Here is a 121896-nt window from a genome sequence, read left to right on the forward strand (position 1 = left end):
TAAAATCTGTCCCAATTAATATTTTTATATTTTTCCATTCAGAGTTCTAAGCATCAACCAAAATTAATTCTCTATAGTAAGACTTTTTGTACAATATACCATACAGTTTCACATCTAGTTATATTGTATTTAATTTACATTATAATGATAACATTCCAGACTAACAAACAATGAGGATGTGAATAATTATTCTTAGGCAAACTCCTACTACTATGGTCAACGTTGCAAAGAGTACACTTTGTCAGTGAAACAAGGCAAGACTGAAGAATGTCATACAAAATTTTGCTGTTCCACCCACACTCAGTTCCCATACACTTTCATTATGAGAAAGGGCATCCAGTCAAGGTAGTTAGTAGGACAGAAACACAGACTCTGCAGTATGGGTAAGCCCCAAAGAAATAGGCTACAAAGATTGATTTCATTATGCCTTGCTTATTTTAGAGAAGATAATGATTACTGACAAGCAAGTTGATGGGGAAGGAATGCTATGCTGATTATACGTTGCTGAAAATATGGTTTTAGTGACTCTTTGGATGACTGCATGACTTTAGAGTCTATATGACTTTCAAATGTTCAGAAAAATTCAGACCTGACCATTCATACAATTTCAAAACCATCTGAAAGCCTGATGAAATTACTTCAGAACTAACTCAAATTTATGTACACTGAGTAGGTAGAATATAAACCACATTTCTCCCTAATAATTCCTAAACTTAGTCCTATAATAGCTGTTTTTTCATTGTCATTAACATCAGGAACAAGATTTATCTAACCAAAGAAAGCAGTATTTAAAGTTTATAATATACATAATCATTTTTATTTACTTTAGTCAGGGTTTGGCTTCTAAATTTTATATTGTGTGATTTTATAACATTAGAAAAATACAAATATTCAGATTTAGGAGACCATGTGTGCTGGTGCTTAATGAGCATGCAGTGAGTCAAAATTCAAACTGATAGATGCCCACAGTTCAAGCTGAGGACAAAATAGATCTTTTATATCATCATTGTTCTTTCAATTATGGATGTATCAGGTTATATGGACAATCTTTTATTTTTAAACTCACACTCACTAAGCTGATAGTCACTCTAAATGAGTCTCACTGTCTATGCAAGTAGCTGTTTCTCAGAAAAGGTTAGCTGCAAACCTTCAAATCTAACATCTAAAATAATAACAGAAGTTTCCGTCCAAGGGCAAAACCCAAAAAAGTCCTTATCACCTTCTTCCTGACAAAAAAAAGGAGGACATATAATCACATTCCTAAGATAATACTTCTTGACCAATACATTAGCAGCAACTCAGATTTCTGACAGTTTAAGTTCTCTGCATAGGCAGCAACTCAAGATCAAAACAGAAAACACAAAACGCCCTAAGACAGCATGCTATAATAATCAGGTAGCTGTTTTCACTATTCCAAGAGATGGCATGGAGAGAAACTGATGAGCAAACACACAATTCAAACTCTGGAAAAGTGAGAATAAAAACATGAACAAATCAGGAAGAAATTTCAATGGCACTTTTAGCTGTATGCTGCCAGAAAGGAGATACTTCCTAAATTAGTATATATTGGGATGAACAATATGAAGAAGAGGATGTTGTGCCAGTGCAAGGAAAAGGAGACATAAATCACCCATCCAGTGAAAAGCCTAAGATCTTGTTTTCAAAAATACAGTCCTCCATGCAAATATTTGGCAGAAAAAACTTAATTATAGGAGAAAAAAAAAAACCCAAACAAAAAACCCAATAGCTACCATCCACTGGTACAGTAATACAGAAACCAAGATCACTTGTTACCCATTGCAGGGTCTTTCATGTCAAAATGGTAATAAAAACATACAGCCTGTCAATCAGATTATTTTCAAGCTCCTGTAGATCACAGGTCATGCTTGAATCAGAAATTCTGTTTTACTTAGCAGTTGCTTCATAAAACAGCACCGACTTATCATCCTCTTCCTATCTAAAACTTGTTTTATCAAGCTTACATGGTCTACTCTCCCCTAATGTCTAAATACAAAGCTAAATGTACCAGAACGTCTGTGTCATATGTACCCAGAAATACTATCCTAGTCATCATAGTGTTTAGACAGAAGACAATTTAATTGATTAGTGGGGAGGAAAGGAGACAGAAGGACAGAAAAACCTTCCTTAAAATTAAATGGTATTCTTAACAGGCTTAACCTTGGAGACTGCCTCCCAGAACTGCTCAGATATCCCACATGCCAGCTTCTTCTTGGGAAATGAACCACACAGAGAGATAAACTTGTGTTATACCTGCAAAACAGCTAGACTTGTAGTTGTTTTGGTCTCTACAATAAGGAATTATGCAACCCATTATCTTCTACACTGCACATCCTAAATTACCCTTAAGATTTTTACACCACTGGAACTGACAGCCCTAAGTATTTCGAATTTTCTTGACTAATGCTGGGTGACCAGCACACAATCACATTAAACCACTGTAATAAAAAATTCACCAAAAGGAAATAATACCAACATACACCATCAGCCTCATAGTAAAGGCCAAAAAATCAGAAAGTATGTGTGGAACTAGAATAAGATATCAGGACTTCTGCCATGCTGTCCTGTGTAGACTACTCTCTCAATAGGAAAATGTGAGCATATTTTTATCAGTGAACTCTTAGTAAAGAAAATATTCAAGTGGGTTATTATTATTGTCCTCACCAAAAATATGAAGACTCCTAAGATGAAAGTCAGAAGGGACACGGTCAAACTGAAACAAAATGTTGCTCATTCATCCTGATAAAAATCAGATGTCCATAAAATGTCATTTTCCCATAGCATGACAACATGGAATTACACTACCAACTGGACAAATTAATTAGTATATCTAGTGCTCCTGAGGACTTCCTTCAAACCCAAGAAACAATGGTCAAGTCCACATACTGTTCCACCTCCCTTTAGTGATTTTTGTATCACTTTCCCCTGGGAGGAAGAAGTCAAGCACCTCTGCTGTCATTATTAAAGAGCTTGTTCAGAGTTCAGCTGTATTTTTAACTGTTGAGATCTGCCTACAGCACAGGCTGAGGAAAAAAGACTGCCCACTCACCCCCTCCTCCAAACAAAACAAAACACATATTTGCTTTAAAACAAGGTAATTACTCTCAATAAAACCCCAACCAACAAAATGCTAAAAATACTCTATGGTCTACTGCATAAGATATATATCCAGGTATAGAGGTATATAAATATTTATATATCCATAAGCATACAAAACCACACATGCATTTCAAGTATATACCCCTGAATCATTATATTCTAAAGCAGAACTTGCCTCTTACCTTTTTCTCTTATACACATGTTAAGAAACGAATGACCCTGTGCCTACTCATGATGACTGCAGCACAACCAGCCAGTTCTGCTGAATCAGTGTGTTCTACTTGATCCTAGAAAGAAAATATAAACATGTATTTTATGATTGGTAATTCTGGCACAAACCATGGTTTTTCAATGCACAACTGCAGCTACGACAGGCACGTCTGACAAATGCTGGAAGCCTTCAAATGATTTGGATTACACCTGCAGCTTTAAATTCAGGGATTTATGCACTATGCCACTATTGCACTCCAGTATTATGGTGAAAAAAAGCTGCTAATAAAAAACACGCTGCTACCTACCTACTATTGTTCTTCACTTAACTGTGAACCCACAGAGTGAGGCAGCACTTCCAAGAGTCCTTGTATTCCTGATGACCTTGACTGTAACGCTTAGTTTACAAAACTAGCCTCAGAACTTAATTATATTGCTCTACAATAGGCATTCCCAAAATAATAGCTAGTAGCTTTGATACTCAACAAAAATTCATGACCCTATGAATTTTGTAAACTGTATTCATCAGCTTCCCACTGATTTTGTTACAGCTACTGAACTGTTTTTGTCTTTAAATTACTCCCCCTACAATCAGGCTCCCTTCATTTCCTAAAAGCAGCTTCTCTCAAAAACCACAACAGCATCAACCTTCAATAGCAGGGGGACCCAAGGAGAAAAAAAAAAAAGTCTTCAGAAGATATTGTCTTGTTCTCCTAACTACAACAATTCCATAGGTCACATGCTTATTTTCACAGGCTGCATCCTAACAGTCAACGTAGCTCAAAAATACTACACGGTCTGAGCAAAGAAAAGGGACTAGTCTATGACAGTGCAACAAGAACAATGAAATAAGTTGAAGTCAAGCTTTAAGGTTTGCTGGTACTTGTATTTGACCTGGTAGGTGGATGAAATATTTATTGGTGCACTGATGAAACAGCAGCATACATTACAAAAACATTGAAGCTCCAGCAAAATAAACTGAGCTTAAAAAAACCCTACATAAATAAATCCATTCTCCACGTATGAAACATGATACTCTCTGTTACACTACAATTTTCCCAGGATTGTTTATTATTCTTTTTAGAAATAAGCTATGGTAATAATTCCAGGAAACTAATGAACTGAACAGTAGCACCCTTAGTAGTACCGTTTCCAAACTCAGAGTAAATCCCACAGCTTTGTATGCCAACAGAACTGCTCCTGTACAGAAGTAAGATTTCTAATGCCATGTGTTTTTCTACCTCTGTAAGCCAAGATGAATTTTGGATACTTGGAAAATGATAGAAATTATTATATTACAAAGATCTTCAGATATGCATAAAAAAAAAAAATGGAGGTTGGGGAAGTTTAATTCTACTGAAAGGCTTCCTGATGATAAGCTTTTTCAAAGGGATGTTAAGCACACGTGGCAGTGGGGCAAGGTTATCTGTACCACTACCATGTCCCATCCTGGCCTGTAGGTAGAGGAAAACCAGTTTAGTTTTCATGACCTCTTTGAAAAGATGGATCAATTAATGACAATTCTGTTTGTGATTTATAACAAGGTTTGTCAACTGCATCGTGGACATCAAACACATTTCACGTGAGCCAGTCAGTCATACATTAACCACAAAGTTCAATCTTTACTGATCAGAAAGGGATCAGACCTAGCAACCTACAGCTGAAACGTGCTGTGCTGTTACCAGTGCTCTAAGCCAACAAGCCTTGTAGGCAAGCTATATTCAGGGCAACAGGACAGCTTTATTATTCATTGTTTTGATTCTGATCTGCTTTCCTTGTTCCATTCTTCCCAGGTAATAACTTTTTTTGTCTGTAACCATTCAACACAGAAGAACACAGATCCAATTAATTGCTACCAGGCTCCAAAGAAAGCCTTAAAGGCCTATTACCTGGAGGTCCCACAGCTTTTTGTTTACAATTAAACATTCACTGTCGGCAGCCATTTTCCCTTATAAAGGCCAATAGAAAAATCAAAGCATGCTTACAGATGTGAAAGTAATACATTTAAACAAAAAGCAAACTTAAAAAAGAAGTAAATTATAAGGTTTAGATTTCCTGAAGAAATTAGGAAGTTAACAACAGACCCAAATTCTTATTCCAATAGGAAGTTAATGTAAGAGAACTATATTAAATAAAAATCAGGGACAAAAAGAATAACTACAAAGGAGAGTCGAGAATATTCACAATAATGTATAACCCAGTGACTATGAGATTTCTCACAGATCATACACACTGCTAAAAAAGGGTTCCACCACACTTTAAAATAATACATTTCCACTTAAAAAAATTATGTGCCTACTGAGACCTAAGATCATCACAAACACAGGAGGCCCAGTGTCTCTGCTGTTCTGGTTTGCTTACTTTGTGCATTTCACAGTTTCTTATCTCTGCTGCTGATGGTTGGCTGAACTCTTCTGTCTCCTGCCCTACAGTGGTATCACTCAGGTGCTGCTTTGGTTATACCCTACATGTATGATTTCCCTCAGGAGCTCCAAGAGGGCGATTGCCAATTACTGCAAAAGCAAAACAGAAATTGAAGAGAAATTTGACAAGCAGAGACGTGCCCAGAATAAAGAGAGGATGAAGAATGTAAGAGCTTTAAAAATGTAAAATTAGAAATAACTTCCACAAAAAAAAAATGTAAAAAATGTTTACAAAAATCAACTGGAAGTAACCTGAACTAGCACAAATTGGAATAGCTTGCAATAAATGGAAAGAGACTGAAAATCAAGCCATTTTGACACTATGTTAAAAAAAAAAGAGAGGAAAATGCTTAAAGCATTAAGAGATGCTAAAAAATGCTTCCACCTACTGGCAAGGATCCAACTCTTAACTACACTACAGATCATCTATAATGTGCTACCAGTTAGAAGATATCTTTGAGTAGGCAGGAATACACATGCAGCCATTTTAAGGCACTTTATTATTGCTAGATTAGTTTAACTAGGCATTATCTTAAATGCAAACCCAGCTTTCAATGCTGGTATCCTCACTTCCTAGCTTGTCTACACTCTGGAACACTCAGATAGCAGATTCAGTGAGACTACAGACATGGGATGTATTCAGGCCCCACCCAACTTTACAAGAATAAAAACTACACAGAAGAAATACTACAGCAGGGGGGTTATGTTAATAGCTAACTGCATACTTAAAACAGGAGGGGAACTGGGTGGCAAGTTTCAGGACACATGAGTTACACAGTAGGAATTATTTTATCTGATCAGTTAATTTGGAAGCTAAATTTTCACAAGTGGAAAAGGTGGGATTTCTTTACTCAAGTGATTAAATGCCTGAATAATTCTCATTTATCACGTGCCCAACGATTTTTCACTTCACAGTGTTTCCGTCTTGGCCTCTCTCAAATGAAGCAGCAACTTTTGGTCAAGTTTCACATGAAAATGTGTTTGCATTATTTTTTTTTAGGAATTTCTGTGAGTAGAAAGGCTAGATACTCTGCAGGAACACTCTTCCTGCAAAGGCAGTCCTCCAGGCCTGCCTCAGGACACTCTGTCACAGCAGCACCTGGAGTCTCTATGTCCACACTAACCAAAAGAACACAAGCTTCCTTCTCCATTGCTGTCACCTCTCCAGAACACTGCAGTGACTCTCAGCCATGCAATACAACCAGGAAAAAAAATTGTTCTTAAGATTCTAATTTATTAAAGGAGACTCAGAAAATAACAACAGATTATTTTTAAAGTACTTTATCTAAGAAACAATTTGGGATTAGAAAATCCCATTAAAACCCGCCATAAATCCATTTAATCAGAAATACTAAAAACAGCAGCAAGAGGTGAAATGTAACAAATGTAAACAGGATACAGCCACTGCTAATCCTTTCCTGCACCAAAAGCTCAAGACGACCAAGTATCCTTCGGTTATATTCCTCATAATTCACAATTCATTTACTCAATGTAAATTAATGAAAGAGTACACTGAGGCATGGCAGGCTATTTCTGTGTAATACACCACTTTGTACCAGCTCACTACCCATGAATGCTGACAGAAGATATATTTCAATGTTGCACTGGTCTGTCTTTTTTTCCAATCAACTGCACAAAGAAAGATGGACAATGCCTAAAGCAGAATGGGGTCTCTCTAATTATTCTACTAATATTTGCATCTTTTCCCTTGAATTTCCTCCTGCCATTTTAAAGCTATTATTTCCACTTTTGTCTCCAGCCAAGTTTCCATAAGGAGACATTCACACATGCCAGAGCAGTAGTAAGGCAGTCAAAAGAGCAGCGACTTCAAAGCATTATAGAAAGTATCAGCCAAAAGCAACAGGGAGACAAGAGAAATTATTGCAGTGTTATCAACCTTTGTCCTCCAGTAAATAAGAGAAAGCAGCTCAACCTAAAAGGACACCTGTTTTATAACAGCTGATAGTAGAAAATAAATTCCATTTCCTACCTTTTTGCTATTTCAAGGAGAAATTAAAAGCCAGCCTTGCCAAAAAGCCCAAAGGCTGCAGAGGCAGGGCCGCTGGCACCTGGAGACAGGAACCACACGTCCTTCTTATAGAACTACTTTTGACTGCCTTGAAAAGTATCCAACCCCAGCTCTTTGGAAGAGCAAACAGATAGGTTTACACTGCAGTGCTGCCTTCAATGCAAGTGTTTCCAGAGGAATACAGTTAAAAAAAAAAAAAAGAGAGAGAGAAAATCCTTTGCTGAACTGACATGCTCACACAGCTCATTTCAAAATGCGGTGGTTTATGTATCTGATGTTTTGTAACACTTTGTTTTAGACAACTCCCAAGTTTAAAACACTACAAACCACAAAACAAAATGCACAGCGCAGTAAACAAATTTAATCGTGTTTCTTAATTTCTGCATGGGTTACAGGTAATGTCATCAATGTAACAATCTGCTTTAAAAAAAAATCAATACAATTACCATACTGAACTGAAGGTGTTATTAACTTCACTCACATACAAAGTAAAATGTATACAATAAATAGCTTATGAGATGACTTGTTATGTTCCTGTATTTGAGAAACAAGGGTTTGACTATTAGAAGTTAATGTTTAACAGCTTTGAAGAATAAAATGATTTAAAGTCACATACTATTTATCTCAGAGTGGATTAATCCCACATTCTAATGTTTCATGAGTTTTTCTTCTTTCTAATATAGGGTAGAAACAAGAATGAATCCCAAATATACTGACCACTGTTTCAGATGTTTCTTAGATCTGGACAATCGGTGAAAATCTGACCAAGGTCCCCTAGAATCTGTAATTAAGTGCCTACAACTGGCAAGGAACTGTCTTTTTATAAAACCCAGGAGGGGCTGATACTTGTAGATACCATAAGCAAATTCCGTATGTGATAATAAAAACCAGAATTGCCACGCAACCAGAACAGGGCAGATGGAAAGGACAATGGGCAAAGAGGGAAACCATTTTGCTACCATTTACTAGCCCATCAATGCAGAGTTGTACCCACTTGGGGAGAGAAGCTGCTAGAAGCGACACAATTTATGGTCTCAGCTGCTCTTTAAAGGAAGGACAATCTCTACAGAGAAGTCTGAAAGTCCACAGGCACTATCTACTGAAAAGCAGTCAGTACTAAAGCTACCTTTATCTTTCCAATGCTGCTCTGATAATTTTTACTCATTTAATAGATATGTAACATAGCAATGCTCTAAAATCACTTGCACACGCCCTTTTAGTAGGAAATATCATAATGATAGACTGCAGTTACTATTTCTCAAACCCTGTGTTAAGCAGGGTTGGATTACTGCGCATCCCTAAAAAATAAATTGACGCCTATGAATTTTTTCTCTCATGCTTCCCTCAACCTGAAATTATCTCAAAGGAAGTACCTTCTAATTCCTGTTAGCAACTTTATTTCTCCCATCCTGTTGACCTTTCTATTCATATCACACCTGGATTAAACACGTAAACACACAGATGATACTAACACACAAAATACTGTGGTCCTGTCACATTTGTGATCATGATCTAATAACACTGTTGATGCTCACAGTGCATCATGTCTCAAAAGTCATCTGTAACTAATAGCCCACTCAATACAACTCAGTACATACAACAACTCAATACCACAACAGCATGTCCTGAAACTGATTTCTGAGTATGATTCTCATTTATGCCGAGGTCCATTAGCATGCTTTTAACAGTGCTGAAAGGACTAAGCACTAACCAACAGAAACAGTGAGTAGCTTGCAATCAGATTCACTGTAAAGGTTTTTTTCATTGCTCCAGTTGCATAATAAATCAACTGGGACATTTATTTAAAATTTATGTAAGACACAGGAAAGTTGTAGTTACAAAACTAAGGGCCCATAATTCTGTATCATTGTTGGCAGGCACAGAAAACAAAGGTGTAACAAATAACCCCCCCAAAAAATGTAAGTATTGATTATTAATGAGTAAAAATACAGTTTTCAGAAATCTTATGCAGCTCTATGAACATTAAATGCTCCTAAATGCAGCATTTCTCAGTCAAAAACTGAGAAACCTCAGCTACTTCTTTTGTCCACTGATAGTGTGATTGATTCTGCTCACCCATTAATCCTGACCTCTTTTCTTTATCCCTCCTTCATAATGTAGTATACTCTTCTTGTTTTCATTTTCCTTATCTGTTAATCTTTTTTTCCTCTCTCAAACACATTCCTTCATTCACTTCTTCCTGTGTTCATTTTCTTTCTCCCTACCCATTCTTCCTTCCTTCTCTGACAAAGGAAAAAAAAAAAAAAAAGAGAAATCCTTTATGTTTCAACATAACTGTTCAAAGCCACCTGTATAAAGCAGCTGTAAACAACCTTATTAGACACATATTATTTCTCACTTCTAGGAGTGGTGGGAACAAAGCCAATAGCAACAGCAATGCATCCACTCTGCAAACATAAATGGAAGTCTTGAGCCAAAACAACTATTAAAAAAAAAAAAAAACACAAAAAAAATCCACATGGCCAAAATAACAGTCAAAACATAAGATATCATTGTAACTGTCAACTTGTCTTCTACCTACCCTCATCATTATTTATTGTCATCATGGCTCTTTCATGGATTTTTAGACCCTTAGTCTTTTAGACTGTAAAATACAATTTCAAGGATCTATGTATTTGAAACCTCTAGTTAAGGCAAGTTTTATTAACTACATAGGAACCACTATTTATACATATCCTAAAAGTAGAAGGTTCAACTACGTCTACAAGCCATCTGTACAGAAAGGAAGCTTAATGGGAAAAAAAAAAAAAAGAGAGAGAGAGAGAAAATATAACCACAAAGGGCATTATAGGAAAAGAATGAGGGAATAAAATCACTACATATACTCGGTATCTATTGCCCATGAGTCTCAAGAAACAGTTTCAATTCTCATCATCATAAACCACACGTTCATTCTACAGGAGTATATATTAAAAAAAAATTCTAAAATCTATGTGCAAGTTCCAGCAATAGGTTAAAATACATTATACAGGTGACTTGTTAACTAAAACTGAAGTAAATACACAGTAGAGAGGCTATTATGCAAGTAGACTCATATAATTACTTGAAAGCACAAAAATATGCAGGTAGATGCTTAAAGTTAAGTAATGACCTTTTAAAGTTACATTTATAAAGAATCAAGAATGTACTGTAAAATACATGAAGTATAGCTGGGTTTTATTCAGCCTTCATCATTTATACAAGAACACAGTTTGAAATCCCTACAATCACTGCAATTTGATGTTTCAGTTAAGAGACTGTTTCAATATACATACCATTTAAAGCAATCTGTTAATAATATAACTTAAGAAGTGGGCTTTGCACATACTTTCAAGTTCATCAAATACCAGATCACTAAAATACTAATTTTTAGTTAACCACCACAGCATTCACATTGTAACTTTGTAACACAACGACAACCAACATGCTCTGCTAAACTAACAGGCCAAACAGAAAACAGTGGCTATGTACTGAAGTATAAACCCCAAAAAGTGTAGATCAGATACTAGTCTCAGGAGCAAGCTATATCTCATGTATTTCTACAGCAGTGCAGAAGAGCATGCAATTTTAAATAGACTGCTAGATAAATGAAAAATAAATATATAGTCAAAGAGAACTTTTATATGACCTCAATTCATACTAAATGTTCATATTTGCATTACAGTGCACATAGGGAATAAAACATTACATTGACATGACTGGTTTGCTGGGTATCTTTGAACCACGTAACTTCTGTGTCTCCTCCACCCTACAACAAATATTCACAGTCCCAGCAAGACAATTAAGAGGATGATATGCATACTGGTAAGTGTTCAACTAACATTTTTCAATTGTTCTATCTTTAATCTCCTACAAAATTAAGATTATGGGATCATATTGTTTGCTTACTATTTTTTATGTTCATATTTAAAAAAAGTTCATGAAAATTAATATCTGCACAGTAATAACTAATCCAAATGACTGTCCTCCAAAGGAAAAGCAAGATGCTATATGTATTTTTGGCAGCAACCTGCTGGGCAATCAATACCCACACAGCTCTGAAAAAAACACAGAATTATGGTGTAATGTGAGAAAGCTAGGCTTATTGCAGAGGGGGGAAGAAGGGAAAAGATACTAAGGAGAAAAAGGATTTAAATGTACAAAACCCCAATTTACACTATAAAACTCATTCAACATATCTCTTAATTCAAAACAAAATACAGTTCTATCTCCAGATCTCTTAGGAATTTCCCTGCTACTTACAAAATCCTTCACAAATTCTACAGAATTATGGGTGGAAGATAAGTTCTAGGCATCAGAAACTAACCTGGATTTAGATTCCCACTGTCTCAGCTAGAGTGATGGGAGCTGCTTTATCACTGGACCAGCACACTGCACCTACTCAACCCAAAAAGACTAAGCTCTTGTAAGCATCAGCATAATCAAACCCAGTTCTCTGTCCTCTGCCTCGCATGATGTCAGCCAACATACTTCCTGGATCAGTTATGTCCTAAAAAGACAGGTAAGCATTATCCCTATTCAACTGTTAGTGGAAATGACACACATAAAGACCCAAAATATATGGTTCTCATACGGTTCTCTTTCATATCATGTTTAAGAGAGTACCAGATATCCACCCTTCCTCTTATTACTGAGGCCCACTTGCCTTTCCTTCTCTACAATACAAGCAGAAAAAGTAAATGTGCTACCTCTTCAGTCACAGCACTTCCCAAGCTGGTGTAGAAACAAAATTAATTTGATTTTGTTTAAATTGATATGCAAAGCTCAGAGCTGCAGAACTTGAAAAGGGAATACAAATTTAATTCTGCCAGCAGATGACTCGGGCAGGGATTACCTAAGTCACCCACACACGGCTCATCAAAGTCTACCTCAGAGATACTGGATATGCAGCATGCCCAAGATCAGAATGAGGTCTGAGCATAATACAGACCAGAGGAATCTAGAGCACCGGGAACCGGGCACCACATTTAACTGCTAATGATACCATTCCTAAACCTTATTCTTAAAATCCAACAATTCAAACAAATGAGTGGGGGAAAAGAAAAAAATCAAAGCTGTTGAAGAAGGAAACAGATGAGAGAACTGTTTTGCTGTCTGGGTTAAAAGTACAGTAAAAAGAAACAAAAAAACCTCACAGATCTGAAAACACCTACTTTTTTTTTCACATAGTATCTTCCATACTTCCAATAGTATGACTGGTCAACCAACCAAACAATAAATATTACATATATTCACATGATTTAACAATTCCTCTTGAATTTGTAACAAATACAGACACTAGACATTCATAGTTTCAAACAGCTCTATCTTTATTTTAGTAATCCTAAATCACTCATCCAGATCACGCTTGGAGTGCAAACAGGTAAGTCAACATGTATGCTGAGTTCAAAGCAAAGTTTTGACACTACAAAACTGCATCTGGAAACAGAAAAGCTCCTCTAATAGTCACTGTCATTCACAGATAAAGAAGCTATTACGTGATTTAGAAAGCTCTTTGATCTGCTTCTTACACTGAACATTACAAACTCCTTTTAAGTTTATCATACTACTTTTGAGAAAAATGTACCACTGTATGTTCCTCCATTGATAATCTTCTATGAATTTTCTGATGTATTTCAGCCATATTACCTCTCAAAATAAAATTGTAAACTTAAATATATATGTTCTTAGAGCACATGCATAAAGATCAAGTTCTATTATTCTATTAGAGACTAGGAAGAGGGAAGAAACATTCCTCCCAGCTACCACTTCACTAGCAAAAAAAACAGGCACCGCACTTAAGACATGTACACCATACATCTTGCCTTTTTAATGCAGGCCCACAACTGCTCTTTGGCAAAACTGAAGCACAAGAACTAACATCCACACTGAAATGTTACCAGTAACTGTAGTCATAATCTGGTAGACAGCATGTCTTTTCTAACTCTTAACTGGACAAGGGATTTTTCCAAAGCAAGCAAAGGCTCAAAACATTTCCAGTAACTGTGACCATGCCCAATTCCTCTGTCACTAATAAGGAATAGCTGGGGAACAACCTAAAATAGTTACCAAACTGAAATCTACAACATGTAAGGACTTTCATACATAGATAATAGCAGAAAATAACACTTCCAGCCTTGTCTACATTAGGCTTTAGTGCTGCTTTCTAACTGTGGCAAACATCAGTTCAGCTTGAGCCAGGCCAAAAAACCCAGGAAGACACTGGCAAAGACACCTTACAACATTATTTTATATACAAAGCCATATGCAGCATCACTACCTAAAGTATCAGGTGATGTCTCAAGTTTCTACTAGAAAGCTTATTACTTCTGTTAATATGTTGGAATCAAATCAATAAGAGAAACCCGACAAAACAATTTTAAGAAAAATTACTAACTGGCAAAACAATTTCCAATTGTAAACTCCCACTCAACTTCATTATGCAATCAATCTCTTAAAAAAAATTCCTCAAGGTTCCTGTTGAAATTAAAAGGAGGCGGGTGAAGTACAGAAAACAGAAACAAAAGATAGGCTAGTACAATTCTTGATAGAAAAACCTAGATGAACCTAACAGAGCATACCAAACTCTTCTGGCCCTTCAGCATATTCCCTTCAACAACTGATACCGTGGTGACCCTGCTGACTCATATGGCAGATCTGTAGTTTCAGCGGCCATCAGAGATAAAAGAAATGCTAGCATATAGCAAACAAGACAGAGATATTTATATATTCTATATACAGGATAGAGACAGAATATATAGGGTACAGCCATTAGCATTATCTGCAAATGACTCAATGTGAAGGTTAGTAATTGCTACTCAGGATCATAGAGACAAGTGAAAAAACAATGCAAGTGGAAACACAGCACTCAAGTCCTTGTTTCCATCTGCCCAACATACATGCACACTGGGGATACAGTATGTAAAAAGATTAGTAAACTGGCACCAAAACTTAAAAACATAATATATGATCAGACTGCCACATACTGACATTTTCAAATTATCCAATTTTACATGAAGGCAAAACAACATTAAAGTTTCTTTAAGCTCCCTCCTCACTAGCCTTCATAACTAAAAAAACTACTGCCTTAGTTTATACTTAGACTGAAAACATCACAGAAGCTATTCAGAGAACACTCCAGCTCCACACTTCCTGCAACTTAGCAAATCTACAGATTGTGACTCTACACCTGTTTTTCACATGGTTTATAATTTTCTTTTCTTTTTTTTTGCCATTTTTTTTAGTCTAACAGAACTATGCCTGTGTAAAATTCAACTGACCAGACTTGCTTATTTAAGTCAACTCCCACTTGAACAGATCTAGATGGAATAACGTGGAAAGAACAATCTGCCCAGTGTGGTCACCCATAAGTTCCTCTCCACACACATAGGTCTTTAACCTATGCTTTTAAATTACAGATTTCTCTAGTAACGACCTTTAGAATAGTTTAAGTGACCCTTTATGGATTTCCTCTGCCATTCACCTGCAGCCTAACTGATGCTGATGTACAAGTTGGAGGGCTGTTGTTTCTGAAAAAATAAGCATCCACTCTAGTATTCCAGTAATAAACAATACTGGAAAGATTCAGTGGAAGAATACATATAAACTCATCTCAGAAGTATTTTTGCCTATTCCACCTGTCTTTCATGGCAGTTTGAATAGCAGCATTCCTAAACATCCCAAACTCCACATGTATGATGCAAAAGGGAGGAAACATCTTAAAGCACATTCAGGAGACAAATATATGTCAGAGACAAAAGCACTGAGTGCAGCATTCTATTAATCCCAATGAAAAGGTCCTAGGATCTGCAGTGTCATGTAATTTTCTCTAGAAAATAACATTTAAAGGAATGATGTAGTTTAATACCCTAGGTATGACACTCACACTCATTCCTTCCCATAAACACTAGCAGAGAACTACACTGATTAAGATTTAACAGGACACCTTAAAATCTACAAGCGTTCAGTGTCTAAAAAGAATCTTAACAGCTAAAAAAACCCTAACCATATTACACTTTAGTTTCAATTAAGTGAAACCCAACCAATCGAAAAGTAGGAAAGTGTTTTTCTGTAAAAATAGACCTATATATGTATATCAAATAAATAATTATTATTTTTATAAAAAATACATCTTTATGTATTATGATTGGTCATTTACTTGTATCACACTTTTTTTACAGTGTGCTATTCTTTCAATAATTATACAGCATGTTTTGTTCTAGTCACTACTCAAAGCTGTATGAATGTGTATCCTGAATTTTAAGTAGGAACTACTATGTCATTGAAGGATCCTTGATATATCTTTTAAAACCTCCCATTTACATCAGCTGATGTAACTTTCCCAGTGTTGTAAGATGCAGCCAACGCTTAAAGCCAACACAGAAGTAAAAGCTGTTTTTATCACCTAAAACTCAATGCTTTAACTTACTTTCAGCCATTTATTCTTGATGTATGCATTTCCTATCAATACAAAAAGCTTTGTAAACTTTTGGTATCACTGTATAGTCACATTTCTCAATGCTTCACAACAGGAAAACAACAGGAGGGAAAACAGCATTTTAGTTCACATTTCATTTCAAAGTTCAAGTCTCATAAAGAATCACAAATAGAGCTCTATAACAGGCTACCATTCAATTTCTTCAGAGATTTTCATCTCAATCACATTAAAAAAAAATAAACTGTAGCTTTTATATAAAACTTTCGTAGTAGTCTATGAACATACTAGTGTCTTCCAACAATGTTCTGGAAAAGATCACCAATACATCAGCACGCAGACTAACTGTATACTGAAACTATTACCCCTCATCAGATTTGCTGTCTTTATTTGGAAGATTCTCAGCTTAGCGATCTTTCTGATCACCAAAACGCAAATACACAACTTCTTCCCAAAATCTACTTCTATTGGCCAACTTTTATTCAAAAGCAAAACTCCACTCTAATATTTGTGAAAATCACTTCCAGGTAAACCTTTATAGACAGCCAATAAGCCTGAAAACTAGGAAGCTCTTTTCTGCTGAAGTTCGCACAGCTAGTGGACAGGCAACAACAGACATTAAAAGCTTATCATTCTTTGGCCACAAGTTTTGGTACTGCATCTTTGCTCAGTCTCTACCTTTGTTCCCTGAGACAATCACAGATGCTAAACTGCAAAAAAAAACCCACCCAACTGTATTTCATCTCAGTCTTAGCCCCAGGCCTCAGATCCTGAAATGTGCATTTGAAAGTATTTAATCCTCAGCCTAATAACTAACTCAAAGCTAACATACAAAAATAACACCCAATATCAAGACTCAGCAGTGCAGTTTCAGGGTGCTTTTCTTCCTTTTTCACACACTAAATAAGGCACCATAAAGCAATAATCATCAATCACACTGTGTCAGAACATGGTAACTTGTTAGGTGCAGATCAGGGTTTGAATTAGAGGGAAGCTCGTTTGAGATTTTAGGCCTTATTCAGCTTCCATTTCAGGCTCCCCAAACCTCTCATGAGATTTTTAATTTTGTCTCTCGTGGGTCAAGGAGACTGTTGTTCTCATTTTGTATCACATGCCATAACTTTATAAAAAGAAGCGCACTACTGGGTTCAGGCAGTAACAAAGGATTTTGATGTTTCAACCACTGAAGGTATATCGAAAATCTGGATTCATTCTACGCAATCAAAAGTGATTTGCTAATAAAAGTTAATTACAGTGTTTTAAAAGACTGCCTAGTCAGTAAAATGCTGCCTAAAGAAAATAGGCAGTTTTGGATTCCACCTGGACTGAAACATCCAGGGTAGTGTTATTCTGAAATTCTAATCTAATCTAATTTAATAAAAAGGTAGCCAGAATTTGAGAGACCATATTCAGTCAACTTACAATATTTTAACTGAATGAAAATATGTGTAAAAATTAAGCCTTCGAAAAACCTCTGTCACAAAATAGTCTATAAATAAACAAGATAGTTAACACAAAAGCATAAAGTCTATCAATTCCCATCTGCTACTTGCTTCTCAGTCTGGTTAACAAAATAAAAAACCAGTCCTTAGCCACCCTCAATCATATGCACCTTTTTAACCGTAACATTTATGAGCCAGTAACTAACCCACCTCTGCAAAAAGTCTGACATGCCAAGAGTGCCAGTTATTCTTAGAGTGAGACATGACCACAGTTTCACGTAATTAGAGATGTTATAAAACGCATCCCGCCCGCCCCATCCCCCTCCACCACTACCACCATTGCAGGAGTGACTTGTTACACATTGCGATGAGCAAGTAACATTCCCTGCCCGGGGAGAGAACGGAGATCAGGCCATAAAAAGGGCACGAGATGCAAACAGGGATCCTCCCCTCTCCGGGCCGGGAGCCCAGGCTGCCCGCTGGCTCCCAAGCGTACGGCGCGGCCCGGGGGCGCCGGCTAACAGCCTCGCCTTGCCCCACGCCGGCACCGGCGGCACACGGGGGTGAAGGGGGCCGAGGGGGGAAGGGAAGCCCGATGGAGGAAGGCAAAAGCCTTCTGCAGAATTGCCGGCGCAGGGAGAAAAGTGCCCCAGCCGCGGGGATCACCCAATCCAGGCACCCAGGGACGGAGGGCAATGGCGGGGCGGGGGGCTCGGAAAACCAGCGTCGCCGCCAGTAACGGCTGAGGGGCGATCACTGCTTTTCCCCCGGGCAGCGGGGCGCCTCTCCCCTTGGCGGCGTGCGGGCGACAAGGGCGGCGGGGAGATGGGGCACCCGGAGACCCCAGGCCCTGGGCCGGGGCGGTGTCGGCGATACGGCGGCTCCGCTGAGGCGTCGAAGCCCTCCCCGCCCGCCCGCGGGGCCTCGCTCCGGGCGTCAGGGGCCTGGGGAGCGGGATACCCCGGCCTCCCGGGCCTGGGGGCGGAGGGCTGGGCGCCGCTCACTCACCTCGGGAGGCAGCAGGCACCGCCGGGTCTGCATGGCGAGGGGGATCCCCCGGGGCCGCGCTCCGCCGCCGCTCGCTCCCGGGCGGGCCCCGCGGACCCCGCGAGCGCTGGAGAGGCCGGCGGCCGCCCTCACCGCCTGCCAGCCGGGCTCGCTCGCTGGCTCCGCGGCCAAGGCCGCCGCAGCTACCGGCAGCCAGCGCCCCCTGGCCGGCCCCAGAGGCAGCGCACGGCAATGCGGCACCGCCGGGGAGGCAGTGCGGAGCCTGCCGCACCTCCGCCCCGCGGCGCGGGGGGCCGGACAGGCCGCGCCGACACCTCCGGCCGGGCCGCCTACCGCCGGGCGTCACAGGCGAAGAGCGGGAGGAGTCACCCGGCGCTGGGGGACGCACCGCCGCGCCAGGGAGGGAGCCCGCCTTCTCGCTCACGCCTGATGAGCTCCCGCCAAGCCTGCGGGCCACAACCGGTCCCGCGCGGCCCCGCAACCAGGGCCTCCCGCCCACACACACTCGCACACAGGCGGAGGGCGGCACCGGGGCTCAGCCGGAGACCAACGGCAGGCAGCCCGCAGAGGGGCTGCGTGAGGCGCGCAGCCGCGCCGCTGCCCACGCCGCGGGGAGGCACCCGCCGCTACCCGGACACTGCGCGGCACGCTGGTCTGCCCCCGGCCGAGAGACGTATCCCGCAGCCGGCTGCAACTGCGCCTACACACCGTAGGCAGCAGGATGCGCGGCTGGGAGCCATTCGTGTTTTATTTCGCCATTTCGTGTTGAATACCTTCCCAGTCAGAGAGGGACACCCCATCCTGTGGGACACCCGCAGCCGCCCGGGCACGCCCCCGCCGCCACCCTGAGGGGTGCGCAGGCACGGCGCCATCCGCTCGGAGACGCAAAGCAGGAATCCGGGAAAAAAGGAGAAAACCCCACGCTCGTTCCTGACAGAACCAGCCTCGGAAGCGCGATGGCAAACTGACAGGTTATGAGAAACCATTTCGGTGCGCCTGGAGCCTCACCTATTCTCTAAGAGGAGGCGGCCGCGGCGGCGCCCATGCCGGCAGCGGGACACCGTTCCCCGCGTGGCTTCGGGAACCCGAGGAAACGTCCCGTTCCCGCGTGTGACTCGGCGGTGGCACTGCGGGCCCGGCGGCGGGAGGGGCGGCCGACCCCGGGGCCGCAGCTGCCGGCAACAGCGCGCACAGCCGCCCCCTTCTGGGCGGAGGGCAGCGCCCCTCGCCGTCGCCTCGCGCCCCTCTAACGCCTGTGGCCTCCGCCTTCCCGCGCAAACGCCCGCCGGGTCGGGAGTCCCTGGCCTCGGCTCCCACTCAGGAACGGGGAAGGGGAAAGAGCTGCCGTCCCCTCACCTTCGGGCGGCCCTCTGACCTCCTCCCGGCTGTAGCGGAGCGCCATGTCACCCCTAGAAGGGAGAGACTGGTGAAGGTGGTGGCTGCTGATGTGGTTGCACCGCCATTGCTGCTTCCCAGGTCTTCACTTTCTAGCAGGTTGGGTTCCTCCACTCACTGCCTACATGTGGAAGCGAATACAGTGTGATGAGCCCTGGTGATAAAATCTGGGCCTTCTTGCTCCAAGAGCATTAGCCCATCCCACTTGGAATGAAAAGGAAGCACTTAATGTTTATTCATTGATTCTGGTAGAACTATGTGCTTTTCAAGCAGAAAATACAAGATACTCCCAATCAACTGAATCATCAATCCATGGGCAAAGAGCTGAGGAGACAAAAAATGCTAATCAGTCACAGTTGGTGGTAGCATGTTAATGGAGATGGAATTTATTTTCTCCCATAAAGTATTCCTGGTTAACCCCAACTTGCTATCTCTAGCAATTAGTGGTGTCATGCTTGTAAAGCACAGATGAGGAGTTCAGATCAGTCCCATACACAATTACTATCCTCAAAACAATTCTCATGAAACACCTCAGACTGCTAAACACACAATATGCCTGACAAACAGAAAGGAAATAAATTAAAGAGTGAGCAATGTAACACCTTATACCCTCTGGCTAAATGCAAATGCATGGGTTTGCCATCTAAGTGGCTCACAGAGGCCTATCACTACCATAATTTTCTTCTACTTTAATCCCTCTGCATACAGCCATTCATTGGAATGTTTTCTCACCAAACACTGAGAGCTTTTACCCGAAGGGTGTCATAATTGGCTGTTTTGCAAGAAGGTCATCTCATGAAAGCATGCAAAAAAAAAAAAAATTAAAAAAAGGACCAATGGGAAATACCTCTGTGAGTTGAGATGATGGGACACAGTCTGGTGCTCAGTATCTGTATGTATCACTTGTTCCCAGCAAAGACATTCCTAGAGGAGCGGGAACTCAGCAAAACTTGGGTTGCTCCTCCAGGCAGTTGTGGTGCTGTACATCTGAGTTTAAAGCAGGGAGATTGCCTGTGTTCTGTGTTCTCAGTCTGCTAGTGTCCAAACAAGAAACAATTGGATATGGATGGTGAGAAACACTATATCCAAGTCAAATCAATAATTTTGATCACAAGTCCCAACAAGGCAATGAGACCTGGACCATGACCTTCTACTTCACATATTCAGTTCAAGCATCGGCAACTGTCAGAGTTACAAATTCTCCAAGAGGCTCTTTCATGTATATCAGCCTCACACCAGTGAGCCTCCATTGCATCATGATGAGGAATCACTCCTAAGAGTGCACCTCATGGACATTTAGTCCAAGTTTTTTACCATCTTTGCCCAGTCCTTTATGAGAAGGTACCGAGGAAGAGACATATGGAAGACAAAACTCCAATTTGCAAAAGGCAGGGAACTGGAAAATGGATGAGAAGGCCACAGATAGAAAGGTGAGGGGAAGCTATGAGATACCCTAGATGAAGTGGGCAGTGGAGAGTTACAGGGTCAATAAAAAATATGTGTAGCTGTATATGTATCCCAGGAGCTAGGAGTTATGGGTGATTGATAAAGGATTCAAATGATGCAAGAGTAATATATAAGCAAAAGACTTAAGGACAAATGGGAAGATGTTTTAACTGCTTAGTGAAACTTTCAGAAACTTGGGGGGAAAGGATGCTTAGTAAAGACTTTGGTCTGTTACTAGATGGGAATAATAGAATGGTTGTGTGAATGTAGGAAGGGCAGTAGAGCTCAATAACTATTTCTGGTCTGTATTTGGGGAAGGGCCAGATGATATACAAATATCATGTGGTGATGATGATGAAATACATTCCATTACAATAGGCACTGAGGAGGATGTTAAACAGAAGCTAATAAGATTGGGCATCAGCAGGTCTAGATAACTTGCATCCAAAAGTTTTAAAAGGACTGGCACAGAGTATCCTTAGACCATTAATGCTGATTTTCAATAAATCTTGGAACACTGCTAAAGTTCCATGGGACTGGATGAAATATTGTACCAATATTTTATAAGGGTAAACAAGGTGACTGGGGTAATTATGACCTGCCAGTCTGACAAGAATTCTGGGTAATATGATGGGACATTATCTACATTACTTGATTAAAAAATAATTAAAGGATAGAAACAAAATAAATGCAAATTAATGTGAAATTAAATCTTGCCAAAATAATTTGATTTTTTAATGGCATTACAATTTTGGTTGATCACGGTAAGTAGGTCTGCAAAGCATTTGTTTTGGTAACTTGCAGCATTTTAATTAAGAAGCTAGAATGATACGGACTCATCACAGCACACATTAAATTGTTCAAACTGGCTAACTGACAGTTACAAATTGGGGAAATAAGAAAAGACCATCAAAGAATGTGTTTCTGGGTCCTATAGCAATTAGTTCTATGCTATATTGTATATTAATAGCCCTAACAAAAGCATAAAATCATCATGGTTTGCAAGTGCTGTAAGCAACAGGGAGTGATGAAGAACAAGTCATGACATAAAGTATCTTGAGAGAGCTTGATATCAAGTAATACACATTCCTGTACAGCCCAATGTAAAAACATGCACCAAAGAAATAGAGACCATGATTATAGGATGAAAGAATTTGTGCTCTAACAAGTTAGTGCTTCAAAATTTCCAGAGTCATCACATAGCAGAAGAAAATGAGCAGGTACAGCAGAGTTGTGGCCGACAGGATATTGCAATCCACACTTTTATAAACAGGAGAATATAGAAAAATGTCTTTATTTTTATCTGATATTAGTCCAACAGCTCCTGAAGTCTGATATCCCAATTCCTTAACAGAGCTGAAAAAAGAGGTGGCTCAGGGAAGACCAATAAGAATGATTTTGACCAAAAGTGAAAATGTTCAATCTGTTTCAGTGTCACTAAGGGGTGAAGGGGTGACTCAATCACAGGTTTTAAGTACTTCCAAAGTGCAGTGACTGTATGCTAAAGACAGATGTATTCAGCTTCCCAGTGAGGTCTTATATCAGTGAAGGTGATTAATCCCTGAGATGCTTTAGGGAGAAACAAGTTAGATTTCCCAGTACTAGAATGCCAAAATCAAAATCAGGTGCTTTAAAAACCTATATTTTAACACATGCAGGAGTTCAGTCCTGTAAGTGTTACCCATGAGATACAGCCATGTGATCACAGCTGTGGATTCTGGTTACTAGTTTATGCAGAAGTCAATTTCCTTGGGCACTATGAAGTAACAACCTGTCATCCCTTTCAACATCATCTGACACAGATCATGTGTTCATAAGCACATGATGGGAGCAGCCGTGTGGATGGTAATGTTTACAGGGGCTGAAGGGATGGGTGGACTTGTTCACAGAAGGCAAATCCTTTGAAGCATATTGCATACAAAGATAACATTTCACACTCAAGAAGTCTGAGCCATACGTTGCTGGAAGCTGGGACTTTACTCCTGACAAGTGTGACTATATGATTATCCTGCTACTAAATTCTTCTTCTGGCATCTGCTTCTAGCCACTGACACAGGCAGGATGCTGATCTTTCTCATGCCAAGCAATCTTTCAGGTCCACAGCAAAGCTGACCCACGCCTGATACAGTGGAGTGGGAGCTTTAGTGGGAGCAGAGGATAGATGCTTGATAATAAATAGGCATAGGTGCAAGTGAGGACAAGAACCAGGGGAGAGAAGAACAGGAAGAGGTAATATTAGAAGGTCAAAGACAATCTTGGGTGAGGGATGGCACATGAAGCTCTGGACCTCTGCAGAATCTGGCAGTGATTGAAAAATTCAGGAGTTTCCTGGTCTGACCTGATATCATGGAGCAATCAGGAAATTTCACAGCAGAATATTCATTACTTTCCCAGCATAGTTCCTGATACAAATATTCAGTCTTCTACTGATATGCAAGGTCTCTAGTAGGAAAGGCTTGTGCTGTGAACCTGAGTGTGATTTATTCACAGTTCCATGTAATGAAATGCTTTTTTCCATACAGTAGCTAGTAACTACTTGCATACCACACTCTGACAGAAACCATACTCTAAATATACTTTATTACCACCACTACTAATAGAGTGCCTGGTGATCCTTTAACCGGCTGTAAAAAACAAACTGATTACACCCTTCCAGAGACACCTGAAGACTTGTTATGCAGATTACAATGTCATGGGTTTGCCCTCTAGTGGCTACGTGACTATTCCAGCTCCTGCAGCGTCTCTCTTAATACACCTCTATTACCTCATCAGCCTCAAATCTTTGATTTTTGTAAATTTTTTGCAGGCTTTATCCATTATACTCAAGTACTACCTGCACCAGAACAATCTGCATCAATAAAAATGCTTGGCTAAACATCCTCAGAATCCTCCATTAAGGTTAACTCAGTCTTTAGTGAGTCATACAATAAAACCACTCATATGTGAGCACTTAATTAACATATGATGCATTTTCTACCAGATATGACTTAATCTCTAGAAGAAAAAAAGACCTGCTACATCACCATGTCGTAGCATGGGTCAATTTAGAGTCATTCCATGATGAATACTTATTTTGTCCAGTTTAAATTTTAAACATGCCATGTATTTTTAGGAGTAAAAAGAACCAAAAAGGCATTTTAATCCTTTCCAGTGGTAAACTCACATAGGTTATGCATTTAAAAGGGGCGTAACTTCTGTACTGGCTTTGCTGGATACATCTTCAAACAGCCATCACTTTTCTCTCTCTATTCCAGACGCTGGCCTAAGGGGCTCTAAAAGATCTGTGTCTGTATCTGTGCTAACCTTCTGTGTGAGCTTGAGCAGGGGCTTTCAGCTTTAATTACATCTTGATTTTCAATTTTTATCTCCCTCTGGCACCCATTTTAGCTTATTTGCCCAAGCTTCATAAGGAAACAACACCTATTCAATTAAATTGTCTTTCTATCCCCCTCCCTCCTTCCCATATCTTTAGGATCTCTTGGCCAATTCTTGCCACAGCTGAAAAAGTGGGGAGTCTCAAAGGAAATTAGGTTCTTACAAGTTTAGTGGCAATCCATGGCCAGACACAGAGGGGACAACTCAAGGCAAGTCAAACTCAGTTGATACGTACTCAGTGTGGCAGCAGCACACACAGCACATGCTGGTTTGGCCTAGGATTATTACAGGGAATGTGGAGGAAGGTGATGCCATTGTGTTAGGAGGATCATCATGGACATGGCAGGGCTAGGGTTATTGCAAGGACAAGATCAGAGGGTGAATACACAAATCCATGTGCAAACAAAGGCTATTTTTTCAATACACACAGGACAACATTTCAAGGGTTGTTATCTGGACTCTGTATTTGAGACTTAGATACGATACTTAAGTAATTTGAAAGTCTGTCCTAACCAAGAAGCCAAATTACAGGATTTACTAGTCCCTGTTAACAATAAACATCTGGATCATTTCATTCTTATTGTTTATTTTGCTATTCATCTGTACTTGGAAGCCCTGGAACTGCTTAAGTACCTTTTTGATTACATTCCTGGTCTGGCCAGAAGCTGGAAATGCCTTTAATAAATACCCATAGGGTGCGAGTATTTGGGAGGGCGTTCCAGATGAACATGTCTGTGCTCAGTAATAAAAAACCTGCAAGGATTTGAAATCAAGAGAAACAGGTTCTTGTTGAACTCTGCTGAGCGACGTTTACCGTGTCTGATCCTCTCTCCTTGTGTGTGCAGTACAAGTAGTTATATTCACAGCATGAGTAAGTATTGCATGAGACCGTATGGAGTTCTGTGAAACCACTTTGAGAGTCTCCTATGAAAGGTGTTGTTATGAGGATTACATGAAAAACTATCGTTTGGAAGTTTTGAAATCATCACCTAAATATGTGCTTTCTGGTTCACTGAAACAAAAGACCTTTGAGATTCAAAAATGAATAGGAGTTTGAAAGATTAGCTCCATCTAGAGAACTTCATCTTCCTAAAATACTGAGAATATACATTTTCCATTCAAAGATCTGAGACCCCTTTACAAATACTTGAAACCCAGTGGTCCCCTTGTGAGGATTAAGCTCCATGATGCTCAAAAAATGCATTGAAGAGTTTGGATTAGAATTGTAGAACTGATTTTACATCCTATCACGTGTATATTAGGATATCACTTGGTTGTGATATTAATTTCCTCAATCTTCTTCAAACCTTCCATCTTTCAAAGACGCTGATACCCCAGGAATAATGTTGGAGCTGTGCCAGAGGATGGTGGAAGGTAGAACAACTGAGATTCTCACTGTTTAGATAAATGTTGTAATTCATGCCAGTTTGGTTTAAAAAATCTGCCTTAGCAATGATATATTGATGAGGAAGGAGGGACCAGCATATCTCAGGGTTTCTAGAAAAAGGCATCTGAGCTGTTGATAGTGAAAAGCCACAGACACCTTTCCATACATGCCATAAACATATGTACACTTTGTTGCCAACAGGAAGCACAATGGTAAAGAACAGATGATTTTTAAACAGAGATTCTCCAAAACTAGACCAGATATGGACCTACAAGAGGCCTTTCAAGCTCGTAAAGTAGGTGAATAAGAGTCTCAGGCATTTTTGTGGGCTTCAGTGAACGTGCTCCGTGCTTGATGAATTCACTCATAGAGGCAAGACTTATTCAATATGCTGCCTGAAAGCAAACCTCATCAGACACTTCAGAAAGGAATTTCACCAGCACACAGTGCCAGAGAGGATGTTTTGGGGGGGATTTTTGCATTACTGTTTTTGTGAACAGAAACCCACTCCCTCAAATGTCAAGGCTTCAGATGCAAGGAAAATTCTAAGAGAAAACAATTTTACAGAAATCAAAGCACTACAATTCAAACATCTCAATTTTCATTATATATAATACAAAATAAAACTATTTGAAACTGAAAACCATTTCAGTAAAGGTATTATTAAATAACCCATTATTAAGAATGTTGAAGTGATATGTACTGATGTGAGAGTTTTTTGTTTTTTCCAACATAACTATATTCTATGACCAAAAAAGCTGTCAGAATTTTTTACAGATTTGGTATACTTATCTAATAAATATATCTATATTCGGTACTTATCTAATAAAAATGGGGCATTCATTTTATTTAAAAAATATTCTAATCCTATTAAATTTCTGTTCTAATCTGTGATATCTTGTAACAGTGAGCTCAACACCTTAATTGTGGTACTTCAGAAGTATTTTCTTTCATTGACTGTAAATGCTCTACTGCACAATTTAATATCCTTTTTATCTCATGTAGGAACAATCAATTTTATTTTCTCTAGGTAATTCTCTATTCTGTTTATTTTTGATATTTTCCTTCTGGTTCATCTTTGTTCTGCAAAAAATACAGCATTTTAAATTTCTCTTTAAATGACAAATCTCTCTCCATTTTTATTTGGTGTCATTTTCAGCTTTTAGATCCTTTGTTATCTCCTTATTGACAGGCGGAGAGCTATGGCCAGAACAGAGAAGACTGTTAGAGAAGCACAGTCATAGCCTTGGTGTTTCTGCTCTCTTTTTGGGGGGGAATAAGTCATACAACAACAAACAGAGCTGTCCACACGTATACTAGACCAGCAGAAAATTCAGTGTTTCTTCTTGGATGGTCAAACCTAAAAGTTAACACATCCTTCTGGAATAGCTGCAGACAGCTGCTGTCAAAAATATTTATCATTCTGGAAATTCACCTTAAACATAAGAAAAAAAAATCTCTACTCTGAGAGTGGCCAAGCGCTGTGACATGGTCCTGGGCAGCCTGTTCCAGCTGACCCTGCTTGAGCAGAGGCTTAGAAACCTCAAGAGATCCCTTCCCACCTCAACCATTCTGTCATTATGTGAAAGGGACCTTAATATAAATCAGAAAGATTTGTAAATATATTTATATATATACAGGCAGACTTTACATTTTTAAATATATATATTTATATATATAAAAAGACCAAGGTGGGAGCACAGGCAAGAAACACAGATTAAGGTCAGAAACTACTTCTGACTTCTTGTATAGCACATAATGCAAGAGCAGCACCAAATGGTGATTAGTGTGGAGCACTGGGGACCTGACAAGTAGTGCTACAATACAATTTTTTTTTCATCCCAAAACCTTCCTTCATCACCAGTTCCCTAGATCTGCAGCTCTGCGAACCTGAGGAAGGAGAGAGAAAGCTGCCAGGGCTGGGATGGAAGGAGGCCAGTGAGTGCTGTGGAACAGGGAGGCAGAGGATGAGGAACAGTGGGAGCAGTGAAGGCACACATCTTGCACGGAGCTCATACATTCTCCTTGAGGTAGGAAATACATTTCAGAAAAAGTCTTCGGTCCAAGTGTAGAGTTCTCAAAATGCCTCTGAACATGTAGTTACATATTTCAGTATGGGTGATTTTGTTATTTGAGGACGGTTTTTTATTGTTTGTTTTCAAGGATGTAAAAAACCCCTAAGTATAAACCTTAATCTAGACTATCTAGTTTTCTTTTAATGCTTATGTGAAGGGCTTGATCTGACATGTATATGTGAATTTATCCCTTGGGCCTTTACAGATTCAAAGGAAGAGCTGCATTTTCTTTAGAAAGGAAGTGGTGGATGTAGATAGCTCATTTTCTTAAGCACTTCCCTTCTTTGTTGTCCTGGAGATGAATGAATAGTTGCTGTGCACGGACACATGACTCTCAAGCTCTGGTTCAGGATTGTTTTTTTTGTCATTAAGTCATTTAATGTGTGATAGAGTCAAATTCCAACAAAAGGGATTTTGTTCTGGAAAGAATGCAACAGGTACAACTTTTGCAACACTGACTTGGGTTATATGCTGTTGGCATGCTGATCTTTTACACCCTATTTCTCCTTAATGACAGTGGCTGTGGTGAGCATCAAAAATCACCAGCTTCTGTGTGGACTATTTTTTAAGCTTAGTCTTTTAAAGAGGAAAGATTCACACACCTGTGCTGTAGGTACAGATACATCTTCCTTTCCACTTAAACAATTCAGGAATATGTTACTCAAGTTCAGTCACCCTTCCAAGAGGCAACTGGTGACTGCTTTAGGACAAAGTCACAAATGAATGCCACTTCTGAGGACACAGCAGAGGGCAAGGCAGTCACTGTAATAACTTTTAGCAGCAGGTGACTTGTCAGTCAGCCACACATAGGTCTAAAATCCTTTGTATAGTATTTCTGCCATATCAGAACTGCCACAGGGAATTGGTGCCCAGACCTCAGGAGAAAGGTGTGAAGGAGGGCAGGTAGAGGAGGTGGTTAAAAAACAGGATGTCCTCCTGCTTTCCTTAGTTCTTTGAGCAGGGAAAATGTTCACACACACAAAGATTGTTTAAGTACATCCTAAAGTATTAAAGGCATTAATGAAAATCCCAAGCATCTTGTTCATTTCAATTGCTTCTCCACCCACATTCTTCATTGAATTAAAGGATATCCTACATGTGCCTTTGTTTCACTTATTCCCCAAAGACCGTTTCAATCACACCAAGCAAGGATCTTCAGCATATTCATAGTAACATCTCAGTAATGGCACTCAGCATTATGATGATCCTGGCACAAGGGATGTTATTAAAGGATTGAAGAGATGAATAGATGGCAGATTTCCCCAGGGCAGCACATCAGAAACTGGACATCAAAAGAACCTGGCTCAAAATGCAGTAGGTATTACTAGCTTCTGGCAAATCCCACTCACTTCTGAATAGTAACACTGTCAGGCTATGTTAGGGACATGTCCATCCTGGAATACCACTGTAAACCTTTATTTGTTTATCCAGTCAAAGCACTCCCATTTCAACACCCACCCCTCCAGCTGAAGACAGCATAATCCTCATTAATCAAAAATATTTTGGGCCAAATCCAAATAGAGTCTTACTCAAATTATTAGCAATATCCCAGAACAAACATACCACAGGCTCTGTAGCCACCAAAATTATCTTTGTTTTCCCCACTCATTTTTCACAAACTCAACTGAATTGCCCTAGAAACCCCACAGACCTTGGCACACACGTATGTCTCTTACAGGAGGTGTAGGTTGCCGCATGTTACACATCATCTTCACAGACCCCCATCAGAACGACAAGCCACAGTCAGTGGCAGGAAATAGTTTAAATTTCTATTTCCTCTTTCACCAAGAACTGGCTGGAATGTTTTCTTAAAGCTATCTTTAACCACAGGTAACAATTCTTTAGCAGGCATTGAGGAAGCACATACACCAACATGATGTCACCACTTGCATTATTATGCGGGGGTATAAAAATACTTTGAAAAGCAGCATGGCCAAAATTATCCTATCATTTAATTACAACCTACTTTCATGACAGGCTATCAGTTAATTAAGAGTGTCAAAATGCTGAATTGCCTCCAGCTTCTACATGCTTTGCAAATGACATCGAAGTCATCTTTTTAAATAGCAACAGCTTAACTGAAAATATAAAACCCATAGTGAAATGCTTGGAAAAATGAGGCAGTCAGCTGAACTGACATGAAATTCCCTTCACCATCAATTCACTAGGGAAGACAGTTATAGCCCATTTAATTTGCTCTCTGAAGATCATATTCACATGACAATAATTTTTTTGGCTGTGCATAACTATTTTTCTGAAATTGATACAATTTTGAGAGTCATATAAAAAAAAAAAAGGAACCTTAAGTGACTGCAGTCTGTGCAGCCACATGGCCTGGCTCTGGCACTGGCACCTTCCCTCCAGGCTGCTACAATACAGGCAAATGAAAAGCAGGAAAAGCCTTAGAGAGCTGCTTATTTTTCCTTCAGAAACAAGTCACCTTCACTGATCTTCAAGTAATATATGACACTAGAAAAAACTCTACAGAGGGAACAGTATTTCAGCAAACTTGAAAAATTTCGCAGTACATCCTTATTCACTTTGCAGGACAGTCTTTTAAAATATATTTTTGGTATTATGGGAGGTAATGTTTTAATATAAATTATAGCAAAGCAAAAGAATACAGTGGAAAACAGGATAGAAAACTCATGCCTGAACCAACCTTCAGTGCCCAAACAGAATTAAGTCAAGCATCTTGAAACCAAAATGAAAGCAGGGCAGTGCCTCCTCCTTATTCCTTGGTAAGGAAGTGGTCCTTTTGCTGGACAGCCAGAAAGAAAGTTTGTTGTTTTGGGGTTGGTTTTTTTCCCCTGAGGAAAATTAGTACTTAACACTGAAGGAGAGAAAATAAAACATTTTTAAAATGAGCAAAGAACTCCCCCTGTAGTTTGCAACAAGTTGAGCACCTTAATAATGAAAATCCTGTCTCTTGACTGAATAAGGGAACCAAAACTTTTTGTGGTATGGCAACAGGGAAACAGATACCACAGGGAGAGTACTTGAATCATAATAATTAAAAAAAAAAAAGGGGGGGGAGGGGGATAAGGCAACATAAAAAGCAACATAAGAATTCAACAGAATTGTGCGAGGCTCACAGGTTCATGACTGCAGCAGTGTCCAGGTGATGAACAAATTAGGGGCTGGCAAAGAAGGTAAGAGACTTGAGTTTCAAGACAGTTTAGGTGTGGAACTAAGGGCAGTTTGTAGACCTGTAACTTATGCAATAGGCAAAGGACTTCAAATCCTAAAACAGATGAGCTTTTTAAGCCGAGTCCAAAGTGCTCTTTATTACTAAAGATTTTGATCAAGAAAATATTTTATCTTAGTAAAAATGCTGTTTATTATAAAAGGCTGTGAAAAATGAAAGCTGACTGGTAAACAAGAATGGTTCTTTGCCAGGGTGAGAAATATCTCAAAGCAATTTTCACAAAGTAGCAATTGTTCAAAAATTTTATGTCTGTTTCAAAGGGAGCATGTGCTGGATGGATCCTGTTAGCAGAAGTGCACTAGCATGAGAGGATAGTGCTGTTTCTGTCAGGAAGAAGCCCTGAACCTTGTAAATGGACTTTACTGCCGTTGACAGTTACTGAAAAACACTTGCCATTAATTTGACTGTATCTTAAAATGATAAGCTGCAGAGAGAAAGGAGCCACTTTTATACTCTGTTTTTAGAGAAAACAGTATAGGAAAAGGAGTTAGTATCAAGCAAGGGTCATTGCACAAGAATATGATGCAACATTAATTGCACACTGTGTTCTCTTCTCCCGAGCGCTACCTTCAGCATTCAACAGACAATCCTTGAGGCCCAAGCAGCAGGCTACACCCATTTCCAATGATGATGGGAAACATCCCATCAGTGACAGCTGCACCAGCCCAGGAAATGCTTCAGGTATCAGCCTGTCCTAGTCTCCTTATTCATGAAAACATACGTACAATTCCCATTTGCTCAGCGTGGTGTTGAACATGGACTGGATGAGTTTGGAATCCCACAGGCATTGACAGACACTAGATCACAGAAAAAAAAAAATGAGTAAAAGAAGCAATAATGCCATTGGTGTTATGTAAAAAAATCTCCTTGCTGAATACAGATCATTATTTCAAGCAGGTTGTACCCTCTTTCCCATTAGTTCGTTTCTTTTTCTCTAGTACATATGAGGGGGAAAAGGCAAAGAGAAAAGGGCCAGACACTGATCTTGATCATGTAATTTATTAAATCATCAGTGATTGCAAACAGGGAATCAATAGTCTTACCGTCACAGACACACCCCACCACTATCCCAGGAAGTCTACTTGTGCAGAGAGGAGGGTCACGAGTACACATTCCGCTCGTCCCACGAACTCCATGGCTCTGCTTGAACACTCCTGCTCTCCTAGCAATGTTTTGACTTCACAGTAGCGGGGCAACTCCCTGCTCAAGCAAAAGGACATTGCTTCACTGCATGTAATTAAGTCTATATAAAAAAAATTAAAACAACAAACCACAAAGCAAAAAGGCTTATTAATGCCTTGCTAAATCACATGATTGAGATTTTGCGGAGCGCTGTGAGTCAGAGCACTTGGAGAGCCCTGACCAGCTATTTCCTCAACAACTCAGGGAGATTTCTGCAAGTTGTTCAGGTTTATCACTCAGAAGTGAGTCAGCTGAATGTTTTGAGTGTGCTAAAAAAGGTTGGTACTCCATTTCAAACTGCCAGAACCCTTGCAAAACAACTTGGACTAGGATACAGGATTAAGCACATATTAGCCAACAGGCCACAGTAAATAATAGTACATGCAGTAGGGAACTGCTTTCTTGAGGTGGAGAGAAAGAAATTGGTAGGCATCTTAGACATCTGTCCTTTATCTTGCTTTTAACAAATCTTCAAAATACAAAACCTGAACAAAATTTTTGCTTTAAAAGGATTACTTAACTATGGTACTAATAATTGATACCGCTTGGTTTTATTCTGTAAGTAGGCAACGCATGTAAGACCTCCCACAGCAATTTTATTATGGCACTGCTTACAAGGGTAAGACTAATTAAGAACAAGTATGTAATCACCTCTCTCATCTTGGCTTATCTAAGAATTAACATAGAAGGGCAAAAATTGAACTGAAGAACATCTCATACAAATTTTGACACATTAACATCTCAGCAGAGAAACGTAACAATAATTTGTTGTCATATTTATTCAATGAAGTGAAGTCTTGTTCACTTGCAGACTTTAGTAACGTAGCTACAAGTTCATTAGTTCCTTCCTGACAAATTCTGGCTGTCCCAAACCAACTTGGGCCTTTGGCCCAAGATGTTTAGATGTATTAGTATACTGTGATGTTAGGCAGCCCAAATTCAAAAGCTCTCTTTCTTACAACAGCTATAGAGAAAGGAAGATGGCAAAGCCAGCCATCACAAAGGAAGATGCACTTGGTATACATTCCTCATGATGGGACTGTGAGCCATTGAGGAAGTGTGGGTAATAAAGACATCTAAATCTATCGCCGCTGACTGCAAACTCATGGAGTGCTTGTGCAGATTTAAATCCTCATAGAAGAGTTTCTGTCAGTTAAGATGCTAGTGAAGTATCTCTGCTTGGTCCCAAAGAACAAGGGATCCCGTTCAAAGTCATCAAGTTCTTGGTGACCCAGACTGCACTACAAAAATCCTCTAACGCTTAGGATAGAACACACATACCACTAGAAAAAATAGCTAGATTAGCCCTTCCAATTTGACTGTAAGCCTTTAAGAGAAAACGAGTGGATGGAATATTTCTACAGAAAACCCATTTCAAGGTTCTTCGGAAAACTGAGGTGGAAAATCACCACGTAATGGGATAAACTATTACGATTTCTGGGCTGGAAGTGGCCAACGTGATTTCTTCGTGCACACCACAAATGAAACCAACTCTGCAACTCAAAGGGCAGGAGAAAAGATATAGATAACATCCCTGGTGTTCAAAAGTTAATAATTTACATTAAGTGAGAAATCAGGTGGCTGAGAAAAGTAATAAAGACTAGAAAACGTAACACATTCCCTCATTTTCAGAAAAATCACATCACTTTCATGTCAAAACAGAAGTCTCAGCAAAATACTCAAATATCCAGTAGCAGGTTATGAGAAAACCTGATGTCTTTCAGTCAAGCTGAGGAAGCAGGCTGTGGAAAGCTTAGAACAGGGGAAGAAATCCTTGTTTTCAGTAAAAATTATTTGAGGCCTTATTTGCTTTTTTCCAGAAACATGCAAAAATTCAAGCCATCGCTAATTACAACTGCCAGTCAAACAGAGAAGATCAAAGTCTTCAGCAATAGAGCAAATGTTTCAAAACGAACAGAAAAGAAACTCTGGTTGCATCATTACTCCCTGGAGACTGTAAAAATGCTGTAAGCAAGCTACAGCTATTTTCAGTTAAACACTGTGTGTCAGAAACCAGCTGAAACAAGGACTTGTCACAGAAAAGTCCTTGTTCAAGTTTACTTTCTAAGTTACTTACTGAGATTTTCAGCGAGCAAGAAACCAGCGTGAATTAAAAATTCAGGAGCTTGGTAAAAAAAAATCAATAAAAAAACCCCACTGTTCATCTGAAGAGATACGCAAAAGGGGCTTTCAGGGGGAGGCTGTTTGGGGGCCATGCAGCTGCAGAGCAGTGGGATGGCTGGCTCAGACAGTGGCTGTGGGAACCACACACCAGTGTGCTTGCCAGCCCACAGTGCAGGCAATGCCTGTGCCTCACAAGGCACAGTGAACTGTACTGAACCCCTAATTCACAATTAAGAAGTTTTAACCCAAGCTACAAGTCACAGTATCTGACCAATCAGTTGCCCAAGGGATCAATATGCCAACCCCTTCCCTTCTTCCCAAACTCAGTATGACCCTGACAGCAGCAGCACAAGATCCCCCACACTGTCATGCCAACCAAGCCCCAGCAGCAGAGCAAGCAGAAGCAGCGCAAGCAGCAGCAGCATTACAAGGCCTGTTCAGTCTGCAAGGCAGGTTTACAAGATGATCGTGTCTATCAGGCCTGCCCAAAAAAGGCTACAGCTTCCTCTGCAAAACAAACTGTGGGACCTGCGGGCTCACACGCTGCCAGCACAGCTCAGGATGCAGTTTCACAAGCTGGCTAAGCCAGCTGAAGCAAGCTGTAGGAGGGGATGCAGTCACGCTTTCTGCATGCACCAGCACTAGTACATACAACTGCATGGTCAGCCTGAGCAAGGAACCCATCCAAAAACTAGCTCTACAAAAAGTCATTTACAGCCAGAGGAGCAAACTGCTCCAGGTTACCTTATACAGCAGCTACTGGAGGTGCCTGGGAACACTAAGGGAAGGCTCTCCCTTGGTGGCAGGGAAGCCTGAGACTAGTGAGGGTCTTCCAAGGAGGACACATATACTTGGTGTGCAAAGGTCTGGTATCCCGCTGACAACCTGTTGAGTTTTTAAGTCTTCACTTACCTATGTCTGGCAATAATTTGCATCGCTTGGAAATTTCCAGCTTCACACATGGCCTGAAAATGACATCTGATATTCTCAAAATACAGTTTGTGCCATATTTCCCAATGTCTGTTGAAAACTGGTCACACAGCACTGGCTCTTCTTGTCAGCTAAGTTGCATTAGACAGAAACTAAAAATACTTCCTAGTATTACTTTTTGACATAAGCAGTTACTATAGCTGCTGCAAAGATGTTGCAAGAAAAGGGCAAGAGGTCAATAGCTCCTTTTATTCAGCAGGGATAGGTGCATTGAAAGGTCAGACAGCCTCAGAATATAATTTTTTTTGTTTCAATATTTACTACCTTCCCATAGATACTTTATTCAAAAACAATTTCAAGAACTCAAAAGGAGCAGATAATCTATTCTTCAGGAGACAACTAATTTACCAGTTATGAAATCCATCTGCAAGGCAAAGTTCAAGCAAATGCTGCCTAATATTTGAGACTCTGACAGATAGCAGGTTGCCAAGAAAAATGGCATCTGATCAAGCTGTGGGTCTGTTGTTTAGTGAGGGGGTGTTTAACAGTACTGACAGCCCACCAAACTGTACATGTTCCTCATGTGCAAGTTAACTAGCTTTTTATACTGTTTGCAAGACGTAGGTGTTTTCTCTCAAGAAGTATCCAGGCTTTGTGTTCATTAATTTACATGCCACATCCTTAAAGGAGGTAGAGCACTACTCCTGAAGTAAAGGCTAACCAAGGCACTGGAAGGTGCACGAGTTTGTGTTTTCTTGCCAGTTACACAGTGCCAGAGTCTGAATTAAAAGCTAAGTTCCTAATAATCCTGCTGTAGGCATAAACCCAGGCTTGTAACCAAACATACCAGCAAGACCCATTTCAGAATTGAGATTCTTCACTTGATCTGCTTGGCTACCCAAATCCTTGACTGGCACTGTAGCCTCCACATTTCTGAATAAATCCGTTCAGTTCTTCAGTGTCTGCAAACTGGTCTTTAAAAGGGGGTGGAAATAAAAAAACATTACTTGACAGAAAAGCAAAGAGTTAAATGTGACTAACCATTCCCTGTACTTCTGTGGTCATTTCCATGAACTTGCTCTAACTAGTGTGTTGGTGTTCTGTCCTGCATGACTTCATTTGCCCAGGTGCAGAAGATGGATCATTTGATTAGTGTAATCTGATCTCCAGAACAATCCATCTGTTCACTTTGTTGAACAAGCCAGAATCATCTTCAGATAGTACAAGGAAACTAACTTGGAGGGTTGGAGGAAGAAATCCTTCACCTACAAGTCAGTTTGCTCAGCCTCTACACATCCCTACTGACTTGAGCAGTGCGGTCCGATTCTAGGGAAGCTTTGGAGAATCCTCCCTGGGACATTCCTCTGTAGAGGCAAGAGCTCATCTCTTACACACAGCACAGACTTACTTACTGCTCAGTCTTAACTTCTCCAGTTCCTTCCAGTAAATGGCAATACACTGGTGAATCAATAAACTGCTCAGTAACTGGATCATCTGTAAGACCTGCAGCGCTCCATTTTGTACACACCAAATCTGAAGTCCTGTTTTTCAAGATCCTGGCAGAAGACAGTTCACAGCAACTCTTAGTTCCCATGGAAGGTGGACAAATACTAATGAATTATCAACATATTTCAGCAGAACTTCAGTAGCAGTTATAAATCCATCCTTATCACTCTTGTGAACTATTTAAGTATTCCTAAATAAAAAGAAAAATCTTACCCAAACCTTTCCCCCCCCGCTAAGGTCTGTATTGTATATTAAATATTATTTTTACATCAACTCCTTCCACCCTACCAACACTCAGCTGCAAATCCTTAAGAAATCCCTTTGCTGCACTCAATACCAAGTCTCCAGCATCCCTGACTGCATTGTAATCACTGCCATCCACAAGACACAAGACAGGGTTCTTTTGTCTTCCAGAGCAAATACACCAGGACCACAGGTTTATTAGACTTGCTCTCCTGCCAGCCAGTCCCAGGCTTCTCACCTGCAGACTAGGTAACTACACAGATCTACTAGCAGTCAGACCAGGAAGCCTAGTGTTCAATGTCTTACACATCTGCCAAGTTCTCAATTCTTTGTTTTCACAGATTCAGTTTTGATTCTCTCACATAGAATCCAAGAGATATTTCAACATACGTTCTGTTCCACCTATTTTTTTCAAATCACTGCCAAGATCTTTAATACATCAATACCATTACTAGCATCTTGAGTATGCCAACAGCATTAAAGCAGTGAGCAAGTAAACTCAAATGCTTCACAAGTACAGTGGTTATCATGCTTCAAGACAATCAAAGAACATTTTAACGTTCACCTTCCATGTGGTGAGTGCTTATCACACCAACACTCCCCATAACTGCTTAGTAACTTAGCATTTCCATAAGCATGTACATTATTCATGGTGTAACTCAAGTAAGAAGAAAAATAGTTTTTCCCACAACAGCCTTGATGGGTTACTTTTAATTAAAATCAGTTTAATGATTGATAAGCTCTAGTATTTCCAGCAGCAAATCATAAGTGGTTGACTGTTTTCAGATACAGTGAAAAAACTGAAGATAATATAACTACATAAGCTAGCATATTTAGTTAGTTTACGGGTTGTCAAACAGAGGAAAATGTGAGGGTTTAACATCTGAATTGTCATGACCAAGAGCAAAGATGAGTAACTTGTAGGAATCAAAAGTTCAACTATATAAACTTGCAGTATCATTTCTGATGCTCTTAATCTCTCACAAAATTACTTTTGACATGCTTCCTTCATCAGCAACCAATGAGCACGAACTTCCAGTATCTGATTAGTATTCTGGGGAGGGGGTGTTCCATACATAAACTCAGTACAGTTGCTCCTTTGAAGCGCTCTTCACTCATGCCCCTTCAGCAAATGGAAGAACACTGCAAATACCTGTTTCCTAGTACCCTTCATTTGCTGTCTGGGGCTTGCAGAACAGCAATTCAGTGTGCCTGTGCACACTGTTAATGAAGATGCAACAAACGCAACCGCAGCTGACTCAAGATTAACCACACAACAATCCCAAATTTCATTCAACACCACAGGGAAAATAGGAGTGTACACGAGGGTGAAATCCTAAAGCTCTAACAGAATCCTCCCTAGTCCTGCATCTTCCTCAGTCACTGTCAGCAAGGATGTAGCGCTGCCCGAGACAGCTCCTGCATCCACCTGTTCTTCCTCAGCCAGCACTGGTGGGAGGAGGAGACAACACACCAGAGGGAGCATTTCCTCTTTTGTACTGTTATTTTATTTTGTTGTAAGTTCCATGTAGTATATAAAATATAACAGGAAAAACTGAACAAAGCCTATAAAATAAACTGAAGAGTTCAGATGACGAACCACTACAGCTCTGCTTTCGTGGCTCTATGATGATGTCACCAGAACTCAGGTACTGCTTACCTTGTACTCTTACAGTTCTCTAGCGTATGAACCTATGTGAAAAGCTGATATGTTCCACTCAAGCCATAGTTAAGTGACAGATGGAGAAGGAAAACAAAAGCGGCTTTCTTAAGCCGCAGCTGCCCTTGACGCAGGTTACAATGATGTCTAACTATACCATAATGCACATCACATCAAGAACCTTGAAAGAGCCTCTGAGAAAATGAGTTCACATTAAGCATTTCAAAGAAAGGTCATAAATACTGCACTGTACCAACAGTACCTCCCAATGTCCTCCTTATGCCTGAGGAGCATTTGTTTTCATGTTTTTAAAGAAGCTACTACATAGATGACACCAAACCTAGAGGTAGGTTATAGGCAAAGGTAAGTTACAGGCAAAAAAATAAAGTAAAATAACCCCATTAGAGACAGTCATTGCACAAACTGCCCAGCAGGAAGCGAGGCAAAATGTCAACAACTCTTTCCTCCCACCTTAGACGCTGCTCACACGGTGTGTTTCATTTCTAGTGCCATAAGAATGACAGTGGATCACCAGCTGCTAGTAAATGCAGTCATGCCAAGAGAACAGCTTGAAGTTTTTCAAGCAAAACTCTGTTACTGTGCAAAATTGGTGCACTGGACTGTTACCAACTAGATGTCCTAATTTAGGAAGTGACCTGATGGTAGAGAACCAAGGTGTTTGTGTTCTTTTTGACATGGGAAATATTCTACGTAATCAACAGGAGAACACACTGCTAAACCTACACGGAAGGAGTCAAACATCAGCTGGTCTCAAAAAAGTTAGAGACACAAAAATTTCAGAAAGGTTTAAAAAAAAAAATAATCAAGCACACTTTTCTAAGACCAAGTTTTCTTTTTAGAAAGGTTATGGTACCAAACAAACTGGTAAAACAGCTTGCCTTCAGCATCATCTGGGATCAGCATAAGATTGATGAAAATAATCATGTGTATGTTTCAATGGGGATGCGAAACACATCTGCGAGTACAATAGTTAACAGCACATTAAACCCAAGTTTTTAATGGTGTAATGCCTGCAGGTCACAAATGTGGACAAAATTTCAATCTTAACTACCTTCTGTGCACTATTTGGTGATAATCAAAAAGTAACAATGATGAAGATTCATTTTATTTCTACTTCCAAAGGAAAAGGGGAAAAGGTTAAATAAGTGTTCTCCAATTTGTTCTCCACTATATGTACACCCACACACATACACACACGCACATGCACACACCCCTCAAACTGCACTGACGTTTCTTTTTGACCAAAAGAGTAGATCCTGGGAGTAAGTGCAAAATGCAAAATCAACTGACAGAAAATGCTGAACAAACAGCATCATAAAAATACAAAATATTTATATTACTGAACTAGTAACAGATGATGTTCTCTGTTTCTTTAAAACTTTGGAACCACATAGCTGATTTCTTAAATCTAGTCCATGCCAGCTTCCAGAACTATTAATGATTTAGTTAGCTTCATTCTTTGATGCTTCATCAAAGTTTTCTACGAGATCTGAAAGAGATGAAGATATTTAGTACAGTCATGGCAAGTACCATTATCTTCATAAGTTTAATGCAAATGCATGTATTACAGGAAAGGTTAAGTAGTTCTTAACTAGACTCATGTATACCATTTATTATGGGCAGATTTCAAAGGGCTTTAGAAAATAAGCATTTGTTTGAACATACATGAAGAACTAGAACTGCAGGAACACTAAGATGACTGAAAGTTTAAACATGAAGTGACTAAGAGCTGATTTTCAGAGGTACTCTACTAGCTGCAGTGGAGCTATGAGCCATCAGTGTTCTTGAAAGAATGCCTGAAGTTAGGCACCCTTTAACCCTTGTACACCAGGAAACTCTTCTGCTACAGAAATAAAAATCCCAACCCTAGACTCTTAATTTAAAGGCAACCTGATGACTGTATCAATCATGTCATTTTGCAGCCCTAAAACCCTATGTGGACATTTATATCACCTGTTCAACTTTTAAAAACAGTATTTAAATCTGTTTTCACTTCAGAATTAATCAATTTGCCCAAGGGAAACTTTTTTCCCTAAAAGCCAGAATCCAAAGTCATCCATGTTTTAATGCTGCCCAGTGTCTGAAGCCTCCCTTAACAAATGGGAAGAACAGCCACATGAAGTGTTAGATGTTCAAATGCATGAACTGAAATACTTATATATGTATGGGTGTATGTGCCTACCTGGGACATCGTCATCTTCTTCATCAATATCTTCAGATTTTGGCGCTTTGCTATCCAACACTGTAAAAAGAAATTGGTGCTGAGTTCTCATTATACGGAATCAGGGCAGCCACACAACAAAATAAGCCCTGTAACATACAGGTGAAAAAAGGAAGCATTTTCCCCAACCCAAGTAATGACCAGCACACAAATGACTGGGTATCAAGAGCAACCAGCATGACCAAAAGGTCTACTTGCAAACATTGTTATATCAAAGTATTAGCACAGCCATTTTCAAATACCATGGGGTTGTAAGGCAGAGCTAGCAAAAGACCAAGTAATAGCAGCACAGCCTCACAAAACTGCAACATATAGAAATAACCCAAAGTCCTGTAACTGCAGGCACACGTTTCAATGCAACCATAACATAGTATGAATCAGGGACCAACATATAATTCAATTACCAAGAGGCCACAAGTGTAGGAAAATAATTCCTTAACAAGGGTCCTGCATCAGACCTGGGATTCTGCAAGCCATGAAGTTGGCACATACTACAGGTGATCTAGAGAAATGCAAGAACTTAAGAAAAAAAGAAAGTACTTCCTCTCATTGGTCTTCCTGTGCTATCTAAATAAAGCACAGTTAGTACTGAAATTGTATCAAATAAATACGCTTATGATGATCCATTTCCTGCATTTTAAGATCTACTTTACATATAAGTATTAGTAAAGGAGGAAAAAAAATCCTTTCCTCACAATTAAACTCTGACCAGGAAACAGCAGAAATTAAAATCGAATAATTATTTCTTGAAAATACTACAACAGGTCTGTATTTGGAGATGAAAAATATATTACAACTGCAACATGTCCAATTACAGCTTTTTTTATGGCTGTAAGAGTACAAACAGTATACAAATGAAAAATTCTCTCACCTATAACTTCACCTGGGCTTGATATTAAGAATTAGTTTTTGGCAATATCCAACAAGATATATCCAATATCCAACTTGTAAAAAGTTTACTACTTCTGCAGTCTAAGAAAGCTTTTACAAACTCCTATGAGGCTGATTACTTGCATGGTTTAAAGTAGTCTTATGTTCTAGTTTTATGACAAACTATCATAAGAATAAATTTCCATCTACTCTTAAATTACGAACTTGCTTAGGGATAAGAGTTGAGACCTCTACAAAACATGCTACAGTGCTGCCCTTCAGAGGGTATCCTAAAAGAGATTCTCTCCAGATTCCATTTCTTAACCATAGAATTACAGTAATAGTTATACCACATATAGACACGTAACATGCTCCCATGGTTTTAAAATAATAAAATTAAAACCTTTTTCAATTATTCAGATCTTTTAATTCATTTTTAAAAGCCTTAGTTCCAAAAGGAATTACAGAGTAAAAGATATCCACAGCAGAATTATGTTTAGTATGAACAGAACCGATTCTCATACTCAAGAGGTTCTTTTTGGTTTTCCCTAATAGAAACTTCTTTTCTTCAGTATTTTGTCATACACAGTTGTACACATGGAATCACATCATGTTTGACTTACCAGATTTGTTTTTAAACAAAGGCCTGTCTATATAGGATACTGAACCAAGGAAAAAAGGTTGTTCTCCCACCCCTATATATTTCCACAAACGCACATGGCTTTTGAGCATTTTTTAAGTCACAGTTAAAACTTATACTACTTTATGCGTTTAAATCAGCAATAAAAGGTTCCAGAAAGACCTACCTTGTCTTGGGAATTGTTCAGCTAACTTTCTGAGACTTGTTAAGCTGTCAGCACCAAGCTGGCTTAAGATGCCTGGAAGCATTTCTGTGATCGGTTTAGCCTCTGCATGACCAGTAATTGCAAAAGTGTTAGCAGAGAGGGAAGCTTGCACCTTGGGGTTGTTGAAGTGAATAACTGTTCCATCATCTTTTATCATGTTCACCTGTTTAAAAATATCAATAATATTTACAAAACATTGTAGCATCTTGTTGGACATGCATGATAAATTCAAATCTAGACTTAAAAAATAATATAAATAATAATATAAATAAAATTAACTAGTACTTTTCCTAGACAATAGTATAACTGTGACAAAAGCACTTGGAGCGTCACCTAAATTGGAGGTAAAGTACAAATTAATGGTAAAGTGTGGATTCATACATACTATATGATAAGGTAGAATTTAAGAGCTATGACTTCTTCATAAAATACATTTATCTAAATTCTAAGTAATAAATATGCAAGGATTATACATGGACTGTATGGTAACATTTTTAACAACGGCAAAAGACATAGACAAGTTATTAAACTTCATGTAAGGCATACACGAGTTAATATCAGGACAGTCTAGGGTAGAAAAACCCAAACCTTTCAGTTCTGTGGTAGCTCTTTAGACAAAAACCCCTAAACGAAAAGCCTTTCCACATGAGTTTAAGGCCTCACTGTTCACAGCTATCTGTCACCTGTCAGGAAAACGCTATTGTTTCTGCAGCAGAGTTGGCAAAGGCACAAGCCTCACAATCTGGCCTACTTGCTGAAGCTGCACAAGCAAGGATGCTTCCTGCACATACACAGTGAACTGGAGGTGTACGTACCAACTGCACTGGAACAGGCTTCTGCGCCTTCCCAATGCAGCAATTCCATGGTGACTCTTTTACAACTAAAGACATCATACAGTGATCCTGCTCTCTTCCCCTTCCCTGGTCACTAAGAACTAGGTTTTACAGCCAGTAGAGCAGCCTGCTTTGCTCCCACTGACAAAGTTTATACTGGCATATTTTTATGGGGTTCATTTTATGTTTAACTTAAAGGGAGACAGAATGGAAAGTTAAAAAGGTTTGTGTTCTGGGCATGGCTAAAAGCTTTGCTTTTACGGAAAATAATTTTGCCTGGAAAAAGGGAAATGTGTCCTACCCATCCAACCAACCAAAAATCCTAAGTATTGTTTTTAGTAGAAGTTGCAATGAGGAAACAGACATTTGGGGAACTAAAGAGATATAGTATCAGTCTTCAGACAACAGCACAGTTCAAAATGTTCTGAACATGAAAATCAGGTGTGTGGCTTTCCTGCAAAACTTAAGTTTGTGCTGTCCTTTGCACATGGGAAAGTGGTAAAGGTTTCAAGCACAGTCACCCCAAGACTCATGAACATTTCATTCAATATTACTAATCTCACCAAATCCTATCTACACAAAGTTCACCCTGTAATTATACACCTTGCTATCTAGATAGAAGCACACTGCATTATCTTCCTTCTCATCAAGACATGTAAAATCTTATTAACTATATCTGAATAAAGATCTTGTGCTCTGTAGGTGAAAAAAAACACCTAACCTAACTAACCAAACCAACAAACAACCCCCCAAGAACTGTGTCTTTTTTGGGGTTCGCGTAGCTCAGAATATACATATCAAACTTAAGTAGACAAACTGATTTTGAAATGCAGCAGAAAGATGAAAACTTAAGGCAAACCAGGCTTCTACACTGAATCTGTACTTGCCTTTGGAAGAGAGATATGCACTAAGTGACCTCTGGAGGCACCTTGCAATCCTGCTTAAATTAATTAATCATAGCTTAAATATTATGCTTCTTTAGCAAAGTACTACATAAATATTGAGTTCATGATGAAGGAACATGACCTCCTCCTCCTCCCACGTATGAGCATCGCTCTCTACAATGTTATGGAAAACATCAATGTTTCACTTCATACATTCTACCTGTAAAACAGACACATTCAAGAGATATCTGAACTCTTCATACTCCTTCTGACACTCTCACAGAAGCTGCTTCTGCAGTCTTTACCACGTTGTAAGGTGTTATCTCCTGTGACTACTACAAACAATTCTGGTAATTTCCATACAGTAAAAGCACCTAATTCTGATTTTTAAGTTCTTCCTACAGGTATTTTCATGGTTTTCTTTATATTCTGCACCACACAACCCTTGCTTCAGATGTGCCTGCACAACACGCGTGCATTTGCTACTCTTCTCTTTAAAACTAGTTAATCAAGTTTGCAAAGTCAAGTGCAAGAATCAAGAGATGTTTTTGTTTGCAATGAACGCAAGACTCACATTACTAACAGCTTACTAGCTTCCATAAGCAGTGTTTGGCCAGCAGAACTTGCTCCCTTCTTTCTCTAGGTAGGTATGTTTTAATGTAAAGACGACAACAATAACTATCAGTAAACTAGACCTATATGCTTTTGAGGGGAAAATTTGTTTTAAAAAAATCCAACCACCACCAAAACACCACAGTGAATTTAATTTCAAACAGGACTTATCACCATACCTCTTCAATGCCAGCAATATTATTTACTGCCAGTTTTTTGAGGGAACTCTGAAGTTTTTTGTCATCAGCTGTAGCCGTTCTGTGCACCACCTTCTTCTTTCTGCGAGCTGTTCCCTGGAAAAGAACCAAGCCACAAGAGTCAGCTACTCTCAACATCTCAGAATACTTGGGTTTACAGTCATATTGCACTCTAAGCACTCTATAAGCTATCAGAGCACTCTGCAGTCAAAAGTATTTTTCAACTCACTTCTCTGCACCTGTAGCCTTAAATGCTAGTTTCAATCTCAAGTTTCTCTTTCTTAAGTGTAAAAGACCAAAAAGACACCAAACTGCATCAGTATTTCCCTTCCCACAAGCTAGGCTATAAAAATGTTATTCACTACTAAAACTATCTACACTTTCCCCAACAACTTTTATTTTTTCCAAGATGAAGCACGGCGATTTTAAAAAGTCACACTTTTGTAATCAAGTAATCAGCATTTTTAAACTGGTCCTGTTGGAAGTTTGTGAGGCTGTGCTGCTGAGATGGTTTCTTTAAGCAGCACTTAAGAGTTTTCTGCCAGCCTAAACTATAAACAATGAGACAGTCGAGTGCCTCTGAGAATCACACATAGGAGAAAACTACCCGGAAGCAGCTGCATTTTGCCACCGGAGAAGGGAGCTAAAAGATGTACCAAGCTGTGCAGACACCAAGGCTGGAACAGAGTGGGGAGGAGGCAGCCCAGGTGCCAGAGACAAAGATGCCCCTTCAGCCCGTGGAGAAACCCATGGAAAAGGCCAAGACCCCACCTGCAGCCCGTGGAGGAGCTCCACGCTGGATGGAGCAGGTGGAGACATAGAGGAGATGCTGTGACCCTACGTTGGAACAAGCCCCTGCCAGCACTTGCAGCCATGAGGTGAATCAAAGACAGAGATGAGCGAGAGTTTTGCGTCAGGACAGGTTTGCTGGGGGGAGGCTTACAAGCCGTGGAGGACTGGGACTGATGAGACATTGTGATAAAGAGATAAAGCCCTGTGGGAAAGGACTCACGCTGGATAAGTTCCTGAAGGACTGTCTCCTGTGGGTGAGACCCCACAGTGCAGCAGGGGGAGGGTGTGGAATGAATGCCCTTCCCCTGCCCCCACCAGCCAAGAAGGAAACCAACTTGCAAGGGACTGACTGAAGCCCCCATCTCCCAGTCCCTGTCCCCCCCGTGCTGTGAACAGGGGAAAGAAGGGAGTGAAATCATGACTAGAGTGAAGTCTGCTAAGAAGGGAGCGGGCAGGGAGCTTAGAGGTGTTTTAAGATCTGGAAAGGAAAACAGCTCATGAAGAAGTAACCGAGAACCCCATTTTTTCTCAGTCCCTGCCCCCCTGTACTGCAAGCAGGGGGAAGAAGGGAGCAAGATCATGGCTAAAGGGACGTCTGCTTAGAATGGAGAGGGGGGGTGAAGGTGCTACTGAGAACCCCATTTTCCCCAGTCCCTGTCCCCCCCCGCCCTCCCCCCATGCTGCAAACGGGGGCTGGGGAGGGGGTGGTGGTGCAGGAAAGAAGGGAGCAGCATTCTGACTAAAGTCTGCTAAGAAAGGAGTGGTGGGGGGAAAGTGTTTTAAGATGCTCCTGACTCCGATTTTATTGTTCTTTGTAGTGTAGTATAATAAATTAGGTAGTTTCTCTCCTCTTCGCTCTTTGTTGAGTCTGTTTTGCCCACGTTGTTGATGATCGAGTGATCTCTCCCTGTCCTTAGTTTGACTCCTGAGCCTTTTAATATATGTTTTCTCCCCTGTCCAACTAAGATGGGGAGTAATAGACTGACTTTGGTGGGCGTTTGGCCTCCAGCCAGGGCTAAACTACCACAGGTCCACAGACAGCAATTTTGGAATTCCTGCTCTGCAAACTTCTGTACAGCCCCGCCCATGGTTATGAGATCAACACCCACACTGAACAAACTATATGCTTTTTTGTTTTGGCATCTTAGCTACCTGCTGGCTCAGAGAAAAAGGAACAGCTCAGTGAAGAGTCAGGTAAGCCCTGGAGCAGGCACAAAAGGAGGAACTCCCAAACAGGGAAGAACAGAAAGGCAGAACTGGAACAACCAACAGGTAAGCCTAGCTTCAGCTTTCAGAGGTCACAAAGAGTCACCAAATTAAAAAGAAAGCTTGCACACTGGAAGCTACTCATCCAGCAGCATGCACTGGCAGGAAACTGCATTTCAAGTAGCACTCCAGATCACACAAGCCCCTGTATTTTTCAGGCCTCAAACATGTGGAGTTTTTTCCTCCCACCTATCAGCTAAAGCCTATGTTTTGAAAAACAAATGTTAGAGAGGTTTCTCCTTCAGACTGTAAATTACAGGAAAGGTGCATCTCTGGTGGTTTTCTTACCTTTCCTCCTATTCGGACCTGTGCCTGAAGCTTGGCCAGTTTTTCTTGGTTCATAGTGCTGTGTCTAAAGAATGAAATACAAATACTATTTAACTATCAAAATATCACTAAAAAGACTTCCACTTTAAAAAGCGCTCTTAAAAATGCAGTGGATTTTTAAACTCTCAGAAAGTTTCCCAAATCAGAGCATCAAACAAACATACATAAAAAACTTCAAAGTCATACAATCTAAATAATACAAATTGGTCCAGCAGCAGTCTTGTTTAGCTGAAGTGTCTGTACCATGAAGCAATTCAACAGGACATTTGATTCTATATCAGTCTGAGGCCCTAAGTAAATTCTCAAGTATGCTACTTTACCACTGGAACCATTTGACTAAAGTACTGACTCAGAACTGACCCAAATGAGCACATACAGCATAAGTGCTTCTAGGAAAACACCTTTAACAGAGTCCAGGGAGAGACTGATCACATCACTCCAAATAATAAATCTGATACTTTTCACTAATAAGCCAACTCCAAACCTAAGGAGCCTCATGTCTTGACAAATCTCCTATACGAGCCTCTGGCAGCTATTCATTCAATTCAATGACTGGAAGTCAGTCAAGTAGCTTCTCCAACTGGTCAGGTGGGTCCTTTAAAGCCTGGAAAGTCTGTAAAATCTATAATGGATAGAAAATCACCTCGACCCTTCCAACACAGGGAAGGCACTTCACTGCTCCGCCCAAAAAGAAAGCAGCGATCCTCTGAATGGAGGGAAAACCCCCTCTGCACTTGCATCGTGCCAGGGAAGCTATGCGGAGAGGGAGACGGGCCTCCCGCGGGCGAGCAGGGACCCGGCGAGGCCCCAGCAGCGTCAGGAGGGTCACCCCACGGACAGGGGCTGCGCCGGGGAGGCGGGAAAAGCGCCTCAGGCCCGCAGGGCTGGTTCGCCGGCCGCCCCCAAGGCACGGGGAGCGGGAAGGAATCAAGGCCTCATCCCTTGGGAACTAAGGCAACCCCGCCCGGACGGGGCACCGCGGCCCCAGAGGGGAGCCAGCCGGCCACTGCGAGCCGGCGCGGACCCCACCCACACCGCGCCCCGGCGCACGGCCTCGCACCCCGGCCCTCTCCGTGAGGAACGGTCAGCGCCCGCGACCCCGGCGCGGCCCAACGCGGCGAAAGGCGGCAAAACGGCGCAGAGCGACCGCGCACGCCGCCCGCTCCGCGCCGGGAGGCATCAGGGTAACGGGGAAACCTCGCGGGCGGAGCCGTGCCGGCGACCACGGGAAGGGTCTCACCTGAGTGCAGCGGGTCCTCCGCAGCCCAACACGCGGTGATAACAAGATGGCGGCCAAGGAAGGAAAGAGAGGCGCACAGAGAAAGGAAGCTTCGCGCCACGTGACGGCACCAACCCGCCCGCGGATTGGTGGCGCCGCGGAGTGGCATTTGCATAGCAGCAGAGGCGGGGCGTGGGAAGCGTGCGCGCTGCGCGCAGTGCCTCCTGGGAGTCGTAGTCTCCGGTGCCGGGTACCTCCAGCACCGTACGCGTCGCATCCCAACGTGTCACCAAGCTCTAGTTAGCGCGCCAGACCCCTTGGCGAGCCCTGCTTCATACACGCGTGCTTCCCCTCGGTTTTATCTTTCCAACCATCTGGGAGACGCTTGAGAGCGGCGTTTATTTGGGAGGAGAAAAGAAATCCGGAGCCCACCCACCCCGCGGGGCCGCTCCCGCCGGTGTAACCCGTCATTTTGTTCTGCGTTTTGGAGCCCCGCTGTGACTGAGGCGCTCCTGCCCCAGAGGCCTACGGCTACCTGCTTGGTCTGATCGAGGGGAAAACAGCTGAACGCCCTGTCAGAGGGCCGAGGACAGCTATCCCCCCAGCAGCCTCGTCCCTTCCACCCTCCCCCGGCACCTCCGAGACTAGAGGTACGGGCGGCGCACCGCCCACATCCGCCTCGCATCACTTCCTGGGCTTTAAAAAAAAAAAAGGGGGGAGGGAGACAAAAAAAAGAGAGAGGGAAAAAAAAATCACCTAAACTGGTCCCGTCCCGGTCCCGTCTCGGAGGTTTAGGGGCTGCACTCGGGGTGCCGCTGCTGCCCGCGCCGACGCCATGAAGGCTCAGCCCGCGGCAGCCTCCATCTGCCTGTGCCTGGTGCTGGCGGCCGCCGCAGCCTCCGCCGCGGAAGGGCTCGGAAGGGGTCAGGCAAACGTTTTCTTCGGGCTTTCAACTTTTTGTCATTGCTGTGAATGGGTGTGCCGGGGCTGGGCCGCGGAGGTGGAGGGCTCCGGGCGGTGGGGAGAGGGGCGCGGGGAGGCCGGGCCGGCCCGGCGCTGCTGCCGCACTTCGCCGGGGCTTGTGGGGAGAGCGGTGTCTTTAGACTTAAAAGCTTTGTGTTTGAGCGGTCTTTGCCGCTGTGGTTCTTTTCCGGCTAAACCCAACCGGGTTTCCCTTTCGAGAAGCCCCTCTTTGACGTGACGGAGGCCGGAGGGGAGTGGGCGCTGCCCCTCAAGTGTCCCGCCTGGTGCTGAGGTGCCCCGGGAGCCCTGCCCAGTCTCTGCCGGCATCTTCCGCTGGCTCCTGGCAAGCGATGAATGGCTCTTCCCTCCCGCCCTCGGGTTCCCTTTCCCTTCCTGGCCGCTCCTCACCTCCTCGGCTCCGCCGAGGCCTCCGTGTGTAATTGCCATGTCTAATGCCTGGCTTGGTCAGGGTGTGCCCGGGCCCCGAGCTTCCCCCTGGGTAGCCCCTGGCTTCAGCCTGCTTTAGCGACAGATCTCCATTTCAAGGCTGGGAGTAACGCGGTTTGATCAATGACAGCGAAGCTTTGCGGTGTGGATCCCAGACCTTCCCCTTTTGTTCTATAGCTAATGCATCAGATGACTTTCATTGAAAAGAAACACACTGTCATGCGTTGTGCGATGCTTCTGAAATATGGAAGCTCACCACGAAGTGGGTTTTAGTTACAAAAAAAGGAAAAAGCTTTCAAAAAGCATTTCCTAGGTAGGACAACAGGCGGTTTTCCCTGTTTTAACATGTTGGCCTTAGAATGAAATGGTTGACGTCTCAATGTTCTGAGTAAACGTGGCATGTGCTAACCCAACTGTTTTTTGCTCTGCTGCGTTTGGCTGGGTGCAGACGTAGCCTTGTGTCTGTCCGTAGCTGATGTGTGTGTGTGTGGTTGGACGTGGACAAGGCATCCCCACCTTACTGCTAGCACAATCAAATATTTGATGTGTTGCATCATATATGTTCACAGTTGTTCATATCAGGAGAGAAGATAAGGTAATAAAAGTACTGTGCCAACAGCTCAAACTTCCCGGATGCTGGGCCTGAGGCGCTTCTCCCGCCTCCCCTGTCATGAGGTTATGCTGACACTGGTCTTGGCTTTCTCCAACTTGTTTGCCATAGTTGTGTACTGGAGACATTGTCCCCTTTCCCCTGTGTCAGCACTGGACAGCCTGTGGCTCCTGACCCCTGTGTAGCTCCTGAAATCTGCCCTTGCAGCACTCTGGGCACTCCAAACCCTCAGCATTGGAAAGGGGCAAGCTGAGGCTGATGCTTGGTCATCCAGCACAGCCCAGTGTTACTGACACCACAGCATCTCTGAGGAGGTCTTGCAGGGGAGTTCCCTTATGAACAGTTCCTGGATCTCCTTCATCTGGGCTTTCCATGTGGCTTTTGGCCATGTGAATTAGTGCTGTGTTGGCTACAGGGTCAAAAAACCTGGCAATCCCTGCCTTGCAGTTTTTAAACGTATGCTTGCTCACTCATTCCTCAACTGACGTAACAAGACTTGCTGTCTGGGTAAGGGATAAAAATGTATCCTGCATCATTCAGTCACTGTAACATTCAGAAATGTGTGTGATGGCATTCTTTCTCACACTTTGATGATATTAGCATCAGCAGTAATACGTAGCATAATAGTTTTAGTGATCATATGTTGGCCTATGAATTTTTAAATTTCACTTTAGCATTTAGGAACCCAAAAGCTGGCATGTTTGTCACCAATCAGTTAATAGATGATCACAGATTGAAGAAGAACAGTGAATAATCAGAAGTAATTGTAATCATTTGTAATCTCTGTTTAGGGGATATTGGTGCCATTTTCATATATATAAAAGTATTAATTAACACGATATGTTTTTATTCATTAATTTCAGTGGGATTCCTCATAAGATTATGTAGGTTGTGAATATTTGCAGAAGTCTTTCAAGGACTGGGGGATTAGAGCTTGCTTTAAAAATATGTAAGATGAGTTGAAAATATTCTTAAGAGTTGGGCAATTTTCATCTGTTATTTGACATGTTAAATTATGCAGCATTTATAAACCCTTCTCTCTGGCAGGTTTTGGAGATCACATTCATTGGAGAACACTAGAAGATGGGAAGAAAGAGGCAGCAGCCAGGTATGTTACCTAGCTTTAAGACCGACAAGTGTCTTTAAAAGCATTCACAAAGATTCTGTATAAATCCCTAATTTAACTACATAAAAATTATTAACAAACAAGAAAGTGGTTTAGGAGACTTCAGATCCCTGTAGTTGTTTGGAGAGTTAACTTTGCTGAGGCACCACCCAGGTTTAATCACATCAGTCTAATTAAATGAACTTTACCATGAGGTTTAGGCAGGATGAGCTTTTCTGCTCAGCAGCAGCCCCGGAGCAAGGGATGGGCATAGTGCATCTCTCCTTTCCTTGCTGGAGCAAAATGCTGACCTATTGATTTGAGTTCAGCAGCAGCTGAGTGTTAGCCAACTGCAGGTGTGGCAAAAATAAAACCAAAAGACAACCAAAAAGAAGGTAAGAAAACCCAAAAAGCAGATTTTTGTTCCAAGCCTGGCCTGAAGTCAGGACATTAAGTTATACAGAGTTGTCCGTTGTGCAGCAAGTGAGATGCATCAGAGCAAGTGGGCTAGGGACTTTCAAGGCGTTAAATTAGACTGTAAATATAAATAGTACAATCTGGATGTGTCTGAGATGCTGGAGGCATCGTGCTTTTGAGTTCCTTGTCGGTGAGGGTGGGGATCCAGTGTTCATGCGGCCACTGGCTGCCTTTTGGCAACAACCGTAGTCCGATCGCGCCTTTAAACGGGACAGCGACCCAGTGCCGGACGTGTCCGGGAGACAGGCGATTCCCCCGCCGCCCCTGAGCCGCCTCAGGCACTGCCCCGAGCCCGGGAAGGAGCGGGGGCTGCGAGGCGCTCCGGGAGAGGGTGGATATCCGCGGCTGCCGGCGGCACGGCGGGAGCCTCACGCCAGGGCGGATCCGGCGCAGAACCGGGGTTGCCCGGGCGACGGGGGCGGGTGGGTGACCCGAGCGGAAGCAGTCGCTATCGCCGTCCGGGTCAGGGCGACGGTGAGGTGGGCGCGACGGTAGGATGCCGCTGGTAGTGCTGTGCGGGCGGCCGGGCAGCGGCAAGAGCCGGCGGGCCGCGGAGCTGCGGGCGGCGCTGGGCGGGCCGGAGCGGCAGGTGCACGTCGTGGCCGAGGCGGAGGGCGGGCGGTCGGCGCTGCGGGCCGAGGTGGAGCGGCTGCTGAGCCGGCGGGACGTGGTGATCGTGGACGCGGGCAACGAGGTGCGGAGCATCCGCTACGAGCTGTACTGCACAGCGCGGCAGGCGGGCACGGCGCGCTGCCTCCTGCACTGCGCGGGCGGCCCGGGCCGCCCCGACGAGCCGCCCTTCGAGGCCCCCGACCCGTGTAATCGCTGGGACCGGCCGCTCTTCACGGTGCACGGGGAGGAGCCGCTGCCGCTGGACGACATCCGCGCCGCCCTCTTCGAGAGCGCCCCGCCGCCGCCGCACCGCGCCACCCGCACCCAGCCCCTGCAGTCCACCAGCTTCCTCCACCACCTCGACCGCGTCACCCAGGAGGTGCTGGCTGCTGTCATGGCCGCCCAGAGGAGCGGGGCGCAGCCCGGGGAGGTGGTCCGGGTCCCCGGCGTCGCTGAAGGGCTGGTGCTGAACCGGCCCGTGAGCATGGCCGAGCTGAGCCGTCTGCGGAGGCAGTTTATCAGCTACACCAAGATGCAGCCCAGTGATGAAAACTTGCCCCAGCTGGCCAGCATGTTCCTGCAGTACCTGAGCCGCAGCATCCAGTGAGCCCCGCCACCTGTGCCACGCGCAGCAGTGGACGTGGTCCGGTCCTGAAGTACTCGTGACAGTCTGAACATGCCTTCCAGCCACAGACCCCATGGAGCTTGGGTCCCACCTATTGCTGAATAAATCATGGGGCAACAGCAACCCTGGGAAGATGGATGCCATGTCACTGCAGCAGCTGAGCAAGCTCTATTGCTCAGAGGATCTGTAGGGATACTGTTCCGTCACCCCCGCATTCTACCCACTTGCATCCTCTGAAAAGGAGGGCTACTGTTGCATCTCCAAGCAAGCAAAGTCTCCTATGGAGACATAAACCCCTGTTATCAAATATTATCTGAACATGAAAGCCCCAAAAATAGGGAAAACTTGTCTCCTCTGCATTGGCATATATATATATCTTGAATAAGATAATTGCTTTTCCAATGCTGTCTCCAGATAATGTCAATTTGCAGAAAAGACTTCAGGTCCAGAACTGGAACAGGCTATATCTCTAGGATATGACTGTTTGAAAAAAACCTACTGAACCCAAGAGATGGATTGCAAACTCTGCACTACAGAAGGGTGGTGGCTTAGCAAACTCAAACCTCTCTGTTTCAGGTTTAACAATAAAATGTGTGCCTTCAGTGGAGTGAAGTCTTAATTTATCTGCAGAACTGTTTTATTGAAATAGCTCACTGAGACTTTTCTCTGCAAGGTCATCATTAAAAGTCTTCAAAAACACTAATAGTTTAAGAATGAGTGCTCTCATAGGAAAAAATGAGCTAAAATGACAGTGTCAGTCTGGGTGAAACTCTCCCCTAAGTCTGTACCAGCTGCGATGGGTAACTTAGTTTTGCACTTGGTTTCAAATAATTTCATTTTTTTCTTATATAAACTTTTTGCTTTCTGTTGGATGTGTCATCCCTCATTTTATTAAATTGTGGGGCTTTTTTTAATTGTATGTGTAGCACTACTTGGGAGGAAATGGTGAAGTAGGGCAGGAAGGGGCACTTCAGTTACAGTGGCTGTTTATCAGACGTACTGGCTGCTAGGTGGATTTATGCATTGCAGAACTGAGAAATTACTACAAAAATGTTTTGATGCAATTAAGTTTATTTTATCAGACCAAGTGAAGAGAATAAAGCTAAAAGAACACATTCAGTATCTGAAAACTTCTGTGAGTTCTCACTAAAAGTTGGTATTTCACAACTGTTCGCTTCCATTTAAAATTTGCTTTGAAATTTTCTCTTTAACATTAAAAAAGTGTGTTACTGTACTGATTACCAGATGATTGAAATCTTCCAACATAAAGCACAGATCCTTGGTGATAAGAACAGTATTTCCAGACTTAAGTCAGCCTCTCCTCAAGAAAGAGGCAAAATCATGTACTGTATGGAAAAGCAATGGGGAAAAAAGTGGGGGTTTTATCATCAGGGTGCTGATGCAATACAAACTTTACTAGGGAACTGTGTATTCTTGCTCGTTAATGCAAACAGAGTCCTATGTAAAGATAATAAGACCAGTTAGCTGTAAACAGCAGAGCGCTGTTTGAACTACTCTAAATGTTAACAGCTTCCTCTCCACCCTTCCCTGGTTCTGAAGGCCTTAGCTGGATTCTGCTAAGTAGAGATTTCCTTTAGTATCTATCTACAGCTACAGAAAAACTCATATATCAGTTCAGCTAGTAATTAATACAGTTGCTGCAATTAGGTGTTTGTAGTTTCTGTGTGAAAATTTTATTTTTAACCCCTAATGTGGTGACAGGAGTTCACAGTAGCAGAAAGCTTGCAGTTTGCTTTGCTTGGCATATCCTGAAAGATGTATCTATATAGTAGTTTTGCTGTATATTCCTTCCTTTCTTTAACCTAGTTTTAGGCTGTTCTTACTCTTTTGGAAGCTATGTCACTATTACCAGCTTCCCTTGGGTATTATTCCATATCTTAATGGGTTTATTGGTAAGAAAAAAGGGATGAGATTCACAATGTTGTGTTCTTAGTCTTTTCTATTGCCCTAGTCAGCTTTCAGCTGTTGGATGATAGAAACAATGGAAGTGTTGGTAAGGAATTCCACATTCCAGAGTGTGGCAGTAAGTGTTGTACTACCTGGATGTGCTCAACAGCTACAAAACGGTAGTTGTATCACTTTTCTTGTTAGAAAGGTAAAATTAATGCTAAATAGTCAGGAGCAGTGAAGTGGTAGACTAATTGGATCACCAGCACTAACAACAGGAAATACGTGGAATGTGTAATGTTCTTAAGGCCTCTTTGTCTAATCACATAATGCAGCCTGAATATGTTATAAAGGAGCTTAGTGAAGTTGGGCTTGGTAAGCTAGACTTTGTCAGAAGGTGAAACACTGAAGGGCTTTTTAAAGAACAAGGTGAAGTGAAATGTATCTCAGAGCAATGGAAACTTAACCTCTGGGTAAGATAGGTAGTAAAGGTCATGTGAATTATTTGGGAAGAGACAGAATAACCAATATGCAGAACTTTTTCACAGTGAGGGTGACAGAGCCCTGGGACAGGCTGCCCAGGGGGGTGTGGAGTCTCCTCTGGAGATATTCAAGACCTGTCTGGACACTGACCTGTGCAACCTGTTCTAGGGAACCTGCTGTGGCAGGGGGGTTGGACTCGATCTCTGGAGGTCCCTTCCAACCCCAAAAATTCTGTGATTCTGTGAAGAATAACTGGTCCTTTTGCATTGCACTTTATGGAGACCACAGTTCCACACAGGCCCCTGGTCTTTCTCGGTCCTGGCACTTGTCACAGATTTGTTTCAGCATACCAACAGGTAGGAAACTAGCCTGGCTGCCGGAGGGTTTGCTGGCTGCTTGTGTGTGATCATTGTTCAGTGGAGGGTCTTAGTCACAGGAGGTGAGGGAAACATGCACCATAGTGGGGAGAAGGGTGGATGTGTGCCTGTCATCCACTGGATTGTCTTAAGTGGCCACATCCATCCTGAGATCTTCCAAACAGCTGGTGTCACTAACCATTTCCAGTAAGGAAATGACATGATAAATATAAACTAGTGAGAGCAAATCTTCCTAAGGGAAAGTCCCCTCTTCTACATGAGCAGTTACAGTCTGGCAGTTATCATAAATTATTATTATATATGTTTTATGATAGGGGAAACTTTTTGTGAGATAACCTTAGCATACAACAGACTCTCTTTACATCTCTCTTAGTTCTCTCTTACATTTAGCTTTTGTAAAAGTCTTGACTGTTAACATGTATATGTAATAGAGGTCAGTTTGGAGGCTGAACTCTTAAGCTTTTTTTTGACAGTTTTCCTTTTTTTTTTTTAGTGGTTTGCCTCTTATGGTTATCATTCACAAGTCTTGGTGTGGAGCATGCAAAGGTAAGTGTATTTAATACCAGAACTTGCTGAAACAAACTTTTGTATACAGATCATGTAACCATGAGAAACATGAACTTTGCATTAGCAGTGTAGCTATTTATAGTAGCTTTTCTGTAGCATTTCTGTAGTGCCTGCAATTTCTTCTGCAGTTGGCTATAAGAATTGGAACAGAGTGAGTGATCTTTATGAGTTCAGTGTAAATTCCCTTACTTTCAGCTGGTGGTTCTTTGTCTCTTTCAGTATTGCAAACGAACAAGCTGGGCATAATGGCTAAACTCAGAGGATGGGCTAGTTGAGTGAGAATAGTGGGCTGCAGCAAGCTAGCTTTTTGCTTCTATCCCTTTGGTTCAACTATGACTGCGTATGTCTGTTGGCCAGGCTTCATCACATGGCTGCCCAGCAAAGACTGCTTCAGTTACCTACTGTTCTGAGGCTGGTGTGAGTGGTCTGACACACAGAGTGCAGTTACTCACAGCTTTTTGAAAAGTACCAGCTCTCCAGAGGGAAGAATGAAGTTGAGATTTTGATGCTGACCTGAAAACCTGAAATCTTTTCCGCTGCCTTTACACACCTCTCTTTTTTCCCCCCTTTAATTAGCTTTAAAGCCAAAGTTTGCTGAATCCAAGGAGATCTCTGAACTTGCCCATAATTTTGTTATGGTCAACCTTGAGGTAGGCTGCTCTCTGATTTGTATCCATGTTACTGCCTAGAAATTAAGCATTAGGAATCCTACTTAGTTGGTTGCATCCTGTTTGTGTGCCTCCTAAATCCTGCACTCCTGAATAGCTATTTGGGATTGATTGATACAGCTGATTGTTTTAAAAAGAATTTTCTTCATTGTGGTTATTTATATTGTGTTTATAAACGTGGCTCTGTGCCACTGTCTCTTTAACAATCTGCACCTCGTGCCATTCCATTGCCACAGTAATTTATATTCATTCTCCCATGAAACATCAAACATTCCTACACCAAAGTGGAGCATTTAATGCAAATTGACAGAGCAGAAAAACAGTGCGATTATTTTCACAAATTATGCTTGTTTAGGTAAAAATAACTTTCTTTTCTTCGACAGTGGAAGATGCTGCAGTTACCTAGTGGCTGTTCAAGATGTAAATTGCTCAGAGTAAATGGAATCTGAAGGAAATAGCTTGTTTCTTTTAAAATGAGTGCTGTGTTTTGTTAGATATCTTGCTAATATGTTCCCTTTCTTCTGTCTTGCTTTGGTAGGATGATGAAGAGCCAAAGGATGAAGCCTTTAGTCCTGATGGAGGCTATATTCCCAGAATCCTTTTCATGGGTAAGACATCCAGACCTGTCCTATCTACTCCCAGGCTTCTGTTCTTACTGTTACCACCTAAATTTCCTGGTTTGGTTTCTTGTTTCACAGACCCCACTGGAAAAGTCCACCCAGAAATCATAAATGGGAAAGGAAACCCCAGCTACAAGTATTTCTACACCAATGCTGATCAAGGTATGTGTAAAGGAGCCTGAAGTGCATTTTTAGTGAGGTGAAGCTCTGTGTGTGTCCTGAGCAAGGGGCTCACTTCACTTTTGAGTGGAGAAAATTATGATACCTTACAGCGTAGCTGGGAGCTGTGAGATACGGTGTGAGTGAGTGGTTCTCTTGTGCTCTGAGGAACCATATTTAGCATCATGAGTCACCTTAATAGCTCCCTAATGTCTGTAGGACCTAAACTTGGTCTCCAGCTGTGGCATGGAAAATCCTGCAATTCACAAGATCCAGCTACAGATAGTTGGGAAAAGGGCACAGAACTGGCTTTTTTTCTTTCCCCCACAGATTAATCTGTAGATATACATTCTGTAACTCTGTTGTTTTAAAATCCTTTCTTTACCAGTCCACCTTGATGTTTTCATCTTGAGTTTAATAGTTGGTTTGTCTCTATCTAATCTTTTAGTTGTCCATGGGATGAAGGAGGCTCAAGAGAAGCTAACAGGTGATGCTTACAAACAAAAACACCTGGGAGATGAACTATAATGATGAATACACTGAATGATGCTTTTCCATCACTTCGAAAGTCAAAAAGGAAACGATGAAACAGACCAAGAATGTAGATGCACTGGAGGGACATCATTCTCCTGTCAACAATGTTAGGTTAAAACCCTGTTTGGAGTTCACACACATGCATCAGTTACAGCGTTCTCTCTCCTCTGCCTGGCACTTTGTACTGTAATGGTTATTTGCAACTAGGTAATGGGCAAACACACTAATATTTGGTGTTAAAAGGGAAGGGTGTAGGGCAAAACATCTGAAGACGAATGATGTGACTGGAAAAATGAGAAGTAACCAACATTTTGACATTCAATCAGGGTTGGATCCCTCATTTCTCACTGGTATTATGTGATCCCATTGTTTTTACTGGGGACTCCTATGAATGGGGTGTGTTCCTGGGTCAGGTGTTTTTTAGACATCCCAAACCATAAATTCTGCCACTAAGCCACGTAGAATAAATTTCATGAATGTCCAAGTAGCATGTGAAATTATTAGCTCTGCAAACAGATTTCTGTGTAAAACTGTGTGTGATTCATCTGTGTTTGCCTTTGGGCAGCAATTTTACTTCTTTATTGTGCACTCACCTTTTGATTGTTTTATGAAGTGAGGGTGGGTTATGTTGAAGCTTTATGGGGTTTCCCCTTTTATTCTTGGAATGTTTTTTGGCGGATGCCTTGCCATCACATTGTACTGTATTTTTGTACCAGGGTGAAAAATTAAACCTTTTTAAACGTAAGCATGCAGACAGTGTTTTCTGGTAAAGGGCATAGCTTTCTGGTCTTAAGGATGGGGGAATATACTTTTGTTTATGAAGCAGTGGTTATTACTGTTGAATGTCATAGCTGAAGGTTTCTCCTTTTTAAAGCTAAAATACAACAGTTGTTTTTCTGTGCACTTACAGTTCGGCCATTCTTTTACTACCTACACTGTTGAGGGCAGGATAATACCTATTGTTCCTCTACTAGAAATTAAAAGAAAAAGGAGGGGGTGGAAATCACCTTTTCTTGACTAGCTGGTAAGTTTTCCTAGTGCAGCCATGGTGCTGTTGGCTGCCTTTGCCACAAGAGCGCATTGCTGGCTCATGGTCCGTCCATTCACCTGGACTCCCATGTCCTCCTCTGCAAAGCTGCTTTCCAGACTGTCAGCCCCAGCCTGTACTGGTGCACAGGTTATTCCTCCCCAGGTGAAGGGCTTTTGTATTGCCCTTTCTTGAACTTTCTTCCCATTTCTCCAGCCTGTTGAGGTCCTTCTGAATGGCAGTACAGCCATCTGGTTACCAACTACTCTTCCCCAGTTTTGTAGCATCTGCCAGTTTGCGGAGAGGGGAATTTTGTTAATGAAGGTGTTAAATTAACCACCCCAGGGGTACACCACTAGTGAAAATCCCCAGTCAGCCCAGCGGTTCTGCCAGTTTTCCATCCACCTGTGAGGACCTGCCTATTTATTTAGGTTGTGTTTCATCAGTTTGTCCATGAGGATGCTATGGGAGACAGGGTCAAAAGCCTTAGTAAAGCCAAAATAACTACCACCTACTGCTCCCCCCTCATCCACCAGACTAGCCATCTAAAGAAAAAATATCTATCCAAAAGGCATTTACCCCAACTTCCCATAACTAACACAGGTAATTTTCTACAGATAATTTTCTAAGAGCCATCTGAGGACATTAGTTGGGGAAAATGGTTGGATGCAATAAACCCAACTTGTCTACTGAGTCCATTTATACTGGACTCAGTAGACAAGTTATAACTCAGTAGTGTTACGAATTTTACTTTCCAGACCAGTCTGCCTTTAAGGGATTTTAGACACCAAAACTCAATTTGGCTCTAAAATACAAGGACTCAGTGGAAATAATAGGATTATTGCACATTACAATTATCCTGCTCAGCTACTAGAAGTTATTCTACAGGTTTTATCCTCTGCTTCTCTTGCAGATTGTTTAATCTATTAACCATGAAATTGAACTCGGCAGCTATTCTCAAGTTGTATCAGCCTTCAAGTAAATAATTCTATGTAAGCCCTGAAAAAGAATTTCTTTTGCAGAATTGCCTCTTTTTTTGTTTGTTTGTATGTTTCCCCACTGTATCAGTTGACCTAATAAAAAATAGGTCCTGTCTGATGGTCATTGTTTAATTTATAGCCTCAGATTGACATGACGGTAAAAAATCACTGCTACATCTTTCTTTACCTGCCACCAGGGGGAGGACTCGGACTCTGCTTGTTCATCTGGGATATGATTCAACAAATAATAATTTTTAAAAAAGCAGTATCTGTTGTAAAATAGCAGAGTGCACCTCTGCGATTTTCCAGGCACGCTTTTGCAGCAGTTCTGCCCTTATCTTACCTCTGCAGTGAAATTATAGCCTGTGAGGGGTATGTCATTTGTCCCTTTCTTTGCAAAATTCCCCGATGAACAACACAGCCTCAAAGTAATTTTTAAGAAGCTCTTCATCAGGAGAGATCTCCCTTCAGTGGCAGATCCGCTCCATCCTTTACATTTGAGACCATCCTGATTGCAAATGATTCTCCTTCACCTCTTCTCTCATGTGTCTCCTTCAGCACTTCATGCCTTGCTACTTCTGAAGAAAAATAAAAGATTTGCATAATCTTTTTTCCCTTTGTTATTTGGCTGCTTCCTTTCCCTCTAATCCTTCCTACCCTCTGTGTGTTCAGACATGGTGAGCTGGTACGGCTTCTGCACCCTCCCATCTACTTGCTCTTTTCTAGATGCTTTTTTCCCCTGCAGCACGATGCAGCTAGGCACTTGCTGGCCTCCTTGGCGATTAGCTGGGGTTCTGGAGAATATGACATAGATGCTGCCACAGCTTGACTGCTAGGGGCAGCTAGTTAACCAGTGTAAAAGCTGTTCCCTACCTCTGGATTACAGGGTGGATTTACTTTCGATCTGATATTTACATATTTATGTATCTGTTAGTTTTATACCTACACATTTTAGTTGCAAACTCCTAACGCAGATTCTTTGTACCCCTCTGCTGTTTAATCAGGCAATACTGCTGGTTGGCATTGTCTTTTTGCAGAGGGATACATCGTGACCCTTCTAGCCAACAGCTGCTGTATGTATGTTGTGTAACATTATGCATGCGACTCCACAGGGTTTGGAGGAGCTGCTTACAGGTCAGTGGTTGCTGCAGTTGCATTTAAAGTGGATTCTAAACAGCAGCAGCTCAACAGTGCGGTAAGTGCAGTAACCAAGGCCTCAGGTTAGATTGCCCCCATCAGTTTTGGTTTGCGTGCTGCCCACCTGCATATGACTTGCAGTAAACCTGCTTACTTACATAACTTCTTTAGATGCATCCCAGAAATCCACTTGGATTCTCAGTTTCTACTCCTTTTATGGTAACAGCAAAACCCAAAGACACTTCAAAATTCTTAGTGTAGACCCAGGGAACTGCCAGGCCAAATCAATCTCACATAAACAAACATGCTGTCAGCTTCCTTTCTTCCAGAAACAACCCACAGAGGAAAAAAAACACCTCAAGTTAATTAGAGAGTGACTGGATTGCAGCTAGCCATCTGGTTGCTGGGGAGCAGAGGTTGCTTTGTACACCTGGGGCTGAACAGGCTTTAAGGAAGAGTCAGCCTCAGGAAACCTTTCCTTTGCTGTGCTTAGCAGTAGGGAACAAAAGTGCAACAACCAAGAATGCCAGCACTGCCAGAGTGTCCTGTCTGTCACCCTGGCATGCTGAGTTTAGTACTGCACTTTTGTCCCCATGGCTGTTTGTCTGCCATCATATCTAGCCTGTATCAAACTGCTAATGAGCTTCATTCATTGTCCTCACTGACAGCTTGTGTAATGAATAGCTCTGAAGTGAGATACTATTAAATCCATTTGAATGCAAGGTCGTAAGCCTCGGAGGTGATGAAACTTTTCTTAACTTTTGGCAAGAGTAGAGGCATTTGCATTATGCTGTGATATTTATCTGCTGCTGACCCAGTCTTATGCTTGGTTGGGTTTGGCAAACCAGGAGAACCACTCCGGGGCTATTCCTTAACAACGGTGGCTATACATGGATCAAAACTTGAGATCTGAGGATGGAGATTCAGAAGGCAGTAACTGTGGAATTACATGGAGCAGAACTCTACCCAGGGAGTGAGATAAAACAGGGAACCTCACTTCAAGTACATGGTCATCTCAAAGAAAGCAAAATCAAAGGATGAAGTTTATTTGAAAGGTTGCATCCCACTTCCAGACAGATATGTAAGCTGTCTTTGGGGCTAACTGCACAGGGGAGCTGGCTGCCTGGAAGGAACCAGGAAACGATCCTGAAGGTCTGTCAAAATGGTAAAAGTCACTTTGTCTCAAAACTATTTGGCCTATTAACTCATTTCTCCTTTCTTCCTCCATGAAACAGATGCTGATTTGCTGAGCACTTAGTCAAATAAACTTGGTTTGCTTTTCCTCTCAAAGTTTGCCTAGCATAAGGAGTGGCTGGGTACAGTTCCCAGGCCTGCCATTGTCCAGGGAGCACCACCCCTACGCGAGGTGCTGATTCACTCTCCCTGCGCCAGCCCAGTGCCACCACGTCAGCATGCCCCAAGGAGGAGGAATCTCCAGACACCTGGTTTCTGTGCCCAGTCACAGGCAGTGAGGGCAGGGTCCAAGATCTGTGTGACCCTCTCCAGTCTGTGACAGACGTCATGGCACAATTCCATAATGGCTAAACCTGCGGTAGGTTCCTTCAGATAGGGACACCAAAAAAAAGAGCCCCCAAACTTCTCTGTTGGTAAGTGTGCTGGAAGCTCGGACTGGCTGACCTGTGCTTACAGTGTTCCAGGTTCTGACGCAGAACAGCAGGAGAGGCTGTTACACAGCACCCTGTGACGGCACTTGTCACAGGTCAGGGCACAGAGGGCCATCAGGCAAGTTGTGGGGAGCAGGCAGGGTACATCCCAGCTGTGGGATCACTGGCGGGGGGGGGGGGTACTGTGAAAAAACTGAGCGTTTCTGAGCTGGTCCCATGCCCTGCTTTCCTCCAACCAACACAGGTGTCTCCTCCTCCATTTCCCATGTCCCCACCATAACATGGGGGATGAAGGGAAGATTTTAGAGTTTCCCCCTTCTCAAAAGGGCACAATCCCATTGCTTCCACTCCAAGCCAGGGTGAGGGAGTGAGGGCCACAGGATCTGGGGGCGGGCTGCAGGGCCACAGCAGTCCGGACTGAATCTGGCTAAGGCCATGGCTAACTGGTTGCTGGTTAAAGATCTTTTGTTGGTATATATACTCATTTCTGGATCATTTTGCCCTTGCACAGCATGACATAGGTAGATGAACTGCAGGAATATTAATGGGTAAGAACTGCAGATGTTCTCCCTGCTTTCTGAACGTGCTTCAGGACACAAGATAACATGCTGTGCATAAAAGAAGCTACATTGGCAGCACAGTAAAATTTTAATATCATTTTATTGTGTTATTTCTAATATTATGAACCATTTTCAAACTCAATTGGTAAGGATTTTAGTGCATTAATCCTGTCAAAAGAGAATGAAATTCGCATATGTCTTGGGGACACAGTATGGGGCATACGTGCTGTTAATTCCACATTGAAGTGAAGAAGCACCTGGGTGAGCGCTATCTGTTCAAATAAGTAGGATTTTGGTTTTTCCTTGCAATTGGCCATGTTTTCACCTGGCTTCCCTGGGCAACAGCTGGCAACGAGCTGAAACCACTGCCCTGTGTGCAAGCTGTGTTTCTTAAAGATACTATCTTGCTATGTGTGACCAGTGCTTTTCATGAGCTTAGATGATGGATCTTTTATTCTCAGGGCCATCAGTATTATTACCACTTACAGCATCGCACATAGCAGATCATCATCCTTGATTTAAGTGCTTTGGTGCTGCTCTTGCTGTAGTAATAAGTGAAGAAATAAACAAAAATACTGTTTTTAGAGAAGATGGGACTGAAAAGATTAAAATTGTTTCCTTAGGTCAATTGCACTGTGCAGTAATTTGAATTAGAAACATTGGGAGAATAGTAGAGTATGCTTACTGTGCTTGATAAATACGCTCACATAACTGCTGTGAGAGTCAGATAGATGCACATGTCTGGAAAGAAGATAAAGCCTAACATCTGCTCTTCCCTTCCACCTACATCGGCTTTTGGGAGTTCCATTCCCTTGTTGGCACATCTATAAATCTAAAATAATAGAGACGTCCCTCACTGGAAGTTGTGTAAGCAACTCAGGACTGTACAACATTAAATCCTGGAAGGAAAGTGCACTAGGAGAGCTAACAATACCCAGTCCATAAATTACAGAAACGTGGCTAAACAAAATGATAGACAGAAAAAATCACTACAAAATCCCCTGTCTCCTAATTACCTGGGTGCATGCCTTCTTCTCTAGGTCAGCTCTGACGGGGAAAGGGCTTTTATAATGCTCCAGTGCAGCTGGATATAAACACTGGCATTTCAGGGGAGGCATGAAACCTAGAAATGCCTTTGGAAGTGAGGCTGAACAGTGTCTTCATGCTTGTTATGGGGTGTTAAATCAGGCCATCGCTAAGCAGATGCCCAATTGAGTCTAAATTATAACATGCCCTTTGCATCAAAGGTTTAGGTGCCTGCCCATGACTGTTCGCTTTCCATGTTGGAGCTTTACAGGGCTGTTGGCTCACAGTGCTTTTTCTGGATTGAGCATCAGGCAACAGGCAGAGGGAAAAACATTATCACCATCACCAGAGACACTGTGTTGGTAGAGTGGAAGTCAGGAAAAGGCAGGAATCACATTTCCCAGTGCAATGAGAGGATTGCAAGGGGCTAAAAAAGACTTTTGTAGGTGTCTTCTGTAGGTGTAACAAGCCTGTTAGGCTGTCTTTGAAATAACTATTGTAATGAGCCTGGGATTTTGTTATGGTATCAATTATTTCAGTTTGCCTACACAAAGCTGATACCTTGCTTAAGGCTTAAATCAGGGCTTGGCTCATATAACAGTAACTTTAATTGGGGTCTCAATGGCCAATAAACATCGTCATACTAGGAGAGGGTAGAAAATCACTCCGAACCTGGGTAGAACTGTCCCCCGATCAATAGCCACCTGGGAGATAGCTCTGACCTGAATAAAATGGAGAAGCTGTATGGCATCTCTGGTCTGCAGCGAGGTGTTCCTCGAAGATTCTCTCCAGCTCCAGCTTCCCATCACAAGGGGCTGCCGTCTCCCAGGGCCGATCAAGAACATCATCTTTGTGCTTAGGCACTCGTTTAAAGCCCAGCAGTGGGAAAACGTGCTGCCTTCTTTGCTGGCTGTCCACAGAGCACCTCATTAGTTGTGTCAGAGACGTGTTTAAAATGCCCATGATTTTGTTTGCTTTCTTTAGGGCATCACGTCTGAAAGCTCCCTCAGTTTCCCAGCAAGGGACAGGCCACAAGCTGCTCTCTGATTCTGAACTCACGGTCTCATTGTAAGATTTTAAAAACAGAGGGATCTGCTACAACCACTGCATCAGGCCTCCCTCAGGCAACAGTTTAGGGAGATCGCAGCCACTGCCTCACTCGTTCTGTCTTCTCACCTGTAGCGATGTAGCTCCCGATGCCACAGCCGCCATCATTAGGCTTCAGAGTTAACCGTCCCGCTGACGTGAATTCCAGACCGGAACAAGACTGGCAAGTTCAGGTCGACCCTGGGGCGGCGTTCCCTGCCACCGGCGCCTCAGGGAGCACAGCCCCGGGAACGGGCCTCAGGGAGCACGGCCCCGGGAGCGGTGCACCTGAACAGGGCCCCGGTGGGCTCGGGCCACCTGCCGCCCTTTCCGTCCGTCCGTCCATCCGTCCTTCCGTCCACAGGCAGCCCATTCCGCACAGAGCGGCGCCGCGCACGGCCGAGACACCCCCTTCGCGCTCCAAGCCCGCCGGTCCCAACCTGGCCACAGACCGCCCCCCCCGAACCCGGCCGCGCCGCGGCTCCGCCCCCGGGGCCGCCTCAGGTGCCGGCGGGGGGGCGGGTCCCGCCACGCGAGCAGCGGCCGCGGGACCCGCACGGCTCGGCTCGGCTCGTCTTGGCGCTGCCGCTCCTCCGCCTCAGGTAAGAGCCGCGGCTCCGTGGAGCGGGGGGTTTCCTCTCGCGGCGGGGCGCGCGCGCCGTCGGGGCTGAGCCGTCCCCGTCGGAAGTAACGGTGAGGGCGTCGTCCCCCTCAGGCGCCCGCTGCGGAGCGGGAACCGCGCCTCACCTCACCGTCCCCGCCGCGCCCCGAAAAACTCAGCTCGTCCTCCTCGGCTCCGAGCGTCGGGTTTGTTCCCGGGCTCTGCGGGACGGCGGCGGGCAGGGCGGGAGGCCAGGGCGGGTGGCGGGAGGTGCCGCGGCCCCGAGGAGCCCCCGCGGGGCGGGCGGCGGCTGAGCTGCCGGTGGGCGCCTGGCGGGCACCGGCTGGCGGGATGGCGCTTTGCGCCCTCGGGGCGCGGGGCGAAAGGCGGGAGCTCCCCTCAGGAGCGGCGGGGAGGAGGAGGAGGAGGTACCAGCAGCTACCTCTTTAAAACAAATATTTATCAGCAATGAGAGGTGACATAGCACTGCTTTATCTTTAAAATATCCTGAGCGGAGCGGGGGGGTGGGGGGGCTGGAGACCGGGGCCTTCCCGGCTGTTTTCCAGCTGGTGTGTAACCCGTGTCAGTTCCTGTCACCCTGGGCGGTCGTTTTCTCCTCGGGGAGTTGCATCACTTAGAAGCAAGAACTGTAGGGCAGTAAAACAAACTGCTAGGAAACGCAGGATCTTGTTTCTGTTGTTGCTGCTCTTTGAAGGGGAGAGACCTGCTGCTGCTGCTGGACTGTGCACGGCTTCGCTGGGCGCTCGCTGCAGAACACCCCCCGCACCCCCCCCCGCAGACCTGCTGGTTCGCCGAACAGGTGAAGGAACGGACGCGCGGGCTGTGTGTGCATCCTGCTGCCCTACAGCGGCAGGCAGGGAGCCTGCTGCACAAAGCCAAACAGATCGGTCATTCTGATTTCACTCGTAAAAAGTATAAGCTCTCTGATTCTTCCCATTTCCACTGTACAAAGTGCATGTCGTCTTTTTGCCATGTGTTCTGAGACTCTGCTTTCTCCCCCCCTCCATGTTTTCTGCTGTGCAAGCTAGCAGCAAGGCAGTGTGGACCAATGCACATGGTAACGTCGTGCTGTGGGATCGCAGGCAATATTGCTGACACCAGCATAAGCGTTTCCACCTTTTTGCCTCCCAAAGTTCTGTTTCCACACTGTCCTTGCCTTCTTACAGCAGGAGCAGTGGTATGTTCGTGCGGTGTATCGGGTTGATCTGACCTAAATTAACATTAACCTGACCAAAAAAAAAAAGGAGGGGATTTGGTGGTAATTTTAACCTTAACTTTTCCCTTGGCCTAAGGCAATGTAAGCCTATTCATGTTTCTGTGCACTTCCTTGGAGGCAAACCAGGTTTCAGTCTCTCCTGCTTTGTTCCTCATCACCCTTTCCTGACTCAGAGCTGCACTCAGTTACGCTAATAACAGTTTGTTGGGCTTCATAGTATCCCGAATTAGCTCTGGGTTCAAATAAACCTCCTCTTTTAAGTGGGTTCTTTGGGGTGTTTAGGTTTTTGTTTGTTTGGTTGAGGCTTTTTTGTTTTGTTGTTGTTCTTTTTTTTCCCCCAAGGCAAAGATGTCAGTGGAACTATAGCCTTGATCTGTGTGTTTGAATCTGTCCCCAAATTGTGGGAGCAGTGATATTGGATTATAGTTGGTACAAGATCAAATCCATATGGTGCCATATATAAGCATATAACTAAAAAACTTTCTTTTTTTGGTCCCATTGTTTGTGCTTGCTACCCTGCAAGCACTTGCATATGCATTTACTGAGATCTTCGTTTGATCACTGCCTTCAGGATGGCTTTATCAGGACTATTTATAATATAAGTCATAAGAGAGGCAAATAAACCAATCTTTTAATCAAACTTCCTTTCAACTTTCGACAAAACTGTGCCACTCTCTTTGCAGATCTGATGCATGTTTTGGGTAACAAATGGAAAAGACTTACTAGCTTTAGGTTTTAATAGCAGTAGCTTGTGCTATTGTTATTAATCTAGGTGCAGCACAGCTATATCTGTAATAGTCATTGCCATGCTAGTCGTCATTGTCAAGTTAGTTGACTTGCATGTGGTTCAGACGGTTTTTCATACTTTCATTTTCACACGATCTGATGCAGTCCCAGATTAAAATGGGCAGGTCACAGCATCATGTTTCAGGGTCTTGCATCACACTGGCTGGTCCTAGTGCCAGGGAAGGGCAGTCATGTTCACTTAGCCCTCCCCAGTAAATCCATGCCTCTTCTCTGTTACTACTTCAGCCTGAAGAATTAGTTTATTTTTCTGATGCAGTTTTCTCAATGGCTAACGTTGAGAAATGTTCTGTGCTGGTCACTTCAGGTATGCTTCACACTGTAAAAAGGTTTCTTGTGCTTAAAGTTCTGCAGTGCTTAGTTCTCATAAACGTGTGCTTAGCTTGCTGCAGCACAGAATTCGATCTTTGACGTAAGCAACAGGACTTATGTTTGGAAGTATTAGCTAATTAAAACATGGGAATTGTGAGGGCGCTTGTTCTAATCCCAGTTACCAGGTGGCTTACTTCACAGCACAGAGAACGTCATAGTGCAGGGAAAGAAAATAACTTGCTCGTCACAGACTTTCTGCTCAGAGGAGGACAAAAGGCAGCAATTCAGACCTCCTCTGCACTGCAGAGGCCTCCTGAGCTGGCTGTGTCTCCACTGGTTCTGGTTTACAGGTGGTTGCTACAAGACAATACTGGTCTTTGGACGCCTGATTTGGTCTGGACAGCAGCTTGCTTTTATCTGTAAATGGAAGGGTTTGGACCCAGTGATGCAGAAAACTCTGTAAGTCTGTCTTCTGCATGCTGGTGGAGAGGTGTCTACCCCAACCTGCATGTGGCCTGACTCCAGCTGCAGATAGTACAAGTACCATCATACCACTTGCCTTATCTTCCACCACAGTGGGAGGTCATGGCTCCTTCCGTGGAGGCCTGTATCCCAAAGCAGAACTTAGCTGTGCCCTACCTTCCAGCTAGAGAAGGATCAGCAGTCACATGTATTGTAGCAGCGTTAGTACAGAATTGCCTTGTTTGCTGCTCTGAGTGCTTTTATGTCGCTGCTACTGCAGTACAGTCAGCAGTGAGACACTTGGAAGTGTTCCACTATTGCCAGTTTCCTCTTGGAGAAACTGAGGCAGAACTACACAGCTGGAGAGCTGATGAGAAGAGGACTGAAAGCTGTTATCTCAGCCATCCCTGCGATGTTTGTAACAGGAAGCAAGGGTTTAATGATGGTGAGACTCCCGTTGTTCTCTGGAGACAGGGCTGGATGCAGGGTCAGCCTCAGCAGTTCTGTGTGCCCAGAAATTGCTGGCCCCTGGGATTCCCAAACTCAATGGAATATTCAGGGAAATCCGGAAATCTCCACATCCGCCCTTTAGGGCATAAAGAAGGATGTAAGTCTCTTGTTCCATGCGTACTTTGGGAGGGAGCTGAGCTGGGCTCAGTGAGTGGCTCCCCTTTAGAAGGGGAGATCTTTGTAATGTTAAATATTTTTCTCTGTATCTTCTGGAGTAGCATGTTTGTCAAGAGGCACAGAACTATGTGATGATAAAGGATCCACAGCAAAAAGCACCCATAGAAAAATGTGAGGACTTTAATTTTACAGTGGCAAAAAAATGTAAAGAAAGAAGAGTGACTAATTTCTCCTTCCTGAGAGTTTTATTATGGCTCTAAAATGGACCTTAAGGATGTTGAACATCATGCAGGAAATGGGAGAGGCGTGATGACATTTGGCTCTTTCTAATGTTCCTAGCCTGCTGCCTAACAAAACGTAGTTGTGGAGTTAGAGAGTTGATGGGAAAAGGGTGATAGCCGCAGGTTCTTGACTTTTGTTCTATGCCCAGAAAATTCTTAGAAGACTTCTAAAAGCCTGTGCTCCCAGATTTGAATGGGTAATAATAAATAACCACCTACATTGTTTAGAGCTTTTTATCCTTCAGCTGTCATGCATATATTGAACTCATTTGTAGCATGTGAAGTCTGGCCCAAATCTATTACAAACATATTCTTGCAAAGACTTGTGGACTCGTTAATAAATAAATTTTAGTTTTTCCTGTGCAGATAAGGAGCTCATGTTTTTAAAGTAATAAGCATGGACTTTATTTTCTGTTTATCCACTGAATTATTTTTCTCCTAGTTCTTTCATGTTACTTGGAGGGCTCCTCAAAATCAAGTTCTGGGCAGTACTGAAGCGGGAGCCAGAGGCTGCCACACAGAGCAACTGATGCAGAGGGCAGGGGTGCAAGCAACTGGGAGTGAAAAACGTGCATTACTTTGGGCAAGAGTATGGTGCTGTCTTGTTGCCAAGTGAGGTGATTGTCAATTGTGTGGGTCGTGAGAAAGGATTTGTCTGTGTTTGCTCCAAATTCTGACCTGAAATAGGTGACTGTAGCTTGTTATTTACATAAGGTCTGAGTTTGTCCATGTGTCTTGGCAGTCTCCACAGGGTAGGATAATGTAAGGTGACAAACGTTGGTTTACTCTTGTTTACGTGAGAGGAAGTGCACCAGAGACAAAGTTGCCTTTAGATTATATTAGCCATGAAAAAAGGACTAAATTTTGTGTGGTTTTCTGCTCCAAATCTGGAATAGCTATTATTTTAAGGCAGTTATTTTTGTATAGATGTGCTGTAAAGGGGGGTTGCAGACATGTCCAAGTCCTATTGTAATTTGCCTTTGCTGTGCAGTGGACTTTGACCCAGGTTTTGTGCAAAGCACCATGTATACAGATGTATTGTAGCTGCTCCTTGGTTCCATTTACTTTGCAGCCTTTCTGCCGCAAAGGCTTAACTATTCCTGTCTTGAGTTTTTACATCCAGTTCTAGGATTTACCTGGAACTTTTATTTTAGATTAATCTGGATAATGTCCCTTCAATAAATTTTAAACTGATGGCTCCAAATATCTGTTCTTATGTTAGTGTCTGTCACTAACTCAAGTGCTGTTTCTGGTCTCTTTGTATGCTACAGGGCTTTCTCCTTTACCTTTTGTGAAGAAAGTTTAGACCTTTACACAGCAGTGTGTTCACATCTAACCTGCCTGCTCATTAGTCTCTTACATAATATTCTCATTACCCATCGTTACCGTAAACATTGTAATCCTTTTGCTTCTACATCACAGGTTCAACAGTGTGACCACTCTCTTGATTCATATACTCACAGCAAAGCCTCCATCTCTCTCATGGATTATAGATCTAAATTGGTAACTATCACTTGCTTGCAATATTTATTAGCAGTTATGATAATTGCTTGTGCTATGCTTTCTGGTTCTGATAAATCTCTCTTGTAGTACTAGCGTTTGTATCAGACTCCTTAAGGTTGCGGCCTTATTGCCTTTATGAGCTTCATTCTTAGGCCAGCACACATTGGCTGTAAAAAAACCAATCCATTACTTGATAAAAATCTAATTTCTGAAAAACAAAAATATTTTTAAAATGACAGAGCACATAAAGGAGTGAGCTTTAATAATAGGGAATTGATGTAGATGCCTAGCTTGTGAACTAGAATATTTTTAATGTAGATGTACTACTTAAGACTTTTGGGGGGAAACAGACAAGGTACTAACTTATGCTGCATGTCAGTAATGTCTCTCATGGCTTATTGCTGAGGTGTAAACGTTGGGATGAAAGAATCTTTTGGTATACAAACTTTTTTGTTTCTTCCCTACCACATTGAGTAATTTCCAGTCTTTTAGCCTCTTCAGAGCTATCTACAGAGCTCCTGTCTTCTGTTTGTAGAAGAGCGTTGGCAGATGTGTGATCTATCTGACTTTAGCACAATGTATTAACTTTAGTGCTACCTCTGTGTTGGTTTGTGGTTTCTTTTTTACTTCTGACTTGACCTAGCCTCATTATTTCTGCTTTTATCAGATGAGTGTATTTAGTAATCTCTTTTCTTCCTTCCACACTCCTTCAGTGCCTATGGATAGCCAGGGCTCTAACAGGTACAGCTATGTTTGTGACTGTGCCCCTTCTCTTGTTGCCCGTTATCAGTTCTTCCTTCTAAACTGATAGTCCTAAACAGCTTTCTCAGTTTTTCTCTGATGGCTGATCTTGAGCACTGGAAATCTTGTCTGGAGCTGTTCTTGCCTGTGAGCTGATAGAGAAGATCAGTGCTCTGTTAGTTTATTGCCAAAACCATAAGGCTCAGGGGTTTTTTAAGGAAATAAATGGATGGTGAGATACACCAGTTGATTTCTAGCCAACACCATCCACTTTAGACAGTAGTTGTGGTTTAATCAGGCAGGCAGTTAAAACAGCCACACAGCTGTTTACTCACCATACCCTCTGCCATTGGGATGGGAGAGAGAATTGAAAAGAAAAAACCAAAAGATAAACCCCGTGGTTTAAAGACGATTTAATAGGACAGAAAAGGCAGATGATAATAATGAATGTACAAAACAGTGATGGGCAGCACAGTTCCTTACCACCCAGAGCTGATGCTCAGCTAGTTCTCAAGCTGAGCCACTTCCTGGCCCAACCCACAGTTACATACAGAGCATGGAATCATACAATATGTAATATCCCTTTGGTCAGTTGGGGTCTGCTGTCCTGGCCATGTCCCTTCCCAGATTCTTGGGCACCACCAGCCTCCTCGTTGGCAGGGCACCATAAGAAGCTGAAAGGTCTTGACTGCTTAGCAACAACTAAAATACTAGTGTGTTATCAACAATATTCTCATACTAAATCTAAATCACAGCACGATACCAGCTGCTAGAAAGAGATTAACACTATCTCAGCCGAAAGCAGGAGAACAGTTTGTGTACTGTGTCTCACTGAAGTTGGCTGGAGGCAGTAAATATTGCAGAAGCAGCAACTGCTTTAGTTATTTGTAAGAGCAGTTCATGTTGCACTACAAAGCAGTTTGATTCTTCACCGCGATGCTGGTCACAAATTAAAGAGCACAGATGTGTGGAACCATCTATATGCCACATTTCAGTGAGTACTGAAAGCAGTGAAGACTGGCTTCCCAGGGAGGAGTCTTGTGGCAATAGGCTTATTTTTTTAAAAACTTTGTTAGACCAAAATAGAAAATAAAGGCAGGAGAGACACCTTGACTGAGGAACATATTCTGTGGTGACTAATAAGCTCTGATTAAGACTTTATTGCTTTAGAGCATTTGTAACATCCTCCTCCTATGTGGTTTCTCTGTCTAATAAAAGACGAGCTCGCACTGCAGGCTTTTTCCTCAATAGGGAAATAATAAGGTATCTCATGGCTACATAACTGCCTATTCTCACAAAGCTAGCTGGAAGTGGATGTGTTTGAGACCTTGTTCCCATTGCTAAAGCGTATGGAGAAAAAGAAGTGGGATACCCAGGCAAAGAACTAAACAACACAGGGTCTCATTCTGAAGTGTTCTCAAGGACAGTCTGACTGGCAGCTTTTTCTTCTCCTGTGTAATGGCTTTTCTGTAATGTGGCTAAATTTTTGCTGTATAGGTATTTTCTTGAAGATCCTTCCAAGGCAGCCAAAATGGAAACAGTCACAAGCCTCTCTTCTGCACTCGGCTTGTCAGTCTTATTTGACTTGGTCTTCTGTAACAAAACCTGGTTAGTCTGCAGGTGCTTGTAAAACAGCAGAGATGCTGCTGTATTTGGAGTCATCCTAAGCAGAGAGCATACATAGCCATGTAGCTGGAGAGCAGAGGGTTACGCTGCCAACCAAATGTCCTTTCACCAAGGAGGGAATAAAATCTTCTGGGAGCAATGGCTGTGCCAACTGTTCTGGTGAGTTGGATGGGAGCTGCCTGATGTCAGCGCATCGTCATCTTTTCCCTCTGATGCTGAGTCTCCACCAGGTGTGGAGGGCCTGCAGGACATGATTTTGTGGACCTTTCTCTCAGTAGCATAGCAACTGCCATTGCTTCCCACTGCTTGGTCCCCTCTTCTTGGCACCCTCAGCTGTGCTGGATCAGGAGCTGAACCAACTTTAAAAACAGCCCTGCAAAACAGGAGAACTTGAAGGATTTGTTTTTAACTGGGATCTCTCTGTTCTCTGAACCAGTTTTCTGTGTGGCCCTCAGGACTAGGGAACACTTGGAACAGGGGTGGGACAGCAAGTGGGGAAGAGAAAGGGTGGGAAGGAGAACTGGGGGAAAAGTCTGCTGGTTCCTGGCTTCAGGATTCAAGCACAAATTCTGTAGGATCCTTGTGAATGCTTTCAGCCCAAATACAGCTGGAGTACATCTCGGTAATGATCCGCAATCAGTGAAGTAATCAGTAATTAGTGCTAAAGCCCTTTCAGTTTCACTCTATTGACCAGAGGAGGGTAAAGAGAAAAGTCAAATTTGGGAAAAGTCAAATTTAAGCAGAGGGATGGAATTTTCTTTGAAATTTTTGTGCTCTGATGCCACCTCTCATAATTCAAGGCGGCGACCTGCAGCATCTCCGGCGCAGCGCAGTGGCACGCGCAGGCCAGTGAGTGTTGTGCTTCTATGACAACAGCCCCGCGTTCTGTGCAAGTATCGTTTGATCTTATTTTCTGCATTGTGCTTCTAACAAAGCTGCTCTAGCTGGCCACATTCTGTAATTGCTTTTTTAACTGAGATCTGAAAGTCACATTTGTGACCAGGTACACTTTTGATTATAGCAATCTAAGGGGGTTAATAGAAGCAGCAGTGTTTCATTTAAAAGATCAGCTTGGAGTGTGCAGATGGATTCTGCGAAGGCAGGGGTGGAAAGAAGATATTGATTCCTGTATGATTAGTGGAATACTTCTTTGTTAAAGGTCTGCCTCTGAATCTTTAAATGACCAGGCTTCAAGTGATGAGGGCATCTCACTTTTTTCAAGTCTCTGAGTGGAATGGAGAATTACAGATTTTTAAGGGTTTTTTTCCTTCTTTAGCAAGTCCTTCTGTGTTCTCAGTGGCATTTGTAAAAGTTTTATATGAGGAAGATAAATTACTCAGAGAGAACTTCTTATTGTATTCCAGCTTGGTGATGGCACAAATCAACTAATCATCTGGTTTCATAGTTTGCACCTGAGATTTCCAACATTTGAACTGAGGCAGTGGGTGCATCGGCCTGAGTGTGTCTGTGTGTAAGTCAGTTGGGTGTTGAATTCTCCATTTTATGTTAAGACCCATAAGGCAGAGGTAGAAGAGCCCTTTCCTGATACACTTGTCAGAAGAAATTTGTACTTAGGCTTTCTGGAGTGTTTGCAAAGGAGCACATTCTTACTGAATAGTGTCTCAAGTTAAAAAGAGTGTATCAGAGTTGTGTTGTATCTTACAGAGAACCATTTGTGGGAAGATTTTACTGCTGTCAGTGCAGATGTTGACTATTGAGCTACAGATAAAGTTCTTCAGAAACTGTCCTTGTTAATGCAGTCTGTGAGCAAAATGCCTGCTGCACCAGCCCCTTTCTGTGTGAGAAAGTTGCATGTGTTTAGTTGGAGATAATCATGCCTGTTTTACTGAAGTTTAAACTGGGCTGGTTTTGGTTTGCTTCTTCTCTGTTGCAAATTTAAGTTAAGTTGTCATCCCAATTTGAATTGCCTTTGGGCATCCTTTGGGTTTATAGCTGTTAAACTCTGGTGAGTTCTCAATTGTTTTGTTTTGGTTTTCTTCAGTGAGTGAGTGAAGTCCTATGTACAGGTGAGACTTGCTAAGAAGGAAGGTATTTGGGTACTTGGGTAAGTGGTGGGAATTTTGTTCACAAAGATGCCATGAATCTGACTTGTGGGGAAAATGAACTTACTTCTTAGGATGCCAGGGGAAGAAGAGCCTTTGGTCTCCACTCAGTGCTTTCTGACACTGCACACAAGTAGCACACGTCCTAGTGTGGTGGACATGGTCATCAGACCCATGCTGTTGTTGCCCCAGTTTGCATGACCCCCTCACTGGTTATAAGGAGCCAAGACCTTTTGCTTGTTTGCCTTGGGGTAGAATTTGAAATAGCATTACTAATGAAATATGTGGTACATCTGTTAAAAGGTGAAGTTCCCTTTTACTGCTTTCTGTAGTAATTAGGTCTGTGTAGCCATCTTTGCTTGGAGGTGAAAAGGCAGGGGCTTGCCTTCTCCACAGCCTGTCTGAGCTGCATACATTAAAGCAGCCAGGGCTGCTCAGCCAGTCCCACCCATCGATCTTTCAGGCTCCGCAGTTGTGTTTTAGTTGCTGAATTCAGTTCAGGATCACAAGAGAAAGGGATCTCTGAGGCTGCATCTTCCTCCCTCCCCACCCTACTAATGTCCCCAACTCTCACCTTCCCCATAATCAAAAGAGATAATTTATTCTTTCCAAATGCTGCCTGCAGCCCCAACAAGCCCTCATGTTTTATGCAGGTGCTGTTTATTTTAACTGCAGTGCTGAGAGTAGATGGGTGATGGATGCATTCAAAGTTTTCAGCTGAAATTCCTGGTATTTCATCTTCTCCCATGGCTTCCCCCCACCCCTTCTGTAAATGCCAAGGACAGAACTTTTCTAAGGATAAAATGGTGGTGGTGCCTGGGCTAGAAATGCAGATTTTTCCTAGTAGTCATAAAGGAATTATTTAGATTTACATGTCTTGAAGGCTGCTTAATGAATCGCATGGTTGAATGCACCATCAAAGATTTGAGTTCTTCGTTGCAGTACTCCAGTTTATTGGAGCAATGGAAGTGGCACCCTGCCACAGAATTAAAGAGTGCTGTTTCCCCACTAGTATTTGAACAATCTGCAGTAGCCATCTGTTATTCATTTAAACGTAAAGCAATGCAACAGGTGTATTTCTTGGGTTTGGAAATCTTATCAGGGCAAGTGGATAATAGAAATTTAAAGCCAGGATTTAAAAGAAGATTTCAAAGTGTGTTCCTCTTTATCCAGCATATATAGTGGTTGTGATATTAGAAAGGAGATAAACTAAACATATGGTACATGGTTAAGGAAAACAAATGCTGAACTGCTCTTAAATCTGTTCTTTTTCAATGTTTGTCATTTTCTTAGATGGCTTCAGTAACAGATGCCAGATACAGGCAGAAGGATACTTCAGATCAAAATTTTGATTATATGTTTAAACTCCTGATCATTGGCAACAGCAGCGTGGGCAAAACATCCTTCCTCTTCAGATACGCCGATGACACTTTCACACCAGCCTTCGTTAGCACAGTAGGAATCGACTTCAAAGTGAAAACAGTTTACAGGAATGACAAGCGGGTGAAACTGCAGATTTGGGTAAGTGCCAAAAATGCTTTACATTAATCCCAGCAAAGGTATGGTGGTAAAAATTAGCTTGTTTAGAAGTAGATTGGAATTCATATAGATTTTGATTGGTCATAATTTTTGTGTGACTGTATAATTTGTATCCCTGCAATATATCCAAGTAAGTTCTCTTTGTGTTGCTGTCTTAGCTGGTGGGACTCCTGATACAGTCTTAAGCAGCTGCTCTGTGTTCTCAGGAGTAAGTGTGCTACTAAACAGCAACAAACCTGAAGCTAGTCTGGAGCCCTTCAGTAATGCTTTTTGAATGAGCACCAGTAGGTGAAGAAATTCAGTGAGGGCTTAATGAGTGAACTCTAGGCATACATTCTACAATAAGATAGTTGTATCTTCCTGCAACTCATGTGCCTGCTCAGCAGCACCAAGCCAGCTGACTTCGCCCATCCAGGATTCACCAGGGTAAAGACACAGGTATGATTCAAACCATCTCTGCTGACACAACTTCTTGGTAAATCAAATAGGAATAGAACGTGTGCAGGTAAGCTGGAGCTCCCTCAGCATAAAACACCCAGTTGTGGGACCTCTTCGAATTCCAACATCCTAGCTCTGTTGAGGTGAAAAAAGGTTCCTGAGCTTTGAGCACCACGTTTTCTTTTATTCTACTTACTGGTAAATTACTAAAATCACTTAAATTGCATTCACTCTGTAGGATTTACCCTGATGGAGCTTAAACCCTCTGTGTTCCAGTGAGTTACTCAGCATGTTTAAAAAACCTAGACTCAGATTGTTGTGTTTTAAAGTACCACAGAGCTCCAGCTGGGGTTCCAGTTTGCAAGATTATCTTCTATTTTGCATAAGAAGAAAAGATCTCAAATAGAATATATGAGGCTAATATTATCTTAAACAATTTCAAAGGTGTTAGTGCACTAACCTGAAGTAGCTGCCTACTTAGTGGTTTCTCCTACAAGTTAGGTTTAAAGTTTAGGCTTGAAGATGACTTGAAACTGTATGGTGTTTCTATCCAAATCCTGCCTCAACCACAAGCATAGTCTTCTGATTGCTCTATATACACTTGATTTGTAGTTAATCTTTCATTATTGCATTAAAATGTAATATTATAGTAATTACACTTGGGATTTTTATTTACTGCAATGATCTTCAGTACTCACAAAAAAAGAATCTAAAATGAGAAACTTTTTTTCTTTTTCCTCTGCGACAGTATGATTAATTTTATTTCTGTGTTGCTGTATACAAAGTACAACAAATAATTGAGTAAAAGATCCTCTTCACTTTGCAAATCTCTGGCATTGAAACCAATGTAGATAATCTACCATAAAACTGATTTAATTTAGGATTTAGGTATGTTTGGTCTTCAGGCCCTGTAAAGAATTAATAGAGGATTTCCATCCAGTTTGTCTATCTTAATCTTGGACCATGAAATTCAGTAATAAGTTGTGTAAAAGCAAGATAGAAAGCACCATTAAATGTTTGGGGTTTTTGCAAAGATACTGGTATTAAAATGAATTAAGCAGTCATTTTAATTAAATCTGAAGATTTTTTTTTTTGGTGAAAAAGACTTTAATAACCTTAAACCTCATATGAAGAGAGGTGTCAGGTGGATTCCTCATGGTGCTATCTATAGGACCTGTAATATTGGAGTTACCAACAGCACCATTGATTTAAAATGTATTTTTAATAAAAGGTTCATGTAAGTGTTTGGCAGTTTCCAGAGTGACTTGTGCTCTTTTTCATTCTTTGCCTGGATCCCTGATGTGAGTCATGATTTAAAGATCTTAACAAAAACATTAAAATGTGTAATTTTTACTCTGTATAACCTACAGTGTTCGCACTTGTTTATCTCCTGCCTGTCCTGAGACTAAACTTGTAATTTCAGTGTATTCTTCAGAGTACATGTAGTAGTAGTAGTGAAGGCCATGAGCATACCAAAACTATGTGTTCCTATGTGTAAGAAGGAAGAGTTTTCTTACCAACCTGTCTTCCAACTACTTAAAAAAATTATTTACAGCTCCTAATGAGCTTATGTAAGTGTAGAAGTCAGCAGCTCAATTGGACACTTTGCTTTTACTTTCCAGTTACATTGACTTTTTTAAAATTATGCTCCCCTAAGTTTGGTGTCAAGTCTTACCTGAATCTGGTTTAATGCACTTTTGTCCTTCTTCACTTAGTTTCACAAGTGTTTAAATTAATTGCTTCAGATGTCTTTATAAAATTCAGGGAGGATTTCTTCTAGGAACCTCTTAATGTTCTCTGCTCCACGGAAGCAAGTCTCTCTCAGTTCCTGGGTTCTTGCAGAGCTCTGAAGTGCCTGTTGCTGTGTCAGACTAGAATGACTCAAGGGCTGTGCACAAATAACCTTGTTTTATGTCCTACATATCTCAAGATGGAGGGGAAGTTATTCCTGTTGTGCTGCCATCCAGAGAGATCCATAATCAGTGGAACTTTCTATGTTGACTTTTGCCTGTGTTGAACAGAGGAGCAGAATGCTTGGGTGTGGGGCTCCAGCTACAAAGGGCTCCTTGGGTTTTCCTAAAGCTAAGAAAAATTCACACCGCTTCAAGTGCGGAGCAGTCAGACCTAAAGAGTAACAGCCTGTGGCTGCATCAGTAACTTTTTGGGCTGCCTTGTGGTTACAATCTCCAGTAGAAATTGATGAGTGCTTTTAAGCTAGAGATCCAGCTTTTGTGTTTGTGCTGAGTTTGAGGAAGTCCATATTTTGTGAATCAGGATTTGACAAGCTGTCAAATGTAATGATCAATTTTTCATGTCATTAGTGGGCCTCTTGCTTTGTTGCTATTAACACCTCAATCACCCAAATTGATATTTTAGTAAGTGGCCAATCAGTTGTGCTAGTGACCTCACTGTCAGGGAAATCATCTGCTTGGAAAAGACTTGAAAGGTGTACCTCTTGAGCCTGAGAGGAATGGAAATCATTCCTCTGCAGGAGCAAAGATGCTCATGGTGGTTGTAAGTTAGAATGCTGCTAGAGAGCAGAACAGTAAAATGGTCCAGGGAGGGGGTTATGTGAAATAATGTTTTGTGGGTTGGTCTGGATTTTTTTTTTGGTTGGTTTTGGGTTGACTGGTTTAATTTCAAGTCTTTTTTTATCTTGTTTAGGAACGGTGGCTTTATGTAAGTAGAATAATTGACCTTTACTGAGAAAGTTAATTTTGTAGTTGGATGAGGTTTGTTAATTTAGACATTTCTAATTGAAAACATTACTTATGTAAATATATTCACATATTATGTGGATATTCTAATGTCTACATAAATTTAATTCTGGGATTGGATTTGTTTAACGCTGCTGCCATCTGTGACAGTACTCTCATATAAAGCATCTCCATTATGATATATTTGTAAGGAGCCAATTTGTAATATCTCTCTGCATTTGGGGTGTACATGTGGATTATTTCTTTCTTGACCAACAGTTTTGTATTCAGAGTTGCTAATTACTGAAGGAAAGCTATTATATTTTCAGATAGGTGTATTTTTTATTATCAATAAGTCTTAAGGGTAACATTATTGTATTCTTGGCAAATGTATACAGTTAATACTCAATGCAGTGTTCGGGTTGCCTAGCAGCTAGAGAGGGCCACCTTGTCCAGATCCAGATGGAAGCAGGGTGAATGAATACAAGTGATCTCTGGTTTAGGTGAGAGCAATGTGAGACTTCCCTTTTTATTTTTTTTCTCCTTTTTTTTGTCCTCCTCTTTCTGTGTGTTTGTATGTCTGTTGGTGGTAAGTAATAACAACAGGGGAACTTCTGAGCAATGTAACATTGAGGCTAACTGCTGAGGGGCAAGCTCTGGTCCTTCACACTGGCCCAGTCTAGGTTAATTCTGTTAGCTGTTTGGATAGTAACACAAATTTACTGATGGAAAATAATTGGCAAAACACTTGTGGGCCACAACACTCTGCTTGTCATGTGCATGTTTTGTGTGAGAAATTGCATTAAGCCTTTGTACAGCACCCTACACAAGGGAGTCTTATTTTTGTTGCACATACTACACATAAACATATATCTGCTTAATAATAAACATAAATACAGGGTTTGGCAGCTGATGTTACAGTTGAAAATACTTTTCACCCCCTTCTTCAAAGGCAAATAGAAGTTAAATTTAACTTCAGGTTAAAAGGCAAAAAGGATGTGATGTTCAGGTGGAGACAGCATATTTAGACTGCAGGATGATTTTTCTTTTAAGGTGCTGCTTATCAGATTTAAGCTGCTAGGATGAATGTAGCTTTTTCTTTCCCATTATCAAAAATGTTTCCGTGGCTTAACTGCTGAAACCTGTAGGGGTCTGAGATTAGCTGTAGTGGATGTCTGAAACATGTTACAGCTTTCAGGCACAGCTGGGAAGAGGGTGCAAAGCAGCATTGCTCTGTTTTTGTGGAAAGGATCTTTACAAACAGAAACATGAAAACTGCTATTTATGCTGAGTGGCAGTTACCATTACAGAACAAAAAAAAAAGTGTAAATCAAAATAAAACCCAAGCTGTGCAGCTGTCCAGAAGGCAAGTACACAGTGTTTTTAAAAGCTTTTTGTGTCAGTTGTCGCCTGGATGTTACTGTGCAGCTCACCTCATACAGAAGGGATTCAAAGAAGTAACACTGGTAACTAAGTTAATTTATTTTTTTCATTTGATGGAGATAAAATTAGAACACTGTCATACTTGATTGTAAATTTTAATGTTAATTGCACACTTAACCGAAAGCTAATTATGCATTTCAGATGAGAGAATCATCTATTCCCCTGGCATCCCATTCCCATCATGTTTTTGCTAAGGTCCTTATAAGCACTGACTTTAAACTTGAATGCTTGCATAAAACTTGTTTCTAAAAAAAGAGATGATGAGTTCTGTAATTTAATGTATAGATGCAATAGTGATGGGGTGTCTCTAAAGATCTAATGGGCCTGATTGCACTCAGTGGATTCACAGCAGTTGTGAAATCCTCTGATTTGCAGTTCAGACAAAGAACTAAAAGGGACAAAGTCACAGTAGTGAAAAGAACAGGTTGATCCTCGAAGATGACCAGGATTACATCTTTTTTGCAGCATTTAGGACTTACTGGGTCCCAGGAATAAAAATCATATATTGTGAGTGGACGTAAAGTGCTACTTCTGATGTTAAAACGCAATGTGGAATATTTAACCAGAGGACATACATCAACTGTCTGTAATTCAATGCCAAGGTCTTAGTTATAAGTAATAATACTTATGCTTTGGGAAGTACTTGGTGCTCACACCACTCAGTGGTGTTTAAGATTAGAGTTGAAAGTGTATTACAGGAGAGAGAAATAAAAACTTAACCACCCAGGTTTGGGTTTTTTTTTATCCCACTCACTACTGAATTCATTTACCAGCCTAAGCTTGTTGAACAGAGCATTCCTGTGTTTGCAGATAAGCAGGTGACATGGAAGATTTATTTCTGTTCATAGTTAATCACCTCAATCCTGTTGTTATCTCATTATAACTCTATGTTACAGTGAAGGCCAATTTCAACTTCAGTCTAAGCTCTGTTACTGCTGGAGTTATTCCTGCTTTACAGTGTTGGATTTAGTCTCACTCCAAGGCGTGGTATCTCTTTGTGCTACATCTTTGCAGAGTTCCTAGGTATGTGGAGCAGTAAAGTGAAAAAAGTTTTTTAAATGACTTTCAGAGGTACGAGGCTGTATCCAGGAGCAGGGTTAAGTGTGTTAGTTGATGAAGAGCTGCTGATAGTTCAAAGGTTTGGACCTTTTCTAGGGAAAATGTTCCTGTGTTAACTGGCTGTCCAGTACAAGAAGAGCTCTACGTGGAACATTTCAAGGGAAATTCTTCAGTTCATGTACTAAGGCAGTTAAGCTTTGAAAGGACAAATAGGTTGCTGGCCTCCTGACATTTTGCATTTAATGCTTTTTACAGCAGAAATTCAGAACAGATACTTCATAACCATTTGAAGTAAGGTCTTAGACTCATGTGCCTCAAAGCATTTTCCTGTTGTCTTATCAGAATCACCCTTACTATGATTTTCTTCAACAATGTTATCTTCTGCATAACAATTAGGTATATTCTATATTTAAATATGCTTGGTTACACTGTGATCAGTTACAAGATAATACAGTGGGTGGAATTTATGAGTTCCCATAGTATTTGTCTGTTGAGCATGTACTTAAACTGTGTCGTAAGTTTTTGGTCAAATCAAAAAATAGAATTTTTTGTTGAGCTTATTCACATTCATAACTTTCACACATTGTGTCATCTACTGCAGTGTCATGTTTATGCAACACTTATGAGTTGTTTGAATGGCTGCTTTTAGAGAGAAGTGGAACCTGAGACCACAAAAAATGATTTTCAGATGTGAGAAATTATATCCTGTAGCACAACTGGAGTACCCAGGAGTTTAGCAGTGGGTACTTTGTAATTTGTTTTCTGTTTTGTAGCTATTTAACGTCATCCTGAATCATTAAACAGCATGAATTAAGCTCCCAGATGTTGAGCACCGATTTTCTGTATTTCTGTTGGCAAGGCTACTTTCAGTCATGTGGATGGAAGGTCATGGGAGTATCCCTGAAACCCTTTTTGATTTGCATGAGGATCTTTTCAGCATGGGGAAAATGGTGACATTATTCCCTACTAACAACATCATCTATGATTTTGGTTTTTGCTTTCTTTTTTTTCTTTGAATAACCAAGTCCCCAAAATGATCTCTTTGCTGCTTGTTGTGGTTAAGTTGTCCTGAAGCTGCAGTGTAACCACAGTGTGTGCAGAGGTTGGTGTGACTGCAGTGTGTAGTTGTGTTGGAGGGCAGCAGAGTTGGACTCTGCAGACGTGCATGGTGCTGACAGAAGGAAACGCTGGTGAGAAGCAATAGCAACTGGACAAAAAATGCAGCATTAGGTTCTCCCTTCTGCAGAACACTGTTGACATTTGCCAGGAGGCACTGATCTCAACCTAGATTTCTGGTGAGCTGTTCTGGCTGCCCAGCAAATATTAATGACTGGCCAAGTGGGAAGCATATAAATCCTGTTTGGGATTAGATATATCTTTCAGTAGCAGTGTAGTACCTTGCATTTTACAGTCTTGGGTTGCAGTCGCCCCTGACTTTATCCTAGGCATCCTAGCATATCCTTCTCTGCTTCTGCCACAGTCCAGGCTTTGCTGTGTTGCTAAGGTGTTCCTCCTTCCAAATGGAGCAGCCAGTCCTAAATGTTTTACCTGGCTCACACATGGCATCCTGTGCTTCTGTAATGCACTTTCATCCTGTTTGAAAAAGTCTACTAGTTTTGCTAATTCTGTTTCACATCCATTTCTTTTCTAATTGTGTATCAGGTACTCATTGCTTTGCTGCTGGTTAGTGTTAGAAACTGAAATGGGAAGTGGCAAGGGTGTCTGAAACTTGGGAGGAGCAGGTGTAAGCGCAGCAGATAAATGTACTGTGTTATGAGCTGCTGTGCTTTATTAAGGGAAATAACTTAACATGGTGTAAGACTCAAGTGATTAAACTTAAAGAAGGTTCAATGATAGTACTTTCTCAGACAGACTGACTGTCCAGTCACTCAGACAAACTGATCAGACATCTGTACCAGTGCTAGAGGGTAAAATCATAGAGCATGGTGTGTGCAGATAAATGTGTGCATGCAAGCTACTGATGTCTATCAGGTGTTACTGTCTCTGCTTTCCTTTCAGACAGAGCAATAAACCAGAACATACCAGGGATCTGTGCAGAGGATGTTTACTAGGCAGCATATTCACCCTAATGCTGTTTTTGCTTTTGCATGTGCTTATTCAAAGATCTACCTGCTGCTTCCTCTCCTTTGGTCCTTACATCAGTGATAACGCTGTGGCAGCTCTGAAGTTACCGAGTATTCAAGTGCCATGGTAACTGCATCCCGCTCGGCAGACTGCCAGCGGGCGCTGAGCCCTTCCCGGCTCTGAAAGGAAGCAAGCGCTCCGACTGCCAAATTGTGGTAGACTGGTGTGAGTCAGCTTTGATAAGTCCATAGAAAGTCTTTTACCAAGGGCTGCAGGTCTCTTTTTTTTGAGGGAAGAAAGAGAAATGACTCCCATCAAATATGTTTTGGAATTAGTTTATTTTTTTTTTAAATTCTAAAACTGTCCTACGTTATTGAAAGGCTAAAAAATGCATTCCTGTTGGAATTACCATCAGGTGCTAAACTGTTTCCTTGCTGTGCATTTTAGCCTCATGCTGTACATGTTTCTGTAAGGCTATATGACTTTTCCAATAATTTCTCTTGGCTCTGTGTTATGCACCCTGGCTTGCTCTGGGAAAAATCAGATAGCACCTTTGTAAACACTGTTGCATTAACTTTAAGGATAATTCTCACAGGCTACTGTTGCAGCAGAATTTGGAATAATGTAATTGTATGTAAGAGTGAACTAGAAGAGCTGGGGAAAAGAGGAAGTCAATTAATTCACTTGTTTCTTTTTTTAGAAAAGAAATATTCTGATTGTAATATAGCACGCTGGTGCATCAATTAATTGCATGGGATAGCAACACTGGAAATTTACAGCCAAGCAAGGCTAATTAAGGAGTACATTTTCAAAATCTCTCTTGCATTAGAGTGGAATGATGAACCTTAACCTTTATGCTTCACTTACCTTCTCTTGGCCCTTGCTGGCTTGTAGAACAACCAAAACTGTGAAGAAAGCCAGACCTCACCATGTTGATGCTTGTGTGCGGTTTCTAAAGAGACATTCTAACTTACTCCTAGCAAACTTTAGCTATGATAATGGTGAGAGCCCTGCAGAGGTTCACTGAGGTTTGGAATGTGTAGTTGTGTAACGTCATGACAACTTGGTGCACAGTAGAGGTGGGCAGAGCCAATCCTCTCTGGAGTTGTGTCCACTGCCATCAGGTGTGAACACGTCTGCTTGTTCAATGTTTCTGTAAAATACAAACTTCTTCAGCTGGAAATCTTTTAAAATTGCTCTTTACTCCCTTTGTAAAGGTTGCTGACCAAATGAAAGGCAACAGAGGATTGGGAAACAAGAAAAGAGCTAGTTGGGGGTTGGAAGGGATGAATAAGCTTCCTTTCTCTTACTCTACTGCAAACTGTCTCACCGGTGCAATGCAGCATGGCAAGGTTTGTTCTAGTTCTTAAGTGGGACCAACACAAAGTGCTAGCTTTAGTCCTGGCTTCTCTCTGGTTTATTCCTCTGTAATCTTGAAGATGCCCAAGAGTGAAAGCTCATGTCACACTTGGTTGAGAATGTTGTGCTGTTTCAGAAATAGCTGTTTGAAGGACTGCTGAAAGTTGTTTATGATTGCTGAAGAGCAAGTTCTAGCTGTGTGCAGCCATTAGAGAGACACACTTAAGTGATGATTTAAGGTATAGAAGATGAAATGCTGTTGACCATTTGGATTTGCAGTGTTAGTTCTCCCATCTCCAAACCCCTTAAAAATCCCAGTGCTAACAGTTACCAGAAAAACAAGGAAGGTGTTTAAGATATGATTCTAATCTCTTTTATGTTGGTGTAGACTTGGAGGATCTGCAGGACAGACTCAGATCACATGTAGGGTTTAATGCTGTGGTAACCTGGTCCAGTGCATCCCAACTGCTCAGTAGTATAGTAAAGCACTGAGGGGAACTGCTTGTCTGAAAGCAAGAAGGGTGTGCTTAGTGCAGCATGGCAGGGGGCTGGTGGCGAGCCTGATTTAGCTTAAGCACAGCTTCGTGATCACAGAATGTGATGACACAGCAGTGTCATCTCTGCTTCTGGACCTTGCTCTGTCGCTAGTAAGGGAGGGCCTATGTAGACAACTCCACTGCACAGTGCTGACATGCTCTAAGCTAGTGAGTGGACTGAAAACTCTTACAAAACTAGAGTAGAACCAAAGTAGGACTGTGATATGGAAAACTGAGAAAACAAAACCAGTGCCTTTAACGATTAGGTTCATTATAGTGGAAAGCCACACCAAAGAAGCAGTGCTCATGAACTCTGGCTTGCAAGAAGCAATGAGTGGCACTGAGCAACAAGCCCAGGAGGGCTGGGTTCTGCAGGGAGGGAACTGCTGTTGCAGAAGTGTCTGTCTGCATGAACATCACGTGGATTCCGGCCTTCCTGCGAGGTGGCTGGTGTCTGGGCTTAGCGCTTCCTGAGATGGAGGTATGCATTTGGCAAAGCTCTTCAGACTGTTTTTATACACCCTTCCTCACCAAACCCCCTTCCTAGCTTGTTTTCCTAAGTGTGAGACATGGTATAAAGCACAGAAGGGACTCGAATGAGTTGGCTGATTACAGGAACTTGGTGCTCCAGAAGAACAGTATTTCTGTACTGATGCTCATTCCAACAGTTGCACTATAATTATGCAACAGCTGAAAATCCATACCTGGTTAAGGCTCCTTATCCTAGCTAAAATGGATTTCATCTTCTATAAGAATACCCTTCATCTTGAAAATAGCATGCAGGAATAGTCACTACTCCCCCTGAGTCTTTGGGTTTGGAAGTGTAAAAATTAATAATGTTGTTTCACATGTGCTGCTTAATTTATTTAGGGAAAATTGAACACTTCAAAGGGAAGAATCCACATAAAGTTCTGCCCCTGTGATGCCTGCTACTGATCTGAGTTGCCTATACTCTGCTCCACAGTAACATGTCCAAAGTTGTGACTATTGTTCTGAAGTCTTGGACATACATGTTTGAAATGATTTCAGATTTCCTGTTTGGAAGTATGCATAGGAGCTCCTTATGTTCTATACGGAGACTGTATGAAATTTGAAGGAAGCAAATTCAGGAAAACCCACTCACACCATTGTCATGGCAAAAACTGTGAATAATCTTTCACTTAAATCTGGAAATGGTCCTGGTCTCCCAGATATTTATTGTTTTAACAGGAAATTTCACCCAAATTAGGGGTACTTCCAGAATCAGGCTGTAACTCAGACACAACAGCATCTCTGCATCCCAGCGCTGTTGGCTCGAAGTCACGTGGCACCTCTCCCATCTGCAGCACGGGCTGTGGAAATTGTCTCCCCAGGGCTGGGTTACTGGGGAGCGCAGTAGCTCTGGTTGCATGTCAGCTGATGTTGCTAAGTGATGGCAAGGTAGGCACCTGCCATAGTGTTTACAAAATCCAAGTGCTTAAACAGAAGGAAATTAATAGCTTTATTTTCCACTAACTGCGTACAAGGTGTTTATTCACTCTGGTACTGACAGTATCAAACCTGTGCATCCCTTTTATTCCTGCTGGGATCTTCAGGGTTTTAAAGTTCCTGGAGTGGCAGCTGTGTATCCTGCCTGAGAACATGCTCTCCAAATGTATAATATTATATTACCCTACAACTGTGAGAGAGTCAGTGCAGTTGGATTGATTACAAAACCTTGAACTTTTAAAGAAAAAAATCCCCAAACCACTTTAAAATCAGCTAACAGAAAGGCAGAGAAGAGGTGGTATTTGTTTTGTTGGTTATAATGGCAAAATCTATGCAGTGTGGCCCTCCTTTTTTTTCTTAAACTATAGCCTGCATGTCCAAGAAGTGTTGCAGCATGGATTTATTTTTAATACATTTTTTGTGAAGGAAGGTGAAAATAAACCTAGGGTATCATTTGGTAACTACTCTGGGACTGTTACTAGGAAATATGAGAAGCAAGAGATTTTTCACTTCTATTTTTTCTACTTACAGATATTTAAAAAAAAAAAAAAGGTAAAGGTTTAATTGCCCACATGCCACAGGTGAGTCACGGGGGTTCTGCAAATCTGCTCAATCAAATATTTGTTCAAAATAATAGTCTCTCAAAGGGAGTTGCTGAGTGACTTTTTCAGTCCTGACTCACTGGATCTCCATTTTTTTAAATGAAGAGATTCCCAAGACACTTTAATTTTAAATCTCTGTTAAGCTCTTGATTAATAACAATAAGAGTGTTAGTTTGACAGTGTGTCGAGGCTTTGAGGGGTTCACATATCTGGTGTCTTTTTTCAGAAAAGGAGGGATAGTTGTTGTTTTTACTAGAATTGCACAGACCCAGATTTGGAACTAAAACAATCATCTGAGAAAGTGGATGCGTTGCAATAGATTGTCTCCACGTGAGGTGCAATTAGGAGTGTATCTCCCCATCTGCATGGTCTTCCCTTCATCCAGCACCTGTTTTGCTGCAGTGGGAGGGACGTGGATTTGCAGGAATGAAATCTGTATTGGCATCAGTGATTGCATCCTACTTCCTACTCCTCAGAAATGAATGCTTTTGAGTTTTGCACTTCTGTACAGCACAGATTGCAATTTGAATTCAGGCTTACAATTTGAACCTGTTTCCAGCAGGGATTTCTGACTCCAGAGGGGTTTTCTCCCCAGGTCAGATACCTGGGTTCTGTATAAAGAAGTGTTCTCTGTTCAGAGGCTTGACACTTCAGTTCTTTGCTTTGGCGGTCCCAGAGTATTGCTCAACTCTTGCAAAATACTGTGCCTTCAACACTGCTGTTATGACTGACCTCTTCATTCACTGAGTAATGAATGGAACAGAAAATTGTATTTCTTTGTTTTACTGAGTAATGAAAGAGAAAATTGTGCTTCCTTTACTGTATAATCCTTGCCAAAAATAGCACTTGACTATATTTTCTCTTGTTCTTTTTCTTTACTATTATTTTACTATATTAAATGCAATCTTTTTTTCCCCTTTGGGTTTCTTTCCATCTTTGTGTCCTGAAGCTTCAAACACCAAGTTTTGTGAGTCGTCATAAATGTTCTAAGACATCAAATTAAGTAGAAAATGGAGAATGAGTTCTCAAAAGGCTGTGAATGCTGCTGACGTCAATCTGAGATTGAAATAAGAAAGAAGATATAGCTGGCAGATCCTGTGAGCAAGACTGTAAGGGCACTTATGCTAATTCTGTTGTTGGAGCAGAAATTGTGTTTTTATAAATGAAGGCAGTAGTCCCAACTGAAGATTTAACAGACATTCATCTTAGTAACTAGATGATCTTGAGCTTTCATACTTTACACTGAAATTTGCCTTCAGCAGATTCAAATGAAATTGCTTGGGAGTGACTAAAATAAATGGCAGCATGCGTTCTGCTTTTTCAACTTGTAATATGATTCTGCTTTCCAGCCCTGCTGTTGCAGAATTCCTCCTTTGAAGTAGCGTTGCAAAGCATGCTGTTGTTTGATTTTTAATGAACAGAAGATTATGAACCCATGTAGAGAGATTTCTTGATTTTTCTATGGGAGAAAACTAAATATTCAGAGTAGCAAGAAGTCAAAAAAGTCAATAGGTCTGAAGAATTATTGTGATAAGGTCAAACATTTACCTTTCAGAAAACAGCTAGTAATACTGATTTTCAAGTTAAATGCATGCAGTTGGCATATCTGTATTGATTTGATGGTGCTGTTGAAGTTTCCTATAAGAGTGCAGAAAGTGACTAAAGGAAAGGGATGTTTTCCTCCTGGAAACCACAAGGAAGTCATTTGCTTATCAGTGCAGAATTCTTTTATGTGCATGCATGTTTTGGCCCTAACAAATAGGGCAGTTCAAAGATGACAGATAATTGCTATGCGTGTTGACTACTTTATCCTACCTCCTTTCAGACAGTCAGGGAAGCCTGCATCTAATTAAGTAATCTCCAGTGATCACTGAGTCTAGATGTGTTTTGACTGAAGGTATGTTTCCACTGGTGAAACAGGAATTGAAGATGTTCAGCCCTTTGTAAAAATCAATCTACAATTTTGTAGAGCATTTTACAGCACCAGATACAATAGTGTCACCTTTAGAGAGACCAAAATGAAGTGAGCCCAGAGGTATTGAAGGAGCAAGGTAATGTGATTGCTGGTTAACTAGACCAGGACAGCAAAGTGAATGCCTCAGGTGTTGGGTTATCTGTAGTGTTGTGCTCAGGTGCCTCTCCCATGCTGTGAGGAAGACCTTTCAACAGGTTTCAGTGGGAAGTCCGTTAACAGATTGGTGGCATAGCATGTACCTGTGCATGAAATACTGCAGTCAAGGCCAATATGAAAATAAACAAGAAACATTGCTTAAAATTTAGAGATTAAATACAGGCTGGATTTACCTGCAGGTAGGAACTCACTAGTTAAGTAATGAGGAGGGCCTGTCTAGCTGGCTGCTCGGTGCAAAATGAACTTTTGCTTTGAAGCTGAGAAGAGTGCAAGGGAAGAGGTGCTGGAGGTGCTGGCTCTTGAAGCCTTTGTGTGCTGTTCTGTGAATAGAAATGCCAAAGAGCAGCAGTCCCAGGAGCTGGTGCAGCTGTTGGGTGTGAGGGACACCAGAGCAAGCCTGGCTCAGGGGCTCACAGGCTCCTTCTGCAAGGGGGAGCAAATCCCATCAATTTATAGTCGTCCTTCTGCCACAGTTCCTTGGTTACCGTTGAAAGGGAGATGCAGGTAGTGATGGTAGATAATTTATCGGCCGGTGGGGTATGAGATAACTTGCCTGATGTATGTGATAATGGTGAATGTCTAAGTTTTCTGACCAGGAATGATCAGAGAGCATCTTTTTGTCACAGTATACGCTTCTACCAGTGAGGAAAGGACCTGTGAGGGGTGAAGTCTTTTATGTTACGCTCATAAGGTTAAGAAGGAATTTTAAATTGAGAGTAGCATGTCATAAAAAAAGATCGTGGAATTTGTCTGTTTCTATATGTTTGGCAAGAGAGGAGGAGTAGAGGTTTCAGTGTTTGTTGTACATGAAACAGCTTTGAAAAGGAAGTCTACCACAAATTGATTTATGGGTAACTGGCTTCTGAGTTAGGAAGATGCTTCCCCTGTTGGTAAAGTCTTACAGAATTGCACTTCACTGCAATTTTGCATCTTTTCCAGAAACATCCATTTCTGATCGCAGTTTGGATCAGAAGCTTGTTCTGTTCAGGACCAGGTTGCTGAAACACTTCAACTGCTGAACTGAGGAACTGCTGATCTGGTGGAACAGTGATTTCTCTACCCCCTGGTGAATGAGCACAGAGGCAGAAAAGCATTTCCGTTTCCTGAAGCTGCCTGTTGCTGGACAGATAGCATAAAAATGAGTATCTGCTGAATTGGTGCTTATCAGAATTCCTAAACAACTCTTCTGCCTCTGGCAGTGACACTCGATTATGTGTCTCATTCCTAAGCCTCTTAGAGGTTTAGCATTTATGAATCTCTTATAATACTGTTTGCTTGACACATTTAGTTAGGCATATGACAGTGATTGGTTGAGAGAAAAACAAGTCGTCTCATCGAGTCCAAATTAAGGCTTCTTGTAAGGAGAGTGGAGAGGCAAGCAAAGGCTTCCTGCTGTTTGAAATCAAGTTAGGACAGGGCTGTTAAAATAACTGAGGTGGATTTAATATAAAAACAGGCTATATGTCCACTTCCCAGCCAACTTCAGAGAGTTCTCTGCAGCGGGTTTTGTTAGCAATTGTGGCAGAGAGGCTGAGGGTGATGTGAACTACAGGGCGCTTGGTTCTCACCTGGTTACACTGGTAGTGTGTATCTTACACTTGATAATGATTCTGCAGCTACACTGTGGGATAAAAACCACACACAGATCTGCAAACAGCTGTCTGCCCTGTGTCTTCTGCAAGTGCAAGGTAGATGATTTAGTAGGATGGAGGCAAGTATAGTGCTGATTAGGGAGGCAGTTCCTGCAGCCCCGTGGCTGTGAGTGCTCAGGGCTGGTCCTCCTGGCCAGACCCTCCTCCTGGCCAGACCCACCTCCAGCAGCAGCTGGTGGAGGAGGCTCTGCTCAGGCTGTTACCTGTTCACAGTGGCTTCACGATGAAGGCCCTAAGCATTCTTGTAATACACATGGTGTTAAGAAGTAGTTGGTATTATAAGCAGGGACAGGCACACGTTGAAAACCTGACAGCAGCCAGATGTTTAACTAGGTAGAGTGATGACTCTAAATACCATCATATAAATCTTGCAAATGCTGCTGGTGCTGACACTCCAGATATGCCTTGTGAATTGTGATTTCTCAGAGGTCCTCTTTGATCAGTGTAAACTCCTGTCTTTAACCCTTCATTGGACCCAACAGAGACAGCACATGTTGTGATGCATCACTAATGACCAATTTCAGGAAGTCAGTTAATTGATCCTCTGGAGCTACACAAGGCTGGTTGAAAATAGTTACACAAATATTTTCTTAGTATCTTAATGGAAACTGACCCAGTGTTGCTCTTAGATGTAGCTGTGGAAAGAAGCTTTCTACAGCAGTTGCAGTCTTGCTTTGGTATACATTTCAGCCAGCATATGGTACACGTTTTAACTGAACACACGGAGAATTAATGTGATTTAAGTTGATTGATTTTGATAACTGACATGAGGATATGGTAATGAGAAACAATCCAGCATGTCTAAAAGACTGTTTCAATTTCTAGCACAGCTGATACATAAGGTTTGTATGACATGCATGAAACGTACAGGAAAAAGATGTGTTGGACTATTTTGATTTTTTTTTTTCCTCAGTGGTTACTCCTTGAGGAACAGGAGGAGATGCACTATTCTGATTGCAGCTTGACAGCACGTTCTTCTGTCAGTACAAATTAAGACATTGAATATGTCTAGCTAGGATAGATATATTTCTTTGCCTCCGAATTGGTAATAGCAGTAGCTGCAAAGAAGCATAACAAACAAACAAAACCTGCTAACCTGGCATCAATATGGAGTTTGGGGGGGCCGTGAGGTGTGTGCAAACCTCCAGTTGCTAGAGAGTAGCAGCCTTCAGCTGCCGTGCCTTATGGTGGAGGAAGAGGGTAACCCAGTATCATTTTTCAGCAAAACTTCTGCCTGTGGGTCAGGAGGTGGCATTGCAAAGGCGAAGTGCCAAAATAATCTCTTGTATCTAAAAAGTTTCAGAAAGAGGTGGTTCAAGTGCAGGACCAAACTCACACTAACAGTGTATGAGGTCTCGGCACCCAGCTCAAACCAAGGTCTTTGAAATTGGTCCTTTAGTTTTTAATTTACCAGAGTCTGTTCATTTTAGATGTTTGTGTACATGTTGCTTAGGGAGAAAAAGTGTAATATCACAGTGGAGACTTTAAAGAGAAAGCAGATTGTTGGATGCAACATCTCAAACCTGGGGCTAAACACTTTTTTGTGTGAGCGTTCAGTTGTAGGTAGAAAGCTTCCAGCTGTGTTGTGTGGGTATAAATCAGCAAAGATTTGAAGTGCTGTTCTTCCTAACGTAACTGAAAGCGATAACTCCTTCCTTGATGGAGCTCTTCCTTCTGTGCTCCCAGAAAATCGCATCAACTTATCTAGGCTGTGATCCCACAAATGCTGAATAAACATGCTCCACTCTAAATATACAAGTCAGAACAACCAGCTTCGCTGTTCTTAACCATATGAATTGAAATAAAAATCTTCCCAAATGGACAGTAAATTGGCATAGCAAGACAGCTGCTCTCCTTATGGGGTACTTTGCTGATGTCTAGGCACTACAGTGTTTTCCACCTAGCCAAGAATACCGACTTCATCAAGGAGGTAAAACCCTTATTTATATAAGAACATTAAGTGATAATCTACCATATAGTCATTGACAGCAACTGATCTGAGTGACTTATGCAAATAATCACTATAGACACAGGTGCTGCAGGAGGAGCAGAAAGAGTGGGATGTTTTACAGCTATCTATGCGCAATATCTTTGATAAAGCACTTGAATATTCACACTGCCTGTGCCAAGGTGAGCCATACAAATAACATATAAATAGACATGAGACTCCTCTATTGAGCATGGGCAGGAGGAAGGGAGCTCTGTTCCCTGCCCCCAGATCACTCAGTGGGGTCAGTCTTTGTACTTGGGCAGGAAACTATCCCCTGTGGAGAAGAAACTTGGAGGTAAGGCATGTTGGTGAATGCCCACAGATGGCAGAGCTGCAATTGCTTATGCCCAGGGCAGCTCCAATGTGAACATGGTGCTTCTTGTGCTGATGACAGCACAGTCAGCAGTAGTGCCAGAGTGAGGGTGCTCTGGGGACTCGAGATGAAACAAAAATGGAGTTCTCTTACCTTTAGACAATGTGGTGTGTTGGCACTCCTTTAAAGGAGTCAGCCCCGCTGACGTAGGAAGGGCTGCTCTGTAGCTAAGCGTGGTGTTCTCCTTGGGTACAGAACAATGCCACCTGACTCTTGTGCTTTCCCTGTGTGTTTTGCTCATGTGACGTGAGCATGGTTGCTAAGATCAGGAAGAGGTTTGCTGATATTTAATCTGTTCCTGTCAAGCAGCAGGGTGGTGTTTCCTCGTGGATGTAGCAGATCATAGCCTTGATATGCCCATGAGGCAGTTTGTATGTGATATTTGGAAAGTGTAGCTTGTCAGTTAATACCTGTGTTTATTCAGGTGGGTAAGGAGACAGGCAGTGATGGCTAATTAATTATTCTCTTAACATGAACCTGTGAAACCTGCTGTTTCTTGGTGGCCAAAACAATCTGTATTTCAATACAAATGAATAGTTACCTCCAGGCTGGTGTTTTTCTTTTTTTCTTGCGCATCAACTCTTCATTCCTTGAAACTGAATTCCTGTTTTACTTTAGGAAGTACATAAAGTTGTCCTGGACTCTGTCATGTGTGTGTCCATAGATGTCTGTCTGTCTCACACCCCAAACTTTGGTCTTCTCTGCAAGGACAGTTTGGGGTACAAGTAGGTCTAGGGAACTAGAAGTGGCCAGAAGTCATTGATGGAGGCAAGAAAGCAACTGTATAGCTTTCAAACATTTGCTATGGTAAAAGCTTTGTAGAGAGAGAAGGGTTCTTGATGGAGAGAAGATGAGAGAAGACATATCAGGAGTCCTGAAAGGTCCTGGCAATGTGCCCTTGTCTCCCTTGCTTTGATACTGTATGACATGCTTGCTTTCTCATTTCCCAAGCTGCCCCTCTAGTGCTGTCCGTCTGGAGTGACAGGAACAGCTTTGTAATTGGCAGGTTTTTGTCAGTTTTGAGCAAGTGAATAAACAGTAGATCAACTGCTAATCTCTGCTGAGATCAGACAAACCCAGAAAACTCCAGCTTCCACAGCAGCATACCCAAGAGCAAAATCTGATTTAGATGCTTTGTCTGAAGTTACCTTGGAAAACTGCATCCAGAAATTATTTCATTTTCAAATTGTGGAAACAATAATGAATTATGAATAGCAACCTGGTGACTCCTTTGAACAAAGAAATTATGAAAAAAATCCTGTGCTGGTTATTGCAGCTTCCCACAGAAAAGGACGAATGAGTTTACAGTGGAGAAAGTACAGCTCAGTGTTGTCTTTAAAGTATTCAGTTTTGTGTTGAAAACATGAAGCTGGAAGGAACAATGGTACTATGGTAACTTGTCATCTTTTTAGTCTTTCTTACAAGATTGTAAAACTGTTTACCATGGCAATATCAAGTTAATATAGCACATTCTTTCTGAATTTCTTGTTTTTCCTTCTATTATAATGGTGTGTTTGAAAACTCTCTGATGCTATATGCTGCTATTGAAGCTTTGCAATGCCGTCAGTAAAACAAAGATGCTAATTATGAGCATTTTTACTACATGCCTAATTGATTTTTTTCCTTCACTTGTTCATTTTCTTTGTTTTAACAATCCTATTAACACCTGAGAATTCTGACCTAAGCACAGTCTAATTGAGACATGATGTGAAGCCTGTAATTGAGTTTCTGTTTTCATTAGATAATTTCATTAATTGTATTTCCATCATTTGTTCCTGAAATATGAGTGATGTCTGAGAAACAGCTTTTCAGTAACCACATGGATGTAGAGGTGGTGACAACTCTGCTTCTCCAGAGTGTGGTTATAATTCTTAGAGCAGTCTGTGCACTGATCTGCATTACCATGCTATGAAATTGTTCAACATTCAGACTGTCACAAGTTGCCAGAATGGAAAAGCTCCAGGAGGGTGCTGCACATTCCACAAGTGTATATCTCAAGGCATAAAATCCTGACCTGAGTCTTCCTGGTGCAAACAGAGCACAAACAAAATTAATCTTCAACTTTTGAATGTCTTAAGCTTTACCAGATTTTTTCCCAACACTGAGGGTGCTAAGCTGGCCAAACTCCTGGGCTTCCACAGAAGAAATTCTACACAAAGATTTTAAAAAAAACCAAACAAGGAAACAAAAGAACCCAGCAACTAAAAAAACCCCATGACAAACCACCAGCAGAAGCAGAGGCAGGCAGAAAGTGCAGTTATCTAAACGTGGCTTCATAATGTTTTGAATCAGTTATTTTGTTGCTGAAGTCATGCACCCTTAGTGTTAAAAGGTCTTTAGCTCATTGGCAAGTCTAATTCTGCTCACTTATGTCTTATGCTTTGCTCCAAAGTTTGCTTTTGTACCCTTTCAGTCAAGAGGAGTCATTTTTGACTGGAGTGGGATCAAGAATGAGCCCTGAGAGCCTTCTGTCTCTGTCATAGAAAACAACTTTCATTCCTCAAAACAGCAACTTGTTGTACCTTCTCCAAACAAATCTCATAGCTACACATGAAAGTATAGGAGCTCAATCTGCCCAGAGGTTCAGGAAGCTGGTTTAATTTGATACATATTGGTGAAAACACATACTGCAATATAACAGTACAAATCCATTCCCTAGCTGGGAAGTGTTTCTAAGAGTGTGATGGTAACAGAGTATGGAATTGCCCTTTGCTGAACTGAGCCAATGGTCCAGAGAGTCTGATGTCAATTCTCTGCTTGCAGACAGTCTGGGTGATGGGTGATTTAGGAAGCAGCATAATGCTTCTGCATGAACAACTTGTGCTTGTATTGTGCCTGACACTATGATAGCTTCAATTATGGACTTGTTGATAGACCTGTCCTTGCTCGGGGTGGTGTGGTGCAGTTTCCCTATTTTATGAAGCTATATTAATGTAAAATTGATAGAATATAATGAGGAATGATGTCCCCCATATTTTTTTCCATCAGTAAAATATCACATGTGTTTAGTGTTTGGTACAAATATGATATCATGCTGTCCCTGTTGCACACAGGATTTTCATTCACTTTAAATAATATGGTCTGGAGCTGTCATCAACAGCTCTTTTTACAGCCTTCTTTCCCTGGTTTGAGGTCTGCTATGTGTGTTGAGAAACAGATCACACAGAATGCTGTACCTTCTTTTCCTCCTACCTAGAAACTTAAGTTTCTGCATCTCTGTGTCTGCAGGATTCTTCACCGAGGCCATCAGATGTAGGCAGGAATTTACAATTCATCAGGGCTTATTTTATATCAAAGTTCAGTTGCCAAATGGCATCTCCCCCAAATCTGAGCAAAACTGCATGGTCCTGATAAGTGTGCTTGAGACCCTGACCAACGTCCCACTGGTGTGAATGGCTGGGGACAGATGAACATGGAGGCATGCAGCAACATAGCTGCTCTCCATCAGAAGAGCAGGTAAACACACCATGTGGGACACCAGCAGTCCCTGTAGCACAGTCTTCACAGCACCATAGATCTGCCCCCATGAAAGTAATTCTGTTGCCTTCGGTAGAAGCTTGCTCAAATCTTGTAAAAAGTGTAAGCCATGTAGCAAACCTCCTTCATAGCTGTGTTTCCTGCTAGAATGGTAATTATTTGAGCCTTACCACTTGGGTACCTGTGCACATAGCCTGGCAGCAAGTTGGGTTTCTAATATTCTATTGCATTTATGCCTCATATTGCTTGATAAATCACTAGAAACATGGTAGAGTTCACCACCAGTATGTATGTTGTCAATATTCATCCTTTATATTGATCGGCTTCAACTGTTTGAGATTCACACTAGTGGGAACATCCATTAATGCTCATTTTCCAGCTGATTATACTCAGAGACACTGTAAGGTGAGCCCAGCAGCATCTGTCCAACCTCAATTTGGGCCAGGATTTCTCACTGAAATCCCAATCATCTGATGTGCTGACATGATATTCTCATTAGCATCAGAGTTGTGGATCTGCTGCAGAATGTGCTGTGATTGACCAAGCTGTAGTCTGCTTGCTAAATCTGTTTGAAATGAATTCTGGCTGCTTGGGGCCTCTTTCAATGACCTGGTCTTCAAAGAAACTTTTTTCCCCTTTAGATAGGGCTTCCTTCCCTCTGTTCACTGAGGAGCAGTTCTTGACAGGTAGGGACTGGCTGGGAGAGGATTTGAACTGTGTTAAAAGTTTGACTGTCAGATAAATTAGTTATCTGTCCTTCCTTTTGTATGATGCCAACAACACTTTTAACAGCTGGGAAATTGTTCTGAAAAGGTAAATATGACAGTGTGCTTTTCATCAGTAAGATTTGAGCAGCTATTTTGTCGGCTGGCCAAAGGCTCAGAAGCAGTATAAATGACCTGGACAGATCAGGGAGGAGATGTGATGGTGCAGTGATTAGTACACAGCAGAAATACCAAACAGTGAAACATCTGACATGTATGTTGAGAAGTATTTGCTCATGACCCTCTTTCCAAATTGGAAAGGAGGAGATGGCATCGCCACAAAGATGGGTGAACTTCAAGCAGTGTGCTAAAGGACCACACACCAAGAAACCCATTGGCAATGTCACCAGATAACATCCCCAAAGAGAGCTCACAGCTGCTTCCTGTCCTGCCTCAGGAGTGCAGTACAGCCATCTGCAGCTGCTGCACAATGAAATTCTGAGTTTAACATCTGGACTGCCTGCTTATAGTAGAAAATATTATGGTAAATGGTAGCAGATTATTTTCTTTGTCTTGTTCATCATCATGCGTGTACCGTTGCGGTTGACAAAGAACTTCAATTCTAAGCCTCTATTTTAAGATGCTTACGACTACTCCAAAATAGCTGTCCTTTAGCTGAAAGTCTTCCTTTCTATTCTCAGCAGAGAAGTGGGTTTGCTTGGAAAGTTTCAAATTCCATTTGATTGTTTTTTTTACAGTTTTGTGAATTTAAACAAAACCCTCTTCATGTCACCAATGAAGAACTCTCTCAGATATATTTATTGCATTGCTTTTCAAAGTATGTGAACATTTCCATCAAATCTAAAGTTATGAGCTGGAGGAATCTGTGTTATTGCTCATTCCAGCATTTGGAAAATGTATTTCGAACTCTACTGAAGTGAGATTCATACCTTTTTGTTTATTTATCTTCTGATTTATGAGCTTCAGATTATTCTTGGGTTTTGTTGTCTTTAAGCTTTCGTTCTACCATCTTGAAATCTTGAACCGTAAATGTCTTTATATTTTTGTTTAATGCTCACCTAGATTCAGCAGTGGGGATTTTTTCCTAATTTGGGAGATAATAAATTGCCTCATCAACTCTTAATTTCAATCCACTCTTGAAACATTAGGGTTTAAAAACCTTAAAAGAATATTTTAATTTTTTTCTTTACTGACGTGTGGTTCTTAATATAACTTTTGCTTGGTTATTTTCTTTTTGTCTTGCTGCTGCCCTTCAATTCAAAGCACGTGTTCTTGCCTCGTGGTTGTAATTTGATTTGGTATTTTAAACTTAGAAATACCATAAACACCTTCCCAGAATTTCTGAGCACTTTGTCTTAAAAGTAGTGCCTTGACATAACATCTCTGTGGTGTTCTTGTGAAGTACGAGGCTCGGATTTAGCCCTAATCCACTACTAAATAAACTGAAATCTTCCCTTGGTAAGAACAAGCTCTAGGAGTGATGCTCATAGCACAGGACTGAGTTTTCTTACAATTAGGAGTACTAACAGGTCTTCCAGGCACAAAGTCATTGAGCTTTGGATGTAAATATTTGCTTTGTAACTGAGTTAACTGAAGGTCTTGCCAAGAGTCGAGCAGCCGTAGTCAGGGCTGGGTACCACCGTGATGCTGCCAGGGGACCAGAGCTGTGCAGATGCTGCCCAGCCTTGCACAGAGCCTGCTCCACGCAGACCTGAGCAGCCCCTCTCGCTGCCTGGCTCTCTCGCTGGTTACCATGACATTTGATCACCTAGAAATAGGCTCCAGGAAGTCTGGGTCTTGTTCTGCTGCTGGGAGCTGGGATTTGCTCTGTTTGGCTTTGTGTGTTTGAGGGGGAGGAGGCCGATAGCACTATAATGCTAATTCCCTTCACCTGTCCTTCCTTTCCAGATGAGAGAACCAGAATTTAGACAGATTTGTACCACGGATCATTCAACTTCTTCCTCACAGATTTTGTATTTGTTCTTTTGGCAGTCAATTCATAATGTATTGAGAGTTTCCTTTCTGCTTTACCTCCCCATGGGTTAGCAGGCTGTGGTTACGACCCACACGGTGGGCGCTGGACTGGACTGTCTATCCCCAGGACCGCTTTGGATGTCTGCACTTGCTCAGTCACAGTAGTGCAGTGCTGCTTCTGAAGTACTCTGGCTGTGATTAATTTATCCACTTCTCAACAACCCTAGCTAATTAATAATCCTTATAGTGGCTAATGTTGCTCAGACATCTGTGCGTTATACAGCTGTTCTTACAGTGGTTGATTAACAGAATTAAAGGACATATGGGGGACAATTAAAAAGATCTAGCAAAACTGGCAAAACACTCTTGTTTAGCAATGCATTCAGTGCCTAAAATGTTTCTTATTCTAGGATCTCGGCCTCTTAAATATTATTTTATCATAGCAGTGATGTTTTTATCACTTGCCCACAGTGGATGGGCTTTCAAATGCATCCTATCTCTTGAACTTTGCTCTTTATTTGCAGCTAGAGAAGTGGAAGTTAGAAATAGGCAGGTGGTGTGTATGCTACATATTTTTATTACTGCCATTTCTTTATTTTTCTATCAAGGTAACTGGATTAGGAGGAATCAAAACGTATCAGACTGATCTTCATAGTAACTCTAAATAATGAAAAATAAGACTTTTCAATTCTATAAGATTTAAGAAATGTGCACGGTGAACTTAATCTTTGTGTGTACATCTTCATGTGATTTCTCTTTTGCAACCACTGTCTTTGTTGGAGTATTTAAACCTATAAAACGATGAGAAGAGCAGATAAAGTTCATAAGCAAGTAGCTCTGTTTCAGTCCTCCTTACATTTTGACAGATCAGGAAGAGCAACTGCTGCTAATCTTCACTACAATCTCAAGGCACCTGGGAAAACCAAAATCATTTCTTTAATGTCTTAGTAGGTCATAGTAGTAGGTGTGTTAATCACAGTACCTTGGCCTGATTCCAGTTTGGAAAGAACATTCTGCTGAGCAAATGCACCCCACTGCATTTCAGCAATTTTGTCTGTTACAGTGTGGAACTGCTGAGCAAAGTTAAAGACCTGGGGTTTCCCAACCCCCAGAAATGTTTTAATGGTGGGTAAGGTCAACCTGCACTAACTTTTCTTCCTTGCCCATCAACTTAGTTTACAAAAGTACTTTAAAAAGAAAAGGAAATGCCATGTCTCACCTAAAGGGACTCTGAGTCATTGAGTTATGGGGGACAGCTTCTAAAGTGTCCTTGTGTCTGGAAAGGCTGAGGCCTCTGACTGACTAGATGCTGATGAGTTCTTGTACGTTGTGCATGTGTTAAAAGTCTCCTTTCATAAAACTTCCATCTCCCCGGTGGGAGCAGGGAGTGTAGGAATGTTCGAGAAAACAGGCTGGTAGGATCTTCAGTATAGGTAGGCAAAATACAATGGGAGAAGGGAAGCTTCTGCAACCAGTATTGAAGTTATCCAAGGATTCTGGTTTTACTGCCTCTAAAGAGTTGAAGAAAGCCATATGTTTAAATGGGGGAATGTTTAAATAGCTTAAAAGTTTAGAAAACACTTTGCAAGGATAGAGCCTTTTATCAAAAAGGGCAGAGGTTTTGTGGTTTGGGTTTTCTTTTAAATGAAGAAATGTTTTGCTGCATATTGCTAATGCTGCTCTGATGAAACTGGCTCTCAAGGTACCTAAATGTGCCTGAGTGGGTTCCAGTGACTCTTGGGCAATGGGAGCACTCAATAACAAAAGAGGAAAAAACCCTTAATACAATCTGTTGAACTGGACCATTTTAATCAGAGCTGAGCTCTGAAGGAACCAGGTGTTATTTTGCTCCTGGCAGCAATTGAAACTTCACAGGCTTTTCATGACATCACGTCTTTTCCATGTCTTAACCAGTGACTCATCTTGCTTGCCTGTTTGTTCCTATTTCTAGCTGCCAGCAGGAACAGTAAGCTCAATGTTAGCATTCTCTTATTAATGGCACATACTAATCTGCCCAAGGTCACCCTCTTCACTCGGGCTTGCAGTTCTCAGGCTAGTTTTTCCCCTCCCCTTCTTTCTTGACATGACTTTTGTTTAGCTGATTCTTGGTGGCTTCTACTCAAAAGTCCACTTTTGCAAAAGAAATCTGTGTACATTAACGAAACATGCAGGAGCTGCAGTCACAGAGCAGAGCACTTCTGCACTGAGCACTGGGCAAACAAGGCAGCCAAGGAGGTCTCAGCCCCTGAGAGCACCCAGTCTGAAACGCACGTGCTGACACAAGAGTAGTGGAGCTGGAACATACCAGCCTCCCTGCAGTAGTTTTGGTCAATAATATAATGACCAAAACCACAAAAATTGCTGGAGGTTGTAAGAAATTTAACACTTCACATTGCAACGGTCCAGAAAGGTAAGGAAATGCTGCTCTGAGCAGGTAGCTAGGTCCTGTGAGGAAGGCAGAACAGGACAGCAGTGGAGAAAGCTGCATGAATAGCTTGAGAGATCTGCCTGGAGGTGGGAAGAGAGTGGGCTGGGACCGAGGTTATGGATGGCAGAATGGCACTTGCTGTTCACTAAAGACACCAGCATAGCTCCATGTGAGTGTGAACGTTTCCTCATCCATGCAGAAAGGAGAGCAAACAGGTGCTGGATGTAAAGGGACTGGGTATCACTGAGCCCCAGGCTGGCCTGTAGCAGGACAAACAGCACTCTGCCTTCTGGATGGGCTTTTTATTTCTTGCTTGTTCAGGTTACCTGTCATGTAGAGAACCAGAGCTGAGGTGGCCAGTCTTGCTGAGAAATGAGCTGTGTTTGCAGGGAGTCAGATGCTTCCTGACACTTTGATGTCTAACAACTTGCTGCCCTTTTAACCAGAGGGCCGTGAAGTTGATTATCCTGTCTCCAAGGCTGGCCAAACTCTGAACAAGGTAAAAAAAGCTATAGTGTAGGTGTCATGATGTGACACTGAACAACAGGGAAAGGTCTCTCCTTCACCACGGCTGATGAAGCCCTGAAATTGTGGTTGATTCTGGTTATTAGGATTGACATAGCCTCTGTTCTGACTGAGCATCCTAAGCGAGGGTGAAGCTAAGTACCTGCATCTTGTAACTGTTGCAAACCATCTGGACAACAGGTGACTCTTCCGCATTATTCTTCTTTTTTAAAAAACCCCACAAAATCAAACTATAATCCTTAAAAAAAAAAAAAAAAAAGGTTTGTTTCTTTAGAGGCTGATTGTCACATACACTGCTGGAATAGTCACAGTGCCAAGGGGATTAAATCCACTACAGGTGAGAAGTTTCAGTGACATTTTATTTGGAACAAAGAATTTGTGGCTGGAAATCTTCACTAGAAGAGCAGTGGTTCAGAATCAGGGACTCTGATTTTTCAGAACTGCAGTGAAGAGCATCTGTCATGATTTAAAAGCTCAAATATGTTTCCTCTGTTAAGTACCTTGATGTTTCTACTGAGACAGCCAAGGAAATTTAAGAAAAGCTGTTTGTGGCCCTATTGTGAATATTTAGGTGATGGATCTTGTGGGTAGAGGGCACCTATGCATAACGTAAATGCATTCAATTCTTTTTCTCCTCTGGTAAACACTGATTTTTCATTGCTCATTAATGTGAAACCTTCACATTTTTGTTTCAAGCTACCAACTAATGGTCTTGTGGGGTTTTTAATTGTTTGTTATCAAGGACAGGCGCATATGTAAGCTACAGAAGAACACAGTTGTTAGCACATTAGTGTAAATATACCTCACAGAGACCCTTCCGTGCTTGGTTACGGTGAAGCTTTCTGATTCCTCGTCAGGGACAGCCAAACAGGCTTCTGGATGCTGAGGGCTCAGGCTATTCTTCCTAGGCATTTGGTTAGACTGTTAATTAGAGCTACACTGGGTTTCTGCTGATCTTTGCCTGTGCCTCATCTACTTGTCTTCTTAATGAGTTTGTGGTCTACCTGGAAATCTTGCAAACAACTCTGGGGGGAGGGAGGAAGCAATCTGCGTCAGTTATTTTCCCCTTCATTAGATAAACGTTTTGCACATAAAACCCTGCAATGCCTAATTACCTAAGGTTTGTGGTGTTTTAAATGGATGGAAGGTACTGCAAATGCTGAAGAAACTGAGCTCTGATTTTGCAGTTTGTTTTATTTATGTTGTTGAAGTGTCTGGGGAGGGGTGGGGAGTGTTCACAGGAGCTAGCATAAAACATGGTGTGAGTCAAGAAAATTAAGCCAGTTTATAGCTGTCTAAGAAGCTAATATAACCTGAGGAAAAAGAACCACTTCAGGGTGATATTACAAAGATTAAAATGGATTTGGAGAAATGCAACTAAAAACCTTTAAAGAGGAGATGACATGCTCTGTACCTGTACAGTGAAACAGAGCGAGGGATCCGTCAGTGACTCAGAGAGATGAATCACATCTCCGCGTCGCACCACACAGCTACCAGGGCAAGGTTGTTAAGAAACTTTCCTTACCATGAAATACAGGATGACTTCCCCCCAATCCCCTCTGATAACTAGACAAGACAGGCATCTAAGTGTATACTAATTATATGTAAATTACCCTCCAAATGAGGTAAGTGTCGTGTCCACCAGAGAACAGGTTATGACTAAGCCAGTGCATGCAGCCCTTTGGGATTCCATACCTCCTGTAGCCACCTTCCTGTCTCTCACTAACATACAAACCAGGGCCCACCCCCATAGATGGGGGCTTGCAGGCAGAATACTCAAATCCGTGAACCACAGTTATTAAAAAATCCCAGAGCACAGTTTGTCTTTAATACAGATGAACTCCATGGGATGACCCCAGTTCCTCACTGAGCTGAGGCACTGGGAAGGTACCAGGGCAGGCTTTGGAAGCCACCTTCAGAGTCTCATGCTTCCCAGGGCAGCCTGGACATACGTCCTCAGAGCTAACTCCTTGCTCTGAGCCACTGTCAAATTTAATTTCTTTCCAAATTATTCTGCATGTAGCTAGACAACGTGTCTTGCAATTGCTCACTCATGCCCTAAGCCAAAATAAGTGCTAAACATGAAGCAGAAAATGGAAGGTGAGATTTGGGAGTAGAAGAACCTGGCAATGCAGGTGTAAAACAATAATGCTGTGAGGCTAAGTGAAGAAGCCCAACTTCTTATGGATTTGCTTCATTTTGTTGGCTTCAGGATCTGAGGAGTTACTACTGGCCCTCGGGGTGTTTAAGGGAAGGTTGGATGAGGTACTTAGGGACATGGTTTAGTAAGTAATATAGGTGGTAGGGGGGACAGTTGAACTAGATGATCTTGGAGGTCATTGCCAACTTTAATGATTCTAATACCAATTTAGGTTTTTCTCCTTATGACACCTTTTTTTTTTCCTCAGCTATGCTTATGGGTTTTTTTTCACTTTACCAACTCTTTTCATTGTATTTGTAAGAACATACTTTTCAGAGCTTTTCCTTAGTCAAATTTGATCAAAATTCAGTGATGTTAAAATGGGCATCTACACATATATATGTGCACATGTGCAGACTGCATAATGCAACCAGCATATGTTTCTGAATAATGATACTATTGCTGCTGAGACCTTCTCCACTTGAAGAATTACAGTTAGGATCTGGTTGGCACTGCTGGTTTATCAGTGTCAGTGACAGTGAGAGTGCTCTGTGACGGATATATTGATGGCAGGAGAAGAAATGGTCAGTCAGATGGCAGGGTGTAGTTCACCTCGTTCTGGTACTTGTCAGGAGGACTATTTCTCATCCAGCATGCAATGTCTCACCCTGTTCAGCCAATGGACTACCCTGTCTTCCAATAAATGCACAGGTTTAAGGGAAAAATCCCTTCTTTTTCCTGAGGATTGGTAGAGATACAGCAAGATTCCTGCTGCATAATCTCTCCACTGAGAAATCTGTAGTGTGTTAGAGCTGTGGATAGTCTCATGGTAGTGCAATAGGCAGAGCCTTTTAAGCAAGCTGCAGGGAGCTTATTTACCAGTGCTTTCCTACAGAGAACCTCTGTGATATTCTGGGGCAGAACAACAGGCCATCATTGATGTTTTCCCCTCTCACAGATTGGCTAGCATGTGTTTTCCTGGGGTGGGGATAACACTGTGCCTTGCATGCAGCAATGCCAAAGCTGTGTGTACAGGAATGATGGGCAGGAGGATTTTAAAGCTGAACAGTTTTCTACCCACTGCACTTTTTGTGTTTTCTGGGATTGTGATGATGTGCTTGCTGTGTCTGATAAGAAACTGGCCCTATACTCCTGCAAGAGCACTCTATGTGGGTTTATTTTATTCTTCCAACTACCTGTATGATTGATAAGTCCCTTAGGGACTTTTTCTCTAGAGAAGAGAAACTTTAATCACATTTTAAATCAGTGGCAATGGTAAATGCTTCCTTAAGTGTGGGTTTTGAAGTTCTAAAGGACCATTCATTTCAGAACTGCTAATCCATACAAGTAACTAGCAGTCAACACCTTATGCTGAACATGCACTGTGAAGGTAAGGAAGGGCATTTGCCTCCCTGCAGCTGTTGCACCAAGTTGCCATTTGTCAAAGGATGGATGAAATGTGTTTGTTCAAATGATAGATACCTCCTGAATGAGAGAGAAGTTAAGCACATGGCTTCTCTCCTTGGTTCAGCAGGCAGGTCCTGAGGGAATGGTCAGCTGCAGAACTGATGATCTGATGTAGAAATATTCCTCAGTTTAAGAGCAGGCACCCAAAATGTGAGGAATAAATGTTTGCATCCAACAGATGGTAGTTGACATGTTTTCCAGCTGTCACAAGTCACTTGAAATTCGTCTGTTGTGTATGCCAGAGTTTCACCTTTGTGCTGCCAGGCTGAACATAAAAATGACAGCAGCAGGTAGAGAGATTCTACAGCGATCTGTGGAGAATTAAGCTGAACCAACAGAGGAGGGTTAGTAAATCTTGAATTAGTATATGTACTTCAGACATGATGATTGGGATACTCCACACTGAAATCACTTTGTAGAATAATTTGCATTGCATCAAGTCTTTAATTGTTGTCTCTAACCTCAGGTAAGAACAAGTCACCCACAGCATCTATCTCAAGCACGTTTTCCTGACCGTGACACTAAATTGCAACATCTAAATGTCTTTTCCCTGGTACAGTCCTGGACTGTTTTCTATTGCCTGTGCTTTGAAGTGTCAGCTTTCAGTGAACTCTGCTAACATTTTATTATTGCATTGGGGCTGAGGCAGAAAAGAGCAATTAAAGGGTTGACATCTGTGGTGTTTTTTTAATAGTACATGTGTCAAAATGCATTTAACAAATGCAAAAGCCCAATTAATGCTAAAATGTAAGTTCTTTTCAGTTGGGAGCAAATGAGAAATTTAAAATGTATACTAACAAAAGTGTTTGCCTTATTTTATATATAAGACCTAATTACAAGTCCTGTTTCTAAGAACTGAAGTCTTAAAGCCTAAATATTCCTTTCTGTTTCAGGATACAGCTGGACAGGAAAGGTACAGGACCATCACTACAGCCTACTACCGAGGAGCCATGGGCTTCATCCTTATGTATGATATCACCAGTGAAGACTCCTTCAATGCAGTGCAGGACTGGTATGAAATGTTGTTGGGTTTGTTTAGGTTCTTGGCTAATTCTCTCCTCACAATTGTTTCTTGAGAACATTAGACATCCCACCTTCCACAGTCCTGTGCATCACTGTATGCTTTCCTCTTCATCTAAACTCTGGGATAAATAATTTGTTTTTAAAACTCTCCTTAGAAAAAGTTCTACAGCTTCATTTCAATGAAAAACATATAATTCAAATATAGTAGCATATATAGCAGTTGTTGCTTTTAATAGTTCTAATTTATTGTAAAGAAATTAATCCTTTAATGCATTATTTGGGTTTGTGAGGTTTCTGGCTATGCTGCTAAAACAATCCAGTTTAACAGTGGTTGGTTGAGTCAAGTCTCATATAAAATTTAATAAGGTGAAATCTTTCCAAACTGCCTTAAAAAGGGGGAGGGCTTTGTTTGCTGGGGCTTTTTTGTTCTGGTTTCGATTTTTGGTGGGCTTTTTTGTTGGGGGTTTTGTGGGGGTTTTTTAGTCTACAAGCATAGACACAGTGACCAGTATTCACCTTGACTTTAATTACCTCAGGTAATTAAAAATTAACTTGATTGAAAACATATGAAGTATAAATTGGTTGTAATAAGAGGAGGAAGAGCAATGTCTAGGGCAGAAAGCAAGTGTACCCCTTGGAAGAGGCCTGTCTGTTACCAGTGACTGTGGAAAGTACCTGAACAACTCTGTCAGGCACTGCTCAGTGCAGTAAGGAGGAGGAGGAGTTACCTACAAAGTGGAAAGTGTGGGACTCAGCCCTAAAACTAGGGATTCTCAGCAGTTATAAGCTCCTCTGGCTCCACTGAATTCAGTACAAATGTAAAAAAATATTTCTGGACTTTGTGATGACAAAAAGCCAGGTAACACACTTGGCTTACAGTGAGAAAAGAAAGCACCAACCAGGTCAGTCACTCTAAAAACTCCATGGCAGTAGCAAAGCTGCATTGCTACCCAGGCTTACCTCCCCCGCTTTTTGGTGTCCCCTTCCCCACCTGGAGACTCTCCTTGTAGCTCATGCTACTTATCTTTCTTGGGGGAAAAAAAGTCCCTTCTCACCCCACACTGCTGGTTTTGGAAGCAGAGCTGTGCTCCAGACCACCTTCCTTCCTTCCCGCTCTCCAGACAAGTAGATGCACAGAGCAGGAAGAGTAGAGGTGTTCCCAGAAAAGCCAGAACACGTCATTTCTCTGGCCATGTGCAGTTCCTGCAGGCCCCTCAGTGGTAGCTGATGGGAAATGTTTTCTCCTCAGTGACCTCAGTGACATCCCAGGAACATAAACCAGCAGCACATCAGGCAACTTAGAAAATTTTCTTACCTTAGAGGTCAGGAGAGCCTCCTTCTCTTGGAACATATGTTGCCTTTGACAGTGGCCCTTAGCATCCAGCTCAGTCTAGCACAGTGTGGAACAACCTGTTCTGTGTCCCCTAACCGAGGTTGTAACCCAGAAGCTGCACAACGTGGTTTGTTGTTTGTGGTAATTTGGCCTTCCTCCAAGGCTGCCCATTATGAGTTCTTGCTGTACACTGCAGGGGTTTGTCACCATCATCATAACTAAGGATGTAGTCTCCACTTTCACCCAGTCTCCAGTGTCATGACACCATGCAGCAGAAGGCGAACTGCAGCACCTTCCCAGCGCTTCCTTCAGCAGCTGGAGGAATACATCTTTTCCTTGCTAGAAACACAAGCCCAAAGGCTTTGCCAAAACCAGGTTCCTCCACATGGCAAACCTTCTACCATGCTCAGATGAAGCTGTTTCTCCAAGTGTCTGCACAAGGATTTTTTTCCATGGGAGCACAGGCATGTGAGCCATTTTAGTTACCATTTGTTAGCATAGCCAAAACCCACCAAATCTTAATCCATAAACTGCCACTATGAGATGCTATTTTAAAATTGGCACGGGTGAAGTTTAACCTGAAGCTTTGTGCTGGAAATGGTCTAAAAAACATCTGTTCCATCAAAAGCAGAGGGGCAAGAGTGTAAGAACTGAGAAAGGTTGTCTTTGTGTATTTGACTTCATGTCTCCCTGTGCCACGGGGCCTGCATGAAAATCTTTGCCTGGAGCACCTTGTCAGCCAAAGGACAGCAGTGAACCGTCACTATGTCGTTTTAACTCTGTAGGTCAGGAATCTTTCCAACCATCACTTTTAAGATCCTGAGCCCAAATTATGTCGTGGGGCAGATAAAATTGGTGTGTGGTAACTCATTTCCGTCCCTTCTGAAGCTTGTCCGCAGGAGCAGAGATGAGGCTTGTAGCTGTGCCAGCAGAGTCCTCTAGTGGCCATGCAGCCAAGGCGTGGGGTTCTCCCGGTCTGCAATACAGCTTTCTAAACTTCCCAAAACACCAGACAGAGGAACAAAAGCTTTTGTCTCGTGCTGCAGTGTCAGTCTCTGCCTTTTCCTAGCATAGCAAGTAGGTAGGATTTTTTTGGTTGGTTTCTTCACCGTGCTGGGTGAAATGGACTCTGTGGAAAATTACAGCGTCTATGACTTGAGCTCCTCTAGCTCAGAGCCTCTGTCTCCATGAAACTGGTCCTTTCTTCAGGTCACGTGCGAGACAGCAGCATGCTCAATGATAAAGTGATAAAAAACAGAGCCCTAGTGACTTGTAGCAATAGACTCTACAACCCAGAAGGCTGCACAGTAGGTATGTTTATTACGCGTAGATGCATGGGGGATCGCTCCACCACCACAAATGTGGATGCCCACTGTGGCAGTTTACCTTGTGTTTATACAGCAAGAGCATTGCATGTTTAGGAGAACACCTATGCATATTCAGAACCTTTTCCCAAAAGGCGGTCTTTCCCATAGTGCCTGCCTCAGGCTTCTTGATGTGCCTGCGCAGTCCCTCCTGGTGGTCCTGGGCAGGAGTCTTCAGGAATGAAGGCCGTAGGTCTTCCTCACCATGTACTTTTCACCTCTTCCCTGGAATTCCTGATTTGGCTGAGTTTGCAGAGCCAAACCGGTTCCAGCTCGGTCTGTCCTTGTGTGTGCATCTGGTTGTCTCTCATTTGTAATTGAAGATCAAAGTTAGTCCTTGTTAGTCCTTATCTCCCTTCCTCCCTTGCAGATGCTTGGGTCATGAGTCACAACTTTGCTCTCATTTATTTTGTTCTCCTTATCGGCTTTCCCTCCAAGCATCTTGCTGTAGTTACTAATTGAATTTTACTTCTATTATGAGGTTAGTTTTCATGAATTACTCTTATTTATGTGCTAGTTATTATAAATGTGATTTATTATGTTCCCTTATATACCCCCCATCACTAGCAGTGCTTCTGCTTGGTGCTGGGGAGAAGGAGCAATTGGGAAGCTGCCCAGGCTGCAAAGTCAGTAGCATGGCCCTGATGCTCAGCCCTGCCCTGGCTCATCCATCACGTGTCAGCATGCCTGCTCTACCTGCTGTGCCCAAGGCAGGGACCTCTGTAAGAGTCAGATTGCTGGATGCAGAGTGTGTGGGATGGGCTGAAGGGAGGACAAGTGCCTGAACCATCTCTTCTCCACTAACAAGCTGTTACCCTCAGTGGTGCCGCTCCTAGATTCCAAGAAGCGGCAAAGCTGCAGGCAGCTTTCTGCCTTGTGAGGACAATATGTGGCCTGATATGTGAGTTGCCTCTCTGCTTGCAGAGGTTAAGGTGAGGCTGTGACAAACGACTCTAATTCTAAGACTGTACTTCAGCCCTCACTGGAATTAAATGGGGCATCCACCTAGAATATATGCAAAAGCTAACAGCCAAGCTCATACCAGGTCTTCCAGCATCCTGCAAGTTTCTAGGCTATCCTAGCTGGCAAGTGATGCATTTTCAGTGTCCAGGAAATGCAGAATACTGATATGTTGAATATATTGTCAGAAATGAAGCATGATGCAGCAGACCTTTCTGACCTTTTAGAGACTAAGAATAAATCTGTAGTACTCTGTTCTTGTGGATTAAATCCAGTAAGGAGCTGGTTGACCTTCCCAGTTATTCCTAACCTAGTGATTGTGAATGGAATTTGAGTGTTTCTCTGAGATAAGTAAAATGAATAAGCCGCCTTCCATGTGACCATGGGAATGGGTTGATAAAGCAAGTACAATTAAGCTTAGGAGGATACCTCAAGAAAATCATCAGCAAATAAAACGTGATGATCCTTCCACTAACTTCTGGTTGCTGTCCATCCCAGTCCATTCTATTTGGCTGGTAAGAGTTTTCTACCTGAACATATGATTCCTCAGTCCTAAAATTGTACCCATTCACAAAACCTTGAACTGGGTCAAGCTGTGTACAGCAGTCATTGCTGTGTTCTACAGTCAGAGGTTTTCCAGTCTTAAAGCCTGTAAAGGGCTGGTGCCCTGCCTACTACCATTTAGAGATTCCAGTTTTTTAAGATGCTGTGTAAGCAGACTGTCAACATGAGTCTCAGCCCATCTCACTGCTTTCTCTTGTACCATCTCTTCCTGCAGAGTTTCCTACAGAAAACAAGCCAAAAGCATGAACAAACAGCTGAACCAGAGGCCTAGCACTCCAAGTAAGCTCTTGCCCATGACAAACTCTTACCTTCTGTTGAGCTCACAGAGATGTGCATAGATCTCAAAATTCATCTTCAGAATTACACTTGAAGTTATTGGGAAGATGGACTTATGCAAAGTCAGCTCTCCATCAGAGAGAAATCTTTCCCCTCTAACCTCTCCAGCATCTTACAGGTTCTCTCCTCCTTCTAACTGGGAAACTGCCACAGCAGGTTGTGCTTGCTAGCCTTACTATCTAAGTCTTTTCATGAAGTTCCAACGTCCCCTCTAAAACTGCCTCCCATGTATGTGTGGTGCAGTTGATCTGTCTTCTCTGGCTCGTTGGCATCAGATGCTTTTAACAGTCTCCTGACCTGGCCACCCCAGCCCACAAGGGAAATGAGAATATCCCTTCCTGTCTGCCATACAACTTCTTCATTGAGTGATCTTTTTACTGCACCCTTCTTATGGGTGGCTGTCCTAAAGATGATTCTGGTTTGCTTTGCTTTGTGTTACTCCAGAGATACACCTCTTAAACCAAGTAAAGACACTGTTTCTCCTGAATGAGAGATCGTGGATGTATATCACGTTATTTAGACAAGCTCTCCAGGTAGTATATGAATGTGAAGTACATGCTTTCCTTCATTCACAGTAATCACACCAGTAAGTATCTCAAAGCAGCTGATAAAGAGATACACAATTTACATGCATTTGGGAATGTCTAAGACATGACTTGTTCTCTTGCTACTTCTTTGGGAAAGGTACAACAGGTTGTATGAGAAACCTGAAAAGATTAAGCCTGAGTGGTTTTTCCATACTGCAGTACAGACAGGTTATGTTACAAGAAAAAGCATAAAGGGGCAAAAGCCAAGATTGGTTTTACCTGTTATTTGAAAACAACTAATTAGTTTGTTTGACTAATGGCATCTTTCCTGTAAGGTGTGAAAGGGTTAAATGAGCTTTCTATGCTTTCAGCTCAGTTTCTAGATTTTTTTATTTTTAAGTAAACTCCTTTGACAGTTATTATTTGACATTGGCTTGATAATTTTGTGTGTAGGTAAAATCAGTGGTTTATACTTCATTTGAAACTGTACTGAAACTAAATTATACTCAGCATTTGATGCTGTAAAGTAAATAGAAAATATTATGTAAACTCTGCTTTGGACAATCTAGACAATTTCACAGGAGGGAAGAAAAAAAATCTAAGTTAAGTTTAACCAATTAAGTGACAGCTGGGTTCACAAATCTCATCAGCTTTATTTATCTTTAAGGCTGATCTCCAAATTAGGTTGTTGATATATCCATGTAACTGTGAACCTGAGACTATTTTTCTTCTAAGCATAAAGCATAAAGCCCATGCTTTATCATTAATTTGGGAAATTCAGCACAAATAAGGCACAGCATTGTTGTGTCACAGAAATATATTTCTTTCCCCAGTGTGTATATTGGGCTGCCTTGATAGTTGTTGAAACATCTCAATTGCACAAGCCTATTTATTTATTTATCTACTTTTCCAAAAGCTTCTGGAAATTTGCTGGATTTTGTTGTTTGGGGTTTTTTTGTATGGGGATCACAACTTCTTATAGACAATCCTCCTAACTTTGGTTTTTACTCCAAGTAACTGCAAGAGAGGTTTTTCATTAGCTTGTACAAAACAAGGAGAAGGATGAGTTTCCGTGGGAGACCCTTCATGCTTTTCAATTTTTTAAGTAATTCTGTTTAAATAGTTAAGATTTGGCAGTGTGTCTCCATATGATTTCCACACACAGCCAAAGGGCTGAAATTGAATCTAGGGAGAGGACTGGGAGTTGGAAGAGGAGCCTGGTTATAGGTGTTTTAAATTGAACCTGGAAAGGCTTTCTTTCTCTCTGTTGCTTATGAAGACTGGGGAAATTTCATCTTTCTGGGCTTCTGGTTGATTTCTGAGGTCACCCCCTTCTGTGATGAGCCTTGAGAAACCCCTGTCACACATAAACTCATCACAGACTCACACTGGCTTTCACAGGACTTGTCTACATGGAGGCATTAAGAAGGGTGAAAGCATAGGAGCCAAAATTGGGATTGAAGTGAGTGCCTTTCCAGGAGGATACTAAGAAGAGTGAGAAGTTTCACTGCACAAAGTCCTGGATTATTTTTGCATGTTGCAGTTTGGGTCTGGCCTGTGCAGTGGGCTTCCTCTAGGTTTCTATTTTCAGTGCAGTCCAGACAGGCTGTTGTTTAAAGGCAAGTTGCACAGCGAAATGAAGCCCTTTCTCAGAGATCTGGGGACTAACATGACTGTCTCCTTTCCATGGAGAAGCCAAGTAAGCTATTCAAACTAATTAAAAATTATCATCGGTAGATGAGAGCTGGAGGCTGCTGCTAATTGAAAAGAGAAGGAATCAAGTGCTTTATTGTAAAGGGAGTTCAAGCAAACTGTACAGAAGTAAAATCTGAGGGGACTCCTGGCTCTCTTGGGGAAACAGCAGGTTTGCCTGATACTGCAGTGTCCTGTATGGGGGTGAAGGGGGAAAGGGGGTCGTGCGTGGGGAGAAGGAACAAGGAGTGAGAAGGTGAGTTGGGAAATGGAGGGGGGAAGGGAGTGTATCACTTCTGTCAGAGCAGCCTAATTACCTTTGGGAAGGAGGGAGTCTTAAAAGATAAAGCTGACTTGGTGAAGATAAAATGCATTTGGGCCACTGAAGAAAATGCATAAAAACGAATGCTCCTGAGCTGATACTGTTCTGCTGTTCTGTGTGACACCTCACCAAGGATGGTGGGAAAGGACTGGCCTCAAAGAATAATCAGGGGGGAGGGGGATGGAAATCTTGTTTTGTCATAGAAAAGCTTAAAGAGGTCAAATGTAAGGTCAGACTCCTGGGATCCATAGCTAGCTTCACTGCAGTTTCAGCACAGGAGCCAGAGAGAGCTGTTGAGGCTTTAAGTTCATCCCAGTGTGCCAGCTTCAGCTCCCAGGCACTTGATCCCTCTGTCATTGAAGTTAGCATTTGTCTGATAGTTGCATCTGTGATTACATCTGCTGTTTCCTGCCTTAGGTATCACTTAATCCTGGTAGGTTCAAATATTCACTCACAGAGCCTTGCCTTGATCTTCCTGTTTTGGTAAATTTATGTTTCTCTTTAGCAATTGTTTCCAGGTTTCTATGCAGTTTTCACTCTCCATGAAGCAGTTTTCCTGTTCAAGCAAAGATGAGTTGATGCTTCCATGTGTTTGATTCTCAAAACACCATTTCTTACAGTGTTACTAAAGTGCTCAGCAAATGAGCATTGTTTTTGTCTGCTCTGAATTATGTGTCTTGTAAGAAGTTGTAAATCTAGCATGAAGTGTGTGCCTATTGTATGGCTTTCTCTATAGGGACAATATCCTACAGAGGTGCAACTGATTGTCATTCCTCTGACAGATTACAGCTGAAGGAGAATAAACTTTAGAAGAATGCTTTTTTTTTTTTGTCCCTAGACTTCAAAAACAGTTCAGTGTGGCTTTTTGTCTGGAATCTCGTGGGCTTTAAGACATTTGCAAAGTCTTAAGAAGAAACTTTGTCACACAAAGGGAGTAGAAAAAACAGAATGGTGCTGTAAATTAGATAGTCTGCCCCCTTGCTTTATGAGTAAACTTGGTCATTTGTCTTTTAACCAACATATGGTCTTGAGAAGTTGATGATGTCAGTAAAGGGACTTATTTTCATCCTTAATATATGATGGAAAATAACAATCTTTTTTGACCTGCCATAGGGCCACACAAATCAAGACTTACTCCTGGGACAATGCACAAGTGATCCTGGTCGGAAACAAATGTGACATGGAGGATGAAAGGATTGTTCCTGTGGAGAAGGGGAAACATCTGGCAGATCAGCTAGGTATGTGTCAAAACTTTTCTTCCTACTCTTTCCTCTGCTTCTTTATACAGTGATACTTTAATTTTTACTATAAAAATTCCTTCCAGCAGTAAAGTAATGGGATCCAGCAGTAAAGTAATGGGATCACAGCTAAGAAATGTAATATATTCTAGCTCCATATTTTACGTGGTTAGTTGATGCTGTGAAAAGCTGAAATCACAACTCAGTGGCCTTGGTGACTATTAGGCAGGTATTCTTTACTGTGGTACTGGGCAGCACAGGGGATGCCTCCTCCTAATGTGTGTGCTGAACGAGTTAGTTGCACAGCTTATATGCAGGGTATGCACACACATTCATGATTTCTCTGAGACTTCATTAGGACAATCATTACTTTTTCCAAGAATTCATTATCACAGGTTTCCACCCTTTCCCCTGTGTGTACTACAGTCTTTAGGTGGTCTTCGAGGACCCTGGTGGTTGTTTACTTCATCCACTCATCTTCATTGTGTTTCTGCCATGAACTATAGCCCTTATCATCATCTTTCTGTTTACCAGAGCCACAGGACTGGTCTTGGGCCCCTTGAGTTTTCTTGTTCTCGGAGGTAGTCCTGCTAGAAAGCTTACAGTGTGCTGGTACACACATTCCACAATGCCATTGCTGCAAAATATGTTACTGATACCTACAAAAGTCCAGACAGTAAGTCTCCATTAGATTCAGCCCTCTCTTCATAGTGCTGAATGCTGCCTTCTTGTAGTGTTGCTGTATCTGTAAAGTTAATATCTAAGGATGATAAAGTTTGTTGAGAGAGAACAGCTTTTATTAGCTCAGTGGAATAAAAAGTTTTCATAAACACAGCTCTGTCTCCAGGTCTCTAAGCACCATACAGTCATTTTCAGAATGCAAACATTGATTTTTGTAGAAGGAATTTTTTTCTTTGCAACTAAACAATGAAAAAAAAGTTTATAAATCAGAACTGTAGAGTTGAGTAAAATGTATCTTTAAAATGTACCGGGCTTCTCTATCCAGGTAGGGAAATTGCATTGTGTTATTGATGTGGGGTAAAAAAAGCAAAAACATTTCCATTGGGATTGCAGTGGAAATTTTAGAATGAACAGAAAAAAAATAAACAAACCCAAACCATCCTAATTTCTCATTTATAATTTTTCATTGTATATTATAGTATATGTGATCTTACAAATATTGTATCAGGGTTTCTGTATTAAGGTTTAACTCTACTGTCATCTTCTCTTAATGAATGCATAGTGGCAAGTAAACCCTGTTAAAATTGAACTCAGTTATCAGTGGAGACTCTTACAGTGGGCATACTGTAAATATTTGTTTAGCTTCTACGAGAGCTTCTGAGATTCTTACCAGACCTGAAGGAATCACCTTCATCCCTCATTTATAAAATCCTGTCTTGACTTAATTCTTAAGCAGTAACTGGAGGGCACAGTGTTAAACTGGGGAGGCTGAACTTCCAGTACACTGTGTACATTGTTGTAGTTCAAAGTGTGACTATGATCAAATTGCCAATTGTGGTTAAATCTTGGATAATGAGTCTTTATTAGTTGAGAGTTTTGTTAATGTTGGTTTTGATTTTTTTGTTGGATTTGTGTGTGTGTGTTTGTGAGGTTTTTTTTTTTTATGAAGGGAAGGCCTGAACCTGAACTAAACCAAAATAGATTCAGCTACAGCAGGAGCTAAACCAGACTGACAGATCTCTAAGTTCAGTTCTCTTATTTCTTGTGCCTTTTATATACAGTTTTATTTAATCATCATCAAAGATGGCAAGTGGGGCAGACAGAACCTTCATCTGATGCAGGAAGCCATCCTGGTTTAGTAAGGAAGCAAATATCTCCACCATCACTTTGCCCATTGTCCCATGATTTTTAAAGAGTGACAATGGGACTTATCTCACACCTGGAGGTGACTCAATCTACCAGCAGCAGCGGGTTAATCCGCTGAGACAATTTATCTTCCCCTTCGTTTGTGGCAGATTCAAAGAAAACCTCTGCAATGCAGAATGCCCCCAGAGTGAAGCACAGCAGAATGCAGCTTATTGCAAAACAAACTCTCTGTGGTGCTTGAGCTGGTGGCGTCTGTAAAAACCTGGTAGAACAGCAGCAAGAGCCATTACAAGTGCTGGTTGGCCTTTGAGGTGCCTGGGGTTTGAACGATAAAGAAATGCTTCATGGTTCAGTGCGTGTCTGCTGGGTGAGGCAGGGTTCAGCTCATCTGTGAGAAGGCTGGTTCTTTCCTGGGACATGTCAGTGGGAGGCAGCAGGAGTGGCTATCTGCACCATCCCCACCTTGGCATAATTCCTGCCTTGCTGCTGGGTTTCTTTAATCAGAAAGGGCCGGTGTTTGGGAATCTGTGCTCATTACTGCAGCTAGGAGCTGGTAACCCGACACTGAAGGTACCCTGTAGGAGGCACACACATTGTTTATAAATCAGCCCTTGTCAGGATGGGGAAGAATGTGCCCCCCTTCACCTGGGTTTGTTTCACCTCCTGGTGTGTCTACAGGGGTGGTGGTAAGGATCTGTTTATCCCTTATGGATTGATAAGTTCTACAACTACTTCTGCTCACGGTTCTGAGATTTTGGGAATGAACTGAGCTTAAGAATTGTCTAATACCTTGTTTTCTTAAGGCAAATTCTGGAAAGAAAAAAGTTCAGTATTTTAAAAACCCTTGCTGTGAGTATTGATTTTTATTTTTTCTTCTACTTTTCACAGGTTTTGACTATTTTGAAGCTAGTGCCAAAGAAAACATCAACGTAAGGCAGGTGTTTGAGCGTCTGGTGGATATTATCTGTGAAAAGATGTCGGAGAGTATAGAATCAGACCCTTCCAGGGGCACTTCTGGAAGGAGCATGCGACTCACAGATAACCCACCCCCTTCGCAGCAGAACTGCTCGTGCTAGTGACCTTCCTTTCCTGACTAAGTTTTATCTTTTCATTTGTGGTGGTGCATTTGTGATAGTCCAAAGGCAGAAGTTTCTGTTGTAGGCAACTGGTATGTTTGTTTAATGTGCTGGAATGTTAATATTATGTATTTGTTCAATAATTTAAAAAAAAACCTGAATAAATATTGTAAGTGCACCTAGTGTTAATGTGAGTTACCCAGAAGACAAAGAATTGTGTAGTGTTGCAAGTGTTATTTTCACAGAGAATGTTGCATTATTAATTCCTCTACTGGAGAAAGAAGTTTTTTAAGAACAGCAGGAAACATAAAAACCAATTAGAAGGGACCAGCTCTAAAAGAAAATGGGGGAAAAAAAAAAACCAACCACCATCTTATAAAGTAAGAATACACTTTTTTTTTATTTTAATCAGTCC

The 121896-nt window shown here is 42.0% G+C and overlaps 5 protein-coding genes across 5 annotated transcripts in view; 3 read left to right on the plus strand and 2 right to left on the minus strand.

Annotated features, from left to right (window-relative positions):
* The window catches only part of ZFYVE9 (zinc finger FYVE-type containing 9), a gene marked incomplete at its 5' end in the record, with an annotated part of 41670 nt that extends 36400 nt beyond the window's left edge, over window positions 1-5270 (minus strand). Inside the window, 2 exons of the mRNA XM_084265868.1 lie at window positions 3347-3404; window positions 5217-5270. Coding sequence (XP_084121994.1) covers window positions 3347-3404; window positions 5217-5270 — 112 coding nt within the window. The remainder of the gene's footprint in view (window positions 1-3346; window positions 3405-5216) is intronic.
* Window positions 5271-38209: 32939 nt separating this feature from the next.
* On the minus strand, window positions 38210-49326 carry BTF3L4 (basic transcription factor 3 like 4). The gene is made up of 6 exons (XM_084265980.1): window positions 49282-49326; window positions 48003-48066; window positions 45639-45752; window positions 43092-43293; window positions 41377-41436; window positions 38210-40683 (listed from the first exon to the last, which is right to left on the minus strand). Exons 2-6 carry the CDS (start codon window positions 48054-48056, stop codon window positions 40637-40639), a joined length of 477 nt encoding a protein of 158 aa, XP_084122106.1. The 5' UTR covers window positions 48057-48066; window positions 49282-49326; the 3' UTR covers window positions 38210-40636.
* Window positions 49327-49899: 573 nt separating this feature from the next.
* Window positions 49900-60160, plus strand: TXNDC12 (thioredoxin domain containing 12). Its single transcript, XM_084265979.1, has 7 exons — window positions 49900-50183; window positions 52328-52388; window positions 57361-57413; window positions 58011-58084; window positions 58641-58710; window positions 58801-58884; window positions 59330-60160. Exons 1-7 carry the CDS (start codon window positions 50096-50098, stop codon window positions 59407-59409), a joined length of 510 nt encoding a protein of 169 aa, XP_084122105.1. The 5' UTR covers window positions 49900-50095; the 3' UTR covers window positions 59410-60160.
* On the plus strand, window positions 53359-54971 carry KTI12 (KTI12 chromatin associated homolog; the record flags this gene model as incomplete). Its single annotated transcript, XM_084266094.1, has 1 exon — window positions 53359-54971. One exon carries the CDS (start codon window positions 53359-53361, stop codon window positions 54079-54081), a length of 723 nt encoding a protein of 240 aa, XP_084122220.1. The 3' UTR covers window positions 54082-54971.
* A 12502-nt stretch (window positions 60161-72662) lies between the features above and the next one.
* Window positions 72663-121481, plus strand: RAB3B (RAB3B, member RAS oncogene family; the record flags this gene model as incomplete). Its single annotated transcript, XM_084266343.1, has 5 exons — window positions 72663-72683; window positions 78407-78634; window positions 110113-110231; window positions 118454-118578; window positions 121294-121481. 5 exons carry the CDS (start codon window positions 72663-72665, stop codon window positions 121479-121481), a joined length of 681 nt encoding a protein of 226 aa, XP_084122469.1.
* Window positions 121482-121896: the final 415 nt, after the last annotated feature.

Source organism: Gallinula chloropus (genome assembly GCF_964237585.1).
Source record: "Gallinula chloropus genome assembly, chromosome: 6".
Taxonomy (NCBI): Eukaryota; Metazoa; Chordata; class Aves; order Gruiformes; family Rallidae; genus Gallinula; species Gallinula chloropus.

What these genes read in the sequence shown, in the direction of transcription:
- BTF3L4 (XM_084265980.1), bottom strand. Translation starts at nt 48,056, where the DNA reads ATGAACCAAGAAAAACTGGCCAAGCTTCAGGCACAGGTCCGAATAGGA. An exon ending in ATATTGCTGGCATTGAAGAG is followed by an intron (nt 43,294 to 45,638) that starts GTATGGTGATAA and finishes ATTTTTAAACAG; the next exon opens with GTGAACATGATAAAAGATGA. An exon ending in TGAACAATTCCCAAGACAAG is followed by an intron (nt 41,437 to 43,091) that starts GTAGGTCTTTCT and finishes TTCTTTTTACAG; the next exon opens with TGTTGGATAGCAAAGCGCCA.
- TXNDC12 (XM_084265979.1), top strand. Translation starts at nt 50,096, where the DNA reads ATGAAGGCTCAGCCCGCGGCAGCCTCCATCTGCCTGTGCCTGGTGCTG. An exon ending in TTGGTGTGGAGCATGCAAAG is followed by an intron (nt 57,414 to 58,010) that starts GTAAGTGTATTT and finishes CCCTTTAATTAG; the next exon opens with CTTTAAAGCCAAAGTTTGCT. An exon ending in CTACACCAATGCTGATCAAG is followed by an intron (nt 58,885 to 59,329) that starts GTATGTGTAAAG and finishes CTAATCTTTTAG; the next exon opens with TTGTCCATGGGATGAAGGAG.